At 58.0% G+C, this 101476-nt stretch overlaps 2 protein-coding genes and 3 long non-coding RNA genes across 5 annotated transcripts in view; 1 reads left to right on the forward strand and 4 right to left on the reverse strand.

The window, feature by feature from the left end:
* Positions 1-5844: 5844 nt before the first annotated feature.
* LOC103306993 (immunoglobulin superfamily member 1-like) lies at positions 5845-61294 on the reverse strand. Its single transcript, XM_065570971.1, has 14 exons — positions 61264-61294; positions 57987-58277; positions 54513-54645; positions 41128-41163; positions 38897-39240; positions 26381-26671; positions 25267-25551; positions 24798-24884; positions 13606-13884; positions 12479-12763; positions 10575-10915; positions 8029-8299; positions 6679-6969; positions 5845-5970 (listed from the first exon to the last, which is right to left on the reverse strand). Exons 1-14 carry the CDS (start codon positions 61292-61294, stop codon positions 5966-5968), a joined length of 2970 nt encoding a protein of 989 aa, XP_065427043.1. The 3' UTR covers positions 5845-5965.
* Positions 61295-65827: 4533 nt separating this feature from the next.
* Positions 65828-70705, reverse strand: LOC135976312 (uncharacterized). The gene is made up of 3 exons (XR_010593472.1): positions 70482-70705; positions 69928-69965; positions 65828-69648 (listed from the first exon to the last, which is right to left on the reverse strand). It is a non-coding gene; the product is annotated as an uncharacterized LOC135976312 (long non-coding RNA).
* A 4407-nt stretch (positions 70706-75112) lies between these two features.
* On the reverse strand, positions 75113-82619 carry LOC135976321 (uncharacterized). Its single transcript, XR_010593477.1, has 3 exons — positions 81243-82619; positions 80974-81009; positions 75113-76926 (listed from the first exon to the last, which is right to left on the reverse strand). It is a non-coding gene; the product is annotated as an uncharacterized LOC135976321 (long non-coding RNA).
* Positions 82620-90090: 7471 nt separating this feature from the next.
* On the reverse strand, positions 90091-92017 carry LOC135976189 (uncharacterized). The gene is made up of 3 exons (XR_010593393.1): positions 91339-92017; positions 90553-90588; positions 90091-90221 (listed from the first exon to the last, which is right to left on the reverse strand). It is a non-coding gene; the product is annotated as an uncharacterized LOC135976189 (long non-coding RNA).
* Positions 92018-97473: 5456 nt separating this feature from the next.
* The window catches only part of TTYH1 (tweety family member 1), a 16255-nt gene continuing 12252 nt past the window's right edge, over positions 97474-101476 (forward strand). Inside the window, 1 exon segment of the mRNA XM_065570972.1 lies at positions 97474-97745. Coding sequence (XP_065427044.1) covers positions 97620-97745 — 126 coding nt within the window. The 5' untranslated portion in view covers positions 97474-97619.

Below are 101476 nucleotides of genomic sequence, written 5' to 3' on the forward strand. Positions count from 1 at the left end.
CCTCCAGGGAGGTAGTAAGGAGAGAGATTTGGAATATATCCTGCTAGCCTCCAGGGAGGTAGTAGGGTGATAGATTTAGAATATATCCTGCTAACCTCCAGGGAGGTAGTAAGGAGAGAAATTTAAATAAATCTGTTGGCCTCCAGGGAGGACTGTATTATACTACCCCAGACATGTTTAGAAAAAGACAGGATCAGTGACAGAAGGAGGAATGGAACCAGAAGGAGCGCCTACCTCACCTTTTGTTAAAGAAATAAAACCTTTTAAACAAATCCTTCAAAAGTATGGACACAGTCCTTGGACTAAACAAGCCCTTGCAGATATTTACACTATTTCAGATCTAGAGGATAGATCGGCACAATACATCCTCATGTACAAACCTTCTAGCACTGCCAAACGCAACGCGGCAGCAATTTGGCTATTATGGGAGGCATGTAATGACAGTTACCTCCGCTTAGCTAACTGCAAAGAAAAGAAAAAGTCTCTGCAGGAAAAGCTAAACCAATTGGAAAAAGGGATAGAGAATTGGAAAATCATGGCAATAAACTCACAGAATCAAATGGAAATGATAAAAGAGGTACTGCAGGAATGTAAAGGTACAGAAAAATTCTTGACAGATCAAGTTACCGCACTTAGGGGACTAGAAAGCGAGAACCAAGCCCTGAAGTTTTTTTGCTGTAAGATGGCTACCTTTAAAGCAAAAACAGCAAAAAAACAGCAAAAAAACTTCAGGACCAGACTCCAAAGAGAAACTGCTGAGCTCCAGTTCATTTGCAAATTTGACACCGTCAGATCAGGATTAAACAAAGACTGTGAATGGCTATCCAACTACAGAAGCTGTTTCTCCTCCCTTGGTGTTCACACCTCAACTGCTAGCAGAGCACCTCACCCTCCCTGATTGAACTAACCTCGTTATCTCCACACTGATTTATACCTGCCTCTGGAAATTTCCATTACTTGCGTCTGATGAAGTGGGCATTCACCCATGAAAGCTTATGCTCCAATACTTCTGTTAGGGTATGTCTACACTACGAAATTAGTTCGAATTTATAGAAGCCGGTTTTATAGAAATCGGTTGTATGCAGCCGATTGTGTGTGTCCCCACATAAAATGCTCTAAGTGCTCTAGTTGGCGGACCGCGTCCACAGTACCGAGGCTAGCGTCGACTTCCGGAGCATTGCACTATGGGTAACTATCCCACAGCTATCCCACAGTTCCCGCTTTCCCCTGCCCTGAAACGCCAGGATACCAGGATGAGAGCAGCCCTCACAGTTGAGAAGCGAGTGGCGATAGCCCTGTGGAAGCTTGCAACGCCAGACAGCTACCGGTCAGTCGGGAATCAATTTGGAGTGGGCAAATCTACGGTGGGGGCTGCTGTGATCCAAGTTGCCAGGGCAATGAAAGACCTGGTGATAGCAAGGGTAGTGACTCTGGGCAACGTGCAGGCAATAGTGGATGGTTTTGCTGAAATGGGATTCCCAAACTGTGGTGGGGCCATAGACGGAACCCATATCCCTATCTTGGCACCGAAGCACCAAGCCACTGACTACATAAACCGCAAGGGGTACTTTTCAATGCTGCTACAAGCCCTGGTGGATCACAAGGGACGTTTCACCAACATCAACGTGGGATGGCCGGGAAAGGTACATGATGCTCGCGTCTTCAGGAACTCTGGTCTGTTTCGAAAGCTGGAGGAAGGGACTTTCTTCCCGGACCAGAAAGTAACCGTTGGGGATGTTGAAATGCCTATCGTGATCCTTGGGGACCCAGCCTACCCCTTAATGCCATGGCTCATGAAGCCGTACACAGGCAGCCTGGACAGTAGTCAGGAGCTGTTCAACTATAGGCTGAGCAAGTGCCGAATGGTGGTGGAATGTTAATTTGGATGTTTAAAAGCGCGCTGGCGCAGCTTACTGACTCTCTCAGACCTCAGCGAAAAGAATATCCCCATTGTTATTGCTGCTTGCTGTGCGCTCCACAATATCTGTGAGAGTAAGGGGGAGACATTTATGGCGGGGTGGGAGGTTGAGGCAACTCGCCTGGCCGCTGATTACGCGCAGCCAGACACCAGGGCGGTTAGAGGAGCACAGCAGGGCGCGGTGCGCATCAGAGAAGCTTTGAAAACGAGTTTTGTGACTGGCCAGGCTACGGTGTGAAACTTCTGTTTGTTTCTCCTTGATGAACCCTCCAAACCCGACCCCCCGACCCAATTCACTCTACTTCCCTGTAAACCAACCACCCCACCCCACCCTCCCCTCCCCACTTCAAGTACCGCTTGCAGAGGCAATAAAGTCATTGTTTTTTCACATTCATGCATTCTTTATTAATTCCTCACAGAAGTAGGGGGATAATTGCCAAGGTAGCCTGGGATGGGTGGGGGAGGAGAGATGGAAAAGGACACACTGCATTTTAAAACTTTAACTCTTATTGAAGGCCAGCCTTCTGATGCTTGGGCGATCATCTGGGGTGGAGTGACTGGGTGGCCGGAGGCCCCCCCACCGTGTTCTTGGGCGTCTGGGTGAGGAAGCTATGGAACTTGGGGAGGAGGGCTGTTGGTTAAACAGGGGCTGTAGCGGTGGTCTCTGCTCCTGCTGCCTTTCCTGCAGCTCAACCATACGCTGGAGCATATCAGTTTGATGCTCCAGCAGACGGAGCATTGACTCTTGCCTTCTGTCTGCAAGCTGACGCCACCTATCATCTTCAGCCCGCCACTTGCTCTTTTCATCCCGCCATTCAGCCCGCCACCTCTCCTCTCGTTCATATTGTGCTTTTCTCATGTCTGACATTGACTGCCTCCACGCATTCTGCTGTGCTCTATCAGCGTGGGAGGACATCTGGAGCTCCGTGAACATATCGTCCCGTGTCCTCCGTTTTCTCTTTCTAATGTTCACTAGCCTCTGCGAAGGAGAAACATTTGCAGCTGGTGGAGGAGAAGGGAGAGGTGGTTAAAAAAAGACACATTTTAGAGAACAATGGGTACACTCTTTCATTACAAGGTCGCATTTTTCCTCTGCCTGCCAGTTTGGTATGCGAGATCACTCACGCAGTGCCAGGCAACAGATTTCGGCTTGCAGGCAGCCATGGTAAGCCACAGTGTTTTGGCTTTTTTAACCTTCTTAACATGTGGGAATGGTTTCAAACAGCAGCGCATTTCCCATATCAAGGATGAATTGGGTTGGCCATTTAAAATGGGTTTTCAATGTAAAAGGAGGGGCTGCGGTTTCCGGGTTAACATGCAGCACAAACCCAAGTAAACCACCCCACACACACACACCCCCGATTCTCTGGGATGATCACTTCACCCCTCCCCCCACCGCGTGGTTAACAGCAGGGAACATTTCTGTTCAGAAGAGCAGGAACGGGCACCTCTGAATGTCCCCTTAATAAAATCACCCCATTTCAACCAGGTGAATGATATCACCCGATTTCAACCAGGTGAATGATATCACTCTCCTGAGGATAACAAAGAGAGATAAGGAATGGATGTTGTCTGCATGCCAGCAAACACCAGGTCCATACGCTGCCATGCTTTGTTATGCAATGATTCCAGACTACGTGCTACTGGCCTGGCGTGATAAAGTGTCCTACCATGGCGTACGGGATAAGGCAGCCCTCCCCAGAAACCTTTTGCAAAGGCTTTGGGAGTACATGAAGGAGAGCTTTCTGGAGATGTCCCTGGAGGATATCCGCACCATGCCCATACACGTTAACAGAAGTTTCCAGTAGCTGTACTGGCCGCGATTGCCAGGGCAAATTAATCATTAATCATTAAACACGCTTGCTTTTAAACCATGTGTAATATTTACAAAGGTACACTCACCAGAGGTCTCCTGTGTACCCTCAGAGTCTTGGGTGAGTTCGGGGGTTACTGGTTCCAGGTCCAGGGTGACAAACATATCCTGGCTGTTGGGGAAACCGGTTTCTCCGCTTCCTTGCTGCTGTGAGCTACCTACATTACCTCCATCCTCATCTTCCTCGTTCCCCGAACCCTCTTCCTTGTGTGTTTCTCCATTGATGGAGTCATAGCACACGGTTGGGGTAGTGGTGGCTGCACCCCCTAGAATGGCATGCAGCTCCGCATAGAAGCGGCAAGTTTGCAGCTCTGCCCCGGACCTTCCGTTTGCTTCTCTGGCTTTGTGGTAGGCTTGCCGTAGCTCCTTAATTTTCACGCGGCACTGCTGTGTGTCCCTGTTATGGCCTCGGTCCTTCATGGCCTTGGAGACCTTTTCTAATACTTTGCCATTTCTTTTACTGCTTCGGAGTTCAGCTAGCACTGATTCATCTCCCCATATGGTGAGCAGATCCCGTACCTCCCGTTCGGTCCATGCTGGAGCTCTTTTGCGATCCTGGGACTCCATCACGGTTACCTGTGCTGATGAGCTCTGCGTGGTCACCTGTGCTCTCCACGCTGAGCAAACAGGAAATGAAATTCAAACGTTCGCGGGTCTTTTCCTGTCTACCTGGCCAGTGCATCTGAGTTGAGAGTGCTGTCCAGAGCGGTCACAATGAAGCACTGTGGGATAGCTCCCGGAGGCCAATAATGTCGAATTCCGTCCACACTACCCCAATTCCGACCCACAAAGGCCGATTTTATCGCTAATCCCCTCGTCGAAGGTGGTGTAAAGAAACCGGTTTAAAGGACCCTTTAAGTCGAAAGAAAGGGCTTCGTCGTGTGGACGTGTCCAGGCTTAATTTGATTTAACGCTGCTAAAATCGACCTAAACCCATAGTGTAGACCAAACCTAAGAGGCACCCAGGGGGTGGTATGTAATTGTCCCAGGTCACTGGGTGGGGGTTCGAGCCGGTTTTGCATTGTGTTATTGAAACAGAACCCCTAGATACAGAACCCGGCCCTTGTTGCTGCCAACTTAGATAGGCAGAAGGGTTACATGTCAATTGGATTATTTTCATTTAAATTAAAAACATGGGTCTTTTTTTTTAAAACAAGACTCTTGTGGATTAAATTGGAAATTATGACAACCCATGTTAATGCCTAAACTTGCTATAGTTTGGTCCATGTTTGCTTCCCAGTTTTAATGGACATCAAACTGCTGAATTTGTGGAAGTCGTTGGCTGAGCACCTGGAACCAGAGTTTGTTGAAAGGGTAAAACCAGCTTTTGACAGCAGTCGCCTCTTCTGCAGGCACAGAAAGAATCTTTTCTTCAGTTCAGTGTATTCAGCTCGTTCAGTTCAATGACACGTTCATTCAAATTTCAGACACTGACGGGGAGTTGAGAAAGCAGGAAAGCTTCTTTTCCTCTTCCAATCTATGAATAAATACTACATGTGGGGGGATCAGATCTATTAGTTCTAATATCTGAGAGATACGATGACCAGAAACAATCAGTTCATGTCACTAACTGCAGATACCTCCTTACATCAGTTAGGTTCAAATGAAAAATACATTTCGATCCACTTTTTTTTATTATGTATTCAGCACATTTAAGGTAGTTTTATTTCATTAATAAACATATTGAAAATGCTGTTTCTGTGCATTTTTGAGTGCATTTGATTTTCCATCCCAACAGAGTTTGGACAAATCAGAAGTAAAAAAATCAGCATAATCTAGGAAATAAAGGTATCATTTGCCATTTTCCAACATAATCAAAATGTAAAAATTAGACTGAAGAAATGTAAATGACTCCATATAACTGCTTTAATCAATGTGCATAGATATAGTTTGCCATCATGGTTAGCAAAAGAAAAAGCACCAGATTTAGTGTAAAGACTATATTTAGTTGCAAATCAACATTTTTAATGGTTATCAACTAATGAGAATCAACCTATCATTAGGAAAATAACTAAAAAATACATTAAAACCTCCTCGCCCCCCTGGTGTAACCACTGGACACCACTTCCCATCCCGAGCCGGGGAGAGAACCCAGGAGTCCTGAATCCTAGGGCAGGTAGATCAGGATGGGAAGCAGAGCTGGGGTCTCATCTGCTCTGTCTCGGGGCTGGTCCTTACCCTGCAAAGACATGAAGCAGATTTGTCCATGAGTCGACCCTGATCCCCATGTATCAGCCCTGCCCTTCTGCCCTACAGGGCAGCCGGGACCGGGGAGGGCCCAGGACAGAATCCCTGCCCCTCACGCTCTGCCAGGGGGAGCCCCGCCCCCTCCAGCTGCTGAGCCTGGATACCCTAGAGACAGGTTCCCGCCCCCAGCAGCACAGTGCCCCCTACCGAGCCCCCTGCCCCACCCCCTGCAGCCCAGCGCCCCCTAGTGCTGCCCAGGGGCTTTGGGGCCAGCTCTCACTGCCAGGGGAGAGCGCCCCCTGCTGGGCCCCTGCCCCACCCCCTGGGTTTCCTTCCCTGTCTCCCATCCAAGCCATGACCCCTTCCCAGCCCAGCTTAACAGCGGCTTTAACCCTTCCCTTCCTGGGCAGGGCACTCACTTCCTCAGGTTTTCCTGTAACAGAGGAAGGCCAGGAGACAGTCCCTGCCCCACCCAGGTGCCATTGACACATGGAGTCACTGCGGAGCAGGTCTGGGTGTGGCGGTCCCTATTTGGGAGGAGGAACGTCCCTGTGTCTACAGAGTTACGGGGGAGCTTGTCTGGCAAACGGGGCTGTATCAAACCAGGGGGCGCTAATACCGACAGCCCAGACTCGCTCTGAGACCCCCCGCAAGGGTGGATGTGGGGCTGGGAGCGGGGACGTCGAGCCGGGTCCCTCACCTGCTACCACCAGCTCCACGGGGTCGCTGGGCTCTGAGGAGACGAAGGGCTCTGATCGGGGCCGGTAGCTGCAGCTGTAGTTCCCTCCATGCTGCCGGCCCACGGTGGAGATGCGGAACTCGGCCCCGTCCCCAGCAGGGTCCATGTGTTGCTGCAGGCTCGGGTCTTCAGCCTTGTGCAGGAAGAAGGTCACATTCCGGCACTGCCCCTGACACTGAATGGTGACGTTTGCCCCTGGGGCAGTGTCCGAAGTGAAGCTCAGCGAGATGGAGGGTCTGGGTAAGCTGGGATCTGCGCACAGGAGACAGGCTGTGAGAGCCAGACCTGGGCACCCACCCAGCCCCGGCCTCCCTGGCCGGCTGCAGCCATGGACAGATCCTGGGGCCCCCGAGCAGAGATTCTCTCCCAGATCCCAGAGTTCCCCCCACCCACAATCCCGGCCCTGTGAGCTGGGCTCCCAGCCCCACAGACACCGAGCCGCAGCTCCTTAGTTCTTGGGATCCTCATATGCCCATGTGTGGCCCCTGCCTCGTTCACTGCATCCAGCCCCCCCCGAGCACAGAGCGACTCACAGGCTGGTCTCTGGTGCCCGGCACCGCCCAGCACCAGGTCCCGAGCCGCACACAAGAAGGGAGTCAGCCTCCCATTCTACATAGCGGGAATCTGAGGCACAGACATATTCACTTTCCTCAGTGAGCTCCCAGGGGCAGGGACTGTCTCTTCACTCTGTGTTTATGCAGCGCCTGGCACAAAGGGGCCCTGATCATGGCGGGGGCCCTACATGCAACACAAGGGATCCAGCGCTATTGAGGCCAGCATTTGCAGAGGTCTCCGCTAACTGTGGGCATCTCGGTTTGTGGGAGCTCGGCCTGAGAACCCTGAAGATTGAGGCCCCCCCACAATGAAGGACACTTTTGAAAACCGTGGTGTGCTCCCATCACACAGTGTCTATGGCCGCAGCAGGAGCTGGGCCAGATCTCCTGGGTCCCAGCCCAGCACCGTGTCCACCAAGCCACCGCTTCTCCTGCAGCCCCTGCTTCATTCAGCCCGGGCTGGGGCACTGCCTGGGCCGGGCGCTGGAGAACAGGGGGGATGGGATCATGGGATTAAATAGCAACTCACAGTTCATACAAACTGGGGACAGTGTTAAAGTAGCCTCCAGGAGCTGCTGCTCCCCCCTGGCTGGGGAACCCCCCAGTGACTCTGTCCCCACTCCCCAGCCGGGCGTCCCCTCTGCGGGGTCAGGGCTCAGGGCAGAGCCTGGCTCTGAGCATCCCATTGGCACCAAGCCCCCGTGAGGGTCTGGCTGGGGGTGGAGCTAGGAGCAGGGACGCGAGACGGGCCCCTCACCTCTCACCACCAGCTCCACGGAGTCGCTCCACCTGACGAACGGCTCCGACCTGCTGTGATGGGAGCAGCTATAGTTCCCGCCCTGCTCCCGGCGCACGTTGTTGATGGGAAACAGAAATTTCAACTTCTCCGAATCCACGTGTGCAACATGGCGTCCCCCTTTATTCAGCACGATCCGCACACCCCGGCCCTTCCCACAACACCAGATGGACACAGCTCCCCCCAGGGAGACCTCCCCACTGGGGCTGATGATGGGCTTGGGCAGAGGGGGCTCTGGGAGTAGAAGGAGACAGGCCGTGAGACGCAGACCCTGGGCGGGGAGGGGCTGACACCGCGACCCAGCCACCGGCCCCTCCCCCGCACAGCTCCCCATTGAGTGCTGGGCGTCCAAGGGAGTGGGGAGGGGCTGGCTGAGCAGCCCCTAGGCCCCAAAAGCTCTGTGTGTCCCCGGAGATGGGGAGTATCCCCCTGGGAAAGGCCCCCTGCTCCGCAGCTTCCCCTGGAGCCAGGTATCCCCCGTCCCTCAGACTGAAATCTCCAGCAGCTGCTGCTCCCCCCAGTGACTCCATCCCCCATGGGCTGGACCCCCGTTTCCGGGTGGCTAGCCCTGCAACCCCAGCCCCCCCCTGCACAAGGCCCCGCTTCTAGAAGCAGGAGCCCTGAATGCCCCTTGCCACCCCCTGCCCCAGCCAGAGAACCCCCAGACCTGCCGGAACCCCAAGACAGCCCCCCACCCCCGCCGCCAGAGGACCCCAGGCACAGCCCCAGTCCCGGGTCAGCCGCATCCACCCAACCAACCTGAGCCCCAGTCATGCGATGCCAAGAACCCCAGCGGCACCAGCCGGCCCCGGGTGACCCCAGCCCTGTGCTAGGCCAGAGCAGCCCCCAGCCCCAGGCCCCGGCCAGCCCCAGGCCCCGGCCAGCTGGCCAACCACAGCCCAGCGTCCCTCGGCAGTGGGGTTACCATCCTTCCATATTTCCCCGGACATGTCCAGCTTTTGCGTCCGGGAGGAATTGGTAACAAGGTTAAAAGGTCCGGGATTTTTCCCCGCCCCTCCGTCCCTTCCATGCACAGTGTGGCGTGGCTGATTGGGCGGCTGGGCCTGATTGAGCCTCTTCCATTGGCCTCCAGCAGCCAGAGCCCCTCCCCTGCTCCCCCGTGCTGCCTGCAGCGTGTTTTGCCTACACGTGGACATGGGCATGGTAAGGGGAGTCCCGGGGGCAGTCAGGGAGCAGGGGGAGGGTTGGATGGGTCCCCGGCCTCCACCTGCCACTCCCCCTCCGCGCATCCCTCCCCCCGGTGGGTCCCCCCCTCCCTGCCTGCCTCTCCCCTGCCTGCTTCTACTGCCAGAGCCAGCAGCAACTGCTGTCTGCTGCCCCTGGGTCCTAGTGCCCCCCATCACTAATGGCAAGACAGGCTGCCCTTACTCTGCCCTTCCATCCTAGCCCTGAGCCTCTCCAATGCCCCAAAACCCTCAGCCCCAGCCCCAGTCAGAGCCCTCATTCCCCCACACCCTAATCCTCTGCCCCAGCCCTGAGCCCCCTCCTGCATCATGAACCCCTCATCCTCAGACCCACAGCCCTCACCCCTGCATCCCCTCCTATCCCCAAACTCCCTCCCAATCCCCCTCCCCCTTCCCACACACCCCCTCCTGACTTCAAACTCCCTCCCAAAGCCTGCACCCCTCCCTTTGCACTGCCTCCCACCCCCAAACTCCATCCCAGAGCCTGCACCCCTCACCCCCTCCTGCACACCCACCCCCTGCCCCAGCCCGGAGCCTGCACCCAGCACCCAAACTCTATCCCAGAACCTGCACTCTGCACCCCTGCTGCACCCTAATCCGCAGCCCAGGACCTGCACCCCAGACCTCCTCCCCCCACCCAACCCCCCTCCCAGAGCCTTAGGCAGGTGGGCAGGTTCTGGGCACCACCAAAATTTCTACAACCCTGCCACCCATGTGAGTGGATAAGGGTCGGGGCAGTCGGGACAGGTAGGGTCCTGGGGGGGGCAGTTAGGGTGGGGGTTCTCAGCAGGGGTCAGTCAGGGGACAAGAAGCGGGGGGGTTGGGGTTTCTGAGGGTGGCAGTCAGGGGGTGGAAAGTGGGAGGGAGTGGATGGGGCAGGGGCAGGGGCAGGGGCGGGGCTAGAGCGGGGCTCCCCTCCACCCAGTGTCCTCTTTTTTGATTGTGGAAATATGGTAACCCTACTCGGCAGCGACTCCAGACAGGGAAGGCAGAGCTTTACCTGGCCTATTATAACCACCACCCACGTCGTCCCCACTCCCAGGCCGGGCGTCCCCTCTGCTGGGCCCAGGGCTTAGGGCAGAGCCTGGCTCTGAGTGTCCCATTGGCACCGAGCCCCCATGAGGGTCTGGCTGGGGGTGGGGCTGGGAACGGGGACGCCGAGCCGGGCCCCTTACCTCTCACCACCAGCTCCACGGGGTCGCTGGGGTATGACACGGCAAACGGCTCCGATCTGCTGTGATAGGAGCAGCTGTAGCTCCCGCCGGGCAGAGCCTGGCTCTGAGCATCCTAACAGCATGGAGCCCCCCACGAGGGTCTGGCTGGGAGTGGGGATGTCGAGACGCGCCCCTCACCTGCTACCACCAGCTCCACTGAGTCACTGGGCTGTGAGGAGATGAAGGGCTCTGATCGGGGCCGGTAGCTGCAGCTGTAGCTCCCTCCGTGCTGCTGGCCCACGGTGAGGATGCGGAACTCGGCCCCGTCCCCAGCAGGGTCCATGTGTTGCTGCAGGCTCGGGTCTTCAGCCTTGTGCAGGAAGAAGGTCACATTCTGGCGCTGCCCCTGACACCGGATGGTGACGTTTGCCCCTGGGACGGTGACCCCAGTGGGGCTCAGAGAGATGGAGGGTCTGGGTAAGCTGGGATCTGCGCACAGGAGACAGGCTGTGAGAGCCAGACCCAGGCACCCACACAGCCCCGGCCTCCCCGGCCGGCTGCAGCCATGGAGAGATCCTGGGGCCCCCGAGCAGAGATTCTCTCCCAGATCCCAGAGATTCCCCCATGCAGAATCCCGGCCCTGCGAGCTGCGCTTCCAGCCCCACAGACATGGAGCCGCAGCTCCCTAGTTCTTGGGATCCTCATATGCCCATGTGTGGCCCCTGCCTCATTCACTGCATCCAGCCCCCCGAGCACAGAGCGACTCACGGGCTGGTATCTGGTGCCCGGCAGCACCCAGCACCACAGGGCCCGAGCCGCACACAAGAAGGGAGTCAGCCTCCCATTCTACATAGCGGGAATCTGAGGCACAGACATAGTCACTTTCCTCAGTGAGCTCCCGGGGGCCGGGACTGTCTCTTCACTCCGGGTTTATGCAGCGCCTGGCACAACAGGGCCCTGATCATGGCGGGAGCCCTACATGCACCCGAAACACAAGGGATCCAGCGCTATTGAGGCCAGCGTTTGCAGAGGTCTCCGCTAAGTGTGGGCATCTCGGGTTGCGAGCGCTTGGCCTGAGAACCCTGAAGATTGAAGCCCTGTCACGGAGTCCCCGGGCGATGCTCTGGAACTGTTCCCCACAAAGCCAGTCAGGACTTTGGGGATACTCCTCTCCCTCGGAGCAGACTGTCTTCAGGGCAAGAAGCTCACATGGCTTCACCTCCTGGGTCTGACCTTGGAGCATTCAGCATATGCCCCTCCGTGCGCTTCCCACAGTGAGTCCGCCCAGGCGGGGTCCTGGGGAAGCCAAAGGGTTCTGCACCCCCCACTTCGCGGTCAGACGTGACTCTTTGCCAGCCAGTAAAACAGAGGTTTATTAGACTACAGGAACATGGTCTAAAAGAGAGCTTGTAGGTCCAGCGAACGGGACCCAGGCCATCAGTTGCGAGGAGACAGAGTGTTGGGCATTTATGTACCCTGGCCCTTTGCTCTGCAGCAACCATACACCCTTATCCCACCACCTAGATACTTAAGAACTGCATAGGGGAAACTGAGGAAAACATTAAGAACAGTCCACTTCATCACAGGTCCCCCCACACACACACAATGAAGGACACTTTTGAAAACCGCGACATGCTCCCATCACAGAGTGTGTGGCTGTGCCAGGCGCTGGGCCAGATCTCCTGGGTCCCAGCCCAGCGCCGTGTCCACCAAGCCACTGCTTCTCCTGCAGCCCCTGCCTCATTCACCTCCGGCCAGGGCACTGCCTGGGGCGGGCGCTGGAGAACAGAGGGGATGGGATCCCGGGATTAAATAGCGACTCACGGTTCATACAAACTGGGGACAGCATTAAAGTTGCCTCCAGGGTTCCTGCTCCCCCCTGGCTGGGGAACCCCCCAGTGACTCCGTCCCCGCTCCCCAGCTGGGCATCCCCTCTGCTGGGTCAGGGCTCAGGGCAGAGCCTGGCTCTGAGTGTCCCATTGGCACCGAGCCCCCGTGAGGGTCTGGCTGGGGGTGGGGCTGGGAACGGGGACGCCGAGCCGGGCCCCTCACCTCTCACCACCAGCTCCACGGGGTCGCTGGGGTACGACACGCCGAACGGCTCCGATCTGCTGTGATAGGAGCAGCTGTAGCTCCCGCCGTGCTCCCAGCGCACGTTGCTGCTGGAAAACACAGCCTTATTGTCGTCCGAATCCACAGGTGAGAAATGGCGTCGCTCTTTATTCAGTACGAACCACACGCCCCGGAGCTGCCCCTGACACCAGATGCTCCCGGCTCCCCCAAGGGAGACCCCCCCGCTGGGGCTCAGGGAGATGTTGGGTTTGGGGTAGCTGGTCTCTGCAGTGGGAAGCAGACAGGCCGTGAGACACAGACCCCGGGCGGGGGAGGGGCCGACACCACGACCCAGCCACCTTCCCCTCCCCAGCACAGCTTCCGACTAAGTGCTGGGTTTCCAGGGGAGTGGGGAGGGGCCGTGGCCGGCTGAGCAGCCCCTGGGCCTCGAGCCCTCTGTGCATCCCCCAAGATGGGGAGAATCCCCCTGGGAAAGGTCCCCTGCTCTGCAGCTCCCCCAGGGACAGGGATCCCCCCTCCCTCAATCTCCAGTGGCTGCTGCTCCCCGCAGTGACTCCATCCCCCATGGGCGGTGGGTGGACCCCCCTTTCTGGGAGGCTAGCCCTGCAACTCCACCGTGATGCACAAAGCCCCACTTCCCAATGCAGGAGCCCTGAGTGCCTCTCACCACCCCCTCCGCTGACCAGATAAACCCCAGCTGGCCAGAACCCCGAGCCAGCCCCCCATCCCCACCTCCAGAGGACCCCCGACACAGCCCCAAGCCCAGGTCACCCCTGCCAGCCAACCGACTCCAGTTCCAGACGTGCGATGCTGAGCAGCTCCAGCTGCGCTGGTCGGCCCGGGTGACCCCAGCCCTGTGCTAGGCCAGGGCAGCCCCATCCCCTAGCCCCAGCCCCCGGCCTTCCTCTGCCCCAAATCTCCAGTGGCTGCTTCTCCCTCCTGGCTGGGGAACCCCCAAGTGACTCTGTCCCCGCTCCCTGGCTGGGCGTCCTCTCTGCTGGGCCCAGGGCAGAGCCTGGCTGTGAGCATCCCATCGGTGCAGAGACCCGCTGTGGGTCTGGCTGGGTGTGGGGCTGGGAGCCGGGACCCTGAGCCGGGCCCCTCACCTGCTACAATGATCTCGACGGAGTCGCTGGGATGCGATGTGCGACTCTGATCCGTTATGGAGCGATAGTCGCAGGTGTAGCTCCCTCTATCTTCCCGGCTGACATTGACGATGGGAAATTCAGCCACGGTCCCATCAGGCTGTGGGTTCGGTTGTCCAGTTTTACGCAGAAAGAACTCCATGCCCGGGTACAAACCCTCACAGCGGATGGTGACGCTTCCCCTGAGCACCACCACCCTGCTGGGGCTCACCCAAATGGGGGGTTTGGAGTATTCATGCCCTGTTTTCAAGAAGAGACAGGAGTTAAACAGGGGAGACACAGCCCCCCACCAGCCCCCCGCCCCAATTCAGTCCATCCGTCATTCGGCCTCTCTAGGAGTCTGTCCCCTACCAGGGTTGGCACTGCCTGCCCATGGGGCTAGGGGGCAGGGGGTTCACCCAGAGGTAGCTCAGGACCGGGCTCCATGAGAGATCCCCTGCTTCCCCCCCCCCCCCCCCCGCTGCCTGAGGCCAGCCAGGGAGCCTGAGCAGTGGGCCCCTGCAGCTCTGCCCCCCACCCCGGGGTTGGAAATAGAGTCTGTGACTGGCAGGAATCTCACAAGACCCACCTTTCCCTAGGCCATGGGATCGGGGGGTGGGGCTGTGAGTGCAGGGGAGGGAGGTGTTGGGGTCGATCTCGGGGCAGGGGAGGATCTGGGGGTTCTGCCTGCGGCTGCACTGACCGTGAACATTTCGGTTCCCCGAGGGGATCTAGAGCCCATGGATGGGCCCTGTTAACATTTGTATGAGCAGAAATAAATCCACGTGTTGCCCCCACCCCCGGATCCTCACAGCCTGGGGGTGGGGGGGAGGGGCAGGACATTAAACTAGAGGATGGTTCCCGTCTGCTTCGTCAGACCCCACATAGAATATCAGGGTTGGAAGGGACCTCAGGAGGTATCTAGTCCAACCCCCTGCTCAAAGCAGGACCAATTCCCGACTAAATCACCCCAGCCAGGGCTTTGTCAAGCCTGACGTTAAAAACCTCAAAGGAAGGAGATTCCACCACCTCCCTATGTAGCCCATTCCAGTGCTTCACCACCCTCCTAGTGAAATAGTGTTTCCTAATATCCAACCTAAACCTCCCCCACTGCAACTTGAGACCATTACTCCTTGTTCTGTCATCTGCCACCACTGAGAACAGCCGAGCTCCATCCTCTTTGGAACCCCCCTTCAGGTAGTTGAAAGCAGCTATCAAATTCCCCCTCATCCTTCTCTTCTGGAGACTAAACAATCCCAGTTCCCTCAGCCTCTCCTCATAAGTCATGTGCCCCAGACCCCTAATCATTTTTGTTGCCCTCCGCTGGACTCTCTCTAATTTGTCCACATCCTTCTTGTAGTGTGGGGCCCAAAACTGGACACAGTACTCCAGATGCGGCCTCACCAATGTCAAATAAAGGGGAACGATCACGTTCCTCGATCTGCTGGCAATGCCCCTACTTATACAGCCCAAAATGCCGTTAGCCTTGTAGGCAACAAGAGCACACTGTTGACTCATTTCCAGCTTCTCATCCACTGTGACCCCTAGGTCCTTTTCGGCAGAACTGCTACCTAGCCATTCGGTCCCTAGTCTGTAGGAGTGCATGGGATTCTTCCGTCCTAAGTGCAGGACTCTGCACTTGTCCTTGTTGAACCTCATCAGGTTTTTTTTGACCCAATCCTCTAATTTGTCTAGGTCCCTCTGTATCCGATCCCTACCCTCTAGTGTATCTACCACGCCTCCCACGAGCCAGATTCAGCTCTTAGTTATTCCCTAGCGGGGCCGGGACGGCAGAGATTCACAGAAGAATGGGGCCGGGTCTGAGCTCACGGCCGGAGTTTGGGTTGAGTTTGGGGGAAGGTTCAGATCTCAGTTCCTCTTTTCTCCACCCCACGTATCCCATCCCCCGTACTTGATGTTATCGTCCTCCCCACAAACTGATACTCACCTCCCCAAACCCCTCTGTGCTCGGCCAGCCAGCAGCCTGGAGGGGAGACGGCTCGTTAGTGACCAGATCCCAGAGCAACTGGATCCTACACCCTAGTCTCAACCCTCCCTCCTGCCATGGGCACATGCCCTGGTCTCAGATCCCCGCCATGGGCACACGCCCTGGACTCAGATTCTGCCCCTCCCCTCTCCCCCATGGGCACAGGCCCTGGCCTCAGATGCACCCCCCATGGGCACACGCCCTGGCTTTATTCGATACTCACCGAGGAAGAGGACGGTGAGAGCAGATGCCATGATGGGGGCAGCCAGGGGTCCCTCAGCGCTGCCACCAACACCCCGAAGCCCAACTCAACCAAGCCCCAAATGAGGAACTCAGCTGGTGGCTCCAGCTACAGGAAGTGGACGATGTGTCATCTCTTCCTGCGTCCATCATATGTTGTCTCTAATCTGCAGACGAAATCTAGAACAGCCAAAGCAAGCAGAGGTCCCTGCAAAACCCAGGAATCCCTGGGCCCCTCAGCCTGGCCAAGCATCCTGCAGCTCCCAGCTTCTCTATGTCTCTGTGGGGACTCGGGAGAGGTCTCTGTGATGCAGCAGGGAGTGGGAAGTATTGACCTGGGAAGGTTGCAGGGGAGTTTTACTGGGACTGTGTGTGGGATGGGAGACTTTCCTTGAGGGAAGATACCTGAGCATGTAACGTGAGAGCCCAGGATCGGGGGTTGGGGCCAGGTGACACCTTCTGCCCGGGAAACTGGACAAAGGCTGGAGGAGGAACCAGAGGGAGGGGGCAGGGCCGGCGCTTCCATTTAGGTGACCTAGGCGCTTGCCTAGGGCACCAGGATTTGGGGGGGCGGCAATTCGGCGGCGAGGGGTCCTTCCGCGCTCCGGGTCTTTGGTGGCAATTCTGCGGTGGGTCCTTCACTCGCTCTGGGACCCGCCTCCAAAGTGCCCCGAAGACTGGGAGCGCGGAAAGACACCCCCACCGCAGAATTGCTGACGACGACCGGGCGCACGGAAGGACCCCCACCTAGGGCGCCAAAAACCCTGGCGCCGCTCCTGGAAGGGGGTGTGAAACAGCTGGAGGGGCTTCAGTTTGGAGCTGGCTGAGGAAATGGAGGGAGTCCCAGGATTGATCCCGGCAATTACAGACCAGTAAGTCTAATGTCAGTACCGGGCAAATTAGTTGAAACAATAGTAAAGAATAAAATTGTCAGACACTTAGAAGAACATAAATTGTTGGGCAAAAGTCATCATGGTTTCTGTAAAGGGAAATCGTGTCTTACTAATCTATTAGAGTTCTTTGAAGGGGTCAACAAACATGTGGACAAGGGGGATCCAGTGGACATAGTGTACTTAGATTTCCAGAAAGCCTTTGACAAGGTCCCTCACCAAAGGCTCTTAGTTAATTTAAGCTGTCATGAGATAAAAGGGAAGGTCCTTTCATGGATTGAGAACTGGTTAAAAGATAGTGAACAAAGGGTAGGAATAAATGGTAAATTCTCCGAATGGAGAGGGGTAACTAGTGGTGTTCCCCGAGGGTCAGTCCTAGGACCAATCCTATTCAACTTATTCATAAATGATCTGGAGAAAGGGGTAAACAGTGAGATGGCAAAGTCTGCAGACGATATTAAACTGCTCAAGATAGTTAAGAGCAAAGCAGACTGTGAAGAACTTCAAAAAGATCTCACAAAACTAAGTGATTGGGCAACAAAATGGCAAATGAAATTTCATGTGGATAAATGTAAAGTAATGCACATTGGAAAAAATAACCCCAACTATACATACAATATGATGGGGGCTAATTTAGCTACAACGAATCAGGAAAAAGATCTTGGAGTCATCGTGGATAGTTCTCTGAAGATGTCCACGCAGTGTGCAGCGGCGGTCAAAAAGGCAAACAGGATGTTAGGAATCATTAAAAAGGGGATAAAGAATAAGACGGAGAGTATCTTATTGCCCTTATATACATCCATGGTATGCCCACATCTTGAATACTGCATACAGATGTGGTCTCCTCATCTCAAAAAAATATACTTGCATTAGAAAAGATTCAGAGAAGGGCAACTAAAATGATTAGGGGTTTGGAACAGGTCCCATATGAGGAGAGATTAAAGAGCCTAGGACTTTTCAACTTGGAAAAGAGGAGACTAAGGGGGGATATGATAGAGGTATATAAAATCATGTGTGGTGTGGAGAAAGTAAATAAGGAAAAGTTATTTACTTGTTCCCATAATACAAGAACTAGAGGCAACCAAATGAAATTAATGGGCAGCAGGTTTAAAACAAATGAAAGGAAGTTCTTCACACAGCGCACAGTCAACTTGTGGAACTCCTTGCCTGAGGAGGTTGTGAAGGCCAAGGCTATAACAGGGTTTAAAAGAGAACTGGATAAATTCATGGAGGTTAAGTCCATTAATAGCTATTAGCCAGGATGGGTAAGGAATGGTGTCCCTAGCCTCTGTTTGTCAGAGGGTGGAGATGGATGGCAGGAGAGAGATCACTTGATCATTACCTGTTAGGTTCACTCCCTCTGGGGCACCTGGCATTGGCCACTGTGGGTGGACAGGATACTGGGCTAGATGGACCTTTGGTCTGACCCGGGGTCTAAGCTCCCCGCCCCCCAGAAGGATTTGACTGAGGGGTCCAAGCTCTGTTTGGGACTGTGTTCCTGTCGTCCAATAAACCTTCCGTTTTACTGGCTGGCTGAGAGTCACGGTGAATCGCAGGAAGTGGGGGGTGCAGGGCCCTGACTCCTCCACACTCTGTGACAGTCACCCTCAGTGCACTCTGCAGCATTGGGGAAGGTGCATCGGGCTGGGAGCCAGGAGACCACAGGGTCTTGTTTTCAATCTTCCACTGACCACTACAGTAGAACCTCAGAGTTACGAACTGACCAATCAACCACACACCTCATTTGGAACTGGAAGTGAGCAATCAGACGGCAGCAGAGTTAACTTTAAAAAAAAAAGCAAATAGTTAACCATAAACTGCTAAAAACATAAGGTGGAAGTTTAAAAAGAAAGATTTGACAAGGGAAGGAAACTGTTTCTGTGCTTGTTACATTTAAATTAAGATGGTTAAAAGCAGCATTTTTCTTCGGCATAGTAAAGTTTTGAAGCTGTGCTAAGTCCATGTTCAGTTGTAAACTTTTGAAAGACCAGCAATAACCTTTGTTCAGCCTAGTGAATATTTCAGTTATGAACAACCTCCAATCCCGAGGTGTTTGTAACTCTCAGGTTCTCCTGTATTTCCATGCAGATTGACACACACACACCCCCTTGGTTCCATTCTGAGTTCAAAGCTGGCTGGTGACCCATGTTGGTAAAATTAATACGTTATCATGCAATTAAAGGGGCCAGAGTTAAGGAAAACTTAACTGTGGCATTTCCTGGTGCTGGAGGGTTTGACTCTGCAGCCTTCCCTCTCAGCCTGCCAACCTGCCCACCTGTGACACGAGCCGTGGCACCATGTGAGGAGCGGGTGCGAGGGGGACGCCTGGGTTTGCTGCCCCTTGAGCCATAACTGAGCGGTGATGGCGGCTTTACACTGTAACGCGTGGTTCTAAGGGGCTTTTCTCAGCGTGTGAATTAAATCAACCAGGTTCAAAATAAAATTGGAGAAAGAGAAATTCCATCCCGGACCCACAACGGGTCACCAGCTGGGCAAGACCCAGGGACCTTCTAATGCCCCCGCAGAGACCCTGCCCCCGAGCTGTGGGAGACACTGTCAGTGGTTACGTGACACACACTTGTTTATATAGACATCTCCCCTCAAATCCCCGTCCTCTCTGCCCCTCTCCTGTCTCCCCTCAAACCCCCACATCCTGCACCAACCCCAGCCCATGTCCCCCTCGTCCCTGTCCCCCCTCCAACCCTCACTGCCCTCTCCCATCTCCCATCCAATACCTACCCCGTTTCTGTCTCCCCTCGAATTCCTGTCCCCACTCCCTCCCTGATCTCAGCTCATCTCCCCTCTAATCCCTTCCCCCCGACCCTCAGCCTGTCCCCCCAAACTCCCGTGCCTGGCTGCTCTTTGCAGAGGGTCTCACAGGCCCAGAGGGCTCAGGGGGGTTGGAAACTCTCCCCCTCGCCAGCGTTACACAGGCCGGGGGCCGGGGCTCGTTTCAAACCGAGCCCCTGGTTCTACTCACCTCCTGGGCAAACCCCCAGCAGCAGCCGTTCAAAGGCAAAGCTTTCGGGTTAACCCCACGGACAAGGAATCAAACCCGGCCTGTCTATTGAAACGGGGGCTGAGCGACCGCGGCCAACAGCCGGAGTCAGACCAGCTCCAAGTCTCGCTCCCTCAGGAATCACCAGAGCAGAGCCGCTTGTTTCCAGAACAGCCGGGCTGTGGGGGGAGGAACCGGTTCATTTCTCTCTCCGGACGGACGGGCAGGGCAGCCGCTGACCCTGCGCCTAGTGTACGTGGGGGAATGATCCCGCTATTGTGGGGAACTTTCCTGGGTTATACACGCCCCGGTGAGATTGGCTAGTGAAAGGATCTGAGTCCTCGCTCCCACTCCCCTTACCCAGAGGCCTGCCTGACCTCGAGGGCTCCCCTTCCTCCCACCCGTGCGGCAGAGTCCTCGTAACCCCGGCAAGGCTGGGCCCCGGATCCCTGGGGGCTCCACCCCCAGTCTTGTTGTGGTCACTTAGGACACGGGGACACCATAAACAGCCACCTCTGCAAGGGAAACGAAGTTCACAGTCTCTTCCTCACATCTCCCAGGCCTCCTGCCCAGGCCCTGGCCGTGCCAGGGTGATACCACAGTGTGACAATCTGTATCTCAAAGCAGCACCGTGGAGCCCCCGTATTCACCACTACCATAGAATTATGATCGGTTGGGTACAAAGTTGCCTTGTGAGGCATCATTTTAAAAGTCTTGATCTGTTGAACATTCATGTCCTGTTGCATTGTATGTGCTGTTGCGAATTATACCTATAGGTCACGCGCAGTTCGAGTCTAGGCTGAGGCACATGAACAAAATCTACAACTGCAGAGTATTCAAAGATAACAGGTTTATTATGCTCGAGCGTGGTGCCCCCTTGCTAATCAGGAAGGGACCCGGAATGCAGGTTATACAAAGATTATATACCTTTTAGCAAAGCATGCTGTCCTCGTTGTGACGAAGTATGGGGTTTTCTTGTTTTCTGTGGAGTTTCAATGGTTTGCATGTGGAGGGGGTGGGACTCAGTTTCCCTGGGTGTTACTGGTTTAACGAGGTGAGGGGAGAGGGAGTGTGTTTTGCAGAGGACCGGAGAGGGAACTTGGGACCCCAGCCGATGGCCAGGAGGATGGATACCCCAGCGACCAGTGACCTGGTGACCCAGAAGCCCAGCTGAGGAGACGCAACCGGTTCTGGCCAGTGGGCGGACAATGGGCTGCAGAGTGAGGACCCAGGGACTTAACCAGCCGGTTCCAGCCAGAGCATAGAAGAGGGGAGAGGAGGCCCCGCTTTACAACCTTGTTTACCTGGAGAGAAGACAATGGGCAGAGGCGGGACCTGGGGCCGGGGAGCTCAGATGCCCAGCTAGGAAGCAGGTGGGCTCTGGGCTGGAGAGGGGGAGCAGGTAGAGCCCACCTGGAGGCAGAGAGACTGGGATGTGCTGTGCTGAGGGAGGCCAGGCCTGAGGCCCTGGGAGTTTCCTGTGCTGTGTTCAACTCTCAATAAACCCTCCTGTTTTATGCTGGCTGAGAGTCACTCCAGTCTAGAGAACATGGTGGCATCAACCCCTTTCAGGGGAGTGGAGGCCCCGGGGGGTCCAGAGCGAGTGGACTCCCTGAGGGGGCCCACAGCGAGAGACAGGCATGCTAAGGCTCCGAGAGGTGAGGCTCCAGGAGGTGGAGGGGCCTGACCCCGAGAGAGAGTGGACCCCCGAGAAGGGCTGTCTCACTCATAGGGGCACCCCGCACAGGGCCAAGAGTGGGCATGACCTGTGAGTCCGTGACACTCGTGCATCGTAAGCCTTAGCCAATAAACAAGCCTTCCCCTTATCTACCACCTATCCCCTCTAGGCATGTTCCCCGTGCTGCCTAGTGTTGCAACTACCCAGGCATGCGGTTAGTTTTTTCAAAGGTTGCCCTTATCTCTGTGTGTCCAGATGTAACCCCTTCCCCCTTCCTGGTACGTGATGTGCTCGCCTCTAGCTAATGGCGGGTCCGAAATCCAAAATGGAGTTACATATGCTAACTTTCCTTAACAGTGCTGTCCTTGTATGGGAAGTTATGAAGCATTACTGTGTGTGCTACTGAAATATGTTGTGAGGTTGGGAGATGCCCACAGCAACCTTTCAACTGCAAGAGAGGACCAGCCAGACACTGTTAATGGCTCATCAACACTCATCAAGGAAAGAATCCACTATCCCAGCGACGGTGTACAATGGAGATTGTTTCATCAATGGGGCCTCCCTGATCCCCAGGTCACAGCAAAGATCTTTCCAGCAAACTGGAAAAAAATATAAAAGGGGAAATGACATATGTCACGGAGTGTGGGGGGACACAAGGCCCTGCACCCCCGGCTTCCTGCGATTCACCATGACTCTCAGCCAGACAGTAAAGCAGAAGGTTTATTTGGATGACAGGAATACAGTCCAAGACAGGTCTTGCAGGCACAGACAACAGGACCCCCTCAGTTAGGTCCATCTTGGGGTCCCAGGGGCACCACAGGCCCATTGAGGTGGGGGCAGAGCCCCGTCTGGGCTCCCTCCATTACCAGTCAGCTCCTGAAAAACTCTCTCCCCCCCCAGCCTTTGTTCAGTCTCCCGGGCAAAGGTGTCACCTGGCCTCTAACTCCTTCCTGGGTTCTCATGTTACATGCTCAGGTATTCTCCCTCAAGGCCAGTCTCTCATCCCCCCATGCAGACCATCCTAACCCCACTTCCCTGCCTTCCCGGGCCAACACTCCCCATTTAGCATTCAAAGACCACATTAAGAACAGTCCCAGTTAGAGGAGAGGAAAGTGATTAAAGGAGAGGAAAGTGATCAGGAACAGTCAGCATGGATTCACCAAGGGGAAGTCGTGCCTGACTAACCTAATTGCCTTCTATGATGAGATAACTGGCTCTGTGGATGAGGGGAAAGCAGTGGATGTGTTATTCCTTGACTTTAGCAAAGCTTTTGATACGGTCTCTCCCACAGTATTCTTGCCGCCAAGTTAAAGAAGTATGGGCTGGATGAATGGACTGTAAGGTGGATAGAAAGCTGGCTAGATCGTTGGGCTCAACGGGTAGTGATCAATGGCTCCATGTCTAGTTGGCAGCCTGTTTCAAGCGGAGTGCCCCAAGGGTCGGTCCTGGGGCCGGTTTTGTTTAATATCTTTATTAATGATCTGGAGGATGGTGTGGACTGCACTCTCAGCAAGTTTGCAGATGACACTCAACTAGGGGGCGTGGTAGATACACTAGAGGGTAGGGATCGGATACAGAGGGAGCTAGACAAATTAGAGGATTGGGCCAAAAAAAACCTGATGAGGTTCAACAAGGACAAGTGCAGAGTCCTGCACTTAGGACGGAAGAATCCCATGCACTGCTACAGACTAGGGACCGAATGGCTAGGTAGCAGTTCTGCAGATAAGGACCTAGGGGTCACAGTGGACGAGAAGCTGGATATGAGTCAACAGTGTGCTCTTGTTGCCAAGAAGGCTAACGGCATTTTGGGCTGTATAAGTAGGGGCATTGCCAGCAGATCGAGGGACGTGATCGTTCCCCTTTATTCGACATTGGTGAGGTCTCATCTGGAATACTGTGTCCAGTTTTGGGCCCCACACTACAAGAAGGATGTGGAAAAATTGGAAAGAGTCCAACGGAGGGCAACAAAAATGATTAGGGGTCTGGAGCACATGACTTATGAGGAGAGGCTGAGGGAACTGGGATTGTTTAGTCTCCAGAAGAGAAGAATGAGGGGGGATTTGATAGCAGCCTTCAACTACCTGAAAGAGGGTTCCAAGGAGGATGGAGCTCGGCTGTTCTCAGTGGGGGCAGATGACAGAACAAGGAGCAATGGTCTCAAGTTGCAGTGGGGGAGGTCCAGGTTGGATATTAGGAAACACTATTTCACTAGGAGGGTGGTGAAACACTGGAATGCGTTACCTAGGGAGGTGGTGGAATCTCCTTCCTTGGAGGTTTTTAAGGCCCGGCTTGACAAAGCCCTGGCTGGGATGATTTAGTTGGGAATTGGTCCTGCTTTGAGCAGGGGGTTAGACTAGATGACCTCTTGAGGTCCCTTCCAACCCTGATATTCTATGATTCTATGATTCTATGATTCAGTTCGTCACAACATAATCCCTGGGCTTCTCTTCCCCACAACTCAACATCTGGAGGAACATCTGGAGGACAAAGACTTTGAACCGGGGAAGGGTGGTTGGAGGCTGGAATGGAGTCCAGTCTGTGTATTGAGTATCTGTCACCTGCTTGTCCCATCTCTCAGGGGGAGACACTGCCTGATTCAAACCCTGTTTCGTTTGTGGAACTTTGACGGTGAATATATTTTTATTTCTTAAGTAGCCAACTCTGATCTCTGCGCCTGCTCCTTATAGACACTTCAAATCTCTCCTTCTGCAGTTACTGTGGATGGCTGTGTGGGTGCGGAGCATCTCCACGGTTCGTAACTTGACATCAGCATCACAGTGCCAGAGGCAGCCCAGGTTGGTGCCTTTGGAGGGCTCAGTGGCCCCACAGGCCGGGTTGCACCCTGGGGACCCCGTCACACACAGCTCAGAAACTTGCTCTGGCGGTGGCCACACCCCCTCAGGTGCTAGCAGTGGCATAGCCAGATTCTAACATCAGGGGGAGCAAGTTTCAATTTCCCCTGGTTCTCGGGGCCTTGGCACAGCTGGGAACTTGCCCGTGGGTTTTACATGTGAGCTCGCAGTCGGGCCGCTTCACAACAGCCACAACAGTGCGATCGACCCCCAGGCGGCTCAGGCTGGCGGGACGATCCCACGTCCTCTCCGGCGTGGCTGTGTCAGAGCGTCTCCCAGAGGCCACACGCTCGGGGGGTGCTGCCCACAAGCCATGGCCCCTAGGGCACCCCCGTGTCCCGACAGCCCCAGCTGCCTTGTGGGGCCCAGAGCTCTCCCCTGGGCGTCCCCTGGCGAGGACTCCCCATCCCACTGCCGTTAGCCATTGCAGACCCTGCTGCCCTTCCCTCATGCTGGGGCAGCCAGGCTGGAGTGGGTGGAGGCTTTGGGGGTGGGGGTCACCTCACCTAGTGTCCGCCCCTCTTCCAGCCAAGGGCAGCCTCGGCCAGGATCAGCGCCAGGGCCAGCAGGACCCCAGCGCTCAGGACCAGACAGACGATGTTGACCCGGGTGTAATCTGGGGGGGACAAAAGGAGTGGGGGGGTTGGTGCAGTGAGACTCACCGGGTCCGTCTCCCTTTCTGTCTCCCCAGAATAGGAATCCACGACAGATCCCTATCCCTATCCCCATCCCCCTACCCTGTCTGTGTCTGTGCGTCCCCGTTCGAACCCCTACATCCGTCCCACTGCAGGGAGCCCCTCCCCATGGCACCTGGGCCCCACATACCCCTAGTAACTCCACCCATTCTCCCCACCCAGCCCCAGCCCTTCGTGGCTCCCCCTGGGGGTGGCTCCTTGGCAGAAGAAGCCCGTTTAACTGGCAGAGTGGGTCCCCCCCGCCCCCTCACTGCCTGGGCCCTGTGTTGGAGTGACTAGGAGACGCCGATCTGGGGCCCTCACCTCTCACCACCAGCCGCGCCGGGTCGCTGGGGTGGGACACAGCGACCGGCTCCCGCGTGGTGTGATAGGAGCAGCTGTAGCTCCCTGCATCTCTCCATCCGGCACCAATCACGGGGAACTCGGCCACGTTCCCTACAGGGGCCGCACACCCCCAGTAGCCTCCGTCTTTGAAGAGAAGGAAGGTGGCGTTCTGGAGCCGAGCCTGGCAGCGGATGGTGGCGGCTCCCCTCAGGGCGACCCCCTGGCTGGGGCGGATGGACACGGAGGGCTTGGGCAGTGTGGGCTCTGGGAGCAGAAGGAGACAGGCCATGAGATGCAGACCTGACAAGGCGACCCAGCCACCGGCCCCTCCCCTGCACAGCTCCCCATTGAGTGCTGGGTGTCCAGGGGAGTGGGGAGGGGAGGGCTGAGCAGCCCCTGGGCCCCGAGCCTTCTGTGCATCCCCGAGATGGGGAGTATCCCCCTGGGAAAGGCCCCCTGTTCTGCAGCTCCCCCTGGGGGCAGGGATCCCCCCTCCCTCAGACTCAAATCTCCAGCAATTGCTGCTCCCCCCAGTGACTCCATCCCCCATGGGCAGTGGGTGGACCCCCCTTTCCGGGAGGGGGGCCCTGCAACCCAACCCCTGCCACACAAGGCCCCACTTCCCATGGCAGGAGCCCCAAGTGCCCCTCGCCATCCCCTCCCATGGCTGAAGAACCCCTGGGCTAGCCAGAACCCAGAGCCAGCCCCCCACTCCCGCCACCAGAGGAACCCCAGGCCGGCCCCAGTCCTGGGTCAGACCCAGCCATGCCGGCTGACTGACCCCAGCCCCGTGCCAGCCGAAACAGCCCCAGGCCCAGCCAGTTGGTCAACCTCAGCCCCCGGCCGGCTGCCAGCTCGAGCAGCCGCAGTCCACCATCCCTCGGCAGTGGCTCTAGCCAAGGAAGGCAGAGCCATCCCTGGCCTGTTATATCCGCCACCCATGCTGTCCCCACTCCCCGGCTGGGCGTCCCCTCTGATGGGGCCAGGGCTCAGGGCAGAGCCTGGCTCTGAGCGTCCCAGCAGCATGGAGCCCCCAGCAAGGGACTGGCTGGTTGTGGGTCTGGGAGCGGGGACGTGGAGCCGGGCCCCTCACCTGCTACCACCAGCTGCACGGTGTCGCTGGGCTGCGAGGAGATGAAGGGTTCTGATCGGTTCCGGTAGCTGCAGCTGTAGATCCCTCCGTGCTGTCGGCCCACGGTGGGGATGTGGAACTCGGCCCCGTCCCCAGCAGGGTCCATGTGTCGCTGCACGTTCAGGTCTTTAGCCTTGTGCAGGAAGAACCTCATGTCCCGGCGCTGCCCCTGACACCGGATGGTGGCGTCTGCCCCTGGGGTGGTGACCCCCGTGGGGCTCAGAGCGATGGAGGGTCTGGGTAAGCTGGGATCTGGGCACAGGAGACAGGCTGTGAGAGCCAGACCCGGACACCCACCCAGCCCCGGCCTCCCCGGCCCACCCCAGCCACGGGCAGATCCAGGGCCCCCCGGGAGATTCACTCCTAGATTCTAGAGTTCCCCCGACCCAGAATCCCGGCCCTGCGAACTGGGCTCCCAGCCCCACAGACACCGAGCTGCAGCTCCCTAGTGCTTGGGCTGCTCATATGCCTGTGTGTGGCCCCTGCCCCATTCATGGGGTCCAGCCTGCCCTGGGGGCATGTGGGCATAGCCAGGCTAACTGCAGCGGCATGGGCTGGCCGGCTGAGGACAAGTCTCCCAGGGCGCCGGGTGAACACGCGAGCGGCTAGTCCTGCCCGGCCATGGCTCCATTGCTATTTTCAGCTCCATCAGAGCTAGGGTTACCATACGTCCTCTTTTTCCCGGACATGTCCGGCTTTTCGGCACTCAAACCCCCGTCCGGAGGGAATTGCCAAAAAGCTGAACATGTCCAGGAAAATGGTGGCTCTGCTCCTCCCCGACTCTTCGGCTCTGTTTAAGAGCCGGGCTGCCCGAGTGCTACCGGCTTCGGGCAGCCCCCGTGCCTCTGGACCCTGCACCGCCGGAGCCCGGGAGGGGAAGTGCCCGGCTGGGGGCGCAGGGTCCGGAGGCAAGGGGTCTGCCCGAAGCCCAAGCGCTACCGGCTTCACGGTTTGCTGGGTAGCCTCCAGACCCTGCACCCCCGGCTGGGCGCTTCCCCTCCCAGGCTCCAGCTGCGCTGGGGAAGCGCCGGCCGGGGGCGCAGGGTCTGGGAGCTGCCCGGCAAACCGTGAAGCCGGTAGCGCTCGGGCAGCCCTTTCCCTGTGGCTGGTAGTGGGAGGGAGGAGGGGGCGGAGTTAGGGCAGAGAAGGGGCGGAGTTGGGGCAGGGCTGGGGTGGGGAAAGGGGCGGGGCCAAGGCCTGTGGAGGGTCCTCTTTTTTTATTTGCTGAATATGGTAACCCTAATCAGAGCTAGCCTGGGTGCCTCTGTGACGAACTGGGACTGTTCTTGCTGGGGTGTGTGAATGCTGACAGGGGAGTGTGGCTAGGATGGTCTGCATCGGGGGATGGGAGTCTGCCCGAGGGAACATACCTGAGCGTGTAACATGAGAACCCAGGAAGGGGTTGGAGGCCAGGTGACTCCGGGGCCTGGGAAACTGAACAAAGGCTGTGGGGGGGGGGGTCTGTGACGGAGCAGGGAGCAGGGCAGATTTGACCTGGGAATGTTGCAGGGGGGTTGCAGTGGGGATGTGGGACTTCCCTTGAAGGAAGCTACCTGAGCTGTAACCTGAGCCAGGAACGGGGGTGGGGAGAATTAACACCTTCTGCCCGGGAGACTGAACAAAGGAGAGGAGCAGCGGGAGGAGTTTGGAGTTTAGTTTCGGTTGGGGCTGGGTGGTGCAACGCAGGGAACCCCAAGCTGGGGTCTAAGCTCCCTGAACCTCCCAGAGGGACCTAATTGAGGGGGTCTGGTCGTACCTACACGCTCTGCTTGAGACTGTGTGCCTGTCCTTAAATAAACCTTCTGCTTTACTGGCTGGTTGAGAGTCGCAGTGAATCTCGGGAAGAGGGGTGCAGGGCCCTGACTCCCCCACACTCCGCAACAACTGGTGGCAGCGGCGGGATCTACTGCACCCCGTGGACGGCGCTTCCTGCAGTAAGTGACTGGGGAGCAGTGAACGAAGGGGGATTGACGGGGACCAGGCCTGCTGAAGAGTGGGAGAGAGACGGTTATTACCCCTGGGAGTGTGTGACCAGCGAGAAGGACTTTTGCAGTAACAGGGTCCCCCGGGGGGATCGCAGCGAGTGGTCCCAGGGGCGGAGGAGTCTGCAGCTCGACCCTGGCAGAGAGGTGGTGACCTCGAGAAGGGCTGGCACACTAGGGGGCCCCCTGGGAACTGTGGGGAGCTGTGAGCACACAGGCCGGTGAGTGGCCAGCAGGAAGATGTATGCCAAGCGGCTTAAGAGCGACCTGGTGGAGCTGTGCAAGCAGAGGCGGCTGCGCATTGGGAGGCTCACCAAAGAACAGCTCATTGCCCAGCTGGAGGCGGAAGATCGCGCGAATGAACTGATCCCTGTGTCTCAGGGAAGCAGCCTGACAAATGCAGCGCAGGCACCAGTGTCTGTCCCAGCTGGGAGTGATCAGCCGGCTGCTGAGGGCTTCCCGAGACCCCTCCTTCCTATGCCTAGGGGAAGGGTGGGGAGGAGCCCAGCAAATACCGAAGGCGCCGTGACCCCCCCGGCCAGCAGGGGATCCCCCCGGCGAAGCCCGCCGGCCAGCAGAGGATCCTCCCGGCGACGTTCGGCATCCGTGGAGCGGAATTGGCTGGAATGGGAGAAAGAGCTAAAACTGAGAGAGCTGGAGGATCGTGAACGACAGAGACAGCATGAGCGGGAGGAGAAAGAGAGACAGCATCAGCGTGAACGGGAGGAGAAAGAGAGACAGCATCAGCGTGAAGAGAGACAGAGACAGCATGAACGGGAGGAGAATGAGAGACAGCGTCAGCATGACCTGGAACTGGCGAGATTGAAGGGCAGCGAACCCCCGGCTGCGGTGAGTGAGGGGGGACCCAGGACTGCACGGAGCTTTGATAAGTGCATCATGGCCCCATACAAGGAGGGGGAGGACATGGATGACTTCCTGGAGGCCTTTGAGACGGCCTGCGAGCTGCACCGGGTTGATCCCGCGGACAGACTCCGGGTCCTTACCCCCTTACTGGACCCCAAATCCGTGGCATTGTACCGCCAACTGGGAGAGGCAGAGAAAGGGGACTACGAACTATTCAAAAAGGCCCTGCTACGTGAGTTTGGGCTGACTCCTGAGATGTACCGGGAAAGGTTCCGGAGTCAAGATAAAACCCCTGAGATCTCATATCTGCAACTAGCCGTCCGCATGGAAAGATACGCCAGCAAGTGGGCTGGTGGGGCCCAGACGAAGGAGGACCTGATTAAACTGCTGGTACTGGAGCAACTGTATGAGCGGTGCCCATCCGACCTGAGGCTGTGGTTGGTGGACAGAAAGCCAGAGAACCCGCGACACGCCGGGCAGCTGGCTGATGAGTTTGTAAAGAGCCGGTCAGGGGGTGGCAGGGAAGAGCCCCAAAGGAACAGGCCCGCCGCGATGCAGAGAGAGAGTCACCCTGGGACCTCCCAAAGGGGGAATATGGGGAATCCCCTCCCACGGGGAATGCCCAGCATCAGGGACAACCGACCGGCTCGAGGGGACCCACGGGACCTGAGCTGCTATTACTGCGGCCGAAGAGGCCACGTTCGGGCCCAGTGCCCCAAGCTCAAGGACAGACTGAGCAGACCGAACCCGCACCGGGTTAACTTGGTAGAGGCCCAGACGGACGAGGGGCAGGCTTCCCACGCAAGAGGGGCTGGCAGCTTATCAACTGCTCAAGAGAGAGAAGGGCCCCCGGCCAGCTTCTCTGGGGGGCCAGATGCTCCGGATTCAAAGTTCTCCGTTTACAGGGTTGGCGCGGGGCTGTCCCTGCGGAGCGAGTGCCTTGTTCCCCTGGAGGTGGATGGGAAGAAAGTTTATGGATACTGGGACACGGGCGCAGAGGTGACACTGGCCCGGCTCGAGGTGGTGGCCCCAGATCGGGTGGTGCCCAACACCTTCCTGACCCTGACCGGGGTGGGCGGGACCCCATTCAAGGTTCCCGTAGCGAGGGTACACCTGAAATGGGGGGCCAAGGAGGGCCCCAAGGACGTGGGAGTGCACCACCATTTGCCCACTGAGGTGTTGATGGGGGGGGACCTAGAGGACTGGCCAAGCAGCCCCCAGACCGCCTTAGTCGTGACCCGTAGCCAGAGCCGGCGAGGGGCACTACGCCCTGACCTTGGGAAGGATGTCCCACCGGAGGCACCGAACCCTTCCCGGGTGGGGAGGGAACACCCAAGGACAGGCCGCGGGGTGGCTGGGGCTTCCAACCCAGCCGACGAGAGGGAGCAGGTCCCCATCCCTTCCCCAGCCGCCGAGTTCCAGGCCGAGTTGCAGAAGGACCCCTCCCTGCGGAAGCTAAGGGGCCTGGCTGACCTCAGTGTGGGACAGACCATGAGGAGAGGATGCAGGGAGAGGTTCCTGTGGGAGAAGGGGTTCCTGTACCGAGAGTGGGCTCCCCCGGGGGAAGTGGAGTCGTGGGGGATCAGGAGGCAGCTGGTGGTTCCCCAGAAGTTTCGCCACAAGCTACTGTACCTGGCCCATGACATCCCTCTCGCAGGGCACCAGGGGATCCGGCGCACCAGGCAGAGGCTGCTACAGAACTTTTACTGGCCCGGGGTCTTCACCAACGTCCGGCAGTACTGCCGATCCTGTGACCCCTGCCAGAGGGTGGGGAAGGCCCGGGACAAGGGGAAGGCAGCATTGAGACCTTTGCCCATCATAGAGGAGCCTTTCCAGAAGGTGGCCATGGACATAGTGGGACCTCTCAGCAAGACGACCCGGTCTGGGAAGAAATACATCCTGGTGGTGGTAGATTTCGCCACCCGCTACCCCGAGGCAGTGCCCTTATCGTCCATTGAAGCAGACACTGTGGTGGATGCGCTGCTGACCATTTTCAGCCGAGTGGGGTTCCCCAAGGAAGTCTTGACGGACCAAGGGTCCAACTTCATGTCGGCCCTACTCCGGTGCTTGTGGGAGAGATGTGGGGTCCGGCACAACTGGGCCTCAGCATATCACCCCCAATCCAACGGGCTGGTGGAGAGGTTCAATGGGACGCTAAAAATGATGCTGAAAACATTTATGAATCAGCACCCGCAGGACTGGGACAAGTACTTACCTCACCTGCTGTTTGCGTACAGGGAGGTACCCCAGGAGTCTACCGGGTTTTCGCCTTTCGAACTGCTATATGGAAGGCGGGTAAGGGGGCCCCTGGACCTGATGAGAGACGAATGGGAGGGGAAGGCCACTCCTGACGGAGAGTCGGTGGTGGAGTATGTCCTGACCTTCCGGGAACGACTTGCCGAGCTCATGGGCCTGGCCAGGGAGAATCTGGCCAGAGCCCAGAGGAAGCAGAAGGTCTGGTATGACCGCACAGCACGGGCCCGCGCCTTCGCCACTGGGGATCAGGTGATGGTCCTCATCCCCGTGAGGAAAAACAAACTCCAGGCCGCCTGGGAAGGGCCCTTCAAGGTTGTCAAGCAACTAAACGAGGTAAACTATGTGGTGGAGCTGTCGAACCGGGCACACCACCACCGGGTGTACCATGTGAATATGATGAAGCCATATTATGACAGTGGGAATATGGTGTTGGCCGTGTGTGGACAGTGGGAGGGGCAGGGAGATGACCCTTTAGTAGATCTATTCCCTGGGACAAGAGTTGGCTTCCCCCTGGAAGCAATTCCCCTCTCTGATCGGCTAACCCCTGCCCAGCGAGCTGAGATCGGAGGGGTGCTGCATCTGTACCAGCAGCTGTTTTCCAACCAGCCTGGACGCACTAATCTGACTGTCCACCGGGTGCAGACAGGATCGCACCCGCCTATAAAATGCTCCCCCTTCCGAGCCACAGGGAAAACTGCTCAGGACCTGGAAAGAGAGGTCAATGACATGCTGGCTTTGGGGGTGATCCAGCCGTCTTCCAGCCCTTGGGCCTCGCCGGTGGTGCTGGTCCCCAAAAAGGACGGGTCGATCCGGTTCTGTGTGGACTATCGGAAGCTCAATGCCATCACTGTAGCCGATGCCTACCCCATGCCCAGGCCGGACGAGCTCCTAGACAAGCTGGGAGGTGCTCGGTACCTTACCACCATGGATCTTACAAAGGGCTATTGGCAAGTGCCGCTGGATGCAGATGCCAGGCTGAAATCGGCCTTTGTCACCCCTCTGGGGCTCTATGAGTTCCTGACCCTGCCCTTCGGCCTCAAGGGAGCGCCGGCCACCTTCCAGCGCCTGGTGGATCAGCTACTGAGGGGGATGGAGAGTTTTGCCGTGGCGTATATCGATGACATCTGTGTCTTTAGCCAGACCTGGGAGGACCACATATCCCAGGTTAGACAAGTGCTGGACCGACTCCAGAAGGCTGGGCTGACCGTAAAACCGGAGAAGTGCAAGGTGGGGATGGCTGAGGTATCCTACCTAGGCCACCGGGTGGGAAGCGGCTGCCTAAAGCCGGAACCAGCCAAAGTGGAGGTGATCAGAGACTGGCCCGCTCCTCAAACCAAAAAGCAGGTCCAAGCCTTTATTGGGATGGCAGGGTACTATCGGAGGTTCGTGCCCCACTTTAGCGCCATAGCCGCCCCCATCACTGAGCTGTGCAAGAAGGGGAAGCCAGACAAAGTGGTCTGGACCGAGGAGTGCCAGGAGGCTCTCCGGGCGCTGAAGGAGGCTCTGGTCAGTGGCCCAGTTCTGGCAAACCCAGACTTTGACAAGCCCTTTATGGTGTTCACCGACGCCTCAGACACAGGACTGGGGGCGGTGTTAATGCAGGAGGATGAAAAGGGGGAGAGACACCCCATCGTGTACCTGAGCAAGAAGTTGCTACCCCGGGAGCAGAACTACGCGGCCATCGAGAAGGAATGCCTGGCCATGGTGTGGGCCCTCAAGAAACTAGAGCCATATCTCTTTGGCCGTCACTTCACCGTGCACACCGACCACTCTCCCCTGACCTGGCTGCACCAGATGAAAGGAGCCAACGCCAAGCTCCTGAGATGGAGCCTGCTCCTGCAGGATTATGACATGGACGTGGTCCATGTGAAGGGACGTGACAACCTGATAGCGGACGCATTGTCCCGGAGAGGGAGCCCTGAACTTCCCCAGGTCACTGGTCAGAGTGACCCCGCTCAGTTCAGTCTCGAAGGGGGGAGAGATGTGACGGAGCAGGGAGCAGGGCAGATTTGACCTGGGAATGTTGCAGGGGGGTTGCAGTGGGGATGTGGGACTTCCCTTGAAGGAAGCTACCTGAGCTGTAACCTGAGCCAGGAACGGGGGTGGGGAGAATTAACACCTTCTGCCCGGGAGACTGAACAAAGGAGAGGAGCAGCGGGAGGAGTTTGGAGTTTAGTTTCGGTTGGGGCTGGGTGGTGCAACACAGGGAACCCCAAGCTGGGGTCTAAGCTCCCTGAACCTCCCAGAGGGACCTAATTGAGGGGGTCTGGTCGTACCTACACGCTCTGCTTGAGACTGTGTGCCTGTCCTTAAATAAACCTTCTGCTTTACTGGCTGGTTGAGAGTCGCAGTGAATCTCGGGAAGAGGGGTGCAGGGCCCTGACTTCCCCCACACTCCGCAACAGGGTCGCTGAAGGCAGAGTGCTGGAAGCGGGCTGGAGAGATGGCTGGGAGGCAGAGATGGCTCTGACCCCCCAAAGGGGGGTGGGCTGGGATGCCCTGGGACCCCAAGCTGGACCTAACTGAGGGGGGCCCTGTTGTCTGTGCCTGCAAGACCTGTCTTGGACTGTATTCCTGTCATCCAAATAAACCTTCTGCTTTACTGGCTGGCTGAGAGTCATGGTGAATCGCAGGAAGCCGGGGGTGCAGGGCCCTGAGTCCCCCAATACTCCGTGACAACTGGTGGCAGCGGTGGGATCTACTGCACCCCGTGGACGGCGCTTCCTGCAGTAAGTGACTGGGGAGCAGTAAAACGAAGGGGGATTGACGGGGACCAGGCATGCTGAAGAGTGAGAGAGAGACGGTTATTACCCTGGGAGTGTGTGACCAGCGAGAAGGACTTTTGCAGTAACAGGGTCCCCCGGGGGGATCGCAGCGAGTGGTCCCAGGGGCGGAGGAGTCTGCAGCTCGACCCTGGCAGAGAGGTGGTGACCTCGAGAAGGGCTGGCACACTAGGGGGCCCCCTGGGAACTGTGGGGAGCTGTGAGCACACAGGCCGGTGAGTGGCCAGCAGGAAGATGTATGCCAAGCGGCTTAAGAGCGACCTGGTGGAGCTGTGCAAGCAGAGGGGGCTGTGCATTGGGAGGCTCACCAAAGAACAGCTCATTGCCCGGCTGGAGGCGGAAGATCGTGCGAATGAACTGATCCCTGTGTCTCAGGGAAGCAGCCTGGCAAATGCAGCGCAGGCACCAGTGTCTGTCCCAGCTGGGAGTGGTCAGCCGGCTGCTGAGGGCTTCCCGAGACCCCTCCTTCCTATGCCTAGGGGAAGGGTGGGGAGGAGCCCAGCAAATACCGAGGGCGCCGTGACCCCCCGGGCCAGCAGGGGACCCTCCCGGCGAAGCTCGCCGGCCAGCAGAGGATCCTCCCGGCGACGTTCGGCATCCGTGGAGCGGAATTGGCTGGAATGGGAGAAAGAGCTAAAACTGAGAGAGCTGGAGGATCGTGAACAACAGAGACAGCATGAACGGGAGGAGAAAGAGAGACAGAGACAGCATGAAGAGAGACAGCGTCAGCATGAACGGGAGGAGAATGAGAGACAGCGTCAGCATGACCTGGAACTGGCGAGATTGAAGGGCAGCGAACCCCCGGCTGCGGTGAGTGAGGGGGGACCCAGGACTGCACGGAGCTTTGATAAGTGCATCCTGGCCCCACGCAAGGAGGGGGAGGACATGGATGACTTCCTGGAGGCCTTTGAGACGGCCTGCGAGCTGCACCGGGTTGATCCCGCGGACAGACTCCGGGTCCTTACCCCCTTACTGGATCCCAAAGCCGTGGCATTGTACCGCCAACTGGGAGAGGCAGAGAAAGGGGACTACGAACTATTCAAAAGGGCCCTGCTACGTGAGTTTGGGCTGACTCCTGAGATGTACCGGGAAAGGTTCCGGAGTCAGGATAAAACCCCTGAGATCTCATATCTGCAACTAGCCGTCCGCATGGAAAGATACGCCAGCAAGTGGGCTGGTGGGGCCCAGACGAAGGAGGACCTGATTAAACTGCTGGTACTGGAGCAACTGTATGAGCGGTGCCCATCCGACCTGAGGCTGTGGTTGGTGGACAGAAAGCCAGAGAACCCGCGACACGCAGGGCAGCTGGCCAATGAGTTTGTAAAGAGCCGGTCAGGAGATAAAAGGGAGGAGTCCCAAAGGAACAATCCCACCACAACGCAGAGAGAGAGTCACCATGGGACCCCCCCGTGGGAAAATACAGAAAAAACCCATCAGAGAGGAGCATCCGGCATCAGGACCATCCGACCCACTCAGGGGGACCCATGGGACATGGGCTGCTACCACTGTGGCCAAAAGGGCCACATACGGGCCCAGTGCCCCAGGCTCAGGGACAGACTGAGCAGGCCGAACCCACAGAGGGTTGACTGGGTAGAGACCCAGCCCGGCGAGAGGCAGCATTCCCAGGGAAGGGGGGCTGGCAGAGTACCACCTGCTAAGGAGGGAGGAGAGCTCCAGGCTAGCTCCTCTAGGGGGCTGGATGCTCCAGACTCAGGGTTCTTGGTTTATACGGTGGGCTGTCCCTCCGGAGAGAGTACCTTGTTCCCCTGGAGGTGGATGGGAGGAAGGTCAATGGATACTGGGATACGGGTGCAGAGGTGACGCTGGCCCGGCCCGAGGTGGTGGCCCCAGATCAGGTGGTGCCCAACACCTACCTGACCCTGACGGGGGTGGGCGGAACACCAGTCAAAGTACCCGTGGCAAGGGTACACCTGAAGTGGGGGGCCAAGGAGGGCCCCAAGGATGTGGGGGTACACCCGTATTTGCCCACTGAGGTATTGATGGGGGGGGACCTGGAGAACTGGCCAAGCAACCCCCAAAAGGCACTGGTTGTGACCCGCAGTCAGAGCCGGCGAGGGGCACTGTGCCCTGGCCTTGGGGGGGGGTGCCTTGCCTGAGGCGCAGGACCCTAACCTGGTGAGGAGGGAACGCCCAGGGACACGGCTCAGGGAGGCTGCAGCTTCAGACCCAGCGGGCGAGAAAGAGCAGGTGGCCATCCCTGTCCCAGCTGCTGAGTTCCAGGCCGAGTTACAGAGAGATCCCTCCTTGCGGAAGATAAGGGACCTGGCCGACCTCAATGAGGTACAGACCATGGGACGAGGTGGCCGGAAAAGGTTCCTGTGGGAGAAGGGGTTCCTGTACCGAGAATGGGCTCCCCCAGGGAAAATGGAGTCAGGGGGGATCAGGAGGCAGCTGGTGGTACCCCAGAAGTATCGCCGCCAGCTGCTGTGCCGGGCCCATGACATTCCCCTCTCAGGGCACCAGGGAACCTGGCGTACCCAGCAGAGGCTGCTACGGAGCTTTTACTGGCCTGGGGTCTTTGTTACTGTCCGACAGTACTGCGGATCCTGTGACCCCTGTCAGAGGGGGAGGAAGGCCTGGGACAAGGGGAAAACAGCTTTAGGACCCTTGCCCAGCATAAAGGATCCTTTCCAGAGGGTGGCCAAGGTTAAAAGGGCGGCTCTAAACAAAGAGAGCCCAAAGCACAGACCTCCAGACTGGAGCACTGGGAGAAGACCACAGCCCAGTTGGAACCCCAGAGGTATGGGGGTGGGAAAAGGGCACAGGCCGCATAAACCTTCCCACATGCGAACTGCGAGTGCCATCAAGCACCCCCGACCTAAGGGGGGGCGTGAAACTGAAGGGGCCTGGTGTAATTCTCACCAAGGAATGGGAGGGATGTGGGGGCATCCATGGGAACGGGGGTAGGTTCGAACTTCCCCAGGTCACTGGCTAAAGTGACCCCGCTCAGTTCGGTCTCGAAGGGGGGAGAGATGTGACGAACTGGGACTGTTCTTGCTGGGGTGTGTGAATGCTGACAGGGGAGTGTGGCTAGGATGGTCTGCATCGGGGGATGGGAGTCTGCCCGAGGGAACATACCTGAGCGTGTAACATGAGAACCCAGGAAGGGGTTGGAGGCCAGGTGACACCTTGGCCCGGGAAACTGAACAAAGGCTGTGGGAGGGGTCGCTGAAGGCAGAGTGCTGGAAGCGGGCTGGAGAGATGGCTGGGAGGCAGAGATGGCTCTGACCCCCCAAAGGGGGGTGGGCTGGGATGCCCTGGGACCCCAAGCTGGACCTAACTGAGGGTGGCCCTGTTGTCTGTGCCTGCAAGACCTGTCTTGGACTGTATTCCTGTCATCCAAATAAACCTTCTGCTTTACTGGCTGGCTGAGAGTCATGGTGAATCGCAGGAAGCCATGGGTGCAGGGCCCTGAGTCCCCCAATACTCCGTGACAGCCTCCCACTAGCCCCCAGCTGCAGGGCAGACACCTGACAACAGCCCACAACTCTGAGGGGACCCCGGGGTGACGACTCCCTGCTTCCAGCCCGGCCACAATCAGGGTCACGTTCATCTGGGCAGGGGACAGAACTTTCTCCGGGGCTGGGCCCAGGCTGCAGAACGAGCTCCCCCAGCAGCCAAGGGCCCCCTAAACTGGGCTGGCTCCAGGCACCAGCCCGGCAAGCAGGTGCTTGGGGCGGCCCCTGGAAGGGGGCAGCACATCTGGCTCTTCGTCGGCAATTCGGTGGCTGGTCCCTGAAGCGGCGCAGTTAGAGTTCCTGATCACGTTTTTTTTTTCTGCTTGGGGTGGCAGAAACTATGGAGCCGGCCCTGCACTAAACCGTCCCACCTCTGGCTCCTGCTGGGTGTCCCCTCTGCTGGGCCCAGGGCTCAGGGAAGAGCCTGGCTCTGAGTGGCCCATTGGCGTGGAGCTCCCCGGAGTATCCGGCCGAGGGTGGGGCTGGGAGCGGGGACGCCAAGCCGGGCCCCTCACCTGCTACCACCAGCTCCACGGGGTGGCTGGGCTCCGACCAGGTGTCGGGATCCGAGTCGGGGGATAATAGCAGGTGTTGCTGCCTCCGTCTGCCCGGCTCACTTTGGCGATGGGAAATTTGACCCCAGCCGAGTCCCCACCCGGCGCTGCTGCGTTCCTGCCCCAGCCTTGTACAGAACAAACTCCAGACCCCGGCGCTGACCCCGACACTGGATGGTCCCGGCAACCCCCAGGGTGAGCCCCCCTCTGGGGCTGAGGGATATGGAGGGTTTGGGGGAGCTGAGCTCTGCAGTGGGAGGAGACGGGGCGTGAGACAGACCCCGGCATGGCCACTGCGCCCCGTGCCCAGCATGGAGCGTCAGCAATGGGACAGAGACAGGCTCAGGGTCTCCCCTGGGATCCAGGGCACCAAGGGCATCAACTGAGATCTCCCTGCTCCCCACACACCCACCTCCAGGGGGCCGAGATTTCCCCCACACACACGCCCAACCTTCACTGGCTGTATGTCCCATCTGCTGGGTGCCAGGGCTCACAGTGACCCCCTGGGCCCTGGCTGGGTGTGGGGCTGGGAGCCGAGGTGCCGGGCTGGGCCCCTCACCTGCTACAATGATCTGCACAGGGTCACTGGGCTCCGAGTAGGCAGCTCGTCCTGTTCTGTTGCTATAGCGACAGGTGTAGTTTCCACCGTGTTCCCGTCTGGCGCTGGTGATGGGAAATTCAGCCTCAGAGCCAGCAGGGTCTGTGTAAGTCAGATAGTTCCCGTCTCCAGCCTTGTAGAGGAGGATCCTCATGCCCAGGAGCTGATTCCGACACCGGATGGTGACGTTTCCCCCCACGGGGATCACCCCACCGGGGCTGACGGAGATGGAGGGTTTGGGGTAGGATCCCTCTGGATACACAAACAAACAGGCAGTAAGTGGGGGTGACACAAACCGTGTCCGTCTGACTCAATCCTCTGCCCATCTGTCGCTCCAGCGTTTTAACCCCCGCCCGTCCCTGGGGTGCAGGCCCAGCCCCGCGGCTCACAGCCAGGGAGAGACACAGGAGGGGGAAAGGAGATTTCCAGTCTCTGATTCCTTCAGTTCTCCAGGGTCAATTCAGCCCAGCCCCCGCTGCAGTCAGGAGTGACTCCGGATTGACCCCAAGGGCTGAGACCATAGTCACCCTCTTGTTTTTCTAACACTGTTGTCATAACTATAAAGGGAAGGGTAACAGCTGTCCTGTGTACAGTACTATAAAATCCCTCCTGGCCAGAGACTCCAAAATCCTTTTCCCTGTAAAGGGTTAAGAAGCTCAGGTAACCTGGCTGACACCTGACCCAAAGGACCAATAAGGGGACAAGATACTTTCAAATCTTGTGGGGGGGGAGGCTTTTGTTTGTGTTCTTTGTTTTGTGAGGGTGTTCGCTCTCGGGACTGAGAGGGACCAGACATCAATCCAGGTTCTCCACATCTTTCTAAACAAGTCTCTCCTATTTCAAACTTGTAAGTAAATAGCCAGGCAAGGCGTGTTAGTTTTCCTTTGTTTTCTCAACTTATAAATGTACCTTTTACTAGAGTGTTTATCTTTGTTTGCTGTACTTTGAACCTGAGACTAGAGGGGAGTCCTCTGAGCTCTTTAAGTTTGATTACCCTGTAAGGTTAATTTCCATACTGATTTTACAGAGATGATTTTTACCTTTTTCTTTAATTAAAAGCCTTCTTTTTAAGAACCTGATTGATTTTTCCTTGTTTTAAGATCCAAGGGGTTTGGATCTTGATTCACCAGGAGTTGGTGAGAGGAAGGAGGGGAATGGTTAATTTCTCCTTGTTTTAGATCCAAGGGGGTTGGATCTTGATTCACCAGGAGTTGGTGAGAGGAAGGAGGGGAATGGTTAATTTTTCCTTGTTTTAGATCCAAGGGGGTTGGATCTTGATTCACCAGGAGTTGGTGGGAGGAAGGAGGGGGAATGGTTAATTTCTCCTTGTTTTAGATCCCAGGGGGGTTGGATCTGTATTCACCAGGAGTTGGTGGGAGGAAGGAGGGGAATGGTTAATTTCTCCTTGTTTTAAGATCCAAGGGGTTTGGATCTGTATTCACCAGGGAATTGGTGAAGGTCTCTCAAGGCTACCCAGGGAAGGAAATTAGCCTTGGGATGGTGAAGACTCGGCATCCCACTTCTGAAAGGTTGCCGAACCCTGCTGTAGAGAGCTGCCGCTCTCCTGTAGTTGGGCAGAACATGGATTATTCTTTAAAATGTTGCAAAATCCACATTTACTCCAATTGTCTGGCAATGTGCTATACACAGGGGGCGGGGGGCGGGGTTGGGTTCATGGGACGTATTTGGGTCCTTTGAGCAAGAGGTCCCAGGACAGGCCCCCCCGCAAAAATGTGTTTGCAAAATCCCCCGTTTGTTCTAACAATTTCCTGCCCACCCCGGGGCTCAAACTCTGGTTCTGCTCCGGCCCAAACCGCTCCCAGCCGCTGGGGATTTAGCTCCGCTCTGCACGGTGCCGGCGGCCCCTTTGGGGACCGGATATTCCGAAAGATCCATTCCCTGGGACTCCTGCCAGCTCCCCGGGCACAGTTCGGGGGCGCTGCGGGGTGGCTGGTGCCTTCACTCTGTATTTCCTGGGGGCAGAGCTTTGAGTGACGGTGAATTCACTCTGTGTGGTGCCCATCCCTGTAATGAGTGGGGCGAGGTCTCAGTCTCCACCTCTGGGTGTGGGAGGGAGCAGAGATCTGACAGGATCATCCCTTTGGAGAATCTGCGCCACTCACCCGCCACCCACGTCCCTCATCCCTGATGTGGAAATTCCCCCAGCTGCCCCATTGCCCACAGATACTCACCTCCCAACACCCTGCTCCACGCAGCCAGCCAGCAGCCTGGAAAGGAGACAGGTCATTAGGGACCAGATCCCAGAGCAACTGGATCCTACACCCTGGACTCAGATCCCACCCCCCATAGACACAAGCCCTGGTCTCAGATTCCCCCTCATGGACACACGCCCTGGCTGTCTCCGATACTCACCGAGGAGGATGGTGAAAGCAGACGCCATGACGGGGCAGTGGGGGCCCCTCAACGCTGCTACAAACACCCCAGTGCTGAGCTCCACCCAGTCTGAGGCCCAAGTGCGAGCGGAATGAGGAACTGTGCCGGGGGCTGCAGTCCCAGGAAGCCCGTGATCCGCTCGGCCCCTTTCTTCCCATCAGATGGCTTCTCTGCAAGCTCCAGCCCAAATCTACCATGCTCAGAACAAAGCCAGATCCCTGAAACACCCAGCAAACCACATCCACACCCACCCCCCCATCACCTCACTGCCCCATCCGGGGACCGCTGGGAAAGGGGGAATCTCAGGAGGCGTCAAGAGGTGACCAGGCTGCCCTGAGCTTTTCCAACAGGCCCATCTAGCCTCCCTGGAGCAGCAGCTCCGACCAAAGGAGGGCTCCTACCACACACACACAGTGCCCCCCACGGAGTGACCCTCTCCTATGGAGCGGGGCAGAGGTTCCTTCCTGACCTGGCTGGACCAAGCGCCCAGCCTGGAGCATGAGGGTGGAGGGACCTGGCCAACCTCCTTCGCAGGTAGCGTCCCTGCAGATGCTGTTCTCAGCGAAGTGGCGTGAGACAGAGACAGGACAGAGGGGTGGGGGTCTGTGGGGTGGTTTCTGGCCCCTGTGAGGTGGGGAGGAAGGGAGGGAGGGATACAGTTAGATCCTAAGTTGCTAAATCAGCAGCCAAAAAATCCGTGAACAGGGGAAGTGCGTCCGGAGCTGGTGCTCACTTTCTGTTTCTGTTACTGCCAGTGAAACTCAGCGTAAACCTGATTCCCCAGCAGCGACCTTGTAATATATCCCGGCTCTGGGAGGGGACTGGGGTCTAGTGGTTAGAGCAGGAGGCCCTACCACTCTCACGAGAGCAATCCCATCTCCCCTAGGTACGATACACACTCCCGACGCAGGGAGAGGGGGGGCTGGGAGCTATCCAGGGGGGCTGGTTTGTGGTTCAGTGTTTATTACAAATCTGGAGATTAATAGGATGCAAAATCACATAAAAACTGCCTCAATGTGTCCCCTCCCCCTCCCGGTGCTGAGCTCCTCCCAGCCCCCCAAATGTCTGTTCCACAGACACCTCCATCAACAAAGGGAAACAGCCGCACATCCTCATAAGTGTCCCCCGTCCGCCCGCAGACTCTGACCCCCAACCCTGACCCACATGGGCCCCAGCAGCCCCCTCACATCAAACCCCACCCCTTTACCTGGCACACGCAATGATTTGGGGTGGGGCTGCTGCGAGGGGGGTTTCCTTATGGGATCGCCAGCTGGGATTGCAGAGTCCAGCGAAGGGCAACGAAAATGATTAGGGGGCTGGGGCACATGACTTACAGGGAGCGGCTGAGGGAACTGGGATTGTTTAGTCTGCAGAAGAGAAGAGTGAGGGGGGATTTGATAGCAGCCTTCAACTACCTGAAGGGGGCTCCAAAGAGGATGGAGCTCGGCTGTTCTCAGTGGGGGCAGATGACAGAACAAGGAGCAATGGAGGGTCCTGTGGCACCTTAGAGACTAACAGAAGTATTGGGAGCATAAGCTTTCGTGGGTAAGAACCTCACTTCTTCAGATGCAAGGAGCAATGGTCTCAAGTTGCAGTGGGGGAGGTCTAGGTTGGATATTAGGAAACACTATGTCCCTAGGAGGGTGGTGAAGCACTGGAATGGGTTCCCTGGGGAGGTGGTGGAATCTCCATCCGTAAAGGTTAATTTAAAAAATCCAGTTCCTATTTTAAAAATAATCTATTTTTAATCCATCTGCCTGGGGACTGAAAAGGCCCAGCTTGACAAAGCCCTGGCTGGGATGATTTAGTTGGGTATTGGTCCTGCTTTGTGCAGGGGGTTGGACTAGAACCTCCTGAGGTCTCTTCCAACCCTAATCTTCTATGATTCTAGGATTGCAGGCAGGGCCGGTGCAAGGATATTTTGCGTCCTAGGCAAAACTTCCACCTTGTGCCCCCCATCCCGTAACATTGGTTCAGACTAGATTCCCCCCTCCCCGCCCCCTGAACTCCCCTGGACGGTGCACAGCCCCCCCGCGAGCCCTCCCCACCACACCCTGGCGGCCCCCGCCCCGAGTCCACTCACTGGCTTTGCCGGGCTTGGGCCACTACAGCAGCGCAGCAGGGAGGAGCTGCCTTCTGGGGGCTCCTGCAGCAGATGCATGTGGGCAGAGGCCCCCGTGCACCCCCCCGGCTCCCCCCTCGCCGCACTCGGGCTCTGTGGCTCCCGGGAGCGTGAGCCGCCGCTGTCCTTCCCGGAGCAGGCTCAGGGCCCCGCGCCCCAGCGGCGGCTCACATGCCTGGGAGCCACAGAGCCCGAGCGCGGCGACGGGGGAGCCGGGGGGATGCAAGGGGGCCTCTGCCCGCATGCATCTGCTGCAGTCTGCAGGTGCCCCCCGGGGGGGGTGCCAGGCCACAGCCTGGGCAGGAGGGGCGGGGGGGCGCGGCTGCTCTCCGCTAGCGGCACCACCACCTTTGCAGGGATCCTGACCCCCTGCGCCACGCCGGCTCCTCCATAGCTGGGGCTCCCCACCCCCGCAAGCCCTATGCAGTATTATTAAACAGGTGCCCTATGCCCGACTGCAACCTAAGCTTGCATCCGGCAGGGGCGGAGGGACAAGGCAGAAAGAATAACAAGAGGCCCGGCCTGCCTCACGGTGGCGGAGAGTCACAGTTCCCCGCAGAGATCCCTGCACCCTCTCCCTCACACAGACTGGACATGCAGAAGGTACCTGATTAAAAGCACTAAACTTGGGAATGAAAAATGCCAGTCACAGGTTTTTTGATATGCCCTGAAGTTTGTCAGACATTGATTTGCAAAAACTTTGCAGTAAGGGCGAGTCAGCTGTCTTGCTGAATCCAACATTAAATATTCTGGAATCCATGATGCAGCTCTTCTCTGTTTTACATGTTCTTAATCAGTATTTCTAGTCTGATTTTATATTTTAAATGTACTCTTAAACCTTCATAAAGTCATCATCCCAGATTACTACCTATTTAACTCACTGAAACAGGCATTATTTTACATGAATCAGTCACAGAGGTTTAGTGTGTTCATAACATGTTCATTGCTTTTAGAAAAAGGGAACACTCATTTACTGTGTGTGATCTCCAGAACAATACACATGTTTATGACATTTCACCAACTTTAAAAAATATGGTTCCAAAGATTTTAGGCATAACAAAGGGTTTGATATCTTACTAAGGTACTGATTTTGCTTAAAACTAGTTCATCAGATAGTCAGAAGTAAAGAAAGGAAAACTCTATGTCCAGCTATCTGGAAGCAAAGGGCTGTTGCTTCCTTCAATGGGGGTGAGGGGGGAGGGGGTGAAGGGGGAAATGGATGGACAGAAAGGACAGGAAGCCTTTGGAAGTAAGTTTTTTTTTTTACTATAGTAATTAAAACGTGCATTTTAGATAAGGGTGATCTTTTGAAGAATGTGTTTAAAATCCCATATGTCTGAAGATCACAGCATTTAAGGCTAAAGATGATTGTGCATCTAAAAATCTGTGCAAGGATTTTTTAGAGATGTGATTTTATAATCTTCACCAACTCACTAATGAAATATTTTTAAAGCAAATTTTAAACTAAGGTCCTGTAGACTGACATGTTCTGAGTAAATCATGTTTTCACCTCTCTTAGCCAGAAGGCCGAGAATATTAGACATGCATAACTGGTTTTGTCAGTACATTCAGAAACTGACAGGAGATACCTGGGGGTTGGCAAATGCCTGTTAAATGTCTTCGTTGCCCCTTGAATGGCTCTTGAACAGTTTCAGGGTTGTGCTACTAGGTTTGGCAGGCTGGAGACTGTTTCTCTTTTAACTACTAGACCCCCTTCCCAGGAAGACTCGGAGCCGGCAGGAAGGGTCAGAACAGGGATAGGAAAACCAGTAGGGTGGACACCAAGACCCAGTGATGCCCCAAATTTTCAGGTGCCCTACCCAGTTGCCTATGCCTGAGGACTGCCCCGGGCGCCCCCAACCACTTGCCGCCCTAGGCCACTGCCTAGTTCACCTAGTGGTTGCACCCGCCCTGATTGCAGGGGTGTGTGTGTTGGGGTGTTGGTAGATTCACACACACACCCCAGTGACTCTCTCCACTCCCACCCCCAGAACCCCCGACCAATCTAACCCCCCCGTTCCCTGTCCCTTGCCTGCCCCAACCGCTCTCTACACCCCCTTCTCCTGACAGCCCCCCCCAGAACCCCCGACCAATCTAACACCCCCCCGTTCCCTGTCCCTTGCCTGCCCCAACCGCTCTCTACACCCCCTTTCTCCTGACAGCCCCCTCAGAACCCCCGACCAATCTAACCCCCCCGTTCCCTGTCCCTTGCCTGCCCCAACCGCTCTCTACACCCCCTTCTCCTGACAGCCCCCCCGAACCCTGACCAATCTAATGCCCCTCTTCCCTGTCCCTTGTCTGCCCCAACCGCTCTCTACACCCCTTTCTCCTGACAGCCCCCTCAGAACCCCCGACCAATCTAACCCCCCCGTTCCCTGTCCCTTGCCTGCCCCAACCGCTCTCTACACCCCCTTCCTCACAAGTGGAGAACCAGTGTTGACAGGGCCAATTCAGTCAGGGTGCATTGGTCCACTCCCAGTAATTGATGAGGAGGTGTCAATACCAAGAGAGTGAAAATTGCTTTTGTAGTGAGTCAGCCACTCCCAGTCCCTATTCAAGCCCAAATTGATGGTGTTAAATTTGCAAATGAATTGTAGCTCTGCAGTTTCTCTTTGAAGTCTGGTTTTGAAGTTTTTTTGTGACAGGATGGCTATTTTTAAATCCGTAAAAAGCGACAGAGTCCTGTGGCACCTTATAGACCAGGGGTCGGCAACCTTCAAGAAGCGGTGTGCCGAGTCTTCATGTATTCACTCTAATTTAAGGTTTCGCGTGCCAGTCATACATTTTAACATTTTTAGGTCTCTTTCTATAAGCCTATAATATATAACTAAACTATTGCTGTATGTAAAGTAAATAAGGTTTTTAAAATGTTTAAGAAGCTTCATTTAAAATTAAATTAAAAAGCAGAGCCCTCTGGACCGTGGCCAGGACCCGGGCAGTGTGAGTGCCACTGAAAATCAGCTCGCGTGCCGCCTTTGGCACACGTGCCATAGGTTGCCTACCCCTGTTATAGACTAACAGAAGTATTTGTGACCCACGAAAGCTTATGCTCCAATACTTCTGTTAGCCTCTAAGGTGCCACAGGACTCTGCCGCTTTTTACAGATCCAGACTAACACGGCTACCCCCTGATACTTTTAAATAGGGTTACCATCCGTCCGGGTTTCCCTGGACATGTCTGGGTTTTTCAGTGTTAAATGGCCGTCCGGAGGGGAGATTTCTAATCAAGTAGAAATGTCCGGGATTTCCCCCTTCCCCTCCTGTGGAGTGCAGCGCGGCTGATTGGACGCCTGGCCTGATTGAAAGCCGCTCGCAGCCACTAGGGCCTCTAGCAGCCAGAGTCCCTCCCCCTCCCCAGCTCCCTCCTCCCCCACAGAGCAGCCGGCACTGTTTGATTCCACGTGGAGCCTGCATTTCTCCCTCTGCCGGGTGAGTGGGGGGAGCAGGGCAGGCGGCGGGGTGTGTGTGTGTGTGTAGAGGCTGCAGGGGCAGGGCAGGCAGGGGGCGCAGAGGCTGCAGGGGCTGAGCAGGCAGGGGGCACAGAGGCTGCAGGGGCAGGGCAGGCAGGGGGCGCAGAGGCTGCAGGGGCTGAGCAGGCAGGGGGCACAGAGGCTGCAGGGGCAGGGCAGGCAGGGGGCGCAGAGGCTGCAGGGCAAGTGGGGAGCAGGGGGCACAGATGCTGCAGGGGCGGGGGGCGCAGAGGCTGCAGGGGCAGGGCAGGCAGGGGGTGCAGAGGCTGCAGGGCGAGGAAGAGCAGGGCAGGCAGGGGGCGCAGAGGCTGCAGGGCGAGTGGGGAGCAGGGAGCGCAGAGGCTGCAGGGCGAGTGGGGAGCAGGGGGCACAGAGGCTGCAGGGGCAGGGGGGCGCAGAGGCTGCAGGGCGAGTGGGGAGCAGGGGGCACAGAGGCTGCAGGGGCGGGGGGGCGCAGAGGCTGCAGGGCGAGTGGGGAGCAGGGGGCACAGAGGCTGCAGGGGCGGGGGGGTGCAGGGGCTGCGGGGCGAGTGGGGAGCAGGGAAGCACTTAGCAACCCCCAACCAAGATCAGAGCGGGAGGGAGGAGGGGGAATGCAGGGTGCTCAGAGGAGGGGGCAGAGTTGGGGCAGGGACTTTGGGGAAGGGGTTGGAATGGGGGCGGAGAAGGGGTGGGGTTGGGGCGGGGAAGGGGCGGAGTTGGGGCAGGGCCGGGGGCAGGACCGGGGCCCCGTGGAGTGTCCTCTTTTTTAAATGTTTGAATATGGTAACCCTATTTTAAATCTGTGACTGAATGTCCAGGGAGATTGGTTTCAGAGTAGCAGCCGTGTTAGTCTGTATCCGCAAAAAGAACAGGAGGACTTGTGGCACCTTAGAGACTAACACATTTATTTGAGCATAAGCTTTCGTGGGCTACAGCCCACTTCATCGGGTGCATAGAATGGAACATATATAATTAGCCTCTTATTGTTGGTAGGGCAACTCCCACCTTTTCATGTTCTTTGTATGTATATATATCTTCTTACTACTTCTTACACATTGGTAGAGGTGCAGGTGAAAGAGCCCCGGATGGCGCGGCTCACGTGGTTGAGTCCTATGATGGTGTCACTAGAGTAGACATGGGGACAGAGTAGGCAATGGGGTTTGTTACAGGGATTGTTTCCTGGGTTTGTGTTTCTGTGGTGTGGTGTGTAGTTGCTGGTGCAGTTGCTGGGACTGGGAGTGGCTGGCTCACTACTAGAATGCGCAGAAATCATGTCCTGCATAATTTTGTTTTTCCCCCCTCAGAAAATACATTCTGCTCCAGAAGTGCTGCAGTTCCAACTTTTTACCACGAGAGGCCGCTCTGGTGCTAGAGCTGCCAGCAGCATGAACACAGCCCGCTGTTCTGGCCCCACAGCAACCCCTGGTGGGCAAAAGGCAGAACTGCAGCAGCTCTGGGACAATGTATTTCTGTGGGGAAATAGATTTCAGAGTAGCAGCCGTGTCAGTCTGTATCCGCAAAAAGAACAGGAGTACTTGTGGCACCTTAGAGACTAACAAATTTATTAGAGCATAAGCATATGCATATGCATCCGAAGAAGTGGGCTGTAGTCCACGAAAGCTTATGCTCTAATAAATTTGTTAGTCTCTTAGGTGCCACAAGTACTCCTGTTCTTTTTGTGGGGAAATAAATTCTCTGCCTGCCCCGTGCTGCAGAATTCCCCCAGGAGCAGAAGTTCATCACAGCACCTGCCGCAGAGCCAGGTTAGGGCAGAGTGGGGCACCCAGGGCTGCTGGGGGGTCACAGACTGGGGCTCAGGAGCTAGTGGGGTGACAGCATTGAGTCTGGGGATGGGGGAGGAGGCTGCAGAGACCCATGGGGACGGGGGTTGGGGGGACAGGGGCTGATGTACCTGACTGAATGGGAGAGGCTTGAGGTCATCCAGGGTCTGCATGGGGGAGGCTTCCCAGCCCCCTAACAATTCCCCACTCCAAAAAAAAACCTCCCGCCCACACCCAACACCTTCCAGGTTCACTCCCAGGTTCCTTCCCGCTCCCGCAGCTCCTCCGTTACCCCAACTCCCCCAAGCCTTTGCACTGCTTCTGACAGGTGCAGGAAATACAGTTGTGTCGTGTGAGTTAAATGAATTTCTCAACGTTGTGTGTTAATACGCCTAGTGAGGAAACTATTTGTCAAAAAAAATTACCAGAATCTTTTTTTTTTTTTGGTCTGTATTGTTACAGACAGACACACTCGCAGACAGATATTTTGAAATATTGTGTGCAGAATATTTAATATTTTGGCACAGAATTCCCCTAGGAGAAGGAATCCACAGGAAACCTGTGATCTGGGTTCTGATCTCAGCCCCCCGGGGTCAATCCGGAGTCACTCCTGAGTGCTATGGGGACAGGGCCGGGTTCTGATCTCAGTTCCCCTGGGGTCAATCCGGAGTCACTCGTGAGCGCTATGGGGGCAGGGCCAGGTTCTGATCTCAGTTCCCCTGGGGTCAATCCGGAGTCACTCCTGAGCGCTATGGGGCAGGGCTGGGTTCTGATCTCAGTTCCCCTTGGGAGGGGGGTCAATCTAGAGTCGCTCTTGACTGCAACGGGTGCAGCGCCGAGTTCTGGTCTCAGTCCCCCATGGTCAATACAAGGAGGTTGAATTGACTTTTGAGGGGAAAGTTCAGGGGTCAGCTCCTCTTGTTCCCCCTCCCCCCCTTCACCATCCTTAACACTAAAGTTTCCCCAGGCCCACAGATAATCAATTCCAGACACCCCGCTCTGCCCGGCAGCCAGCAGCCTGGAAAAGAGACGGCTCATTAGGGGCCAGATCCCAGAGCGACTGGATCCTACAGCCTGGGATCAGACACGCGCCCTGGTCTCATCCCTCCCCCCTCCCCACCCATGGGCACACGCCCCGGTCTCAGGTCCCCCCATGGGCACACGCCCTAGCTGTCTCTGATACTCACCGAGGAAGAGGACAGTGCGAGCAGACGCCATGACGGGGGCAGCGAGGGGCCCCTCAGCGCTGCCACCAACGCCCTGGAGCCCAACTCCACTGACCCCCAAATAAGGAACTCAGCTGGTGGCTCCAGCTACAGGAAGTTGATGATGTGTCGTCTCTTCCTGTGTCCATCACACCTTGTCTCTAATCTGCTGGCGAAATCTAGGGCAGGCAAAACAAGCAGAGGTCTCTGCAAAACCCAGGAAACCCTGGCCAAGTGCCATGCAGCTCACAGCTTGTCTGTGTCTCTGTGGAATGGGAGGACAGGTCTCAATGTACCCTGCAGCCTGGGGGAAGGTGCACCAGGCTGGAAACCAGGAGACCACAGGGCCTGGTCTTTGATCTTCGACTGACCACTATTTCCATGCAGATTCCCCCGGCCCTGCTTTATTGCATTCTGGCTTCAAACATGGCTGGCAACTGATAAAGGTAAAATTAATACGTGATCCCAAAATTAAAGGATGGCATTGTAATGCATGTGCACAAGGGGGCAGAGTTAAGGGTGTTTGGGAAACCTTAACTGTGGTTCTGGAGGGTTTGACTCTGCAGCCTTCCTGCTCAGCCTGCAAACCTGCCCAGGTTTGACAGGAACTGTGGCACTGTGTGAGGAGCAGGGGCACTGGGGAACGCCTGGGTTTGCTGCTTCTTGCGCCATAATTGAGTGTTGATCGCCTGGTTCTAAGGGTCTTTTCTCAGCGTGTGAACTAAATCAATGAGGTTCAAAAGAAAATCTGAGAAAGAGAAATTCCATCTTGTGCCCCCAGTGGGTCTGTGGCAGGTTGCTCCCCCTGCCTCTGGGGTGCCACGTGATGTACTGGGGTACCACTGAGCCCACCGGTTCCACCAGCCTGGGCTCCCTCACACTGGCCTTCTCAGCCAGGCCCTCAAGCCTTCCCTAGCACACACACAGGTAGGGACACAGCCAGCTACAGAAAGACACAGACACTGAAACCAGCTCGGCGTGGGAAGCCTTCAGCTCTCAAGTGCACCCCCCCCTCTGGAGTGTAAACCCAAACTGTACTGTCTTGTGCTGCACAGAGAACGGTACAGTGTAAGCGCATGAAATCCGCTCCCTCCCGCAATGGGAGGAAGATCTGCACATCTTTTTGCCCCCCAGTTAAGAATTCCACAAACTGGTTTTAGAAAAACAAAAACAAGTTTATTAGCTACAAAAGACAGATTTCAAGTGATGATAATGGACAGCCAACAGACCAAAGCAGATCACCCAGCAAATAAAACCAAAACGCAATATGAGCTTAGATACTAAAGAAACTGGTTACAAGCAGGAATTTCTCCCCCTAAATGTTGTTTTAAGCAGATCGCAGAGCTTCTTGATGGCAAACTGTTCTTGCCTGCAGCTTAAAACTCCAGGTATTCCTGTCACAGGCCAGACACCTTTCCCAGCCTGGCTCAGTCCTTCTCTGCCCCCCCCCCCCCCCATTTGTCTTTGATAGATGTTCTCAGCAGTCATCCTGGGTGGGGATTCAGTGAAGAATGAACCCTGATTATCTCACTTCCCAGCCTTCAATAGGTTTAACATATGGTGGGAACCCTTTGTTTTCCAGTGTGGTTCCACCTCCCACTTCAGTGGAAAAATACTGGTATTCCATTATGGAGTCCAGTACCAGGTGAATTAATCACATGACCCTGCAGGGTCAAAGCAGCCTTGAGTCAGAGTTTGTAGCATCCCAGGAAATTTCTGAGGAAGGCGGGATATTAGCATCTTCAAAGATTTATTTTTCTCCCTAATGGTCCATTGACTGGTCCCCAGCTAGCCAGCCAGGCTGGTTGCATTCTGTCAGGTGGGCGTTCCCCAGGGGCAAACACTTTTTCAGTACAGATGTATAGTCAATATTCCTAACTTTAGATACAAAAATGGTCCATGCGTACAAACAGGATAATCGTAGTCAGTAAATCATCACCTTTCCAATGATGCCTCACAAGACCCATCTTGCATAAAGCACCATCTTAGTTATGCTGTAATCATATTATAACAATATTTCTATGAAGAATACGGGGTGTAGTGTCACAGGGTCGCCAGCCGGGAGAGGCCCAGGGACCTTCTAATGCCCCACAGAGACCCTGCCCCCAAGCTGGAGGAGACACTGTCAGTGGTTATGTGGCCAGGCCCCTAGAGAGGGACATGACACCGGCTTTGTTTATACGCCATCGCCTAGCGGCAGTACGAAGCTAGGAACCAGGAAGGTTTGATTCTGTTCCGGGCTCTGACAGGGGAGTGGGTCTAGTGGTTAGAGGAGGGGGCTGGGATCCAGGACTCCTCATGTAACTGCTAAGCACTGAGCCCCTTCTGTTTGCAGGCCCAGGTTGGCAGGGCTCCTGCTAGCAGGCACTGCCCGCGCACAGCTCCCGTGCCAGGGTTTCCTTCACAGGCACCAACGTGCACTCTGCTGGAGCCGGTGACAAAACAAACGGCCCGTTCTCCCCGTGACCCACCGGACTGTGCAGACACCGGCCAGGCCGCAGCCGGCACTGAGATACGGGAGAACGGGAATCCCGGCCTGATGTGCCATGGGACAGGCACCTTCCTGTGTAAATACGGGGTGTCGCTAGTGACACAGGGCTGTCGGCAACACGACCTCGCCCCCCCCGGCCCCTCCCCCATTCTGCCTCCCCAGCCCGTGTCCCATCATCCCCGCGGCCCCTCCCGTGTTCTTCCCCCCCGGCACCTCTGGCCTGTCCCCCCCTCACTGCCCCACCACTAGCCATGGCCGTCATCTCCCATTGCTCCCCAAGGGAAAGCACAACCTGGCTGCCCTCAGTTAACATGGCCGCCCCCTCAGCCCTGACAGGGGAGCCATACTGCCCCCTGGTTAACATGGCCGACGCCTCAGCCTGGGGTGGGGGAATAATCCTGCCCCCCTGGACTTCTTAATGGGGCAGGAAGAGGGGGAGGGGTGAATGTGGGGTTGGGGGACATTATGGGGCAGGGAATGTGGGGCAGGGGAGCTGTGGAGGGGAGACTGAGGACTCAGAGACAGAAAATAAAATGGGCGACCCTGGGGCGGAGGGGGCTGGAGCTGAGGGGAGGGGTGAGGGGGGCAGTGAGCGGGGAGGCTGCTGGGGGTAGAAGTGGCAGCCCAGGGGGCACTCGGGAGTGCTGGCTCCCCCCTCTGATACCCCCCAACAATCCTGCCCCCCGATTCTGACCTGGGGGGAACCTGTCTGCCCTCAAACGCCTATCCCCCCTCCCGACACCCCCAACCTACTTTCCTCAAACCCCGGCTCCCTCCAGCCGGCTGCCCCAACACACCCACCATGGGGGGGCCCAGAAGTGCTGGCAGTTAAATCACTCTGCGCCCTGTTGTGTTCATGGAGATGCGGTAAAGGGCCGGAGGTGCGAACATGCCCCAGCCCCTGCCCCACACTGAACAGGGTTAAACAGGAGCTGGGGGTGGGGTCCAGAGCCTGCAGCCTGCTCAGCCCCACGGCAAACCCCCCATTGACCCCTGGGACCGGCTGTTACAGACACAGCAGGGCAGGAACCAGGGGAGCCGTGGCAGGCGCCGTGTGAAACGAGGGGTTTGTTCCAGCCCCGGCCCCATTCGCTGGAGCGAGTCTCTAGCCGGAAAATCCCCTGGGTTTGGGCGTCTCCCCGCTGGCCCCAGAGACGCTAGCGACTGTCTTGGGGGGGGTAGAGGAGCCAGCGGAGCGCCCCTAAAAGTGGTGGTGGGTGGCACAGCCCCTCCCTGACAGGATTTATCCACCAATGAGGTCTCGTTTCCAACACCCCAATTGTGGGTCACGGATTTCTGCTCCCCCACTTCTCCCGTGTCCCAGGTGGGCCCCAGCCCGGCCCGTGGGTTCTGTCCGGCGGCCGGTCGGGTTGGACTAATCCCGTCTTTCTGTCTCGCCAACTTCCCCCCCAACGTTCATTCGTCCAGGTTCTCGTGACGCTGCCTGAACTTCTCACTCACCTTCGTCAGCTGAACCCACCACAAGGGGACATTTGGAGGCTCCGTTGTCAGAGCCGTCCCCTGGGGTGGGGAGATTTGGGGGCAGGGGAGCAAGAAGCTCTGGGGGTTTGTACAATAGAAATACAGGGTGAGGGGAGGCCAAGGGAGAAAGCGGGGAGAGAAAAGGGTCTGGGGGACCTGCTGCAGAGAGAGGAGGGGGACAGACACCTGGGGGGCACTAAGTGTCATTATTCCAGCCCCAGGGTCAGACGCAGCCTCCCCGCTCCCCACTGACAGCCCCAGGCAAAGACCGGACCGGCTGGGGCAGCGAATGGGACCCCGACACTCACCAGGGGCTGCTCCGTGGGGAGCCCGACGCGCCCAGCGCTGGGGCCGCTCGTCTAGCTGGTGCCACAGTGACTGGAGACCGTGGGGCCAGAAGTCCGGATTTCAATCTTGGGGTGCAGCAGTTGGGTCGGGAGCAGTCTGGGGGCGGGATTCTCTGAGGCACGGGCGTTTGGGGGCAGGAGATTTGTGCTGACGTCTCAGTCCCCCACGGGGAAGCGGCTCTCCTCCATACGGCCAGATCCAGGTTCCTGGGGGTGCAGAGAGACAGCAGGTTAGAGGGGCCCGTGTCGCCCTGCACCCAGGCCCTGGGGGGAGCAAGGGGCACAGAAGGGGGGGTCATCTCACCTAGGTGCTCCCCTCGGGCGGCTGTAATAGGCCTCAGCCAAGATCAGCCCCACGACGAGCAGGATCACAGCGCTCAGCGCCAGGCGGGTGATGTTGGTGCGGGTGAAATCTGGGCGCCCCGAGGGGGCTGCTGCTGGGGGAAGGGGAGAGTCACTCAGGTAGCTCGGACGGGAAACCAGCAGCAGGTGCTGCCCTGGGAGCAGAGCCCCCAACGCCCCCCATCCGGCAGGTCTGGTCCAGCCCCCCTCTGGCCGTCTCCCAGGCACCGCGGCTCTGGGGCCTCCCTGGGGCTGGACCCCTCAGGGGAGGCTGCATTCTGCTGCCCTGGGGGCTGAGCCTCAGTTTCCCCGGTGAATGGGGCACCTGGGCAGTTGAACTGCCCCCTGAGCCACCCGGCCCCCCTGTAGTGCTCCTTTGTCCACCCCCATAGGTTAGGGTTACCATTCGTCCAGATTCCCCCGGACATGTCCGGCTTTTAGAGTTAAAAATAGCGTCCGGGGGGAATTTGTAAATGTCTGGACTCCCCCCCCCCCCCTGATGCAGAGCGCGTGCGGCTGACAGGGCAGCCGGCCGGATGGTGCCATTTACATGGGGCTCCGACAGCCGGAGAGAGCCCCTCCTCCACTTCCCCCTCCTCTCCCCTGCAGCAGAGATCACTCCCTCCCTCCCTCCCTCCCCGCATTCGCAGATCACCAGCCGGCCGTTCGCACCGGCAGTCTGGAGCTCCTCCCCCTGCTCCTCCTCCCCGGCACGCTGGTCTGAGCAGGGTAAGGGGGCCAGGGGGTCGGAGAAGGGGCAGGGAGGTTCTGGAGGGGGCAGTCAAGAGACAGGGAGCTGGGGGGAGGTCGGGAGTTCGGGTGGGGCTTTCTGGGGGGGTGTGGATAAGGTTTTGGGCAGTCAGGGTACAGGTAGGGGGTAGGGTCCTGAGGGGCAGTTTGGGGGAGTCTTAGGAGGGGGCAGTTAGGGGACAAGGAACAGGGAGGCTTAGGTAGGGGGTGGGGTTCTGGAGGGCAGTTAGGAGCAGGGGTCCCAGGAGGGGGCAGTCAGGGGACAAGGAGCGGGGGGGGTTGGGAGTTCTGTTGGGGGGGCTGTCAGGGGGCAGGAGTGGGGAGAGGGATCGGAGCAGTCAGGGGACAGGGAGCAGAGGGGTTTAGATGGGTCGGGAGTTCTGGGGGGGGCTGTCAGGGGGTGGGGAGTGGTTGGATGGGGCGTGGGAGTCCCAAGGCTCTGTCTGGGGGTGTGGATAAGGGTTGGGGCAGTCAAGGGACAGGTAGGGGGTAGAGTCCTAGGGGGCCAGTTAGGATGCGAGGAGGGTCTCAGGAGGGGGCAGTCAGGGGACAAGAGGCAGGGAGGCTTAGGTAGGGGGTGGAGTCCTGGGGGGCAGTTAGGGGCAGGGGTCCCAGGAGGCGGCAGTCAGGGGACAAGGAGTGGGGGGAGGGTTGGGGGTTCTGAGGGGGGCGGGAAGTGGGAGGGGCAGGGGCGGGGCTAGGGCAGGGCAGGGGCAGAACTAGGGCGGGGCTCCTCCCGTCCTCTTTTTTGCTTGCTGAAATATGGTAACCCTACCACAGGTGCCTCTGCCCCGGCCTGTCTGCTGTGCAGTGAGCCCAGCCCCGGAGTATCTCGGCTCCTGCCAAACACAGCCAGGCAGTGCACGTGGGGGGGAGACTGGGACGTCACCTGCTGCCCCCCACATCCCTGCGGTGCCCAGGGCCCAGCCAGATGCAGCAGAACATTTATTGGGGGGGGGTCGGGGATCCCCTGAGAACCCAGTGGGGGGAGGGCAAGGAGAGGGAATTCTGGGTAATGGTCACCCCTATTGCCAGGGGGACATCATGGGGCCTAGGGAAGGGGATTATAGCCCCAGCCCCCCTGTGCCCAGGAGGGCCCAGCACACCAGATCCTGCCCCGCCCCTGGGATCCCCCACAGCTTCCTGGCAAAGACCTGCAGGACAGGAGGCTTTGGGGGAGCTGGGGGGCTGGCAATGGGGGAGGGGCAGTGGGGGTTGTCTTTCCATCCCCCCATTTCAATGAGCCCCTCCCTGTGGTATCTGGGCCCCACCCAACCAGATTCACTGCCCCCGTCCCAGCCCCTGGGCACCACGAGCCTGTTTCCAGGGCTGGTTCGATGGTGATTCCCCCCCCAGCCCCGGTACCCTGCCCCGCGCTGCCCGGGCGGGTGGGAGCCAGCGCCGCTCCAGGCTGGGTCGGGTCGGTTCCCCCTGCAGGAATAGAACCAGTGTCCGTCGGGGCAGGGGGAGGGGATGGAACAGCGACTCAGTGATCCCCCCCGACTCAGCATCAATCGTCACTGTCAGTGCCGGGACGGGGGAGGGGGATTTTAGTGGCTGGGGAGTGGGGACCCCCCATTCCCTCAGTGTATCAAACCAGGAGGTGCAAATTCCGACAGCCCAGACTCGCTCTGAGATCACCAGTGCGGGTTGGGAACCACACGGGATTCATCATTCGGGTCCAGTTTTCATGTAGACAAGGTCTTAGTCCATCTTTGTATCCATCACCAGATGTGCTCCCATCTGTGCACCGCCCTATGTTCCCAAGGACTCACATTCCCACGGACCCGTGGCCACCCCCACCCCACCATGGAGCTCTCCATCATCCTCTATATAGAAGAACTAAACCCATCAGTTCTGTCTGCAGGGACCATCCCCCTCCAAAGGGCCCGAATGGCCCCGTGGGCATCTGAGCGGGGAGCCCTGTTCCCTGGGGGATGAATTGTTCCATTTCTCCCACTCACCTTCTCCATCCAGCTCCGTCGGGGGCGGATCCGTCTGCTGGGACCCAGCTGGGTCAGTTCACTTGGTGGGATTAAAATGAGCATCTGCTGGGATGGGGGAGGGAGGGAACCGAGAACTTAGGCCCGCGGGGGGAAGCCGCTGAAAAGGTGACACTGCTCGGCCCACGACCTAGCGTTTCTTTTGGCTTTGATTGTCCGGCCTGGTGGGGAGTGAATTCAGCGCTGGGGCCGGTGCTGACTGGGCAGCCCCTGGACCCCAACTCCATTGTGCATCCCCGGACCAGGGAAGACCAGGGCAGCATCCCCTGGGAAAGGCCCCTGTTCTGCAGCTCCCCATGGGGCAGGGATCCCCCCTCCCTCAGCCCCGAACCTCCAGCAGCAGCTGCTGCCCCCTTGCTGTTGAACCCCCCAGTGATTCCGTCCCTACCCCCATCTGGGCATCCCCTCTGCTGGGCCCAGGGCTCAGGGCAGAGCCTGGCTCTGAGCGCCCCATTGGTGCAGAGACCCCCTGATCAGTGGCGTGAACAGGAATAAAAATGTAGCTGCTTTTGGAGGGGCACTTTGTGTGCTCCCCGCAGGGCTCTGCTCCCCGGAGGAGTTCTGTGCTCCGGACCCACTGATTCGAGGGGCCTGCGCCTGCTTCCTCCCTTGCACATGCCGCTGCCCCGAGGGTCCAGCTGGGTGTGGGGCTGGGATTGGGGATACTGAGCCGGGCCCCTCACCTGCTACCACCAGCTCCACAGGGTCACTGGGATACGACCAGATGAACGGGTACCATTTGTGGTGATAATAACAGCTGTAGCTCCCTGCGTCTCTCCGGCTCACGTTGCTGATGGGAAACTCAGCCAGGTCCCCAGCAGGCTCCGCGTACTGCACCGCGTTCGGGTTTCCATCTTTGTACAGAAGGAACCTCACGTTCTGGTACCAACCCCGACACCGGATGGTCACAGCTCCCCCCAGGGCGACCCCCCCGCTGGGGCGCAGGGAGATGGAGGGTTTGGGGTAGTAGGTCTCTGCAGTGAGAAGGAGACAGGGCGTGAGACAGACCCCGGCACAGTCACTGCGCCCCGTCCTCGCCGCACGGTCCCAGAGACGGGGCCCCTGGGAGAAAACCCAGCCAGAGGAACCTCTCCGAGATCCCAGAGATTGCTGGGAGCTACGCCCGGAACTGCCTAAAATCCAGAGCATCCCTCTCTACCCGTCTATCTCCTTAACGGGGCCCAGCAACCTGGGAGCCAGGACTCCTGGGTTCTATCCCTGACTCTGGGAGGGGAGTGGGGTCTAGTGGTTAGATCGGGAGGGGGCTGGGAGTCAGAGGTGCTGGGTGCTGCACAGACACGGTGAGAAAAAGACCCTGCCCTAGAGCCAAGTCCTGATGATCTAACCAGACACAAGGTGCAGGAGGCATGATTATCTCCCATTCGTACAAGGGGAAATGGAGGCACAGGCAGGTTAAGTGACACCCAAGGAGTGTCCCATCTGCCCAGAGACCCCCATGATGGTCTGGTTGGGTATGGGGCTGGGAGCGGGGATGCCGAGTCGGGCCCCTCATCTACTACAATGATCCGCATGATGTCACTGGCATCCGACCAGTTGGGTGGCTCTGATCTGGAGCGAGATTGGCACTTGTAGACACCTCCGTGTTCCCACCTGGCGCTGGGGATGGTGAATTCACCCCCGTCCCCACCAGCATCCAGCTCCCAGATTTTGATTCCACCTTTATACAGAAATAACCTCCTGGCCTCGCACCAACACTGACAGCGGATGGTGACGGCTCCCCCCTGGGTGATCACCCCGCTGGGGCTGACGGAGATGGAGGGTATAGGCGCAGGGAGCTCTGCGTTCACACACAAACAGGCGTGAGATGAGGAGACGCAAACCCCTCCCCGTGTGTCTGTAACCTGCCCTTAGCGCCCAGCCCCAGGGACAGCGCCAGGGGTAACAGACACCTCACTGCACCCACAGGGAACTGCATCTACTAATGTGATATATGCCATCATGTGCCAGCAATGCCTCTCTGCCATGTACATTGGCCAAACCGGACAGTCTCTACACAAAAGAATAAATGGACACAAATCTGACATCAGGAATCATAACATTCAAAAACCAGTGGGAGAACACTTTAACCTGTCTGGTCATTCTATGACAGACCTGTGGGTGGCAATATTGGAACAGAAAAACTTCAAAAACAGACTCCAACGAGAGACTGCTGAGCTGGAATTGATATGCAAACTAGACACAATCAACTTAGGCTTGAATAGAGACTGGGAATGGCTGAGCCATTACAAACATTGAATCTATCTCCCCATGTACGTATTCTCACACTTCTTATCAAACTGTCTGTACTGGGCTAGCTTGATTATCACTTCAAAAGTTTTTTTCTCTTACTTAATTGGCCTCTCAGAGTTGGTAAGACAACTCCCACCTGTTTATGCTCTCTGTATGTGTGTATATATATCTCCTCAATATATGTTCCATTCTATGCATCCGAAGAAGTGGGCTGTAGCCCACGAAAGCTTATGCTCTAATACATTTGTTAGTCTCTAAGGTGCCACAAATACTCCTGTTCTTTTTGCGGATACAGACTAACACGGCTGCTACTCTGAAACCCTACAGGGAACCTGTGGGCTGGGTTCTGATCTCAGCCCCCCGGGGTCAATCCGGAGTCATCCCTGACTGCACTGGGGGCTGGGCTGGGTTCTGATCTCAGCCCACCAGTGGGATGACCATATTTCCCTATGCTGAATACGGGATACCTGGTAAAATTACTCATATTCAAGTGAGTTCAATGACAATCAATCAGAGCTACGCAGTACAAACATTCAAATTAACATCAAGTTGACTGAGCCCCTGTTAATAAGAAATTCTGCGTAGCTGGATTATTTGTATTACTTTATCTTTAAAGCTTTAGCGTTCACATGGGGAGGGGTGACACACACACACACACCCCTATCCCCCCACTACAGGAAGAAGTTACACACAGACACACACACAAACACACACACTCCCGTATCCCTCTCTCACATGGGGCTGGTGACTGACCAACCCGAACCTCCCAGCCCAGCGCTCTCCACCCTCCATGCCTGGCTGGGCCCCTGGGAACAGACCCGCCTCTCCTGATACCTGTTGCCGTGTCTTCCCGAGGCAACATGTGAGGGCGGTGAGACACAGGGTCATATGCACCCCCCCCTGCCCCCAGATTTCTGCCAGGGTTCACACCAGAATGTTGCCAGCAGCAGCCTCTCGGCCCTGTCTGGGAGGGAAGGGACGGGAGCTGCTTCCAGCCAACAGGGAGGAGCGGGGCAGGAGGGAGAAGGGATGACCTGGCCCCTGTCTTTGCAGAGCTCATCTCTCCCCCTCTCCCCCAGGGATGGAAGCAGCTTGTCCCTTCCTGCCCCCACAGTGTGGAAAGGCAGCGAACACCCCCAGGCTGCTGCTGGCCACCCACATAACCCAGTCGCCTCCTGTCCCCCAGCTACAGCGCGGGCAGGAAGGGGTTAAGCCCTAAGGCTGCATTGTGCACTAGGGCCCAGGGAACCTGACTGCAGGGGCCTCAGTGACGGGGCTCAGCAGGGGAGGTGCCAAGGGGACGGAGCAGCCCCGCGCTCCCTGGGGGCAGGACCCAGGGTGAGGGGGTGGGGGGTGAAGAGGGTGCTAAGCCCATGCCCGGGGGGCTCCTGTGAAGCCTGAAGGTTCAGGGTGGGAACAGGCTGGAAATCGCTTTTCCCCTCCCCGTCCTGAACACGAAAGTTCCCCTGCCCCACAGATACTCACGTCCCGACACCCCGCTCTGCCCGGCCAGCCAGCAGCCTGGAAAGGAGACGGCTCGTTAGGGACCAGATCCCAGAGTGACTCAATATTACACCCTGGGCTCTGATCCCACCTGCCCACCCCATGGGCACATGCCCTGGTCTAGGGTTCCCCCCCGCCCGCATGGACACATGCCCTGGGATCAGATCTCCCCCATGGGCACACGCCCTGGCTTTATTTGATACTCACCGAGGAAGAGGACAGTGCGAGCAGATGCCATGACGGGGGCAGCCAGGGGTCCCTCAGCGCTGCCACCAATGCCCCGAAGCCCAACTCCACTGACCCCCAAATAAGGAACTCAGCTGGTGGCTCCAGCTACAGGAAGTTGATGATGTGTCGTCTCTTCCTGTGCCCATCACACCTTGTCTCTAATCTGTTGGCGAAATCTAGGGCAGGCAAAACAAGCAGAGGCCCCTGCAAAACCCAGGAAACCCTGGGCCCATCAGCCTGGCCAAGCATCATGCAGCTCCCAGCTTGTCTATGTCTCTGTGGGCAGGGGGGAGAGGTCACTCTCAGTGCACCCTGCAGCATTGGGGAAGGTGCATTGGGCTGGGAGCCAGGAGACCACAGGGTCTTGTCTTCAATCTTCCACTGACCACTACAGTAGAACCTCCGAGTTACGAACTGACCAACCAACCACACCCCTCATTTGGAACTGGAAGTGAGCGATCAGACGGCAGCAGAGATCACTTACAACAAGCAAATACAGAACAGTTTTGTGTTAAACATAAACTGCTAAAAACATAAAGGCAAAGTTTAAAAAGAAAGATTTGACAAGGGAAGGAAACTGTTTCTGTGCTTGTTTCATTTAAATTAAGATGGTTACAAGCAGCATTTTTCTTCGGCATAGTAACGTTTCAAAGCTGTGCTAAGTCCATGTTCAGTTGTATGAAGTCAATGTTGACGTGTAAACTCTTGAACGACCAGCAATGACCTTTTGTTCAGAGCAGCGAATATTTCAGAGTTACGAACAACCTCCAATCCCGAGGTATTTGTAACACTCGAGTTCTCCTGTATTTCCATAAAGATTCACAAACAGACCCCCCCCTTCCCCGCCACACCCCCCACCCGCTTTGTTGCGTTCTGAGTTCAAAACTGGCTGGTGACCCATGTAGGTAAAATTAATACGTGATCACGCAATTAAAGGGGGCAGAGTTGAGGAAAACGTAACTGTGGTATTTCCTGGTGCTGGAGGGTTTGACTCTGCAGGCTTCCCTCTCAGCCTGCAAACCTGCCCACCTGTGACATGAGCCGTGGCACCGTGTGAGGAGCGGGCGCGATGGGGGACGCCTGGGTTTGCTGCCCCTTGTGCCATAGCTGAGCGGTGATGCTGGGTTTACACTGTAAAGCCTGGTTCTAAGGGGCTTTTCTCAGTGTGTGAATTAAATCAACCAGGTTCAAAAGAAAATTGAAGAAAGAGAAATTCCACCCCAGGCCCCCAGCCAGGAGAGACCCAGGGACCTTCTAATGCCCCCGCAGAGACCCTGCCCCCGAGCTGGAGGAGACACTGTCAGTGGTTATGTGGCCAGGCCCCTAGAGAGGGACGTGACACAGGCTTTGTTTATACGCCATTGGCTAGCGGCAGGAGGAAGCTGGGGTCAGGAAGGTTTGACTCTGTGCCGGGCTCTGGCAGGGGAGTGGGGGCTAGTGGTTAGAGCCGGGGTGGAGGTGGGGCCAGGACTCCTGGTGTCACCGTCACGGTGTCGCCCCTCTGGTGCTCGCAGACAGCGCTGGGCCGGGCCGGGGCTGCATTAAAGGTGCATCAGCTGCCCAGCCGAAGGGACCCAATGAGCCTCCTTCAATCAGCCCCCTCGTCCCAGGGCCCCGACCCCCCTGCTCACCAACCCCCCGGGATCCTTCGCCTCCGGAGCAGGAGGGAGATGAGCAGCAGATTCATTGTGAAGCAGGGTCATTCCCCCACCCCCTGACCCCCCCACCCCTGCCTGACTCCCCAGCCCCCAGCCTGTCCCCCCTCACAGCCCCCCACTAGCCATGGCCGCCATCTCCCATTGCTTTCCAAGGGAAGGAAGCCCCTGGCTGCCCTCAGGTAACATGGCCACCCCCTCGCCCCCCTGCAGCCCTCGCAGGGCGGCCATGCTGGCTAAGATGGCCGACGCCTCAGCCCTGGAGGTGGGGAACAATCCTGCCCCCCCAGACTGCCTAGAGGGGCAGAGGGAGGAGGAGGGGTGAATGTGGGGTTGGGCCCATAAGCACCGACTCGGGAAAAATTGGTGGGTGCTCTGCACCCACTGGCAGCCAAGCTCCCCGCCCTGCCCCTGCTCATCTCACCTACACCTCCGCCTCCTCCCCTGCTGGGTGAAGGTCTCCAGGTCTCTGGGCCTAGAGAGGGGAGGGGGGAAATCGAGGAGAACAGATGCCCTGGGTGCCGGCCCCGAGGGAAGGGGCCCCAAGGAGGGTGGAGAAGGACCCTGATGGGGAGGAAGCAGCCCAGGTTTGGGACGGGGACAAAGTTTGGCTGGTGGTTGTAGGTCCCTGAGCTGGACCCTGGAGTAGCAGCAGACGGGCCGGGCTTCCCCTGCCAGCCACGGGGGCAATGGCACAGAGCGGGCAGCGGAGCAGGAGGCTGCCTGGGGTTGTCGTCCAGTGGGACTTTGATACCCTGGATGGGGAGGTGTGACGACTTGGAGGGTTTGTGTGGGTTTTTTCCATGTTTTCCAGCAGGTTGCATGCGGAGGGGGTGGGACTCAGTGTCCCTGGGGGTTACTAGTTTAACGAGGTGAGGGGAGAGGGAGTTTGTTGGTACAGAGGACCGGAGAGGGAGCTTGGGACCCCAGCCAATGGCCTGGAGAATGGAGACCACAGTGACTGGTGACCTGGTGACCGGGAGGCCCATCTCAGGAGTCACAGCCAGTTCTGGCCAGTGGGAGGACAATGGGCTGTGAAGAGAGGACCCCAGTGACCTGACCAGACCGTTCCAGGCAGAGGGGGCTGAGAGGAGAGGAGGCCCAGGTGACCCTGTTTCCCTGGAGAGAAGACAATGGACAGAGGTGGGGTTTGGGGCCGGTGATATCAGATGCCGAGCTGGGAACCAGGGGGGCTCAGGGCTGGAGAGGGGAAGCAGGCAGAGCCCACCTGGATGCAGGGGAGACTTGGATGTGCTGGGCTGAGGGAGGCCAGGCCTGAGGCCCTGAGCGTTTCCTGTGCTGTGTTCAACGCTCAATAAACCCTCCTGTTTTACGCTGGCTGAGAGTCACTCTGCGCTAGAGAACAGGGTTGCATCAACCCCTTTGGGGGGTGGAGGCTCCGGGGATCCAGAGCGAGTGGACTCCCTGAGGGGGCCCACGGCAGAGACAGACGTGCTAAGGCTCAGAGAGGTGTGGCTCCAGGAGGTGGAGGGGCCTAACCCTGAGAGAGAGTGGACCCCCGAGAAGGGCTGTCTCACTGAAAGGGGCACCCCCCCCACAGACCGCACGGGGCCAAGAGTGGGCATCTGTGAGTCCGTGACAGGAGGAGCAGAGCAACCGCAGACCCAAAGAGGGGGTGTGACGTTATCGGATTAAAATAAGACCATGTCGATCATTGTTGCTACCGTTATATAATTTCAACAAATCTTGTACAAAGTATCCCAGTGAGGTGTGTATGGAGAGGTTATGATTGGCTGACTGTGGTTGCATGAATCATTTTTGTATCTGAAGTTATGAATATTAACCATGTACCTGTATTTCAAATGTTTGCTCTTGTGGTAACAACCACAAGGCGACTAGCCAGCAGACTGTGAAGGAACTATTCAAGTTGAATCGCCCATCAAAGCACACTTAGGTCACAATGGACCTGGGGAGATGCCTGTCTACACTGAATGGCCTTTCCTGGGATGGCCTCTCCTATGACTAAGGGCAGCACGCACGGACATGTGACTCCAAACACCATCTTCTTCCCTGTAATTTTCCATGGGAGAACGATGGGTTTCCCTTCACTTGGCAGAAGCTATAAAAGGCACTGGAAACATCTCCATTTTGCCGCTTTCCTGCTCACACCTCTGGAGTCTGAACTTATACTAATGGGAGCATCTAACCCAGGGCCTGAGGACCTTCCAGTTATTTGGAAGCAACCAGGGACTTCACAAGCCAGCAGTTTATTCCATCACTGCTACAAGCCTAATAAGAACATGAGAATGGCCACATTGGGTCAGACCAAAGGTCCATCTGGCCCAGTATCCTGTCTTCTGACACTGGCCAGTGCCAGGTGCCCCAGAATGAATGAACAGAACAGGTAATCATCCAGTGGATATCCCCTGTCACCCATTTCCAGCTTCTGGCAAACAGAGGCTAGGGACACCATCCCTGCCCATCCTGGCTAATAGCCATTGATGGACCTTGCGACGGGTTCGGTCACAGAGACCCCCTTGGGACTGTCACCTGATGTTCTGAGACTACCTCTGATCCCATTTCCCCTGCCAGCTTGGGACTCCAGAACCCTGCCTGGTTGTGCCAGACACACCAGCCTGCTGCAACACAGACCCAGGTCTGGTTCATACCCCCACAACTGCAGACTTTAACCAAAAACTGCTCATCAGGTCACCTATCTCCAGCACCCAGACACCCAGCTCCCAATGGGATCCAAACCCCAAATAAATCTGTTTTACTCGGTATAAAGCTTATACAGGGTAAACTCATAAATTGTTATCCCTCTTTAACACTGATAGAGAGAGATGCACAGCTGTTTGCTCCCCCAGATATTAATCTCTGGGTCAATTAATAAACAAAAGTGATTTTCTTAAGTATAAAAAGTAGGATTTAACTGGTTCCAAGTAATAACAGACAGAACAAGGTAAGTTACCAAAAAAAAAAAAAAAAAAAACCGCAAGTCTAAGCCTAATACATTAAGAAACTGAATACAGGTAAATCTCACCCTTAGAGAGATTCCAATAAGCTTCTTTCACAGACTAGACTCCTTCCTAGTCTGGGCCCAATCCTTTCCCCTGGTACAATCCTTGTTAGTTCCAGCTCAGGTGGTAACTAGGGGATTTCTCCTGACTGGCCGCCTTTGTTCTGTTCCATCCCCTTTTATATCTTTGGCGCAAGGCGGGAATCCTTTGTCTCTCTGGGCCCCCACCCCTCCTTCTCAGTGGAAAAGCACCAGGTTTCAGATGGATTCCCGTATCAGGTATGCAGTGGAGGCTTGCAGGTAAACAGAGCCGTCTACAGTCAATTGTCCTAGTCAATGGGAGCCATCAACATTCTAAACCGCCATTAATGGCCCACGCTTGGCATAATTACAATAGCACCTCAGAGTTATTCTCTATTTCTAGTTTCAGCCCCGGGCCGGCTTGGCTTCTGACAAACACAGCCAAGCAGTGCGCGCTGAGGGAGGCTGGTATGTTACCCGCTGCCCCCCACGTCCCGGCGGTGCCGAGGGCCCAGCCAGATGCAGCAGAACATCTATTGGGGGGTGGGTCGGGGGTCCCCTGAGATCCTAGTGGGGGGAGGGGAAGCAAGAGCAGAGGGAATTCTGGCTAATGCTCACTCCTATTGCCAGGGGGATGTGATGCAGCCCAAGAAGGTGGGTTATTGCCCCAGGACTCAGGCACCCAGCTGGGCCCAACCCCTCAGCCAAGTCTCACGGGATACTGCCCCCCCCCCCCCGCCAGGATGCCCCCAGCAGCTTCCAGGCAGCGACCTGCAAGGCAGGAGATATCAGAGGAGCTGGGGGTCAGGTGGTGAGGGAAGGGTGGGGGTTGCCCCCCCCCGGTGTCTGGGCCCATGCACCAGGAGTCACTGCCCCCGTCCCACCCAACCAGCCCCAGCTCCCAGGGTGGCTCCTTGGGCACCATGAGCCTGTTTCCAGGGCTGGTTCTATGGTGAGTCCCCCTCCCGGTACCCGGCCCGGCTGGCGCTGTTCCAGGCTGGGTTGGATTGGTTCCCCCCGCGGTCGTTCTGCACCTGCTCAGCCTGGGTTTGAAGGGCTCCTTGGTGCTCTCCAGGGTTCCCGGGTCAGGCTTCATGAACCCCAGGAGCAGGGGCTACGCCGGGTGTCCCAGGATCACTCTGGACATTTCAACATCCCCCACTGGAATCTTCTGGTGCGGAAAGAAAGTCCCTGCTTGCAGCTCTCTGTCCAGGCTGGTGTTCCTGACGATATGAGCATCATGCCCCTTCCCGGAGCATCCCGCGCTGGGGTCAGTGAAATGCCCACGGTGATCCCCAAGTTCCTGCAACACCCTGGAGAAGTCTCCTTCCTACTGATGTGTCCGTCGCAAGATGGTCCGGGGCAAAAACTGGAACCTGCGTTGCCTCTATCGCCCTGCTGCAGTTAGGGAATCCCACTGCGCAAAGCCCCTCCGCTATTTCACGCACATTGCCAAGGGTCATGGTCCTTCGTAGCGAGATGTGATTAACGACTCCGCGCGCTAGTGTTAACGCGGCACCCGCCATCGACTTCCCCACTTCCAGCGGATTCACGACTGGCCGGGAGCAGCCTGGAGTCACCAGCGTCCACACAGCGATAGCCGGGCGCTTCTCCGCGAGAGGCTGCTCTCATTTGGGTGTCCTTGCGCCGCAGGGCTGGGGCGAGCTCCGCACACAGGTCCAGGGAGGGGGCTTCCCACATCCGAACGTTCTGTAGCCGCGGCTCATCATCCCAGACCGGGCGACTGGGAACTGCAGATAGTGGGGACGGGGGGGGCGCAATGACGGGCTCCCCACCGCCACCACCACTGCCCCGGTCGGCTTCCTGGTGACTGCCAAGACCCCTCCAGCAACACCCTTGTGACCACAGCACCTGGGCGGTCGCCCACCTCGCCCACACTTAAGGCCAGCCCTGCCAGGGTTGTCCTTAGGGAAAATGGTGCCCTAGGCAAACATGTATTTTGGCTTCTTGGCCCCTGCTGCCTCCCCCCAGCCCCCCACTCCCCATACTGCGCCAGCCCCGCTGCCTCCCACCCTTGCCCCAACTCCCTGAGCTCCCTTCTGTGCACCCAGGCAGGCTAGTCCAGACTCACACTCGAGCAGGTACATACATTCCCCTGCTGGTTTAATACTTAGTTCACCAGACCTGTGTCACCCATGAAGGGGAGTTATTCTCACGGGGGCCGTGCAGCTGCCGGGCGAGGAAGAGATGGGACTCAGCCAGCTTCCCTGTGCCCCCTCTGACAGAGAGCTGCACTACCAGCCCGGTCTCACTTCCCGGCTCTGGGCCACACCTAGTGGGTCTCAGCGGGAGCGCTCGCTGCTGGTGCCTTTCCCACGACTCGCACCCTGGCAGAAATCGGGGGGTGGGAGGGCATGTGACCCCCCCCCACGCGTCGTTTATCCCAGACCTGCGTAACAATATGATCCCACCACTCAGCGCTTGTTCCCCGAGCCCCAAAGCGACGCTCCGCCGTGGGCAGCCGCTCCGTGATGCCAGGAGGAAGCCGGTGTTATTTATTTCCATGGCACAGAGCAGCTCGGGCAACTCTGGTTCCCGTTCAGACTGGGAGCTCATGGCATACTGCCTGGCCAGCCGCGCTGCGTTCACAGCAGTGGAGAGCCGGGCGGGACCCATCCTTTCACACAGGGATGGCGGGCGCACCGGAAACCGGGAAATGCCGCGAAACGCAGTCGGAACAGCGTGGAATAACGCACCATGGGACGCTGAGCCCGCCCCCAGGACATGCTGCGATCCACTCTGCCTTCCCACAAGCCCTAGTTGCAGAAGGTGCCGAGTAGCACGGTGGGATAGCTACCCACAATGCACTGCTCTCACTGTCAACGCTGGAGCACCAAACGTGGACGCGCTCTGCCGGCAGAGGAAGCGCAGTGTGAACGTGCAATAGCGATGTTATTGTGGCGCTTTTTGTCGATAACACTCTGTAGTGTAGACAAGGCCCAACCGTCAGAGGAGCGAAGTTCTGGAGCAGCCTCCCAAAGGGACCTAACTGGCTTCAGGACTGAGCTTGAGACGTTTCTGGAGGGGACGGGATGAGGAGACATCCCACAACGGCATGGAGCCGATCCGCGACTGCTAGCAGCAAATCTCTCCAACGGCCGGAGACGGGACACTCGCTGGGGAGGGCTCTGAGTTACTACAGAGAATCAGTTCCCAGGTGTCTGGCGGGTGGGTCTTGCCCACATGCTCAGGGTCTAACTGGTCGCCGTATCTGGGGTCGGGAAGGAATTTCCCCCCCAGGTCAGATTGGCAGAGACCCTGCGGGGGTTTCACCTTCGTCTGCAGCCTGGGGCGCGGGGCACTGGCAGGTTTAAACTAGAGTCACTGGTGGATTCTCTGTAACTTGACGTCTTTAACCCATGATTTGAGGCCGTCAGTGACTCAGCGGAGGCTGGGGTCTGCTACAGGAGTGGGTGGGTGAGGCTTTGTGGCCTGATCAGACCAGATGATCACGATGGACCCTTCTGGCCTTAAAGACTGTGAGTCAATGAGTCTGTTGCACCCTGTGGGCCGGCGCCCCATGGCTGCGGGGGGCTCTCACTGCGGGGCCCCCCGGCTCACGTTGATCGCGGCGTACATGCTGGGCAGGACAGGCTCGGGGGCAGGGGCCGGGCCCCCCGGCTTGGCCTGCAGCGCCTGGCCGTCCAGCTCGGCGTAGGTGAGTCCCTCGGTGCCAGGGTCGGGCTCCTGGGGGTGGGAGGGGAGTGAGTGACTAGAGTGTGTGCGTGTGTGTGTGTGTGTGTGTGTACCAACCCCCACCACACACACATTCACACAGACCAGGGCTTGTCCCCTTCAGCAGGGGGTGACAGGACACACATACACACACACACCTGCAATCCCAGCTGGAGATCCCATAAGCCCCTCCCAGCAACCCAACTCCCACCCCAAAATACCAAGTGTGCCAGATAAAGTGAGTGGGGCCCATGGGGGTCAGGCCCCATGGGGGGAACAGGGGACGCTTACCAGGGTCTGCGTCTCTTTCTCTTCATCGATGGAGGCGTCTGCAGAACAGAGACACCCGCTGAGCTGCACCCCCGGCTGGCCCAGAGCAAAACCCCACACCCAGCTCCATCCTAGGGGTTCAGAGCCCGGCACAGCCACCCCTCCCCCGCCCCACAGCACGGGCCAGGGTCATTAGCCCCGTGTGACAGAGAGGAAAACTGAGGCACAGAGACAGCAGTAGAGTCTAGGGGGTTATGGCGGGGCAGGGGGGCTGGGAGTCAGGATGCCTGGGTGAAGTGAAGGGGGGACATACAAAGCTCCAGGCCTGGGATGGGAGAATGCGGAGCCCACAGAGGGAGTCCCTGAACTAGAGCGGGAAGGGAGGGTGGCCCCAGGGAGCTCCTGGGAGTCCAACACTCTCAGCTGACACCAGCTACCTCTGGGGCCCTCTCCTTAGTCCCGCCCAGCAGCAGCTGTAAATCAGGCCCTGCCCCGTATGGGTGGAGTCCCCACAAGCCCCGCCCCTCCCCAGGGCTCCTGCCCCACCCTGGTACCCCCTTGGGTGAGTTACTCACAGTCGGGGTCTTGCTGAGCCGGCACCTTCAATACCCCCGAGGGGCTGGTGCTAAAAGGGAAAATCCACTTGTAAATGTCATATCCCCCCACCTGCAGGGAGATTCCCCAACACACCCAGAGAGCCCCCCATCCTGCCTCATACTGACCCTGTTCCTTTACCCCCCAACCACACCGACTAGACCCCACCCCCCTGCCAGAGCTGGGGACAGAACCCAGGCAGCGGCGACACATGGGTGGGGGCACGCAGGGTCACATGCCCCCCCCCCCCAATTCGTCGGTCACATGTTGCAGCCGGGCCCCTCCCTGCGAAGCAGCTGTGCTGGACAGGGAGAGGCAGAGGCAGGAGCGGAGGAACAGCTGGGAGCTGCGGGAGGGGGGTCACAGCTTTCCGGGGGGAGGGAGGCAGGCATGGTGTGACTCCAGCTGTTCTGGGGTTGTGCCCCTCCACTGTCAGCAGGCCCAGGTCATCTCGGAGGAGTCCTGGCCCCCAACCCCCACTCTCCCACCCCCCCGAGCTGGGACAGAACTCAGGAGCCCTGTGACCCCGGCAGGTCCATCGGGAGGGGGAGGAGCCGGGTTCCTACCTGCTCGGTCTCGGTGCGGCTCCTTTTCCTGCAGAGGGACACAAACCAGAATCCCCCATGAGCCGATCGGGATCCCCCGGTCCCAGCGCCCGGCCACTCACCCCCACAGGGCAGCAGGGATGGGGGTATTGGGGGGTCCCCTCTGCTGCTGGTGCTGAGCCTGGATCCCTGCTGGGCTGGGCCGGACCAGCAGGGGGCAGCGCAACACCATAGCATGCGCCGGAGGGAGGGGCAGATTAACTCGGGGGGCTTTTCCTGTCCCCAATCCTCCCTCGTTAGTGACTCATTATAACGAACCTGATCCAGGCCAGTCGGCTCCTCTGTCACCCCAGGTACCTGAGAAGCACAGTGCCAGTGGCTCTTTATTCAGGGACCCCTCGCCTGGCACTGAGATGCGGCCACCTCTGGGGCGGCACCGCTGTGTATACAGGGATTACACACGCAGCAGCGCCCCCTGCTGAGCCCCCCACTCCTTGGTTTTCCCAGCCCAGTCCCCCATCCAAGCCGTGACCCCATCCCACCCTGCTTAGCGGCAGGTTTAACCCTTCCCTCGCTGGGCCGGGCACTCACTGGCTCGGGTTTTTCTGAAGCAGACGAAGGCCACGAGGAGCAGGAGGAGGACGGTGGCTGCCGCACTCACACCAGCGATGATGGGGCTGGTCAGACCCAGTGATTCCGATCCGCCTGGGAAACAGCAGCAGCTGTGAGTGCCGGAGCAACTGGTCTGTCCCCCCCAGCCCCTCCCACCCCAGGCGGCGCCCAAGGGGCTGGGACACCGCAGGGCACAAGCAGGATGTTGGGGGGGCCCAGGGCATCAAGTGGGGTCAGACCAAGCAAGATATGGGGGATTTGTAGCACTAGGGTACAGGGCTGAAGGGGGTGGGGGGCTCAGTAGGGGTTGCTCCCTCATCAGTCAGGGCTAGCCCCATTGCCCCAGCATGGCACTAGGGGGCGCTGTCTGATCCAGCCTGGCCGTCATTTCTAAGGCATTTCACCCCCTACCTCATGGCCACTGGACCAACGGGCCCATCTAGCCCGGTATCCCGCCTCCCATGCTGGCTGCCCCTGGCTGCTTCGCAGGGAGCTCCAGCCCCCCCCCCACCCCCCCATGGCCACTGATGGGCCCAGCTGCCCCCAGAGGAAGCCTCCGGCTGCCCCATTAGCGGTGGGTTCATGTCCGAGCAGGAGGCTTCGCTCCCCTCCCAAATCCGTTTGTGGGGGGATGGACAGAGTCAATGCCCCTGAGAACAGCCTCCGTCCCTCCCCTTGGGCAACCACTGGGGGAAACTGCCCCATAATCTGTGACTCAATAGATTTCCCCCACAGCCCCAGTACCTGGCCCTGCGCTGCCTGGGAAGGTGGGAGCCGGCGCTGCTCCAGGCTGGGCCGGGTCAGTTCCCCCTGCAGGAATAGAACCAGCGTCTCTCAGGGCGGGGGGGTAGGGGCTGAAACACCGACTCAGAAAGGGAAAGGAGTCAGCCCCCCAGAAGGCAGGAAGGCCTCATTATCCCCATTCTACACAGCGGGAAACTGAGGCACAGACATGTTCACTTTCCTTAGTGAGATACCAGGGCCAGCGACTGTCTCTTCACTCTGTGTTTATGCAGCGCCTGGCACAACAGGGCCCTGATCATGGCGGGGGCCCTACATGCACCCGCAACACAAGGGATCCAGCGCTATTGAGGCCAGCGTTTGCAGAGTTCTCCACAAACTGTGGGCGTCTCGGTTTGTGGGCGCTCGACCTGAGAACCCCCAAGATTGAGGCCCCCCACAAGGAAGGACACTTTTGAAAACCGCGGTGTGCTCCCATCACACAAAGTCTGTGGCCGCGCCAGGAGCTGAGCCAGATCTCCTGGGTCCCAGACCAGCACCGTGTCCACCAAGCCACCGCTTCTCCTGCAGCCCCTGCCTCATTCTTCCCCGGCCGAGGCACTGCCTGGGGCAGGGCCTGGAGCACAGAGGCGATGGGATCACGGGATTTAATAGCGACTCACAGTTCCCATGCACAAGGGGCAGCATTAAAGTCGCCTCCCTGCCCCGAGTCTCCAGGGGCTGCTGCTACCCCCGGCTGGGGAACCCCCCCAGTGACTCGTCCCTGCTCCCCGGCCGGGCGTCCCCTCTGCGGGGTCAGGGCTCAGGGCAGAGCCTGGCTCTGAGTGTCCCATTGGCACCGAGCCCCCGTGAGGATCTGGCTGGGGGTGGGGCTGGGAACGGGGACGCCGAGCCGGGCCCCTCACCTCTCACCACCAGCTCCACGGGGTCGCTGGGGTACGACACGCCGAACGGCTCCGATCTGCTGTGATAGGAGCAGCTGTAGCTCCCGCCATGCTCCCGGCTCACATTGCTGATGGGAAACACAACCTCAAACCCGTTCGAATCCACAGGCTGGAAATGACGTCCCTCTTTATTCAGCACGAACCGCACGCCCTGGCACTGCGCCCGACACTGAACGGCCACAGATCCACCCAGGGAGACCCCCCCGCTGGGGCTCAGCAGGGAGATGTTGGGTTTGGGGTAGCTGGGCTCTGCAGTGGGAAGCAGACCGGCCGTGAGATGTAGGGTTACCATATCTAATAAATAAAAAAAGAGGACCCTCCACGGGCCCTGGCCCTGCCCATTTCCCCACCCCCCAGCTCCGCCCCAACTCCGCCCCTTCCCCACCCTAACTCCGCCCCCTCCTCCCTCCCACTCCCAGCCACGTGGAAAGGGCTGCCCCAGCGCTTCCCCAGCACAGCTGGAGCCCGGGAGGGGAAGCGCCCAGCCGGGGGCACAGGGTCTGGAGGCTGCCCGGCAAACCGTGAAGCCGGTAGCGCTTGGGCTTCGGGCAGCCCCCTTGCCTCCGGACCCTGCGCCTCCGGCCGGGCACGTCCCCTCCCGGGCTCCGGCGGCGCAAGGTCTGGAGGCATGGGGGCTGCCCGAAGCCGGTAACGCTCGGGCAGCTCTGCTCTTAAACAGAGCCGAAGAGTCGGGGAGGAGCAGAGCCGCTGCGGCCGGAGGCTCTGCTCCTCCCCTGACTCTTCGGCTCTGTTTAAGAGCAGAGCTGCCCGAGCGTTACCGGCTTCGGGCAGCCCCCCCTGCCTCCGGACCCTGCGCCGCCGGAGCCCGGGAGGGGAAGTGCCCGCCGGCGGCTGGGGTCCGGAGGCAAGGGGGCTGCCTGAAGCCCATAGCACTCGGGCAGCTCTGCTCTTAAACAGGGCCAAAGAGTCAGGGGAGGAGCAGAGCCACCATTTTCCCGGACACGTTCAGCTTTTTGGCAATTCCCCCCGGACGGGGGTTTGAGTGCTGAAAAGCCGGACATGTCCGGGAAAAAGAGGACGTATGGTAACCCTAGTGAGATGCAGGCCCCGTCACTCACTCCTGGGGCCCGTCCTCACCACACGGCCTCAGTGGTGGGTCAGACCCGGCAGCCCTGGGGACGGGCTCCTGGATGCCTTTCCACGGGGGCCCAGAGTTTCCTCTGAGCCCTGGGCTAACAGCATGAGACAGAGCAACCCCAGCCCCTGGGGGCCCAGAGCTCTGCTCCCTAGTGGGTGACAGGCCAGTCCAGCCTCCAGGGTCCATTCACTCCCTGGCTTCTCTGTTGGGAGCCAGGACTCCTGGGTTCTGTCCCTGGCTCTGGGTGGGAGTGGGGTCTAGTGGGGAGAGCAGGGGGATGGGGGCCAGGACTCCTGGGTTCTGTGCACAGCACCACCACTGACTTGCAGGGGACTGTGCAAGTCTCTACTATACACTGAGGTTTATAATCTTCAGCTCCGCCCATCACCCCCTAACTGATGTGTGCCTGGGAAAGGCCCCCCCTGCTCTGCAGCTCCCGGGATCGCCCCTCCCTCTGCCCCAAATCTCCAGCGGCTGCTGCTCCCTCCTGGCTGGGGAACCCCCCAGTGACTCCGTCCCTGCTCCCCGGCCGGGCGTCCCCTCTGCTGGGCCCAGGACTCAGGGCAGAGCGTGGCTCTGAGCGTCCCATTGGTGCAGAGACCCCCTGAGGATCTGGCTGGGTGTGGGGCTGGGAGCCGGGACGCTGAGCCGGGCCCCTCCCTCACCTCCTAGTCCTACAATGATCTCGACGGGGTCGCTGGGATGCGATGAGCGACTCTGATCTGCTATGGAGCGATAGTCGCAGGTGTAGCTCCCTCCATCTTCCCGGCTGACACTGGCGATGGGAAATTCAGCCACGGTCCCATCAGGCACCGTCCGCACCTGCGGGTTCGGGTCTCCAGCTTTACGCAGAAAGAACTCCATGCCTGGGCACCGACCCGCACAGCGGATGGTGACGCTTCCCCCGAGCGCCACCACCCTGCTGGGGCTCACCCAGATGGTGGGTTTGAAAAATTCACACCCTGCTTTCAACAAGAGACAGGAGTTAAACAGGGGAGACACAGACCCCGCTTCCCCCCACCCCAATTCAGTCCATCCGTCATTCGGCCTCTCTAGGAGTCTGTCCCCTACCAGGGTTAGCACTGCCTGCCCATGGGGTTTGGGGGCAGGGGGTTCACCCAGATGTAGCTCAGGACCCGGCTGCATCAGAGATCACCTGCCTCCTCCCCCCGGCCCCACCTGAGGCCAGCCAGGGAGCCTGACCACTGGCACCCTGCAGCTCTGCCCCCCGCCCCAGGGTTGGAAATAGAGTCTGTGACCAGCAGGAGTCGTGTAGATAAATCTCTGCATTAAGCATCTTCACATAACTTTCCTATGACTTTGTATTATGCCTCTTCATATAACCTTGTATTAACTCTTTCCATATATGACCTCTATTTTCATACAACTTTGTATCAAGTCCTTTTAGAGAAACTTTGTATTGAGCCTTGGTATAATGTTATAGCCCCTAAGAATAGTTGAGGTAGAAGAAAAATGTCTTTTCGCTAGGAGTAAAATAAGATCTCCCCCCTTTTAATCAATTGCCCTGTTGAATGAACGAGGTGTGAATGAGGAAGGCGTGGAAGGCAGCACCTCCAGACAGCTGCAACCCTTGGAGAGGGGCTGGAAGCCAGACCCAGAACAATAAGATTAGACATACTGAGGGCCTTGGGAGTTAGAAGCGAGCACCTTCTTTTGAAAACACCCTCTTTGAACTTAAATGTGGCAGCATTAAGACAACACCCAGAGAGAAGCAGCACAAAGGACCAAGGGACACAGACACAGATTTTGCATCTGGTGTAGATTTGCATGAGAGGAAAGCTGCTATAAATGTGAGGTGTCTTGCAGGGGATCTCGGGTCTCGTCTTGTCAACATGGGAGCATCGAGCCGGATCGGCAGAAGCCCGGCTCCACCCCTCCCCCATCTAACTCACCTGGCCAGTGCAGTTAAGGGGAGCAACTACTTGGTAACAACAACAAGATGGAGTGTGCTTGTGTGTGTATGTGAGTGCTTGAGTGTAATATAGATCGTCTGCATATCATACAGTGTTGATGGATACATGTATTACCACTGTGGCACTTTGGTACTTTGTGGCACTTTGCCTTATCCCCCCTGAAAAGACCCTGTGTGGTACTTTAAGTACAACATGACCCAAAGAGGTCGGGGGGCACAATCACAATCACCCACCAAGGTGCTAGTGGGTAATGACTTGGAGAACTGGCCGGATAGCACTCAGAGTGTCCTTACCCGGAGCCGGAGCCAGCGAGGGACGCGGGACCTCCTGAGTGGGGGGGCCGAAGCGCCGAGGGGGGGGCTTGAGAGGGCTGGGCCGGAGCCTCCATCCCAAAGTGGGAAACTGAGGCATCACCAGCCAGGGCTGTGTTCTCCAACCCAGCAGCTGAATTCCAGACGGAGCTGCAGGAGGATCCCCCCTTGGAGAAGCTGAGGGCCCTGGCTGGCCACGGCGGTGCCGGTTCCCAGGGGGAGGACTGCCGGGAGCGATTCCTGTGGGAGAAGGGCAGGGGCGGCTCTAGGCACCAGCAAAGCAAGCAGGTGCTTGGGGCGGCCCATTTGCAGGGGCGGCAGGGATCCAGCCTGGGAGCTGAGAACCAACAGGGGGCCCTGGGAGCTGTAGTTCCTTGCTTAGCTCCCTGCCTATAGAGCCAGGGAAAGAACTACATTTCCCAGCATTCCCTTGGCTGCTATCAACAGGGAGGGAGTATGGTAGCTGAAACTTCATGCTGCAGCTTGCTGTGAATGGAGAGCTCACTGCTAGAGCGGGGTGGCCCTGTGAATGGGGAACAAGTCTGCCCAAGGTGTAGAAGGCTTTGGCCCAGATATCCCCTTCAGAAGATATCCCCAGACCGGATTAGGGATACTGGTGTGACCTCACCTTGCAGCCCCCAAAGAAGGAATTGGGTGGACTAAATGGACGGTGCCCCTCTCTATCTGAAGCCTAGCAAGGGAGGTACGTGGATCCCACTAGAATTTAAAATGAAAAGTAAGGGAGGGGAGGCTCTGGACCTGGGCAGCTTTAGATACAGTACCAGGCACGTAGGAGGATTTCCACTTCTGAGCCATGGAAGCAGAAATTGACTTTTCCTTTCCAGATTTAGCTAATATTCAGACAGGGAATCCAGCACCTACCTTCCAGATTTGAACACCCTCAAAATTCAGGAGTGGTTAAGTTCAATTTGGGCAGCTGTTACTTCATTTCTCCTAGGGTTACCATATGTTCGGTTTTTCCCGTCCGGGGGGAATTGCCAAAAAGCCGAACATGTCCGGGAAAATGCCAGCCAGGCACTTCCCCTCCTGCGGCGGCTCTGTTCCTCCCCGGACTCTTCGGCTCTGTTTAAGAGCCTAACTGCCCGAGCGCTATGGGCTTCAGGCAGCCCCCGTGCCTCCGGACCCCAGCCACCAGCCGGGCACTTCCCCTCCCGGGCTCCAGCGGCGCAGGGTCCGGAGGCACGGGGGCTGCCCGAAGCCGGTAGCGCTCAGGCAGCTCGGCTCTTAAACAGAGCCGAAGAGTCAGGGGAGGAGCAGAGCCTCCAGCCGCGGCGGCTCTGCTCCTCCCGTGACTCTTCGGCTGTGTTTAAGAGCCGAGCGCTACGGGCTTTGGGCAGCCCCCATGCCTCCGGACCCTGCGCCGCTGGAGCCCGGGAGGGGAAGTGCCCGGCCGGGGGCGCAGGGTCTGGAGGCATAGGGGCTGCCCAAAGCCCAAGCGCTACCGGCTTCACGGTTTGCCGGGCAGCCTCCAGACCCTGCGCCCCCGGCTGGGCGCTTCCCCTCCCGGGCTCCAGCTGCGCTGGGGAAGCGCCGGCCGGAGGTGCAGGGTCTGGGGCTGCCCGGCAAACCGTGAAGCCGGTAGCGCTTGGGCAGCCCTTTCCGCGTGCCTGGGAGTGGGAGGGAGGAGGGGGCGGGGTTGGGGCGGGGAAGGGGCGGAGTTGGGTTGGGACTGGGGTGGGGAAATGGGCGGGGCCAGGGCCCGTGGAGGGTCCTCTTTTTTTATTTGCTAAATATGGTAACCCTAATTTCTCCCAAATCAAATCTACTGATCCACTGGAACTTGCTGTAGAAAAAGTAGGATAAAATTGGGCAAGAAATGCTTCCCGGTGGTTATTAGGACTGGAATTGCTATTTTCAACAGCCATTGCCTTTTGTTTGTTTGTTTAAAAGGAAGACAGTGATATCGCATTGGCAAATTCCCCATAGAAACAAAGAATGGAACAAAAGAATACTAAAGGCACCTCAACTTTTCCTCATTTATGGAGGACAGTCTTATAATATGCATCCAGATATCCTCCAATCACACAAGCTGAAAATTGTTCCACTTTATGCAGTTCTGTGACCATATGGGAAACAATCCTATCTGTGTTCTGTGCACATCCCAAATTCCTGCTGAATGACCCGCCCTGGGAGCAAGTTACCAGTGACCCAGGGCTGGGGCAGCAGGAGGGTGCAGGTGGAGGGGGGAGAGCCCAGGGCTGGGGCAGCAGGAGGGTGCAGGTGGAGGGGGCAGAGCCCAGGGCTGGGACGGCAGGGGGTGTGTGGGTGGGGGGGCACTGGTGGGGGGGAAGGGGCGAGCCCAGGGCTAGGGCAGCAGGGAGGTGCGGGGGAGAGCCCAGGGCTGGGACGGAGGGGGGCAGCCAAATTTTTTTTTGCTTGGGGCGGCAAAAAATCTAGAGCCGGTCCTGGAGAAGGGATTCCTGTACCGGGAATGGACTGGTTCAGGGCAAACTGAACCTTGGGAAGCCAGGAGGTAGTAGGGTGACCAGACAGCAAGTGTGAAAAATTGGGACAGGGGGTGGGGGGTAATAGGAGGCTATATAAGAAAAAGACCCAAAAATCAGGACTGTCCCTATAAAATCAGGACATCTGGTCACCCTAGGAGGTAGTTGGTTGTTCTCCAGAGGTACCGCCATGAAGTGTTGTACTTGGCCCACGACATTCCCCAATATCCCCCTTTTGGGGGATCAGGGCATCCGGCGCACCAGGCAGAGGCTGCTGCAGAACTTTTACTGGCGCGGGATCTTTGACGCTGTCCAACAGTATTGCAGGACCTGTGACTCCTGCCAGAGGGTGGGGAAGGCCCGGGATAAGTGTAAAGCCCCGCTGAGACCTTTGCCCATCATAGTGGAGCCGTTCCAGAAGGTGGCTGTGGACATAGTGGGGCCCCTCAGCAGGGTGACCTGGTCTGGGAAGAAATACATCCTGGTGGTGGTAGATTTCGCTACGCGCTACCCCAAGGCGGTGGCCGTGGCAGACACGCTGCTGACCATCTTCAGCAGAGTGGGGTTCCCCAAGGAGGTCCTTACAGACCAGGGGTCTAACTTCATGTCGACCCTGTTCCAGTGTTTGTGGGAGAAGTGTGGGGTCCGACACACCTGGACCTCAGCCTACCACCCTCAGCCCAACGGGCTGGTGGAAAGGTTCAATGGGACCCTAAAGAGGATGCTGAAAACCTTTATGGACCAGCACCCGCAGGACTGGGACAAGTATTTACCCCACCTGCTGTTCGCATACAGAGAAGTGCCCCAGGAATCCACAGGGTTCTCCTCGTTCGAGTTGCTGTACGGAAGGAGGGTGAGGGGTCCCCTGGACTTGATGAGGGCCGAGCGGGAGGGAAAGGCCTCTCCCGATGGGGAATCAATGGTGGAGTATGTACTGACTTTCTGGGAAAAGCTCGTGGAGCTCATGGGCTTGGCTAGGGGGAACCTAGCAAGGGCCCAGAGGAAGCAGAAGGTCTGGTACGACCGCTCAGCCCGTGCCCGCTCATATGCTACCGGGGACCAGGTGATTCTCCTCATCCCCTTGAGGAAGAACAAGCTGCAAGCGGCCTGGGACGGCCCCTTCAAGGTCATCAGACAGGTAAACAAGGTGAAGTATGTAGTCAAGGCCGTCCCTACCCATACGCAGAGTACGCAGCTGTGTAGGGCACCAGGAAAGCGATGTGCTGCTCCAGCCCCTGCTCCGCCTCTTCCCTCCCCTGCTCTGCCCCAACTCCACCCCTTCCCCATGGCCCCCGCCCCTGCTCTACCCCCGCCTCGCCCCTTTTCACCCCCACTCCACCCCCTCCCCAGGCCTTGGGAACGGGGGCTGTGAGTGCAGGGGAGGGTGCTGGAGGGTGGATCTGGGTCTGGGGGAAGATCTGGGGGTGGGGGTGGATCTGGGGGGTTCTCCCCAAGGGCTGCACTGACCGGGAACATTTCGCTTCCCCAAGGGGCTCTAGAGCCCACGGACGGGCCCTGTTAGCATTTGTATGAGTTGAAATAAATCCACGGGCCAGCCCCCACCCCCAATCCTTTGAGCCTGTGGGGGGCAGGACATTGAACCAGGGGACGGTTCCCGTCTGCTTCGTCAGATTTGGCTCCTAGGTACTCCGTGGGTGCGTTGGGGGCACAGAAGAACGGGGCCAGGTCTGAGCTCCTGGGGGGAGTCTGGGTTGGGTTTTGGGGAAGGTTCGGGGCTCAGTTCCTCTTTTCCCCACCCCATGCATCCCCTCCCCCGTCCTTGATGTTACCTTCTTCGTCTTCCCCACAGACTGATACTCACCTCCCCACACCCCGCTGTGCCCGGCCAGCCAGTAACCTGGAGAGGAGACGGCTCATTAGTGACCAGATCCCAGAGCACCTGGATCCCATACCCTGGGCTCAGATCCCCGCCCCCCACCATGGGCACACGCCCTGGTCTCAGATCCCCCGCATGGGCACACACCCTGGTCTCAGACACACACATACACCCCGCCTGTGGACACACACTCTGGTCTGAGATCCTCCCCCCTCCCCCCATGGACACACACCCTGGCTGTCTCTGATACTCACCGAGGAGGAGGACAATGAGAGCAGACGCCATGACGGGGCAGTGGGGACCCCTCAGCGCTGCCACCAACGCCCTAGAGCCCAGCTCTACTGAGCCTGAGGCCCGAGTGCGAGCGGAATGAGGAACTGTGCCGGGGGCTGCAGCCCCAGGAAGCCCGTGATGCGCTCGGCCCCTTTCCACCCCATCAGATGGTTTCTCTGCAATCTCCAGCCCGAATCTACTGTGGTCAGAGCAAAGTCAGATCCCTGCAACACCCAGCAAACCACATCCCCTCCTGCGGTGCCCAGCCCCCTCCCCATCACCTCCGAGCCCCACATGGGAGCTGCCCAGTCCAAGGACCAGCTGGGAAAGGGGAAATCTCAGGAGGTGTCAAGAGGTGCCCAGGCTGCCCTGACCTTTTCCAACGGGCCCATCTAGCTTCCCTGGAGTAGCAGCTCAAAGCAGAGGAGGGCTCCCCACCCCCACACAGTGCCCCTCACAGAGTGACCCTCTCCCATGGAGCTGGGAAAAGATTCCTTCCTGACCCAGCTGGGCCCAACGCCTGCCCTGGAGCATGAGGGTGGAGGGGCCTGGCCAACCTCCTTCTCGGGTAGAGTCGCTGCAGACCCAGTTCTTAGCCAAGTGATGTGGCACAGAGACAGGACAGAAGGGTGTGGGGCTGGGAGGGGTTGTGGTTTCCGGCACCTGTGAAGGGGTGGACGTAGGGGTAAATTTAGACCCTGAGTTGTTAAAGAAGGAACCAGTAAATCTGTGAAAAGGGGAAGTCTGCCCAGAGCCGGAGCTCGCTTCCTGTTTCTGGTACCAAAAAAACCAACGAGGAGTCCTTGTGGCACTTTAGAACAAATTTAGTGAAACTCGGCATAAACCTGATGCCCCGGCGGCTACCTTGTAATATATCCCAGCTCTGGGAGGGGAGTGGGGTCTAGTGATTTGGGGGGTGGGGGACTGGTTGGGGGGTGGGGTCTGGTGCTTAGAGAAAAGGACACAGATCAGAGCCAGCCCCCTAGAGGTAAAAAGCCCCATGTCCCCTTCCCCAGCCCATCCCCGGGGCAGTGGGTCTGCGCAGGTCAGAGCCCGGGGCAGAGCTCACAAGGGCGGACGGCTGAGCCGAGCTTCCCTCTCCAACCCCAGGATGCTGCGAAAGGGACACCCAGAATGGCGGGGGGGCGACCAGCCCCCTGGAAAGGGGAGAGGACAAGAACATGCGGACAGAGCTCAAGACAACCCCTCCCCCGGCAGATGCCCCAGCTCTGGCTCCCCATCTCGTTTGCCCTTCACCCCCCACCCCCAATGTTCACACATTGGGCCCCTCAGCCCCCCCGTTCTGCCCCCTGGCCAGTGTCCCCTCCCCCATTCTGTCCCCCGAGCCTGAGTTCCCTCACGTCCCCCCTCCCCCCATTCAGGTTCCCATTCCCCCAGTTCTGTCCCCCATTGGGTGTCCCTTCACCCCCGTTGTGTCCCCTCATGCCCCACATCCCCTCCCCCTTTCTGCCCCCATCCCCTATCCCCTCACACAGCTGCCCCATTTCAGCAATCCTCGCCCCCCGCTTTGCTGTGTGGGGGCAGCTACATGGGAAAGAGCCCCCTGGCCTGCCCCTCCCCACGCTCACCCCCCCATCAGCCCATCTCCCGCAAAGCCCCCATCTCCCACCCAACCTGTTCCCCGTCAGGGAGGCTGAGAGGATGTGTGGGGCATTAAAGACCAGGCAGCATGTGGGGCTGAGGGAGGGAAGAAGAATGTGGGGGGAGGGGAAGAGACTGAGGGGGCAGGAGCTGAGGGGAGCCTTGGGCAGGACAGTGACAGAGGAGGGGGGATTTGGGGTCCCCCCATGTGTGTTTGAGGCTGAACCTACCCCATGGCCATGGGGGCGCCCCTGTCCCCTCTCCCTGCCCCCGCTCAGCTCAGCAGGGGTTTTGGCAGGAAACAATCCTGCCCCCCCACCTCAGACCCACTTGAGGGTGGGGGGGGCAAAGTGTGGGGACAGAGAAGGGGGGTCAGGAAAGGACACTAGGGGGCTGGGAATGTGGGGGGCGCAGGAGTATCTAGAGGGGTGGAGACGAGGAAGAGGGGAGGGGATGGTGAGGCATGGGGGTCATTATGGGGCAGGGAATGTGGGGCAGAGGGGAGTGTGGGGGCAGGAGACTGAGGGGAAAGAAAGTGGGGACCCAGGACTGAGGGGGCAGGAGCAGGAGGGGGCAGTGAGAGGGGAGCCTGCTGAGGGGTAGCAATGGCAGCTCTCTCCTGGGGGGCACCATCTGCCCCTCCCCCCTCAGACACCCCAACAATCCTACTCCCCCCCCAGCTCTGACCTTCTGTGGGGAGCCTGTCTGCCCTCAAACTCCTGTCCCCCATCCCGGCCCCCTCAACCCCCCTCCCGACACCCCCAACCTACTTCCCCCAAACTCCCAGCTCCCCCCAGCCGGCTGCCCCCAAACGTCTGCCATGGGGGGGGCCAGAAGCGCCGGCGGCTAAATCACACTACGCCCTGTTGTGTTCATGGAGACGCAGTAAAGGGCCCAAGGTGCGAACAGGCCCCAGGCCCTGCCCCACACTGAACTGGGTTAAACACGGGCCGGGGGCGGGGTCCAGAGCCTGCAGCCTGCTCAGCCCCACAGCAAACCCCCCATTGACCCCTGGGGCCAGCTGTTACAGACACAGCAGAGCAGGAACCAGGGGAGCCGTGGCAGCACCGTGTGAAACGAGGGGTTTGTTCCAGCCCCGGCCCCGTTCGCTGGAGCGAGTCTCTAGCCGGAAAATCCCCCGGGTTTGGGTGTCTCCTCGCTGGCCCCGGAGACGCTAGCGACTGTCCTGGGGGGGCCGAGGAGCCAGCGGAGCTGGGCTGGAGCCGGCGTCGCCGCGGCTGCTGTTAAAGTCCGACCCCGTTTCCTCCCGGGTCGGGGGTTCAGCCGGGGGAGGGGCAATGGCGTCGGGGTCCCTCTCTCCGGCCACTCTGCTCAGGCCATCTCCACGGAGCAGGGTTCGTAGCGGTGAGTTGAGTGCCCCTAAAAGGGGTGGTGGGCGGCACAGCCCGTCCCCGCAATATTTTATCCACCAATGAGGCCTCGTTTCCAACACCCCAATTTTGGGTCACGGATTTCTGCTCCCCCACTTCTCCCGTGTCCCAGGTGGGCCCCAGCCCGGCCCGTGGGTTTTGTCTGGCGGCCGCTCGGGTTGGACTAATCCCGTCTTTCTGTCTCGCCAACTTTCCCCCCAACGTTCATTCGTCCGGGTTCTCGTGACGCTGCCTGAACTTCTCACTCACCTTCGTCGGCTGAACCTCCCACGAGGGGACATTTGGAGGCTCCGCGACTGTTACCACAGTCTCCCCCCGGGGTGGGGAGATTTGGGGGGCAGGGCAGAGGAACAGGAAGTTCTGGGGATTTATACAATAGAAATGCAGGGCGGGGGAGGTCTAGGGAGAAGGGGGTTCAGTCCTGGGGTGCAGCAGTCGGGTTGGGAGCAGTCTGGGAGGCAGGATTCTCTGAGGCAGGGGGTTTGGGGGTAGGAGGTTTTTGCTGGCATCTCAGCCCCCCAAGGGGAAGCGGCTCGTTCCCCGGGGAGATTCTCTTCTCTGTACAGCCAGATCCAGGCTCCTGGGGGTGCAGAGAGATGGCAGGTTAGAGGGGCCCGTGTCGCCCTGCACCCAGGCCCTGGGGGGAGCAAGGGGCACAGAAGGGGGGGTCACCTCACCTAGGGCGCCCCCCTCGGGCGGCTGTAATAGGCCTCAGCCAGGATCAGCCCCAGGACGAGCAGGATCACAGCGCTCAGCGCCAGGCGGGCGATGTTGGCGTGGGTGAAATCCGGGCGCCGCGGGGGGGCTGCTGCGGGGGAAAGGGGAGAGTCACTCAGCGGCTCAGACAGTGAAATCAGCGGCTGGCGCTGCCCCGGAAGGAGAGCCCCCAACCCCCCGTCCAGCAGGTCTGGCCCATCCCCCCTCTGGTGCTCTCCCAGGCACCGCGGCTCTGGGGCCTCCCCAGGGCCAGACCCCTCACAGGAGGCTGCGTCCTGCTGCTCTGCGGGTGACCAGGCTGCCCTGACCTTTTCCAACAGGCCAGTCTAGCCTCCCGGCCCCCCTGTAGTGCCCCTCTGTCCACCCCCACAGGTACCTCTGCCCCGGCCTGTCAGCTGTGCAGGGAGCCCATCCCCGGGGTATCCGGTTGCTGCCAAACACAGCCAGGCAGTGTGCGGGGCGGGGGGGCGAGGCTGGTACGTCACCTGCTGCCCCCCACGTCCCGGTGGTGCCCAGGGCCCAGCCAGATGCAGCAGAACATCTATTGGAGGGGGAGGGTCGGGGATCCCCTGAGAACCCAGTGAGGGGAGGGCAAGGAGAGGGAATTCTGGGTAATGGTCACCCCTATTGCCAGGGGGACATCATGGGGCCTAGGGAAGGGGGTTATAGCCCCAGGTCCCCTGTGTCCAACGCCCCAGACTCTGCCCCACCCCTGGGATCCCCCACAGCTTCCTGGCCGCGACCTGCAGGGCAGGAGGCTTTGAGGGAGCTGGGGGGGGGTCTGGCAGTGGGGGAGGGGCAATGGGGCTGTCTTTCCATCCCCCCATGTCAATGAGCCCCTCCTTGTGGTGTCTGGGCCCCACCCACCCAGATTCACTGCCCCCGTCCCAGCCCCTGGGCACCGCGAGCCTGTTTCCAGGGGTGGTTCGATGGTGATTCCCCCCCCAGCCCCGGTACCTGGCCCCGCGCTGCCCGGGCGGGTGGGAGCCGGCGCCGCTCCAGGCTGGGTCGGGTCGGTTCCCCCTGCAGGAATGGAACCAGCATCTGTCGGGGCAGGGGGAGGGGATGAAACAGCAACTTAGTGATCACCCCACCCCCGACTCAGCATCAATCGTCAGTGTCAGTCCCGGGACAGGGGGGAGGGGGTTTTAGTAGCTGGGGAGTGGGGACCCCCCCCTTCCCTCGCTGAATCCAAACCAGGAGGCACAAATTCCGACAGCCCAGACTCGCTCTGAGATCACCAGTGGGGGTTGGGAACCACACGGGATTCATCATTTCGGGTCCAGTTTTCATGTAGACAAGGTCTTAGTCCATCTTTGTATCCATCACCAGACATGCTCCCATCTGTCCACTGCCCTATGTTCCCAAGGACCCACATTCCCACTGACCCGTGGCCACCCCCCGCCATGGATCTATCTGTCACCCTCTACATAGAAGAATTGAACCCATCAGTTCTCTCTGCAGGGACCATCCTCCTCCAAACGGCCCGAATGGCCCCGTGGGCGTCTGAGCGGGGAGCCCTGTTCCCTGGGGGATGAATTGTTCCATTTCTCCCACTCACCTTCTCCCTCCGGTTCCGTCGTGGGGGGATCCGGCTGCTGGGGCCCAGCTGGGTCGGTTCCTTCTGTGGGATTAAAATGAGCATCAGCTGAGATGGGGGAACCTCATGTTCTGGTGCGAATCCCGACACCGGACGGTCACAGCTCCCCCCAGGGCAACCCCACTGCTAGGACGCAGGGAGATGGAAGGTTTGGGGTACCTGAGCTCTACAGTGAGAAGGAGACAGGCCGTGAGCCAGACCCTGGCACAGTCACTGCGCCCCATCCTCACCACGGAGCCCCTGGGAGAAAACCCAGCCAGAGGAACCGCTGGGAGCTATGCCCGAAACTGCTTAAAATCCAGATCACCCCTCTGTACCCCAGTCTGGGAGCCAGGACTCCTGGGTTCTATCCCCAGCCCCAGTGGGGTGTAGTGGTTAGATCGGGAGGGGGCTGGGAGTCAGAGGTGCTGGGTGCTGCACAGACACAGACAAAAGGTGAAGAAGGATAATCATCCCCCATTCTTACAAGGGGAAATGGAGGCACATGCAGGTTCAGTGACACCACAAGGTTGCCTGGGGTCAGGGATCTGCCCTCCCTCATCCCCCTAGCTCCAGTGGCTGGGGAACCTCCCCCAGTGACTCTGTATCCACTCCCCGGCCAGGCATCCCCTCTGCTGGGCCGAGGGCTCAGGGTAGAGCCTGGCTCTGAGGATCTCATTGGCCCAGAGACCCCCTGTGGGTCTGGTTGCGTGTGGGGCTGGGAGTGGGGACACTGAGCCAAGCCCCCCACCTGCTACAACAATCTGCATGTAATCACTGGGATCTGATCAGTTGGGCGGCTCTGATCTGGAGCGAGATCGGCAGCTGTAGACCCCTGCGTCTTCCCACCTGGCGCTGGGGATGGTGAATTCACCCCCATCCCCAGCAGCGTCCAGCTCCCGGATTTCGATTCCACCTTTATACAGAAATAACCTCCTGGCCTCGCACCGACAGTGACAGCAGATGGTGACAGCTCCCCCCGGGGCGATCACCCCACTGGGGCTGACGGAGATGGAGGGTCTGGGCGGAGGGAGCTCTGCGTTCACACGCAAACAGGAGTGAGATGGGGAGACACAGACCCCTCCCCCTGTGTCTGTAACCTGCCCTTAGTGCCCAGCCCCAGGGACAGCGCCGGGGTAACAGACACCTCACTGCATCTACAGTCTGTTACTCCTGGGGCAATTCTGCACATCTGCGGATGTGCTAGGGTTGCCAATTTTGTTTGGCTGTATTCCTGGAGATTTCTTCACATGACATAATCTTTAATTAAAGATTAATCTATAATTCATGGAAACTCCAGGCCAATCCTGGAGGGTTGGCAACCCTAGGACACGCATGATTCATCTGTCCTGCGTAATTTTGTTTTTTACCCGCAGAAAATACATTCTGCCCCAGAAGTGCTGCAGTTCCACCTTTTTCCCACCAGGGCCCGCTGTGGCACCAGACCACCCAGCAGCATGAACACAGCCCGCTGTTCTGGCCCCACAGCGGCCCCTGGTGGGCATAGGGCGGAACTGCAGCATTTCTGGGGCAGAATGTATTTTCTGTGGGGAAAAAAATTCTCTGCCTGACCCGTGCTGCAGAATTCCCCCAGGAGCAGAAGTTTATCACAGCACCTGCCCCAGAGCCAGGTTAGAGCAGAGTGGGGCACCCAGGGCTGCTGGGGGGTCACAGACTGGAGCTCAGGAGCTAGTGGGGTGAGTCTGGGGATGGGGGAGGAGGCTGCAGGGACACATGGGGACGGGGGTTGGGGGGACAGGGGCTGATGTGCCTGACTGAATGGGGCAGGTTTGAGGCCAACCAGAGTCTGAATGGGGGAGGCTTCCCAGCTCCCTAACAACACCCCCCAAAAAAAACCTTCTCCCGCCCACACCCAACACCTTCCAGATTCACTCCCAGGCTCCTCCCCACTCCCTCAGCTCCCCCATTACCCCTGACGACCCCAAGCCTTTGCCCTGCTTCTGACAGGTGCAGGAAACACAGTTCTGTCGTGTATTTTAAATGAATTACCCAAAGTTCTGCGTTAATATGCCTAGTGAGGAATATATTTAAAAACAAAAAATGACCAGAATCTTTTGGTTTTCGTCTGCAGTGTTACAGACACACTCGCTGACAGATATTTTGAAATAAATGACCAAACTTGAAACTGTCATGATTATAGTGTGTTAGTTTGACAAATAAAATATGCAGCATTTTGCCGAATTTTCAAATATTTGTGCAGAATTTTTAATTTTTTGGTGCAGAATTCCCCCAGGAGTATACAGTTGTCCAGGCTGCTGGGAAGTGAATTCAGTACTGGGGCCGGGGCCGGCTGGGCAGCCCCTGGGCCCCGACTCCTCTGTGCATTCCCTGAACAGGGGCAGCCCGGGGGAGCATCCCCCTGGGAAAGGATGGCTGCTCAACAGCTCCCCCTGGGGGCAGGGATCCCCCCTCCCTCAGCCCTGAACCTCCAGCAGCTGCTGCTCTCCCCTGGCTGGGGACCCCCCAGTGACTCTGTCCCCACTACCCAACCAGGCGTCCCCTCTGCTGAGCCCAGGGTAGAGCCTGGCTCTGAGCATCCCACCAGGGTGAGACCCCCCAAGGGTTCAGGTGGGTGTGGGGCTGGGAGTGGGGAAGCAGAGCCAGGCCCCTCACCTGCTACCACCAGCTCCACGGGGTCACTGGGCTCCGACCAGACGGGCGGTTCTGATTTGGTGCTATATCGGCAGCTGTAGCTCCCTGCGTCTCTCCGGCTCACACTGCGAATGGGAAACCGAGTCACGTCCCCAGCCGGCTCCACGTCCTGCAGCGCGTTCGGGTTTCCATCTTTGTACAGAAGGAACCTCATGTTCTGGTGCTGACCCCGACACCGGAGGGTCACGGCTCTCCCCAGGGCGACCCCCCTGCTGGGGCGCAGGGAGATGGAGGGTTTGGGGTAGTAGGTCTCTGCAGTGAGAAGGAGACAGGCCGTAAGACAGACCCCGGCACAGTCACTGCGCCCCGTCCTCACCGCACGGTCCCACAGAGACGGGGCCACTGGGAGAAAACCCAGCCAGAGGCACCTCTCCGAGATCCCAGAGATTCCTGGGAGCTACGACCAAAACTGCCTGAGGACCTAAATCCAGAGCACCCCTCTGTACCCGTCTATCTACTTAATTGGCCCCCCCAGCCCAGTGTCCCCCCTCCCCATTCCCAACTCCCCATGGGCCCATCTAGCCAGTATCTCCCCAAGGGTGAGTGCACAGAAGCCACCAGTAACTGCTGCGTCTCTGGGTCCCCGGCCGGGTGTCCCATCTGCTGGGTCCAGGGCTCAGGGCGGAGCCCGGCTCTGAAGGTCCCATCAGGGCGGACACTCACCGATGGTCTGGCTGGGTGTGGGGCTGGGAGCGGGGACACCGAGCCGGGCCCCTCACCTGCAACAATGATCTGCACGATGTCACTGGCATAGGACCAGTTGAGCGGATCCCACAGGGCGTGGGATCGGCAGCTGTAGGCCCCTGCGTCTTCCCACCTGGCACTGGGGATGGTGAATTCGTCCCCGTCACCCTCCAGCTCCCGGATTTCGATTCCATCTTTATACAGAAATAACCTCCTGCCCCAACACCGACAATGACAGCGGATGGTGACGGCTCCCCCCGGGGCGATCACCGCGCCGGGGCTGACAGAGATGGAGGGGCTGAACCAAAGGAATGCTGCGTTCACACACAAACAGGAGTGAGATGGGGAGACACAAACCCCTCCCCAGGTGTCTGTAACCTGCCCTTAGCGCCCAGCCCCAGAGACAGCACCAGGGGTAACAGACACCTCACTGCATCTACAGGGAACCTGTGGGCCGGGTTCTGATCTCAGCCCCTGGGGTCAATCCAGAGTCACCCCTGGCTGCAGTGGGGACAGTCCCCATGGGAGTCAATAACAGGAGGTTGAAGTGAGTTTTGGGGTGAAGGTTCAGGGCTCAGATCCTCTTTTCCCCTCCCCAACCCCCGTCCTAAACACTAAAGTTTCCCCAGCCCCACAGATACTCACATCCTGACATCCCGATCTGCCCGGCCAGCCAGCAGCCTGGAGAGGAGACGGATCATTAGGGACCAGATCCCAGAGCAACTGGATCCTACACCCTGGGCTCAGATCCCCAGCGCCCCCCACCCCCACCTGCCCACCCGCCCGCCATGGGCACACGCCCTTGTCTCACATCCCCACCATGGACAAATGGGCTGATCTCAGATCCGCCCCCCCATGGAGACACGCCCTGGTCTCACATTCCCCCCACCCCCATGGGAACACATCCTGGTTTCACAACCCCCCCATGGAGACACACCCTGGTCTCACATCCCCCCCCCCATGGACAAATGCCCTGGTCTCAGACCCCCACCCCCATGGGAACACATCCTGGACTCAGAACCCCTCCCCCCCATGGACACACACCATGGTCTCAGATCCGCCCCCCCATGGAGACATACCCTGGTCTCACATCCCCCCCCCCCATGGAGACACACCCTGGTCTCACATCCCCCCCACCCCCCATGGACACATGCCCTGGTCTCACATCCCCCCAGATGGACACACACCCTGGTCTCAGAACCCCTGCCCCGCCATGGACACACACCATGGTCTCAGATCCGCCCTCCCATGGAGACACACCCTGGTCTCACATTCCCCCCCCCCCATGGAGACACACCCTGGTCTCACATCCCCCCAGATGGACACACACCCTGGTCTCAGAACCCCCCCCCCCCATGGGCACATGCCCTGGTCTCAGATATCCCCCCCTCCCCCCCATGGACACACACCCTGGCTGTCTCCGATACTCACCAAGGAAGAGGACGGTGAGAGCATATGCCATGACGGGGCAGGGAGAGGCCCCTCAGCGCTGCCACCAACACCCCAGTGCCCAGCTCCACCGAGCCCCAAATGAAGAACTTGGCTGGGAGCTCCAGATACAGGAAGCCGGGGATGGCTCATCTCTTCCTGCGTCCATCACACGTTGGCTCTAATCTTCCAGCCAGATCTATTGGAGCCAAAATAAGCAGCGGTCCCTGCAACACCCAGGAAATCCTGGGGCCGTCAGCCTGGCCAAGTGTCATGTAATTCGCAGCATTTCCGTGTCTCTGTGGGGAGTGGGGACAGGTCACACTCAATGTACCCTGCAGCCTTGGCGAAGGTGCACTGGGCTAGGAGCCAGGAGACCATGGGGTCTGGTCTTCAATCTTCCACTGCAGATCCCTCCCATCCCCCATTATTACATTCTGGGTTCAAGCAGCTGGGGACCCATTTAGGTAAAATTAATATGTGATCATGCAATTAAAGGATGGCGTCATAATGCATGTGCTTGAGGGGCAGAGTTAAGGGTGTTCAGGAAACCTTAACTGGCATTTCCTGGTGCTGGAGGGTTTGACTCGGCAGCCTTCCCTCTCAGTCTGCAAAACTGCCCACATGTGACACGAGCCGTGGCACCGTGTGAGGCTCGTCCGTTGAGAGATTCTCTTCCCTGCACAGCTGGATCCAGGCTCCTGGGGGTGCAGAGAGATGGCGGGTTAGAGGGGCCCATGTCGCCCTGGGCCCAGCCCTGGGGGGAGCAAGGGGCACAAAGGGGGGGTTGCCTCACCTAGGGTGCCCCCCTCGGGCAGCTGTAACAGGCCTCAGCCAGGATCAGCCCCAGGACGAGCAGGACCACGGCACCCAGCGCCAGGCGGGCGATGTTGGCGTGGGTGAAATCTGGGCGCCCCGGGAGGGCTGCTGCAGGGGAAGGGGAGAGTCACTCGGTGGCTCGGACGGGGAAACCAGCAGCTGGTGCTGCCCTGGGAGCAGAGCCCCCAACCCCCCGTCCAGCAGGTCCCGCCCAGCCCCTCTGGGGCTCTCCCAGGTGCCGCGGCTCTGGGGCCTCCCTGGGGCTGGACCCCTCAGGGGAGGCTGCGTCCTGCTGCTCTGGGGGGTTGAGTCTCAGTTTCACCAGTGAAGGGGGGGCCTGTGTGGGTGAACTGCCCCCCTGAGCCACCCAGCAGCCCTGAGGGACCTCCCTGTCCACTCCCACAGGTGCCTCTGCCCCGGCCTGTCTGCTGTGCAGTGAGCCCATCCCCGGGGTATCTCGGCTCCTGCCAAACACAGCCAGGCAGTGTGCACGGGGGGAGCCTGGGACATCATCCGCTGCCCCCCCACCCCTACATCCCAGCGGTGCCCAGGGCCCAGTCAGAGGCAGCAGAACGTCTATGGGGGGTGGGTGGGTTGGGGAAATCCAGTGGGGGAGGGGAAGCAAGACCAGGGCATTCTGGGTAATAGTGGTGAGCGGGGGTCACCCCTATTGCCAGGGGGACGTCATCATTTTATAAAATGATGGGGTCTAAATGAGCTGTTCCCACCCAAGAAAGAGATCTTGGAGTCATTGTGGAGAGTTCTCTGAAAACATCCACTCAATGTGCAGCGGCCGTCAAAAAAGCAAACAGAACATTGGGAATCATTAAGAACGGGAGAGATAATAGGACAGAAAATATCGTATCACCTCTATATAAACCCATGGGACGCCCACACCTTGAATACTGCGTGCAGATGTGGTCACCCCATCTCAATGAAGATATATTGGAATTGGAAAAGGTTCAGAAAAGGGCAACAAAAATGATTAGGGGTCTGGAACGGCTGCCATATGAGGAGCGGTTAATAAGACTGGGACTTTTCAGCTTGGAAAAGAGGAGACTAAGGGGGGATTTGATAGAGGTCTATAAAATCATGACTGGTGTGGCGAAAGTAAAGAAGGAAGTGTTATTTACTCCTTTTCATAACACAAGAACTAGGAGTCACCCAGTGAAATGAATAGGCAGCAGGTTTAAAACAAACAAAAGGAAGTATTTTTTCACACAACGCACAATCAACCTGTGGAACTCCTTGCCAGAGGATGTTGTGAAGGCCAAGACTATAAGTTCATGGAGGATAGGTCCATCAATGGCTATTAGCCAGACTGGACAGGGATGGTGTCCCTACCTCTGTTTGCCAGAAGCTGGGAATGGGTAACGGGATGGATCGCTTGAGGATTACCTGTCCTGTTCATTCCCTTTCTGGCACCTGGCATTGGCCACTCTTGGAAGACAGGACATTGGGCTAGATGGACCTTTGGTCTGACCCAGTCTGGACGTTCTTATGTTCTTATGAACTGTCAAAAATCAAAAAATCGACTGTGCGATCCAGCACCGGATACAGCGGGCGAGTGCTTCCTTTGGGAAACTGCTCCGGTGCGTTTTCACGGACCATGACCTACGGCAGGACACCAAGATCCAGGTCTAGAAGGCAATTGTTGTTCTTACGCTCCTCTATGGGTGACCTATCTGTGACGTTGCACTCCAGATGTTTACACATGTGAATATGATGTAACTGGAATATGCTTTATGCAAAAGGTCTCTTGTAATGTATCATTACAAAGCTTAGGAACTACTGGGTGTGTTCATCCCATTTGTTTGCGTGTATTATTTCTATGTCTGGAGTTAGGAGAATAAGATATAAATTGTATTACTGAGATAAACATGTTAAGTGGAAGCCATTAAGGGTGCTTCAGAATCAATTAACTGTAAATGGCTCTGTTTACTTGTAAGACTTCCTGTATACCTGGGTACCAGACAGTGGGTAATGAAGTCTTACAGGGACATGTGATCATGTCACCCGGTACTGGAATCCATCTTTAACCTGGTGCTTTTCCATTTAGAAGGAGGGGTGGGAACCCAGAGAGACAAAGGATTCCCGCCTTGTGCCAAAGCTATAAAAGGGGTGGAACAGAACAAAAGGGGGCTGCCAGTCATGAGAAATCCCCTAGTTACCACCTGAGCTGGAGCTAATAAGGATTGTACCAGGGGAAAGGATTGGGCCCAAACTAGGAAGGAGTCTAGTCTGTGAAATAAACTTATTGGAACATCTCTGAGGGTGAGATTTACCTGTATTCAGTTTCTTAATGTATTAGGCTTAGACTTGCGTGTTTTTGTTTTATTTTGCTCGGTGACTTACTCTGTTCTGTCTGTTATTACTTGGAACCACTTAAATCCTACTTTTTATACTTAATAAAATCATTTTTGTTTATTAATTGACCCAGAGTAAGTGATTAATACCTGGGGGAGGAAACAGTTGTGCATATCTCTCTATCAGTGTTATAGCGGGCAAACAATTTATGAGTTTACCTTGTATAAGCTTTACACAGAGTAAAACGGGTTTATTTGGGGGTTGGATCCCATTGGGAGCTGGGCGTCTGGGTGCTGGAGACAGGAGCACCTGCTGAGTGGTTTTCAGTTAAGGGGTGCAGCTTTGGGGGCGTGGTTCAGACCCTGGGTCTGTGTTGCAGCAGACATAGCGTGTCTGGCTCAACAAGGCAGGGTTCTGGAGTCCCAAGCTGGCAGGGAAACCAGGCTCAGAGGTAAATTCAGCACATCAGGTGACAGTCCCAAGGGTCTCCAGAGTTTGGAGAGGTACCACCAATGATGCATCCGGAAGATCCTTCGCGTCCAGTGGCAAGATCGCTGCACTAACGCCAATGTCACCGGCCTTGAAACAATGATCCTCATGCACCAACTCCGCTGGGCTGGACATTGTGTGCAGATCCCAGAGTCTCGCCTCTTAAAAGAAGTCCTCGACTCCCAGCTCACCCACGGTCAGGGATCTCGTGGGTAGTCAGAGGAAACGCTCCAAAGACACATTGAACGCGTATCTCAGCAAAACTGATGTGGGCATCACAAGTTGTGAGGAACAAGCCACCAACCGCCCCCAACGGGGCCACATCCTCCATCAGGCAGTGGCTTTGAGGAGAAGCACCTTGCCCTCGAGGCTGAAAAGAAAGAGAGGAGGAGGGAAAAAGAAAGAACTTTCTCCCAGCAGGCCTGTCACAGTGTGTGGGGGAGTCAGGGCCCTGCACCCCCCCCCACACACACACACACATCCTGTGATTCACCGGGACTCTCAGCCAGCCAGTAACACAGAAGGTTTATTGGACGACAGGAACACAATCCCAAGCAGGGCTTGTAGGTACAACCAGGACCCCTCAGTCAAGTCCCCAGGGGGCAGGGAGCTTAGACCCCAGCTTTTGGGGTTCCCTCTGTTTCCCCAGCCAGCTGCAAACTGACAAACCCTTCCAGCCGTCTCCTCCAGCCACCGCTCCCTCCGGCTTCTCCAGCCTTTGTCCAGTTTCCCGGGCAGAAGGTGTCACCTGGCCCCAACCCCCACCTGGGCTCTCATGTTACATGCTCAGGGATTGTCATCCTGGTATCCCATCACTGATACCGACAGTCCCATCAGACCATTTAATCTGGCCCTCGAGCTCCCGCCGGGGAGCGGGAGCGGGGACTTGCCCTGCTGTGTGTGTGCCGCGGCTCCCGGAGGCAGCGGCATGTCCCCCCTCTGGCTCCTACACGTAGGGGCAGCTAGGGGGCTCCACACGCTGCCCCCATCCCAAACGCCGGCACTGCAGCTCCTATTGGCCGGGAACTGTGGCCAATGGGAGCTGCAGGGCCGGCACCTACAGACGTGGCAGCACGCAGAGCCACCTGGCTATGCCTCCACATAGGAGCTGGAGGGGGGACATGCGGCTGCTTCCGGGAGCTGCTTGAGGTAAGCTCCGCCCAGAGCCTGCACCCCTGATCCCCTGCCCCAGCCCTGATCCCCCTCCTGCCCTCCAAACCCCTCGATTCCATCCCAGAGCAACCTCCTGCACCCCAAACCCCTCATTCCCAGTCCCACCCCAGAGCCCGCAACCCCTGCACCCTAACCTCCTGCCCCAGCCCAGGGCCCCCTCCCGCACCCTGTATTCCTCATTTCTGGCCCCACCCCAGAGTCCGCACCCCCAGACGGAGCCCTCACCCCGTCCCGCACCCCACCCCCCAATTTCGTGAGCATTCATGGCCCGCCATACAATTTCCATACCCAGATGTGGCCCTCGGGCCAAAAAGTTTGCCCACCCCTGGTCTAGTGGGTTGGGGGCGGGGGGACAATGGTGCCGGGATTCAGGGGGACAAATCAAAAACTGGGCCAAGGAAGTACTTTCCCCCACAACACGCAGTTGGCCTGTGGAACTCATTGTTACAGGACGTCGCATAAGGCCAAGGACTTAGCACATCCCAGGCTTCCAAAACGCCCCTTTGCCGGGACACTTACGTGAATGGCGACAGGGATTAGGGCCGCTGGTTTGCCGGGACGGCTGCCGCTCAAACTGACCAGCCTGTTTCTTTGTGCTCCCCGCCCCCCAGGTTCGGTCGGTTTGTCTCCACCCGCCGCAGTGACCGTCTTTTCGTTCCGTGTCTGTACAGCGCCTGCCGCAGGGCAGCCCTGGCCCGGCCCGCCTAGGAGCAGATGCAAGGCAAGTATTGGTAATGAACGATAATCAGGAGCGTGGCGGAGAAGGGTCATGAGTATCTGGGAGTGGGTGGAGCAGAGAAGGGTTAATTTAAAGGGTTAAAGGTTAAATTAAGCTTTAACTTAAAGGGTCCCTGTTATGGGAGAGGAGACTGAGCAGCTGATGAATTATATCAGCTCACCACTAGGGGATGCTGTCCCCTCCCCAGGCTCCGCCCTCCCAATGGGCTGGGACATGAAGGGTTAATTTAAAGCGACTCCCTCCCTCCCCCCTCCCCATGGGCTGATTTAATGACTAGTTAGGAAGCTCCCGGATGTCACCACCAGGGGGCGCTGTATCCCCCATACCTGGAGAGCGAAGGGTTAATTTAAAGGGGTTCCCTAGGGACCGGGGGGGGGGGGGGGGGGATAGCTTGGCAGTTCCAGGACATCAGCACCAGGGGGCGGTGTATCCCCCATGGGCTGGGGAGCGAAGAGTTAATTTAAAGGGGTCACCTAGGGACAAGGGTGGGAGGAAAAACTGGGCAGTTCCAAGAGGTCACCACCAGGTGGCGCTGCCCCCCCATAGCCCCCCCCCATCTCCCCGCCTGCATAATATCCCCCCCACCCCCACCCCACCAGCCAAATCTCCGCTCGCTCACTCACTCTCCATCTCTCTGCTCGCCGGGCGCCCCTGCGCCCACCCCGACCCCCCAGCCCCATGGGCGGCCCGAGGCGGTGAGCCAGGGGACCCAGGCGTCCGGGGAGAGGGTCCCCCTCACGCGCGCCCAGAGGGTGCTATGGGGGCCCCCCAGGGGTACCAGGCGTCGTGGTGGGTTTACCTGCTCCACCAGGTGCCGCGCACCAATTTCCAGTTCGAGGTGGTGGAGAGCAGTTTTGCCCCCCAGGACAGGGAGTACCAGCAGGTAAGGAGGGAACGGGGGAGAGTAAGAAGGGGGGGGAGGGAGAGATGGACAGAAGCAGGTAGAAGGGGAGGGAGAGATGGAGTGAAAGAAAACGGGAGGGAGAAAGAGAGATGGATGGAACAGTGTGTGTGCTGGAGGAAAGGGGACGGATAGAAAGAGACAGGAGGGATGGAGGGATAGAGAATAGATGGATGGAGCAGTGTGTGTGTTGGAGGGAAGGGGATGGATAGAAGGAGACAGGAGGGATGGAGGGATAGAGAATAGATGGATGGAGCAGTGTGTGTGTTGGAGGGAAGGGGATGGATAGAAGGAGACAGGAGGGATGGAGGGATAGAGAATAGATGGATGGAGCAATGTGTGTGCTGGAGGAAAGGGGACGGATAGAAAGAGACTGGAGGGATGGAGGAGAGATGGATGGAGCAGTGTGTGTGTTGGAGGGAAGGGGATGGATAGAAAGAGACAGGAGAGATGGAGGAGAGATGGATGAAGCAGTGTGTGTGTTGGAGGGAAGGGGATGGATAGAAAGAGACAGGAGGGATGGAGGAGAGATGGATGGAGCAGTGTGTGTTTTGGAGGACGGGGATGGATAGAAGGAGACAGAAGAGATGGAGGGATGGGGAGAGATGGATGGAGCAGTGTGTGTGTTGGAGGGAAGGGGATGGATAGAAAGAGACAGGAGAGATGGAGGAGAGATGGATGAAGCAGTGTGTGTGTTGGAGGGAAGGGGATGGATAGAAGGAGACAGAAGAGATGGAGGGATGGGGAGAGATGGATGGAGCAGTGTGTGTGTTGGAGGGAAGGGGATGGATAGAAAGAGACAGGAGGGATGGAGGAGAGATGGATGGAGCAGTGTGTGTGTTGGAGGACAGGGATGGATAGAAGGAGAAAGGAGGGATGGAGGAGAGATGGATGGAGCAGTGTGTGTGTTGGAGTAAGTGGATGGATAGAAAGAGACAGGAGGGATGGAGGGATGGAGGACAGATGGATGGAGCAGTGCATGTGTTGGAGGACAGGGATGGATAGAAGGAGACAGGAGGGATGGAGGAGAGATGGATGGAGCAGTGTGTGTGTTTGAGGACGGGGATGGATAGAAGGCAACAGAAGGGATGGAGGAATGGAGGAGAGATGGATGGAGCAGTGTGTGTGTTTGAGGACGGGGATGGATAGAAGGCAACAGAAGGGATGGAGGAATGGAGGAGAGATGGATGGAGCAGTGTGTGTGTTTGAGGGAAGGGGATGGATAGAAGGAGACAGGGGGGATGGAGGGATGGAGGGAAGAGATGGGTGGAGCAGTGTGTGTGTTGGAGGACGGGGATGGATAGAAGGCAACAGAAGGGATGGAGGAATGGAGGAGAGATGGATGGAGCAGTGTGTGTGTTGGAGGAAGGGGGATGAATAGACAGAGACAGGAGGGATGGAGGAGAGATGGATGGAGCAGTGTGTGTGTTGGAAGAAGGGGGATGGATAGAAGGAAACAGGAGGGATGGAGGAGCGATGGATGGAGCAGTGTGTGTGTTGGAGGAAGTGGAATGGATAGACAGAGACAGGAGGGATGGAGGAGAGATGGATGGAGCAGTGTGTGTGTTGGAGGACAGGTATGGACAGACAGAGACAGGAGGGATGGAGGAGAGATGGATGGAGCAGTGTGTGTGTTGGAGAGGAGGGGATGGATAGAAAGAGACAGGAGGGATGGAGGAGAGATGGATGGAGCAGTGTGTGTGTTGGAGGGAAGGGGATGTATAGAAGGAGACAGGAGGGATGGAGCGATGGAGGGAAGAGACGGATGGAGCAGTGTGTGTGTTGGATGGAAGGGGATGGATAGAAAGAGACAGCAGAGATGGAGGGATGGGGGAGAGATGGATGGAGCAGTGTGTGTGTTGGAGGACGGGGATGGATAGAAGGAGACAGAAGGGATGGAGGAGAGATGTATGGAACAGTGTGTGTGTTGGAGGGAAGGGGATGGATAGAAAGAGACAGGAGGGATGGAGGGATGGGGGAGAGATGGATGGAGCAGTGTGTGTGTTGGAGGGAAGGGGATGGATAGAAGGAGACAGGAGGGATGAAGGGATGGAGGAGAGATGGATGGTGTGTGTGCTGGAGGAAGTGGGATGGATAGAAAGAGACAGGAGGGATGGAGGGATGGAGAAGAGATGAATGGAGCAGTGTGTGTGTTGGAGGGAAGGGGATGGATAGAAAGAGAGAGGAGGGATGGAGGAGAGATGGGTGGAGCAGTGTGTGTGTTGGAGGACGGGGATGGATAGAAGGAGACAGAAGGGATGGAGGGATGGGAGAGAGATGGATGGAACAGTGTGTGTTGGAGGGAAGGGGATGGATAGAAAGAGAGAGGAGGGATGGAGGAATGGAGGAGAGATGGATGGAGCAGTGTGTGTGTTGGAGGGAAGGGGATGGATAGAAGGAGACAGGAGGGATGGAGGGATGGAGGAGAGATTGATGGTGTGTGTGTTGGAGGGAAGGGGATGGATAGAAAGAGACAGGAGGGATGGAGGAGAGATGGATGGAGCAGTGTGTGTGTTGGAGGACGGGGATGGATAGAAGGAGACAGAAGGGATGGAGGGATGGGAGAGAGATGGATGGAGCTGTGTGTGTGCTGGAGGAAGTGGGATGGATAGAAAGAGACAGGAGAGATGGAGGGATGGAGAAGAGATGAATGGAGCAGTGTGTGTGTTGGAGGGAAGGGGATGGATAGAAAGAGACAGGAGGGATGGAGGAGGGATGGATGGAGCAGTGTGTGTGTTTGGAAAAGGGGATGGATATCTGGCCATCCATCCCCCCACTCCTCTACCTCCGTCCCCATCCATCCCTCCATCCATCCATCCCATCCCTGTGTCTATGTGGCCATCTATCCCCACAGTCCTCTACCTCCATCCCCATCCCTCCACCCATCTGTCTTTACATCCCCGTTCAAGCTACTCAACCACTCAGATGGTGACGTTAGCTATATATAGAATTACATTAACATGTTACCCTCCCCCGAAAAAACTTCCTGTGTATCTTTGAGCCGCCCCCTAGTTTCCCGGTCCCTGAACCTGCCATCTCCTCTCAAGTGGGCTTGTGGGGAGACCGAGGCAGCATGTGCACCCTGGAGCAGAAGCTCTCCGTGTTCCTAGGTGGCGAATTTGACCCATGTGCCGAGCGGCACATTGTTTTGGCTTTACATATTAAAGTCAGCTCCCATCTGAACTGATTCCCAGAAACCTAGATGTGCAGTAGCCCTGCGTAACGCAGGCCTGAGAGATTCCTGCAGGGAAAAGCCATGAGGATGCCTCGAGGCCTGGAGAACATGAGCACGGGGCGTCCAGTGAAATTAAACAGTGGTGACTTCACAAGCGATCCAGGGCAAGGCGTCGTTGGCCTGTGGAACTCCTTGCCACCGGGTGGCGTAGGGGCCAGGAACGTAGCAATTTAGGAGGGCTAGATGGGCACCAGGAATATCCAGAGCTGTCATTAATGAGGATCCAAATTCCGGCTGGGCCGTTCTACCTCAGGCTTAAACTGAGCTCGCAGCTACGAGATTAGGATGAAAACTGTGTGGACGCCGGATTCTTAGACTGTGTGGTCATGGAGTTCTTAGACCTTTCTCTGAATTATCCTGGTGAGGTGCTTGAGCCAATGTGCCTCTAAAACCCGTCTCGTAAAATTGGCTGTCCGATCTTCGGATCATCCCAGAAACTGGTCCAATTCAGATTCCTCGTTCTTGCCCGTGAGAGGCC

Source organism: Chrysemys picta, chromosome 17 (assembly GCF_011386835.1).
Source record: "Chrysemys picta bellii isolate R12L10 chromosome 17, ASM1138683v2, whole genome shotgun sequence".
In the NCBI taxonomy this organism is placed as follows: Eukaryota; Metazoa; Chordata; order Testudines; family Emydidae; genus Chrysemys; species Chrysemys picta.

Excerpts from the sequence above, each read along its gene's own strand:
- LOC103306993 (XM_065570971.1), bottom strand. The coding sequence starts at position 61,294 with ATGGCATCTGCTCGCACTGTCCTCTTCCTCG. Across the intron at positions 39,241-41,127 it reads GTGGAGCAGGGTGTTGGGAG|ACGGACACGGTTTGTGTCAC; the intron begins GTGAGTATCTGT and ends GGATTGAGTCAG. Across the intron at positions 6,970-8,028 it reads CGTGGAGCTGGTGGTGAGAG|ATCCCAGCTTACCCAGACCC; the intron begins GTGAGGGGCCCG and ends TCCTGTGCGCAG.